General features: G+C 48.4%; 1 protein-coding gene across 2 annotated transcripts; it reads left to right on the forward strand.

Annotated features, from left to right (window-relative positions):
• Positions 1–50,445: 50,445 nt before the first annotated feature.
• LOC138566133 (zinc finger protein 432-like) lies at positions 50,446–92,190 on the forward strand. Of its 2 annotated transcripts, XM_069643137.1 has the most exons (3): positions 50,455–50,570; positions 62,776–62,839; positions 87,959–92,190. In XM_069643137.1, the coding sequence occupies exon 3, from the start codon at positions 88,658–88,660 to the stop codon at positions 89,813–89,815; it is 1,158 nt and encodes a 385-aa protein (XP_069499238.1). In that variant the 5' UTR covers positions 50,455–50,570; positions 62,776–62,839; positions 87,959–88,657; the 3' UTR covers positions 89,816–92,190. The 2 variants fall into 2 exon arrangements, with proteins under 2 accessions (XP_069499239.1, XP_069499238.1); XM_069643138.1 differs by lacking the exon at positions 62,776–62,839 and having other exon boundaries at positions 50,446–50,570.
• Positions 92,191–144,179: the final 51,989 nt, after the last annotated feature.

Here is a 144,179-nt window from a genome sequence, read left to right on the forward strand (position 1 = left end):
CGATGTTAAATGTGCAAAAGGTCCCTTGTTTTCCACTACTCGTCCAGTTTTTGACACTAGAAGCATGTCTTTTTCCAATTAAATTTAGACATACTACAGTTAAATTTTGTATCAAAAAATATCACAATTTTATTTTCATATAAAAATATATAGCATCTTATTGTCATTTTTACAAAAACACACATTTCATTTAATTTTGAAAAAGACTGATTTTTTTCTTTTATATTTTACATATACAAAAAAAATTAGTCTTCCAGACTAGCAACAATTCTCTATGGTACATCTCTAAGAGACAATTCATTTTAGATCTAATCTGCTGTTGCTTTTAGTCACTCCACAACATACTCAATGTCGGTCTCGGTTACTATAGAACACCGACTAATAGTATCCTTGTTATTTTACATAGATGGCTCTTCATTTATCCATTCTTTCATTCCTCAAACAAACATACCCGACATGCTTCATTCCTCAACTCGACTATCACACTTATTTACAGGAAATTCTTCAGGGGAAGAAAAATACACTAGGGGCCTCATTCCGACCCAGGCGGTAAGTTACCGCCTGGGTCGTACCTTTACCACCATGGCGTAAACTACGTTTACGCCATGGTGGTTGGCGGACTTACCGCCCCATTCCGAGGTTGGCGGGGCGGTAAGTCCCCAATCCCCATTTACCCTTCCCCAGTCCCATTTTTGCCCCATAGGGCATAATGGGAGTGGGGAAGGCGTTAATTACGCCACCGTAAATTACGGTGGTGTAATTAACATCAAGGTCCCTTAGCGCCATGGATTTTAACACCTGCTAAAAGCAGGTGTTAAATCCTCCATGGCGCTAAGGGACCTCGGAATCAGGCGGTAAGGGTCGGCGCTGTTTACGCTGCCGTAAACCCCTTACCGCCTGGGTCGGAATGAGGCCCTAGGTAAAAAAACAATTTCTGTTTTCAAATTGTTCCTTATTCTTAGTTTACACCTGGTTTTTAGGTTTCTTTTATTGTCCCTTTTAATTATAACTCTAGGTCAACTTCTGGATCATGTTCTGTTGAGTGTTCAAATGGAGTAATCTTCCTGCTCAGGTAACTGTCAGTTCTTATACTGCCATGTCTGTTCCTAATATTCTGTGATTGTCTTAGGTTTATTTCAATTATTCCATTGCCTTGCTACACGTATATCCTCTTTCCAAAATTCAGTTCTGATGTTGTAAGGATAGTTCTCTGTTCCTCTTCTAGAATATAACAATACAGGTTTTTTTTGCCTTTACTGGGGCGGCTTCTTGATGGCTCAACCGAATGAGTCTGCGGCTCGATTTTCAATTCCCTTTACTTCCTCTGCTACTTGTTCGCCTCCTCTTCCTGCGGTGCATCCACTGTTGAGAATTTCCGCTCCTGTGTACTTTTCTTAGGGTTCCAATGCGTCCTTTTCTTTGTGGCGAACGCTGCGTCCTCGCTATCCCATCTTCTTGCTGCTGTTTCTATACGGGACAACGTCTTGGTGTAGCCGCGTCTTCCTCTTTGCGTGGAGCCTCCTTCCGTCTTAACAATCAGCTGGCCATAAACATCTGTCTGCCCCGCCTCGCGCCTGATGATGATGGTGGTAAAGCAGTGTCATTGGGACAGTATTTTACGGGCGAAATTATTCTCTGGTGTCCAGACGGAAAATGGCAGAGATCATGGCTGTTAATCAGGGTGCACTGATTGTTGTAGACAAATGGACATCCAGTATAGATATGTCCTTCACTTTGAGTGAGTTGCGGGCTGTGCTAAGGGGCTGACGGGATTCAAGTCCGGGGGAGGATGGGGTACAGTATATTTATTTGCAGCATTTGCCGGATGTTTGCTTGCTGGAGGTGTTGCGGCTGTTTAATGTTGTGTGGGATCAGGATGCACTGCCTAGTGGGCGGAAGAGGGCTTAGGTATGGGATGGAGGGCGGGTGATGCTGGTGGGGCAGGGAGGGAGTTGCCTAACCTTCCATTAAGCCTTTCTCCTGGTGGGGCGTGGCTAACTAGCCATGTGAGAGCCTGGGTCGCTTCGAAGCTCCTGCTGATCCGAAAATATCCTGAGCATGCCCGCCCGGTAGAACCACTGCATACACCTCCCAAAAAGAGGGGCAGTTGCGGGAAAGCGGGCTGCACACAGCGCACTATGCTGGGACCAGAACCGAGCTATGAGGAAGAAGATAACTGCAAAAGAATAGATGCAGGATCTTTGTGAATGCCCAGACAAAATGGCCGCCAACTGAGCAAAGAACCTGGACAGGACGAACCCCGAGAGGGCGATGCAGGGAAACTGCAGGCATGCAACATGGATATCTGAGAGCGAGGAGGTGCCCTTCAGGGAGATCAGACGTGTAGCGAAGGAAATGCCTGCTGATAGTAAGTGAGCGCCGGCTCCCGTTGCACTCTGCATGGAGACCGGACCACACGCACAACAAAGACGTGATCTAGAGCTCCGCGTAGCATGGAGCCACCTCAAGGACCATCCGAACCGCACGAGACGGTGTGCCCATATAGCAGGCTCCTTTGACATGAGGGAACTACATTACCTCAGCTGAGCTGATAGCAACGCGAAGACTGCCCATGGACGGGACAGCTTCTCGGCTTGCGCTAACTAGGCACTTGTACAAAAGACAACACCGAGCCCACGGACTGCCCATAAAAACTGACTAGGATAGAGTGGAGCCCACAACAAAGGGCTATACGTGAAAAAACAAGACGTTCAACCGCCAGACTAGACAGTGACAGTAGAACACACAACACAAAGCATAATTCTGAAGGAGGACGTGGCAGCGAGGAACGGCGGCTCCGCTCAGTTCAGCGCCAGGGAAGGACACCTGTGTGGGCCCAAGACAGTGGTGCGTGTATCCGGAAGACCGGCAGAGGCTGCCCCAAGTAAGACATGGTGCCTCATTATGAGTAGGGCGGTAAGGGATACTGGGCACCATTAAGGAGACCGGTGCCGGTAATCCCCTACCACCCTATTCCGAGGTCCCTTGGATAATCTGACCCCAACCACCCTGAACGACAACGCCTTGAGATACTGCGATGCCATCTAGACTGCCTAAGACATAAGGGAAGCAATCCACAATGGAGGAATTTACAAAACCGCCACAGTCAACGGAGGGGGCCAGAAGCAAAGAGAGGAACTTGCAAATGGACACAGCACCAGCACACAGTGATCATCAGATGTTGGAGGCGATTGCTGACCTGAAAGTGGCATGGGAAACAAAACTAGAGGCAGCCATGATCAAACTCAACGAGTCTCTAGAATTAAATATTGACGCAGTGCAAGTGAACATAAACGTATTGAGACAGGACGTAAGGACAATAGAACGCACAGGCGAGTTGGAGAGAGAAGTGAAATCAAACACAGCTGCCTGCGCGTCGTACGCTTCGGAGATCCACACATTGCAACAACAAGTAACAGAGCGGAGGAAGCCGAAGGACGTGCTCGAAGAAACAACATACGCATTGTGGGGCTCCCAGAAGGTGAGGAAGGACCAAACCCTACTGACTATATTGAGACCATGTTGCTGCAAGAAATATGAAGGAGGGGCACTTACCCAAGGATTCGCGGTGGAGAGGGCACACAGAGCCCTAACAAGGAGGCCATCGCCAAGAGCCCCCCCCCCTCCCGAGACCGATCATTGCCAAGATACTAAACTATCGGGATAGAGAAAAAATCCTGGAATACTTCTGAAAATGGGACACAATTCAAAGGCCATCTGCGTCTATCACAGCGTACCTGGACTACACACTCCTGGTACAGAGACAGAGACTAAATTATGGAACAGTGAAGAGGAGACTGCGCGAAGCAGGCTACAAATACATGCTGATGTACCTGGTGAAACTAAATGTATTCCATAGAAACAGGGCACTATTTTTTGAGACCTCGGAAGATGTGACGGAGTGGCTTGATGCACAGAACTAGGGAAGAGGGCATGTATTTCTACATGCCAACGCTTGGTGCACTCCAAGGGGAGTTCAATCTCAAAAACATGAATGTTGCCCGCATGTGGGGTCTAATACAGGTCCCACTGCTTGCTGTTCAAAGTTTACCATATTATTATAAAGGCTTATATTAGGATTTCAAAATACAAATGTTCAATGAAGTTAAGATGGGTGTATAACCTCTAGTTAACTTATAGTTTGACAACTAATTGTTTGTCATGCACTTAATTCAGTTCACAAAATGTTACAAACAATTCCTTCATACAATAATTTACAGCATAGAGAGTCAGAAAACCCTAAGTGGGTTATTTTAATCAACCAAAGTGTATAATTTTACAAAACCCTGCGCACAGAACTGTCCGTCGGGGACAGATGACCAGAGGGAAAGTGAAATGGACAAGTGAGGCAGCGGTTCCAGATGCCGAGGTGCTGAATAAACTGTGACATTGGGACTTGACTATAGATGTGTGCAAACATAAGTGTGGAGATGAGCTAAGTCGTGAGATGTAGGATATTGGCGGGCAGGGCATGATGTGGCATGAAAGCGCGAGCTACAGAGAACTCGCACTCATACCCCATTAGATAGGTTAATTGGGTTGCCGGTAGTGCGGTAACCCCCTGCTGTGTTCGTAGTACCAGCGTAGCCAGGATATGACTAAATGTGGGGTTGCCTGAGATCCAGGGATGGAGCTGGGCAACAGTTGGGGACGGGGAGTTGGGGAGTTTGAAGTGGAATTTGTTAAGGAACAAGCTTACATCCATGCGCTGCTGCGCATTACGCAGAAGACAAGCGAGGACAGAGCCGGGACTAGGTATGGATGAGAGATGGGTGACCTTAAAATAGCAACCTGGAATGTCAGGGGGCTCAATAGAAATTTGAAGAGGAATAAGATTATGATTTATCTGAGGAGGCAAAAAATTGAGATTGCTCTATTACAGGAAACCCACCTCCCGAAGGAAAAACAGGAGGTGATGCAGAAAAAATGGAAGTTGACCATCATAGGGGCAACGTATTCGGCATATGCTAGAGGGGTAATTACTTGGATTGCACCACATGTACCTTTTCAGTTATTGCAGTCCGCAATGGAGTTAGACAGGAGGATGGTGGCGATACAGGGATTGATAGAAAATAGGGAGTTGTGTATCATTAATGCATATGCCCCGAACCAAGATACTGTGGCCTACTCCAAGACCCTGGGCCTCATTACACGGACGGCGGTAAGGGTTAACGGTCACCGTTAATGGCAACGGTGACCGTTAACCCTTACCGCCGTACTACGAGGTCCCTTAGCGGGTTGGAGTTTTAACGCCTGCTTTTTGCAGGCGTTAAATACCAACCCGCTAAGGGACCTCGGAGCTAATTACGGCACCGCAAAATTGCGGTGCCGTAATTAGCGCCTTCCCCAGTCCCATAGAGCCCTATGGGGCAGAAATGGGAATGGGGAAGGGCAATGGCGGAAAGGGGATTTACCGCCCCTCCAACCTTGGAATGGGGCGGTAAATCCCCTTTCCGCCAAGGCGGTGCCGGTATTTTACCGGCATGGTCCAGGGTGCTAATAGCACCCTGGACTACCGCCTTCCGTGTAATGAGGCCCCCTGTATAGCAAAGTCAGCCCGTCCTGGGGGGCGCGGTTATATGGGGAGGTGACTTTAACTGCAAGCTGGACCCTAGGGTGGATAGATCAGACAGGAAATTAGACAAACCTACCCATGCCGCCAATACTTTGAGGACCCTGTTGAGAGATTTTGAACTGGAAGATATATGGAGGCTACACCACCCACATGTTAGACATTACTCAGCCCCGCAAAACTTGTACACACGGCTAGATTATATGTTTGCTAATCCGGAGATGACTGGGGAGTCGGAATACAAAGCCAGGGTCCTTTCGGACCACTTGCCACTGATCTTAATATGGCAATACTTGCCTCCTAGAGCTAAGATCCCAATGTGGCGGCTCAGAACCTTGGAGGACCCGGTAAATCCCCATTCGGAGAACCATGCCCCATTCCCATTTGAGCCCCCATAGGGCTCAATGGGAATGGGGAAGTAGCTAATAATGGTACCGCAATTTGCGGTGCCGTTATTAGCTCTGAAGTCCCTTAGCGGGTCCCGTCCTTAACACCTGGTCAGACCAGGCGTTAAGGAAGGGACCCGCTAAGGGACCTCGGAATATGGAGGTAAGTGATTACCGCACCGGCACCCTTACCGGTGCCGGTAATCCCTTACCTTCTACCTTGTAATGAGGCCCACAGTGTTCAGAGGGGACCTGAGAGAAGAAATTGGCTCTCGTTCTGAGGTTGGTGCTAGTCATGGTGCTATTAGCGCCATGACTAGCACCAATACCGGTACCGCCACCGACTTGGTGGTATGGGGATTTACGGGTATAGTCCTACCTTGGAGGGACCGGTAAATCCCCATTTGAAAAGCCATTCCCATTTGAACCCCCATAGGGCTCAATGGGAAGGGGGAAGTCGTCAATAACGGTACCGCAAATTGCGGTACCGTTATTGACCCCGGTAGCCCTTTGCGGGTCCCGTCCTTACTGCCTGGTAAAACCAGGCGTTAAGGGAGGGACCTGCAAAGGGACCACGAATAGGGCGCAAAGGGATTCCTGGCACCGGTGTCATTATCGGTGCCCGGTATCCCTTTGCACCCAGGTCATAATGACCCCCATTGTTGAATACTTTGAAAATAACTCCGCAAGCATAGAATTGGCTGCCACTCTGTGGGAGGCATTTAACGTGGTGGTGAGGGGAGCAGCTATATCCAAATCCAAGGGGCTCCAAGGAGGCCTAATGCAGGTGTTACAAAGAGCAGAGGCGAAGCTTGAAGCAATCATGAGTAGAGGAGATATCTCCCCGGGGGATGCCATAGCCATGAGCCAATTATAGCAAGAGTGTGGAGGGCACTGGGAGAGATTATGTAACTTAAACTATAAGAAATACACAGAGAGGCAGCACGCAGGTGGGGATAAGCCGGGGAGGTTGCTTGCATGGATGTATAAAAATAAGACTCCCAGACCAGCGATCAGAGCGATAAAGGGGGAGAATGGTCAAATACTTGATACCCAAGAGGGCGTGAACGGTGGGTTCCTTAAAAACTATCAACAATTGTATGGAAACATTTAAGGGGGTGAATGGAGCGAGATAGTGGAAACATTAGAGGATAAAGGTTTACCTAAATTGAGTAATGAAGAGAGAGAGAACCTAGATGCCCCAATCACACTGGAGGAACTAGAAGCAGTGGTTAAGCAATTGCCTACTAGCAAGGCCCCTGGAGCGGACGGACGTCGAGTTTTACAAAACGTTTAAGATTGAAGTGCTCCCTCTGTTACTGCCAATGCTTAATGAGGTTCTGGAGACAGGGAGATTGCCAGAATCCCTGAGAGAGGCAATTATTGTCCCGCTTCTTAAACCTAACAAGCCTAGCATGGACTGTGGGTCCTACAGACTAGGGATGTAACGGTATTACGGTATACCGTTAAAGATACCGTGAACCACTTAATTGAACAATAATAACCGTCACATTGTTTATACCGGTATACCTTTCATACCGTTAAGTGTGCTTTTCAATCTGATTTGGAAAGGCTGCAGTAAGCAAGTTCTGCGCAGTCTTGGTCTTGCACTGTTGGATGTGGCGTCTGCCAAGTAGTTTCAGTTGGAGCAGTTTTTAATGCCATTCCATAAACCACACGTGCCTGACACAAAATCAACATGTTAGCAATAGGAAGAATAAATACAGTGCCAAGAAGGAAAGGGGTTTACTTTTTTTTATTTACATTTTTTTTTAAAGCGCTCACACAGCCCGAGGGCATCGAGGCACTGTTAAAGAAATTGGTTTTGTTTATTTTGTTGCGTAATTGTTTTTGTCTTAGTTGCGTATTTATAACATGCTTAAACACCCAGAGGTTTCTAAGCGCGGACCCAGGGATCGAACCTGTGTTGCTTCGTGTCGTCTTGCTTCCAAGGCACGCACGTTGCCGCTGAGCTATCCTCCCAGGACTTTGGGTTGGCGGCTTTGGGGTTTATATATTTATAATGGATAATGTTTTCTAAACATATGACAATGGCGGATTTCCCTGGTTCTATCATTGAATTTACATATAATAAGTGACACTGCGAAATTTAATCATCTCTGTGGGTATTCCCTGCTGCCATACCAAAGGGTAACATGTCCGTGATTACTGAACACCTTTTGGCCCGGAAGTAAACTAAAGGCTGTAACGTAAAGAGAGAGTGCGTGTGCGTGTGCGTGTGTGTGTGTGCACAAGCGTATACTACCATCAGACTCCATTGATCTGTGGCATGCAGATTATCAATATGGCAACATGTTCATCTTCACCAGTAGCCAGTGGGGGAGCTAAAAGCCTAAATGACCAAAGCTATTCAGTTTGCTTTGCCAGTCGCAGCAGGGCCCCCACCTCCCCCTCCTCTCCACACGTGCGTTTGTGTTTGGTGCAAGCAAGGGGTGGCATTTCAGTGGAAAGTATGTTGAAAAGCCCAATTCTGGCCCTGGGTGCCAGGTTTTGTTTGTGATGATAAATCTGACAATTTATGACCTTTTAGAAAATATTTGTTAAGATTAGTTAACTCCAACACAGCGATAACCATGATATACCGTCATTTGGCAAGAAGGTTATTGTACTGTCATAAAACTAATACCGTGACACCCCTACTACAGACCGCTATCTCCTTTCTCCTGTGTATGGGATGGAGGGCGGGTGAGGCTGGTGGGGTGGGGAGGGGGCTGCCTAACCTTCCATTAAGCCTTTCTTCTTTGTATGGGATGGAGACCGGGTGATGCGGGAGGTCTTTGGGGGGGGGGGGGAGACCAGAAGCTCCTTCAATTATATATATATATTATCTGGGAGTCATGCACATGCTTGGACTATTATTTAATTTAGATAATTCTTATTATAGATTAATAATCATGTGATAATGTTTGCTTTCTCCAGACCTTAGTACTTTATTGGTGTGTCGATGTGTTCGGCAAACGGTACGGAACACAGACTACAAAAGGTAAATAACTGCTGTGATATATGTATTCCCAAGAATACCTATAATGAATGTGTATGAAAAGGTTTTGACTTCCCTAGAACTACTGTTAAGTGTTCGAAATAAGGTCTGTACTTGGGTCTGTGGACCTTCAAGTATAGTGTTGTGTTTTATATTGTGATTTCATATAATGGGCCTCGTTACACGGATGGTGCTAAGGGATTACCGGCACCGGTAAGGGCACCGGTGCCGGTAATCCCTTAGCACCATACTACGAGGTCCAGACCACACGTTAAGGAAGGGACCCGCTGAGGGACTTCAGGGCAAACAACGGTACCGCTAATAGCCCTATGGGGGCTCAAATGGGAATGGGGAAGGGCCTTGGTGAATGGGGAATTACCGCCCCGCCAACCTTGGAATGCGGCGGTAACAAGGCGGAATCGATAAAATACCGGCGGCAACCATGGTGCTACTAGCGCCATGGTTACCGCCGTCCGTGTAATGAGGCCCAATTTGTTAGTACTTACTTAACCCCTACATTAATCTGAGCCTACTTGTATTTACATAAATTCTTGACTTTTACAATACATTGGGCCTCATTAGGACTCTGGCACTAAACCATGGTTCTATAAGTGTTTAACGGCGCCGCAGCCTTTTACGGCGCTGTTAAACACTTAGCGCCAGGGTCCTAATGAGTCCCATAGTGTTTCAGTGTTTATTTGGATCATTTATATGACAATTTCACTTGTACTGATTCTACAACCTCCTCTCGTTCCTAAGATAAGCCTGGCTTCTTGCCTGCGCTAGCATGTACTCAGGTGGCACAGCCTTATACTAAGAGTGGAGTCTTGTACTGCCTCAGTTGAATGGTTTTACTAAGCCCTTAGTTGGACTTCAGAAAAACTGTCCTAGTACTTGTTTAGCCGGAAGGGACGAGCATTCAGTCAATAACGCAGTACACTGTGAGTTGAGATCGCATGACAGTAGTACTCCAGCTGTAGTATGGCTCTTACCAATAGGTCTGACAATGATTCCATAAAATTAATTAGGTCTGGAAGATTCAGGGTTCCAGTAGCAATTAATCACTATTATTGATTGCGCTGAAATCATGAGCCCGCCCACGGGCCAATCAGATTCTCCTCTGATTGCTGGTTGATACATGTTAGGCAGAATCCTGTGCAGTTCCCTTAGGGAACACTGCAAAAAGATTAAGGGCCTCATTACGACCCAGGCGTTGGACCATGGTGCTAATAGCACCATGGTGCATGCCGGTAACTTACTGACTCCGCCATGGCGGAATGGGGAATTACCACCCCATTCCGAGGTTGGCGGGGCGGTAATTCCCCATACCGCCATGGCCCTTCCCCATTCCCATTTTTGCCCCATAGGGTTCAATGGGAATGGGGAAGGCGCTAATTACGTCACCGTAAATTACAGTGCCGTAATTAGCTCCTAGGTCCCTTTGCGGGTTGGTTTTTTAACGCCTGCTAAAAGCAGGCGTTAAAGTGCAACCCGCAAAGGGACCTCGTAATCAGGCGTTAAGGGTTTAACGCGCCGACACCTTTTACAGCGATGTTAACCCCTTAACGCCTGGGTTGTAATGAGGCCCTAAGACTACAGGGGTAAGCAGTAAACCCAATTGGTAGCAGTCTGCACCACCCAGATTTACCTGGTAGCTGTGGCTGAGCAGTCACTTCTCTCAAGAAGAGTAGGGCAGTATGCAGAGTATACACAATAGGGTTAAAAACACAGTAGAGCAAACAAACGCTGACCAGAGCTTTGTATAAAAAGTTATTTATTTAAAACACACTTTAAGCAATACACTAGCACTCTCAATCAAAAGCAAGTTAAACACAGTCAGGTAAAGTAGACACACCTCCCTTGATAACTATCAGACAAGTCAGGGTTAAAGCACGACTATTTGCTAAGACATAAGTGAGCGCTTAACCTAGATGGCACTCCAATAGTTTAAGTTAAAACGGGAGAGAAAAGGCAAAGCATAGAATAAAACAGTTCCCAACACTTTTAAGAGTTCATAGCAAGGGAAGAAAGGCAGGTTATACTGTAGAGCCAAAGTTCATAGGCCAGCCCCACTTTAAGTGGAGCAAAGCAAAATGTGCCCAGGATCACATGGTTTAAAGTGCACTAAAAGTCTTTGCAGAGTGTTCAAAAGAGGTTGGGGTGATTCAAAAAGATATAGTTCGAGGCCTGGAGCCAAACCAGTATAGAAGCCAAGGATTTAAGGGTCACCTTTAGCAATCTGTAGAAAGGGAGGCCAGGCAGGACACAGTAACTTAAATGGAAAGGAAGCTCCAGTGGGGGCAGTTGTTCCTGGCAGTGATTGCAGTTTGTTGTTCCAGCCAGGGGATGAAACCAGCCGCGGAGTTCCCGATTTAAAAGGTGCGGTCCTTTAATTTGCGGTCACAATTGGTGAGCTTGGCTATCCGGCCGCCGGGGTGCTTGGCACGGGCGATTCGACCAAAAGCTGTCTTTGGAAGCGAAAAAGGGCGAACTGGTTGGTCCTACCAGCTCAAAGGGAGAAGACTCTCCAGCAGAAGATCTTCTCTTGTCGTTGGAAAAGTGGTGAGTTTGTTGCAGCAGGGCTTCACCAGTGGTGTCGTCGGTTGCAGGTGGCTCAGCTTCTTCCCTCTACGGATTTTTAGGTCCTGTGGCGACTTCTGAAGTTCCAGTCCCAAAGGCCCTGCTTTTATGCAGAAAAACCCTCATTCATCAGCCTAGCTGTAAATCACACATGCTAAGTGATGAGCCGGGCGTCTCACCACTTGGCCAATCAGAGTAGAGTGTGACTTGGGTTGCCGAGGCAACGCAGTCCAGTGTGCCTATTCCCCCCTCCACCCCTCCTGTGAAACCCAGACAGAGTGGCACCAACCGGGGAATTAATATTAAATAAATAAACCAGCGGTATCTTTAACATTGCACCAAAAAGTGGTGCATTTAAAATCAATGGGAAAATCCCATAGAGAATATTCCTGTGGAATATTTTGCGTGGTAACCACTGCCACCAGCCAGAAACTCGACACGGGGGGACTTGACAGTGCCCCCTTGAAAACAGACCATGGGGTAAGTATATTAACCCCTTCCAGTACTTCCACAATATGATGGTTTGTACTGGTTTTGTTCATAACTACTGACTAGTAAAGTCAATGGTGACTTTACATGACCTGGGAGACAGTAGTCAGTCCCAGGGTACGGAGTCTATGTTTGGGGGTCACTATGACACCCCTGTGTTACTGCACTGAGGGTGCTGTGTAACACACATAGGAAAAACAGATGCTACCCTATGGAGTAAAAAGGAAACCCCATAGCCCATAAGCACATAACAAGTCCAAGACATACCTCAAATCATGCCTAAGAGTGGGAGGAAAAGAGTCTCACTCTTAGCAGGAGAAAAAACAAACCCCAACAATCCTGCAAAGCTGCTGGGGGACTTGCTAGGTTTGGGAAATTAGCCTTATAAGAGAATTCTCCCTAACAATACAGGGTTAGGAAATCATGTAACTTTAAACATTATAATAGCATTGTTTCCTGAAATAGGATTATATCATAATTCTTAAAGATTGCTTCTTTCATAGATTTAATTTTGAAGGATCCAGAACCTCTCGTGTTCTGCTGGAGGGACTGCACATTCCCTGTCATGTGCCCGATAATCTCAGGAAAGACTTCCCACATTGTCGATGTCACAGGCATTGGGGGACTCATTCTCTCCATAATGGACACATTCTAATTGAAGGCTGATGTTGGAGGGGAGACTCTAAGAGTAGAGCGATCATCACGCTCTATTTTACCTTCAATGGTTTTTGTGATCTCTTGAATCGTGACCGCTTGGGTGGAGATTTCAAGTTATTTAGATCTTTTTGCAAGAAGCATTGTTTGTGCGCTTAATCTGGTTTTCAGACCTAATTTGCGCTATATATGTGCAATTTTGATTCGGAAAATGGACAAATTCAATGTTGTTTGATGAAACTAAGTAAAGATCTGTGATTGTGGGGTTACACGAATGCTGCAGCACTCCAGGGGAAAGAAAACAAGTTCCTCAAACAGCTTTTGGGCCTTCCAGGCTCAACCCCTTGTGCATCCGTCCACAGGGAATTTGGGGATGGAGTTTTGGGAGGACCAATGGGCAGCCGCCCCTAGCATTTTCTGGCTACGCCTATGGGCAAACAAGCATGCCACTTTATTATTAGGTGTATTATGAGTAGAGAAAGTTGGTGTAAAATCCCATGGCTGGCTTACGTAAAGGAGTCTTTGTGCTCTACTAACATCCAGGTCCGGTTCCCCCCTGATGCAGTATTGTCTCCCATGCAACTGAGACTTTATAAGCAGGCCCTGCACCAGGGGATATATGAAAAGTGGGCCAATATGGAATGGGCAACCTACTCTGAATGTCACCCTCTGTTAATAAGCAGGGTATCTGAGATCCAGACATACCTCGTGTGGACCTCGAAAAAAGACAGATGTCTTATAATGTGGGCAAGGTGTGATTGCCTACAGTTAAGGGGTAATACAGAAAAGTGGCCATGGAATGTTCCAAGCTGCCCAGCGTGTGGGGTGGCAAGGGAAGACCTGAAGCAGTTTTTACAACGTTGTCCTGCGAATGGGAATATCAGAAGGTGCACCACCTTGCAGGTATTCAGGATTACTAATATCCACCGTTATAGGCCAGCTTTATTGTTCCTTCTGGTCGCTGAATCTGAGTTGACTGATTGGACCCTCCTGTCCTATTTGAAAAGAGCGAAGTATCTGAGAGGGGACTTTAAGGGGATAGAACATGTTTTAACTGTTTTGAGATACACGGTTTTGACTTACTTCTTTAAGGTTTTGGATTTGTAAAAGTTGCCCCCGTTTTCATTTTGTAATGTGAAGAAATGGTTGTTGATGATCTGACTTTTATGTGATTCTGATGTTTGTGTTTGATGGATGTTTAATCCGAATAAACTCTGACGATGACAACGATGACTCCCTTCTCCTGTGATCTGCTGGTCAGCACTGTCACTTTAGTAACTTATTTGTAGGTAGTTCTTGGCAACGACTTTTACCAGTTCATACAGTTCAGAAATAGGGCTCTTCAGTTTCTCACTCGTGTCCTACACACCTTGCTTTCCCGTTTCTGAGGTTTTTCTTCTCGCGCTCGTTATTTATCTCAGTTGGTGCTTCTTCTTTACACAATGGGCATCATTACGACCCTGGCGTTAACCAATGGCGCTATTAGCGGCATGGTTAACGCCGGTAACTTACCGAATCCGCCATGGTGAAATGGGGAATTACCACCCCATTCCAAGGTTGGTGGGATGGTATTTCTGCATTTGCCATTGGCCCTTCCCCTTCCCCATTCCCATTTTTGCCCCATAGGGCTCAATGGGAATGGGGAAGGCGGTAATTACGGTACTGAAAATTGCAGTACCGTAATTACCTCGGAAGTCCCTTTGCGGATTCCTTCCTTGATGGCTGGAAAAACCAGCCATTATGGGCGGGACCCGCAAAGGGACCTCGTAATTAGGCGTTAAGGGTTTAACGGCGCCGACAGCTTTTACGGCGCCGGTAACCCCTTAACGCCTGGGTCGTAATGAGGCCCAATGTCTACTTTTTTCCTCTGGCCCAGCCAGATAGATGGACTCGCAAAAGAACTCTCACTTTTCTCTTTTACTCGATAGTTACTGGGACTAGTATGAAGGTTCCAATAATAATTCTAACTTGTATTCACTTCTTTGTTTTTACTGTGACGAGCATGAATGTGCCAGTACTGATTCTAACTTATCTCTACCTCTTTAATGTTACTGGAATGAGTTTGAGGGTACCAGTAAGGATTCTCGCTTTTCTTCATCTCTTTGGTTTTACTGGGATGAGTATGAAGGTACTGTGAGAAACCTGAAGGTTTCTCATCCGCTAGTCCCCGGGGATCTGTAACCCATGGTGGACCAGTGTGGGAGGATCACCTGGATGAGGTGTCTTCAGGGAGTGGAAGTGGGACACCGGACAGTGAAACATGATATCCTTTTCCCTTTAAAACTGTTAACCCATCCTACCAGGTAGGTTACTAAGGACCTCAAACCCTCCGCACCTCCTTTTCCGACATAAACACTTTCTCACGGACAACTCACTGTAAGAGAAAATTGACTTACACCTTAGCCATATACCTGACATGTCCCAATGCCATAGTCAGGCAGGGTCAGGCAATTACCGATCATTACACAGACCTAACTTCCATCACACTTCCCCACACGTATAAAAGGTGGAGCATGAAAGCACACTCAAAGCAAGGCAGAGCACATGAGGAAGCAGTAGTTCCAAGATGGCAGTTTAATACAAGGAGAAAGATGGCAAGACCGAAGAGGGTTGCAAGAAGAGATGTGCCCTTACTTTCACAAGCCTTTGAGAACAAGAAACGTGAGACCCGGAATCATAACTGTAGGAACCTGCAATTGTGTATTGGAGGTAACCAGAGCTCTCCCGCGTTGATGTCCAAGGTGGGGAGGATCGCTTTCCGCTGTGGTACTTTCCTTGGCTCCTACAACAAAGCAACACCAGTAAAGTCAGCACAGTCATAATCACCAGTAATCGGTAGGAGGATCTGCGGATCATCTGCATAGTTTGTGTAGGTGATACCCAGATGATCCAGATCACCGAAAAGGGGCTTGTTGAAAATGTTGTATAAGGTAGGTGAGACACAAGATCCCTGGGGCACACCACACGTGATGGGGAGGGTGTCAGCTGAGGCTATGGGAGAGAAGACTCTCATGGTACGATCACTGAGAAAGGATTGTATCCACGCAATGGCTTCTGGGGAGAAGTGTGCTGCCGAGTCCATGTGGCTGCACAAGACCTGGTGGTTGACCAAATCAAAAGTGGCCGACAGGTCTAGTAGTAAGAGGAGGGCTAAATCACCTTTATCCCTAAGGACATCGATCTGGGCCTTCAGGTCAATTAGCGCAGTTTCTGTCCCGTGCTGAGGCCGGAAGCCTGTTTGTCTTGACCCTAGCAGGTTATTGGATTCCAAATGTGTTTGGATTTGTAAATATGCCATTTTGTCTATGATTTTCAGGAGAATATATTAATTATATTTCAGGAAATATATCAAGTTGCTGTCTTCAATGGGACAAGTATGATTATTACGCTCGTTCTATTTGCTGTCCCTTCTGGGTCTCCCGCCTTCCCAGTTACCCCTCTCACTTGGGGTTAGCGGCACCGAGCCTGCAATCAGAATGGGATGCTTGCTTCGGTTCCACTCAGGACTTGGTTGCCTGCCTGCAGTTTCCTTCCCTCAACTCTTCCCCATTCTGCCAGATCTCCTTCACTTGCCATCTTGTTTCCACGCTTGGAAGCTGCACGTCCCGGTCAGGTTCAGTTATCTTTGCACAGCTGATTTGAATCTCCGGGGGCTTCCCTCTAACAGAATTTCTGCTTCTCCATTTAAGAAACGTAGCTCGGCCTTCCCCGGCGGAGTGACACAATCCTTTCTCTCTGCTGTCCGAGTGCTCTGCATTACTCGGACAATCTTCTTCTTCACAGTATTGTGCGAGTGTTAGGGAGAATTCTCTGTTTAGGCTGAATTTCCTAACCTAGTGAGTCCCCCAGCAGCTTTGCTGGATTTCTGGAGTTTGTTTTTGTCTCCTGCCAAGAGTGAGACTCTTTTTCTCCCACTCTTGGACATTATTTGTGGTGTTCCTTTGAATGTTAATGTGTTTCATGGGCTATGGGGTCTTTTACTCCATAGGGTCTCATATGTTTTTTTCAATGTGTGTTACACCGCACCCTCCGTGCAGTAACACTGGGGTGTCATAGTGACCCCCCACCACAGACTCCATACCCTGGGACTGACTACTGTCTCCCAGGGCATGTAAAGTCACCATTGGCTTTACTAGTCGCAAATTACTAACAGAACCAGTACAAACCATCATATTGTGGACGTACTGGTAGGGGCAATTCGATTGCCCCTGGGTCTGTTATTCGAGGGGGCACTGTCCCGTCCCCCCTTGTCAAATTTTGGCTGGTGGCAGTGGATACTACTTTTTATATTGAACCGCGAATATATCTCTATGGGATTTTCCCATTGTTCGAGGCTAATACTTTTTAACATAGCCTCTAACATACCGCCGGTTTATTTATTTAATATTAATTCACTGGTTGGTATTTTCTGCCAGAACTCGGTTTTAAAATGGCATTTGTGTTCGCCTTTGTAACTCCAAACCAAAGGTCGAGCCCTTTTTGTTCCACTTTTTGGCAGGCTTCTCCACAGAAGCCTCCAAAAGTGGTGCCACTCTGTCTGGGTACCACAGGGGGTGTGGGAGGGGGTTTAGGCACCATGGACTGAGTTACCTTGGTAACTCAAGTCGCACTCTGGTGTGATTGGCCCAAGTGGTGAGCCGGCCGGCCCACCACTTGGCATGTTTGATTGACAGCTAGGCTGAGTGAATGGGGGTGTGCTGCATAAAAGCAGGGCTTTTGGGACTGGAACTGCAGAAGTCGCCACAGGACCTGAAAATCCGACGAGGGAGAAGCTGAGCCGGCATGCTACGACGACACCACCGGTGGAGCCCTGCTGAACCGACTGACCACTTCCCAACGACAGAGGAGATCTCCCGGCTGGAGAGTCTTCTTTCCCTGACTGGTGGGCACAACCAGTTTACCTTCCTTTCTCGCATCCCAGGACGTCTTGCGGTCGAATTGCCCATGCCAAGTACCCCGGCAACCGGATAGCCACTTACCACTGGACCGCGAATAAAAGGACCGCTCCTTTTAATTGAGAACTCCGCGGCTGGTTTCTTCCCTGGCAGTGCAACGGACCCCTGCTTTCCTCCCCGATGAGATCCTCTCTTCATCCGGACGAAGCACCGACTTGCAACCGCTGCCAGGAACAACTGCCCCCGCTGGAGCGTTCTCACCATTTTAAGGTACCGTGTCCGCCAGGCCTCCCTTTCTAAAGATTGCTACAAGGTAACAATAATCCCTTAACCTTCTGGACTGGTCTGGCCGCCTTGACCATCTAACTGGTCCCTTTCTTTTTGGTCCAACTCTTTCTGAACTTATTGCAAGACTTTTGGGCACTTTGAACCGTGTGACCTTGGACACATTTCGACCGGAGCCTCTTAAAGTGGGTCCGGCCTTGTTAACTTTGACTTTACGGTTTTAACCTGCCTTCTTCTCATACTGTGTTCTTCCGAAAGTGTTGCGATCTGTTTCTATCTTTGCTCTGCCTTTCTCTCCCTTTTAAACCGATTGATTAGAGTGCCATCTTCGTTAAACGCTCACCGCTGTGTGTTGCTTTACTTAAAACTTGTCTAACTAATCGTTGAAGGGAGTGTATATCTTTTAGTGACCGTGTTTTTGAACTGCTTGATATTAGTGCCAGTGTGTTTAACTAGATGTTTTTTTAAATAAATAATTATATCTCTTTTACAGCAAGCTCTGGTCAGTGTTTGCTTGTTCTACTGTGTTCTTTTGACCTATTGTGAATACTCTGTATACTGCCTAACTCTTCTTGAGAGAAGTCGGACTGCTCAGCCACAGCTACAAGGTAAATCTGGGTGGTACAGACAGCTACCAATTGGGTTTACTGCCAACCACCTGTAGTCTTAAATCTTTTGCAGTGGTCCCAGAGTGAACTGCACAGGTTTCTGTCTAACAGCAAGCCTCCGGATGCATTTGGTAAATGGAAATTTCTGTGCTGCCGGAAATTGATCTTTAGTTAAATCATAGTTTAATGATAAAAGTGAGTTATTAGGAGCGTGCAGCAATGTCAAGTGGAGATTTAATTTGCACAGAGTGCTGTATACGCTGTTCAAATTAACTTCAAGTAACACCAATTCATTTGGTGTGGATAGCGGCAGATTAAGTGGGCTGATCTCCGCCACTATGAGTTTACCTACCACTACTATCACTAATTGCGAACTTAGTACCAAAGGAGGTTGGTAGACAGCACCATCTGCACAGGTTTTGTGTGCAAAGAGGCGTTGCTGGTAATTTTGGTATGGAAGGAGTGAAAACGTTGACTTTGTCGCGGTGCACTATGGAAGTCTACATTTGAGTTACATGTCATGTGGATGTTTAATCGGTCACCTGAAGAGTTTGCTGAACGGAGTGATGTAGATTTTTACTACTGCCAAGGTCATTTTCTCATGCATAACACAAAGAGGAGTATGGGCCCATGCCGGTGTCATTTGTCCCCAGCCAGAGGTTGGAAGGTGTGTTATAAACAGAAGCATGTGTGATTTTATGCAGACTGCTGGTATGTTCTCCACCCACTATGAGATCATGAGGTCACAAAATATGCAGTTACGTAAAAATGTCATGTATTTGAGCACTATTGGCAATGCCATTTTCTTTTACACTGTGCAAGAAGCATTGAGCAGAATGTTGTAAAAATGTGAGGAGAGGCAAACCAAAATGCAGAGACAAAAACAAAAAAAGTTGCTTGCACGTATGTAACAAAAAAATACAAAATAAAACAAAACCTTTCTACATCTACGATGGAAGACCCAATCCCCTACCCTGCTAGATATTGCTTAAAAAACATCAGGAAAAGGATTTCATGATACTTTCAGGATTACACGTGCCACATCCTGAGTGGGCATGTGGATGCAGAAATTGTGCATACTTTTACTGAACTTTGCAGTGGACGTGCTTTGAAATGGCACGACACTTGTACTGTGAATGTGTAATGGTACATTTGAAGTGTTGTACAGGAGTGACAGTGTTGGATGATGCCGGCTTGAATCCGATTGGTGGATGCATGTGAGCCTATTTACGCATAACCAATGAGATAGTGCTGCAGAGAAGATAGTGCCAAGGGAAGAAGGACTGCTCCAGCTTTACAGGGGTGCAGCCCTCGCAGTACTTTGGGGAGCGCATGTGCCACTATCTGCCCTTCTCAACATGTTGCCCAATTGACATGGCACTGTGGGGATTATCCAGTCGGGTACTGTGGGTGTGGTTCACAGGGAGAGGCGGTCAACCCGTTGTACATTATGCTCTGCGTACTGAGGGTGGCTGACATGGCGAAACACATGAAGGACTCCTCCTGCTTTACTGGGGCGCGGCCCTCACGGTACTTGGGAAAGGGCACATGCCACAATCTGCACTTATCACCATGCCGGCCAATGGAAATGGGACTGTGGGGATTGTCCATTCAGGTGCTCAGGATGTGCGTCACAGTAAAGGGTTGCAATATATATTTCTATTACTCTGTGTACTGACGGTAGCAGGGAGACATGGAGAGACACACTGGACCGCAGTACAACCCTTGAGCTCCCGTAATTAAGGGGGCTGGTACGGGACTGGCCCCCTTCATTCTGGGAGCACGTATTATGAAGTTCCCTTCGCGGGACCCGGATCAGACGTCTTTTCCGGGTTCCGCAAGGGGAAAAGGGAGGTAACAATGGGACACGTACCTCCATCCCCATTCTCATTGAGCCCTATGAGTGCTCAAATGGGAATGGGGAATGTGTCCTGCAAGGAGGACTTACCGAGTCCTCCTATGTCGGAATGACCCGGTAAGTCCCCATTGCAGGAACCCGGTAAAAGAGCCCAGTTTGGAGGCAGCCATGGAGCTAACAGTTGTTCCAAGCAAATGGCATTTTGTTTTCATCCATTGGTAATGCAGTTTTCATTGCACATCTACAGGATGCTCTGAAGAGTTTACTGTAAGAATGTGAGCCCAAAAAAAAACACAAAATCAAATAAAAACCGAAAAAAGGTGTTCATGTAAAAGCATCTACAAAAACAAAAAAGCTCTTTTCAGAGCTGCCCTTTACAACAAACTCATGCTACCCTGGTTGCAGTTCATTTCCCCCACACCCGCACGCAGCACGAAAGCCACATCTGGGGATTTTCAGAATGGCGGTAATGGAAATGAGATTGTGGAGTCAGAGGGATTGCGCAGTAATGTTTCTGGGCGTGGTGTGTACGCAGAGGACTATTGTACAGAACTGATACTGTTACATGGGGAGCTCTTCAATGTTGTGGGTGGATGTGTGAGGAACTTTTTAACAGTACGCAATGGAGGCGTTCTGGAAAGAAGACAGTAGAAAGGGAAGAAGGAATGTTTCTGCTTTATTAGGCCAGGGCCCTCGCCGTCCTTTGGGAAACGCCTGTGCACATACGCCCGTTTTCAGCATGCTACCTATAACATTGTGACAGTGGGGACTATCACACCCGAAGGTGTGGGTCACAGGAAGGGCCATTCATAATTTTCTACATTACTGTGCACGCTGAGCCGGACTGACATGGTTGCAATTACTTGCAAACGCAATGTAGCACAGCCCATTTGGTCCAACATCACTTACACGCCTAACCTGTGTGCTCTACTACTCTGTTCTGAAAAGCTGCAAACGTATTTCGGAGCAGCTCTGGGATGTGGCCTTTTGTAGGGCTGCTGTGGAGAACTTGCACCCAGAAAACAGGCCAACAGTGTTCAAAAATCTACATACATGTATAACGGCACATTGTGGTGTGTTTGTAAGCGCGTACTTTCTGAAAAACACCCGCTACATTCCTCAACACTGTACTTTGCCGCTGTCCGTGGGTCCGGATCGTGTCACCGAATAAAGGCCCATGCACAGTGTCGGTGCGGTCACATGGTGACGTTGCCACTGCTCTCCTTTCGAACTGATGTCCGCAGGATGTGTTTTGGGCGGAATAAGTTGTGCACATGTGCATACCGTTGCCGCTTCTGTACAGAATAATGGGGTGCCATACGTGTGGTGAGCATTTTGGTAGACGCTGGCTGTTTATAGGGTATAGCAGGTGGGATGTTTATCTGTATAGGTACCTGTAGGCTGTGGGTGGGCACTTTGACCTAATTAATGTTCGTTCACATATGCTGCACAGTGGCACTGTTACCAGGACACAGAGGAACAGATACACATGCGTGTACTTGCACAACAACCAAATGTCCCCCCGTGACAAGTTTTGCCATGAGACATTCATAGGCCCTCATTACAAGTCAGGCGGTGGACCATGGTGCTATTAGCACCATGGTCCATGCCGTATTCCGCCATGGTGGATGTCGGAATTACCGCCCCATTCCAAGGTGAGTGGGGCGGTAATTCCCCATTCACCCTTCCCCATTCCCATTTTTGCCCCATAGGGCATAATGGGGATGGGGAAGGCGCTAATTACGGCACTGTAAATTACGGTGCCGTAATTAGCATCAAGGTCGCTTAGCGCCTTGGACTTTAACGCCTGCAAAAAGCAGGCGTTAAAGTGTGAATCAGACGTTAAGGGGTAACGGCGCCGTCTGCGCCGTTAAACCCTTAACGCCTGACTTGTAATGAGGGCCATGGTGTCCTTTACAGGAAGTACTAGTGAGTCTGATATCGAGGTTTTCTCTATGGATAAGGGCTACTCCGCCCCTCTCCTTCAGGCTACCTCCTCAGCCGCCTCTGCCTCCTCGCTCATATCTGACTGCATGTCCGCTATTCAGTCATGGTGTGCTGCAAATGAGCTCTGCCTCAACGCCAGTAAGACTGAGATCATTCGTATTGGGACCCCTGCTCCTGATTTCCCACTTTCACTCTGGCCGCCCCCCCTTGTCCCTACACCCACACCTGCCAGGCTAAAAACCATGGGGTCATGTTTGATTCCACTCTCTCCTTCTCCTTTCACATTTCAGACATCTCTAAAAAGTCTAACTATCAGCTTCACCTCCTCAGAGGTACTACACCTTGTCTCACTTTCCCCCAGCGGCTCACTGTCTCCAGAGCACTGGTTCTTTCCAGGCTGGTCTATTGCAACAACCTCCTCCTCAACCACCCTTCTTCTGCCCTGCGCCCTCTGCAACTCATCCAGAACAGAACCGAAAGACTTATTCTTGGCCTCAAGCCCAAAGACCGCATCTCTCTGGCGCTGAAATCCCTCCACTGGCTCCCCGTGGCTGCAAGGATAACATTGAAGACCCTTTGCATTGTCCACAAGGCTTCCTGAGGCCTAGGACCCAGCTACCTTCAACACCGCCTACCTAAATACTGCCCTTCGTGAGCGCTCCGCTCATCTACCTCCAACCTTCTACGAGTGAGCCAGTTCTCCAAGCAGATATTTGGTGGGAGATCCTTATTCTCAGCAGGTGCCTCCCTCTGGATAGCCTCCCTGCCGCTCTACGTCTTGAGCCAGATCTCCTGAATTTCCGGAAACTCCTCAAGACGTTCCTCTTCTCCTCTTCCTTCTCTCTCTCTCTACCCTGCTTTGTCCTCTGTCCTGTCCCTCTCTCCCTCCTATTCCTTACAGAATGCTGACTGGCCGCATGGTGTACCTCAGGTCTTCAGCACCCCCGCCAGTCCTCTCTCACCCTTGCCTCAGGGCCGTACACCCCACCCACACTTAACATACTGAGAAATGAACCCAAGGGAGTGGCTCTCTGAACCAACCGGGTGCACTTGACCCTCCCCTCCATGTGACCCACTGTGCACTTGCTGGATCCGTACGCCCCATGCCTTAAGATCGTCTGTCTGTTTCTCCCCTGTCTTGTACTGTTAAAATTGCAGTTTCGCTGTCAGGCCTATTTGCTATATTCCATACTGTTAAATGTGTTTTATGCACTTACTCTGCCTGTGCAGACTATTATTGTCTCAGAGTTTTCAAGGGCTCTGAGCAACTGTTGTATTTTCCCCGTGTTCCCACCCTCCTTGAGTGCTTTGAAACACTTGCCTGTGTATAGGCGCTATATAAATAAACAATATCATACCATACCATGCTCACATTCAAAATGTGGTTAACAAAACTCAATGCTACCTAAGACGACTGCTATTAGTAAAACCCTATGGGCCTCATTCCGAGATTGGAGGTAGCCATGGCGCTATTTGCGCCATGGCTGTTTCCAATAACTGGTCCGGCACCGGTGTTCTTCAGTGGGGACTTACCGGTCCATTCCGACCCTGGAGGGACCGGTAAATCCCCATTGAACAAACCATTCCCCATTCCCATGTGAGCCCCAATAGGGCTCAATGGGAATGGGGAAGGGGCTATTTACGGGCCTGCTAATGGCAGGGCCGTAATTAGCGGCCTGGTCCCATAACGGGACCCGTAAGGGACGTGTGGTGCGACCACATGTCCCTTGCGATTCCCGTTAGGGGGCCTCGAAATCGGGCTGTAGGGGATTACCGGCACCGTTCTCCTTACCGGTGCCCGGTATCCCCTACCGCCCGACTCGTAATGACCCCCTATGTCTCTGAAGCCAACTGCAATACCCTGGTAAGAGCATTGATCATGTCAAGAATAGATTACTGTAGTGCACTGTATATTGGCTCTAGTAAGGGAGGCTTAGGATGCTTGCAGGTGTTACAAAATGATGCCTTATGCATCGTGAAAAAGGTATGCAGACATGAGCCTGTGTCGGTGCACAGACAAATCCTGCACTGGCTGGCAGTGGAAGCCAGGACCCATTTTTTTAAAATTAAAATGTTATTGATTTTCAAAGGGACATTGTAATCTTTAATACAAGCACTGTAGTGAGACGTGACATATGGAAAACGAACATTGATTATAAAACATGGGGCCTCATTCCGAGTATGGCGGTAAGGGATAGCGGCCACCGGTAACGAGACCGGTGGCGGTATTCCCTTACCGCCATACTCCGAGTTCCCTCTGCGCCCTCGCCCTTAACGCCTGCTTTGAGCAGGTGTTAAAGTCGAGGGCGCAAAGGGGCCTGCAAGCCAATAACGGTGACCGTAATGAACGGTCACCGTTATTTGCATCTTCCCCATTCCCATTGAGCCCTATGGAGGCTCATTTGGGAATGGGGAAGAGCCTTGGTGAATGGGGAATCACCACCCCGCCAACCTTGGAATGGGGCGGTGATTCCGCCATCCATCAAGGCGCTGCCGGTCCGGGTACGGCGTCAACCAAGGCGTTAATAGCGCCACTGGTTAGCGCCGTACTCGGAATGAGGCCCAAGGTGTTGATCGCATTAGAAATACATCACAAGAACAATTTAAACAAACACTTTCCCCAAAGTGCCACTCCCCACCCCATTCCATATCATCATACACACGGTCGAAAAGTCCCGTTAGCTCTCATTGGAGTTCTCTGATATCACCATTATAAGAGACGAAAACACACACTGGCACATTATAACTCTTTGGGGGCGTTGTCAGCAGATCCTATGATATTGCTATATCGTACACACTTCTCTTCATATACTATATCTGACACAACATTCAGACCATTCATTGTCTACAGAAGTACGTTCTCCATGGAGGGCAGTAGTTAACTTATCCATTCTAAATATATTAGGAGCAACAGTTATCCACTCAGTTTTAGTGGGAAGCCCTTTTTCACACTATCGTTAAACAGGCCCTCGCGGCCATCAGCAAGCCATGGATCATTTTAGGTACCTTGATGACTGCCTCTTCCGTCTCGACCAAGGCAAATAAAATCATGAGCGGTTTTCTCTCTCTCTCTTCCCCATCTAGCTCCTTAATCCAGCTGAGTACCTCGTCCCAGTATGCCTGGACCAGTTTGCATTCCCACCACATGTGCCAATAATCTGCCTTCTGGCCACAGTTCCGCCAGCAATAAGGGCTCACATCCTGGTACATCCTAGCCAACCTGAATGGATCGTATTGCCATCTATATAGGATATGGATGCTTTCGCTGTTCTTCTACATATTTGTAGCCATAGTTTCTGGGAGAGATTCCTACCAAAATCTACCTCCCATTTATCCTTTAATGCAGTTGAGGGGGCTGTGAGGACCAGTAGTAGCGCTGTATACATTGCACTTATAAGGCCCGTGGAGCCTATGTGTGAGTCTAGAATTTTCTCAAATGGGGTAAGGTCTCTCTGTAGTTCATCTTTCCAGACCTTTTGAGTCATGACACTTTTCAACTTTAAATCTTGGAAGACCGAGAGTGGGCCTATACGGAGAGCTTCTTCGAGCTCTTGTTTCTCCACAATTGCCCCGCCCTCTCGAGCCAGGTCTCATACCATGATTGGAAACTCTCTGGGTCTGGAATGGCATCCCGAATCCCTGGTACCCAATGATGCCCTAAGGGGGAAGGCCATGTCATGTTCCCTTCATTCCTTTACTAGGTTTCCATAATGCCCATATCGTACCGAGGATGGGCTGATTTTTAATACTGTTCCTTAGTTGGGGGTCCAGGTACCCAGAGCCATTCTCCCACGGTAAAGGGGCGTAGGTGGTAATTATCTAAGCCTACCCATTGCAGGTCTGCCTGCTGTCTCAGATGTGGGATCAACACACGCAGTTGAGCTGCCTTATAGTACAGTTCTAGATCTGGGAGGCCCACTCCTGCATTGTCCTCTCGCAGAAGTAGTAGGGTCCTCGGGACCATGGGCTTTTTGCTTTGCCACAGGAAGGCGAGAAGAGATTTCCTAGTAGTGGTAAAATATTCTTTAAGTAGTTGAATGGGGAGCATTTGAAATAAATATATCTTGGGTAGGAATCCCATTTTAATTGCGTTCAGGCCGCTGATCCAGGAGATAGCGAGTCTAGACCATCTATCAATGTCTCCGTCTATAGTGAGTGAAAGCTGAGGGAAATTGGCTTGCTACAGAGTCCCCAGTTCCCGAGTGACATTAATACCTAAGTAATGGAGTGTAGCAAGGCTAACCTTCATCCCTAAGGGTGCGTACCGTGCCACTTCGAAATACTTACTCTTGTTGATCAGGAGAAGGACTGACTTCCCTATGTTAATCTTAAGACCCGCTAATTGGCCGTATTATTCAATTATGGCTATTGCAGCTGGGATAGAATTTAAGGGATTGGTTAGGTGTAGGTGGATGTCATCAGCATAGAGACCCAATTTATATTCTCGTTCCCCTACCTTGATTCCCTCAACTCTGTTATTAAACTGTAATTTCTGTGCTAGTGGTTCAAGGGACAGGACAAATAATACTGGCAGACAGTGCATACATGCCAACCCTCCCGATTTAGGCGGGAGACTCCTGATTTTTCAGCGAAAAATCGGGCTATTTTTCACTGTCTCCCGCCTGAAATAGCTGTAGCCCCAATGCATTCCTATGAGGAAATGTTGGTCTCCAGATTTCCCCTTGGAAATCTCCCTCCCAGCTGTGTCTGAATGTTGGCATGTATGGACAGTGGGCAGCCCTGCCTCGTGTCCCTCTCCAGTGGGAACTATCTAGAATAACCACCATTCACTGCCACTGAGGTTTTCGGAGATTAATGTATAGATGGCGCGGCAGAGTTTTGGTCCTAAACCTATCCATACTAGGACCTTTTCCAAAAAATCCCAGGCCACCCTGTCAAAGGCCTTCTCGGCATCCAGTGACAGGAGAATTGGGTCACCCTCTAGCCCCTGTGATTTGTTGATTAGGTGGCGCGTCTTCCTCAATGTTTCTGCACCCTGTCTTCACATCACAAAACCCACCTGATCCGAATGAATTAGTCTCGGTAAGTGCATTTCCCATCGAGCCGCTATCACTCTGGCATATATCTTGGCATCAATATTAAGGAGTGAAACGGGCCGATATGAACTGCAAAGTTTTGGATCCTTGCCTTCCTTTGTTTTGACCGTGAGAAGGGCTTGTGTAAAAGACAGGGGGGCTTGGCCAGTCTCAAAAACATCATTAAATAGGGTCACCAGAAATGGGGCAAGCAGCGTTGCAAACATCATGAAGAAACCAGGCGTGAATCCGTCCTCCCCTGGGGCCTTACCCCTTTTAAGGCGTTTGATGGCGCTTAATACCTCCTCCCTCGTGACAGGTGTTTCAAGGGCCTCTGCTTCTATGCGGGTCAATGTAGGGAGATCTGCTTCTCTGAGATAGGCACCAATACTCCCTGTAGGGGGAGGTGGATCGCAGGTGTATAGATCCTCATAGAAGGAAGCAAATGCTTCCTGTATACCCTCTGACGAAGATTCAGTTGCGTCTATGAGGGTGCCATCGGTTCTCTCAATTATATCTACCCATTTCTCTGCCCTCTGCGTCCGGAGTCGGGCCGCCAGGAGGGTGTCCGCCTTGTCCCCCTTTTCATAATACTTTTGTTTTAAATGTTGTAAAGTCTGGGCCACCTTGCCTAACTCTAGCGCTTTTAGATCTTCCCTGAATACCTTGGCCTCCACCAGATATTTAGCTCTATCAAGTGGCACTGATTGTGCCAGCCTCTCTACCATGTTTAGCTTTCCCCTATTGTTCTTTTCGTCTAGGTGCGTTCCCTTTTCTTCCGAGCTCCCTCCCTGATGAGGATACTCCTCCAGGTAGCCTTAGCTGCTTCCCATACCATGACCTTCGCAACCTCACCATTATCGTTACTAATGAAGAACTGTTTGATTTAATTCTCAAATTCCTCCCTGATGGCTGTATCAAACCAGAGTGATTCATTACATCTCCATTTTGTGTTTCGTGGTGCGAGGTCATCCCAGTCCATGTCCACCATAACCATATCATGGTCCGACCATGAAATGGGATGTCTATTCGCGGTCTGTAGTATTCTCAGTAGGCCCTTGGAGAGGAATAAGTAATCAATTTGTGTGAGAGTGTCATGGGGAATGGAGTGGAACGTGAAGCCCTTATCCGTTGGGTGTAAGTGACGCCAGCCATCAGTGAGACCATATAAGGTGAGGGTCGTTTTAATCGGAGCCTCATCTTGTGTCTGCGCAGGGTCATGTGCATCAGTGTTGGTCTGCCTATCCAGGGAGCTATTCATCCACGTGTTAAAATCACCCCTGAAAATCATGTGCCCTTGTGCTGTACTGAACACTTTCTCCGCAGTTTTCTGGAGAAAGCGCCTTTTTCCCTAGTTGGGTGCATAGACCGTGGCAAGGGTAATGACTGTATTTCGGATAGCGCCTATCACTAACATCGCCCTTCCTTCTGTGTCTGCCCAGGTTTGTTGAATTGTCATGCGGAGGCCCTTTTTAATTAAGATCCCAACACCTGCCCTCTTCAAGATGCCTGAGCTCCAAAAGGAATGCCCCACATTGCCACTTGGAATAGCTCTCTCTGTTCCTCTTTGGTAACGTGTTTCCTGGAGGAACAAAATATCGATGTTTGTTCTTTTAAATTCTCTAGCTACCATGGTTCGTTTTGTGGGAGAGTTGAGGCCTTTTACATTAAGTGTGCTTATGCGTAACATGCCTTTTCTAGGTGTATTAGATATTTTAATCAGTTGGTGCGTATGGGCCTCATTATGAGTCGGGCGGTACAGGGTTAACGGCACCGGTAAAGGTGCCGGTGCCATCAACCCCGTACCGCCCGATTACGAGTTCCCCTCGCGGGACCCGCTCTGCACGTCTGGTTTCACCAGACGTGCAGAGTTTGCCAATAGCCTGACGTCAGATCAAATGAACTGAGGTACTTGGCTGAACCAAGTCTATCCACCGGTTCACCTGTTCTTGGCAAAGGATGGTCATCCGTCTTAGTGACTGCATTTAGAGCTCTATAGTCCACACAGAATCTCAACTCCTTGGATCCTGCCTTTGGTACTAGAACAACTGGACTAGACCATGGACTTGTAGATGGCTCTATAATCCTGAGATCAAGCATCTTGTTGACCTCTCCTTTGATGTGGGATCTCACATGTTCTGACATTCTGTAACCCCTGCTTTTTATAGGTAGACAGTCACAAGTGAGTATTTCATGCTGGCCCCAAGGGGTTTCACCAGACGTGCAGACGGGGTCCCGCGAGGGGAGCAGGGAGCTAACAAAGGGCTTGCAAGTCACGAGCCCGTTGTTAGCTCCCTCCCCATTTCCATTGAGCCCTATAGGGGCTCAAATGGGAATGAGGAAGGACAGGGGTTAGCTCCCTCCCCATTTCCATTGAGCCCTATAGGGGCTCAAATGGGAATGAGGAAGGACAGGGCCGGCTTCCCTGAAGGAGGAAGTACCGGGCCCTCAAAACATGGAATGGCCCGGTACTTCCCCATTCAGGGAACCCGGACACGATTTCGGCAGCAGCCATGCTGCCAATAGCGGCATGGCTACCGCCAAACTCGTAATGAGGCCCTATGTGTCTGATAAGTGTGCCCGCTTCAGTGCCTTGATTGCCTTGTGTTGTCTCATCTTTGACTCCTTGCTGATAGCTCGGGTCGTACACAGCGCTAGAAGGGTCGCTGTTTCACCGTCTCGCTCTACATTCAACCTATACAAGAATCTCGTCCCTTCCTCGCACCCCCTTCCCATCCAACACATATCTCCCAACTTTATTCACTCCCCACCCTCATCTCCCCACCTCCCACACGGCGTCGATCTAGTCGGGTTATTGTCACCCAGATGTTCTCGGACCACCAGAGGGACCCATACAACGAACTGTCCCAAACAAATTGTACCTTAATTAACATTGAGCCCCCAATTTTCCCCCCGTGCCTTAAAACGATCACATCCAACATTATGATATTGGTTCATTTTTATTAAAGTAACCTTTGTACTCTCTGATTTTTCTTCTCCCCTTCATGCCGTCAGCAGCATTCTAGACCCGTTTTGCTTTCGGCAGGTCGAGCAATGTGCTGTGGTCCGTAACAATACATCACAATCTTACTTCAGTCTCCACTGTAAATGCGCTGCCGGCAGTAATTTAAACTTTTCAGGGGAGGAGTCAATGCTCCATGTCCGGAGAGGCATTCATCCTCCTGAACTTTCTGGATCCTTGCATCTTCTTCCGCCTCGGCACTTTGAGCCGCCATTCCCCATTTTCCCTCCTTCCGACACTTGAGCATGCCTCCTCACCGTGAGCATCCAGTAGATCTGCCATGCAGTTAGAGATGTCTTTCTCGGAAGTTAGCTTCATTGTGGTGCCTTCCCATTCAAACGTTAGTGAGAATGGGTACCCCCAGCGGTATCGTATGTCCTTTTCCTTAAGCATTTTGGTAATTGGCAAGCATTTCCGTCTCATCGACAAAGTGAGGGAGGATAGATCTTGGTAGATGGAAATGTTCGTCCCGTCCATCTCAATCTGTGGTATATGTCTGGCTTTCTCCAGGTTCCTAGTTTTGTCGGCGTAATTATGAAATCGTGCCAGCACTGATCTCGGGCCACCCGGTTTGCCGCCAGCTCTGTAGATACGGTCGATTTTAGGCTCGTCCAATGAATCGTCCTTGAAAAAGAGTTTCATTAGTTCATTTAATGTTCTCTTTAAGTCAAAGTCAAGTTCAGTTTCACTCTCCTTCTCTGGGATCCCAAATACGCGTATGTTGTTGCGGCGTTCCCTGTTTTCAAGATCATCGACTTTCAATCGAATTTCCTCTTCCCTACCTTAGATATCAGAAAGTCGGGTGTCCATTTGGATTTCCAGGGTGTTTAAGGAAGTCTGGTTATGTTCGACCTCTATCTTATCAATTCTGCGGGTAATTTTATCAATCTTGCTACCAATGTCAACCCTCATACTCCTCATCTCGGTAAGCAGGTCGGCGACATACGCCTTGGTTGCAGCGGCTTCTGGTCCTGTCAATATCATTCTGGCGGCGCTGGGTGGATAGAGGGAATCGTGGAGTGGAGCAAACATATATATTGCTAATATCTCCTTAGTGTCCATGGGCAGTGGAGCATGAGCGTTGCAAAGAGTGGCCTCCTATAGCTTGAGCTGCGGAGGCTCGTGGCTGCGTCTGTTCCTTTGACACCAGTTGGCAGGGGAGGGGTCTGTGGACCCAGAGGAGAAAGTAAAGAGAGCCTTTCCTTCTTTAGAGCAGATATATCTTATGAGCAGTATAGCAATTATTCGTATAAACTGATAATCTGCAAAATTCTGTGTCGGGGCAGGGTCGGACTATGATCTCGGGTGCAACCCCACTGTCTAATCACTCAGCGGCGTCTGCAAGGATAGCTATAGCGTAAAGAAGGAGTATACCACCCCAAGAGACTGCTGTGTTGTTCCCAGGCGATACCGTTACCCAGGAGCGGGGGGTGTACGTGGTGCTGGGGTTAGGACATTGAATTGTTGGTCAGGGCGAGTATCTCTCGATGTTCCGACTTAGTGTTCAGTAGAGCGTGGCGGTCAAGGATGGTTCTAGCGGTTCACGCAATATATTGTTGCCGTTTCAGGTCATCTCCAGTGCTGGTTAGCAGATCAGGTGACCCCAGACTGATTCCAGGATCATGACGAGGTGTTCAGGTGCACACCTAAAATGCGATGGGCGTTGTCGAGGGCCGGGAGGCTGTTAAGGCCTATGCAGAATGTTACGCCAGAGGGGTCCAGTCTGAGATGCAGGGGGAACTGGATAGGGTTTTCTGATAAGGCTTTAATAGTCCTCCTTAATCGCCCTTGACCATTGTTCAAGGGGTGGCTTGTGGGTTGTCACGGCTTTGACTGTGTTTATAGTGGGCGTAGATTGCAGTGGTCCAGGGGTGTCTATTTGTTGACAAAAGCGCCAGTGTCTATATTTCTTTAGTAATAGGGCACGGTTCCCTACCTCTCCCTCCCGGGCGCAGGGGAATTGGCGCCCGTGTATGAGTCGAGCCAAGAAAGCAGATGAAGTGTCAGGAGTGCACCATCCAGCGTTGGTAGGCTGATCGCAGTATCCTCGTATCTTATTGAACCATAATTCAAGGCCTTGTGTGCCCATTCAGCTCATCTATCCCTGTTACAGAGAGCGGGCGCAGCCCAGGTTGGAATATGCTTTTTGCGTTCCCTATTGTCACCTTTCTCCTGTCTGCATGTGTCATTTGGAGTAACGCGACATTACCAGAGTGTACATGGGGCCCGGGAAAAGTTCTTAACTTCAACTGTCTAATAGGCCAGGTCACCACTGATTAGTGTATACCTGGGTGGCTCAGACTGAGTCGTCGAAAGCAACGGGGAAGCTGTGAATGTGGCTAGTTATGAGCGCCTTGTGCACCGTGTCTCATTTGGGGCCTCCACGTATCACATAGACGCGCAGCTCGGTGCTTCTAGATGGTTATCCCCGCTGCGCAGGGCCTCACGGGGCACACAGGTCTGCCACAGGGGTCGCCGGTCCAAGTGTCTCACATGCTTATCTGCAGCCGGGTCCGGGTGACGCATTGAGCAGCTTGCTCAACCGCAGCTGTATTCGACGAGATGGGAGGTCACTACGTGGTCCGCAGCGGCTGCAGTCCAGTAGCTGCATTGTTCGGTCGAACTCCCCGCTACTCCTTGCAGTCTCGGGTCGCCGATCCGCACAAATCTCTCGGATTGGACAAGGTGATGGGGTCTGGTCCTCAGGATGGTGCGGCGCGGGTCATCAGGAAGACTGGAGGGCCGGTCCACCGCCCCTCGAAGACATGCATGCGGCAGACTTAGTTTCACTTTCTGTCAGCCGAAGTTCTCGAGGCCGCCGTGATTACACTGTGATTTCTCCGCTAATACTGCATACTTGCCAACATTCTGCGACCAAAAAGATGTAGGATTTTTCAAGTTTCAAAAATGACATCACAGGAAATTACAAAACGTATATTGTTGGCACCACTGGAGCATTCTAAAATGCACAACCCATTAAACAGCACAACATCGAAAGATGCTCAAATGTTTAAAATGTATAATTTTGAATGGTAAGTTAACACCAAATTCAATTGCCTAATTTCATAGAAGGTAATCACACAGAGCTGGTAGGTAACGTTTGCCACTGCTCTTTAGCAGCAGCCTGGGCAGTACATATCTTTTCCTGGAGTGCAAGATGAATAACTGAACAACAATGAGACTGATACCCTCCTCAGTCTGATAGGCAGATGCTGTGTGATGGTGGTACGCTCTGCCACTTGCCTTCACTGGTGGCTCATCTAAGGTCTGTCCCGGCGAGAGTGCAGAGCAGAGTCCTGTAGCTGTCAGGTCAGTGGATTGATCTGAGCCCTTCACTCACATTTATCACTTTCCCGCCCACCACACAGACAGATTAATTGTCTTAGAGTCTCCTAAATTACCTACCACTGTAAAAAGCAGTAGGATTTGTCGCTCAAATCTGTAGGTGGTAGGATTGCTTAAAAAGCAGTAGCCTACTGCCTAAATCAGTAAGGTTGGCAAGTATGATACTGGCTCAATTCTCGTCAGATTTTTTCCTGCATGGAGGGGCCGTTCTCAGACATCACCGGTTCAACTGTCAGCCCTGGCGGGGGGGTGTCGGGAAGCAGGGGCTCAACACCACTTCGTCTGCCCTGAAGACGGAGCTCACATGGTGAGAGGACAGTCACCAAGGACGCATTTTAAGGCTCTCACCTTGTCCATAAATGTCACTATGGCCTGGCACTAATTTATCTAAAAGCCAGTATGAAAGTCCACACTCCAAGGAGGGCTGCCAGATCCAGTGATGGCATCTGCATGGGGTTTCCCAATAGTAATCGATCTAGAGGGTTCGGAAGATCTTTCCCTCTTCAGGAGCTTTAGCCTGGAACAGTCTGCCTATAGACCTACGTGCAGACCCTAACATCTTGAGTTTTAGAGCGCGTTTGAAAACAATACTATTTGAATAATTACAACCCTAGTGACATTGACCCTCTGTATTTCTGCCTTTCTTCGCTCTTCTCTGCACCCTGATGCCTGCAAGCTCCGGTGCATTACAAACAAACAAATAAAAATGTCAAACTAACAAACATGGTTTGGTTGCAGGTGCCAAAATTACCAAGTGGAGCCAATTCTAAATCACACATCGGGTATTTCTGGGGTCAAAGTCAAGTTTTGGGCTGCATGAACAGGTGGTCACGCTACCCACACTTCTCGTGTGTGCCACCCAGTCAAATTATAGCCTGCACACAAATCCAGATGCTTTTGATTGGCCTCGTAGATGTGAAGTGCAGTCTTTCAAATTAACAGAACCATCCGCTGTACTGCCAGAAGTCTCGCCTGGGCCCCAGGTACTCTGGCACTCCTGGGTCTTGTCGGATACTGAACAGCTATTCGTATTGGTATTGGAGAGTTTTGCACCACAGATAAGACCAGTGGTTTCTTCCAAGTGGTCAAGCAGGCCTTCTAATTTGTGCCCCTTATAAATACCCCAGGCTGCAAGTACGCTGATTTCCCCATTACACACCCACAGCCCTTTTCTTCCCTCATCAATGTAACTCCTCACTCTGCTGCTACTGTCGGATGCCAGCCCCCTCAGAGCAATCCAGAAACTCTGTTGTAATCTGAAAGGCTGACGGAGGCAGAGATGCCAGAGTGATATTTATAGGTTGTCGGTCAAAGGATTGAAAAAAAAAGAATCGAATGGTAAAAGGATCGATTCAAAAGGATTGAAAACAAAAGGATTGAAAAAAAAAATTGGGTGGGGGGGGTTCCCCCCACCCCCCAACCCCTGCTTTTGTGGTAAAAAACACTTTTTTCAACTATACGAAAACCAAACAAAAATGTATAATTAAAAAAAAAAATGTGATTCTTTTGTTTTCGGCACTATTGCGTCGATCCTTTTACATTCGATCCTTTTACATTCGATCCTTTAACTGGACACCGTATTTATAATGAGATCGATATCCTGCCCTATCTATATCACTGACAGTGTTGGTGCTGTTTCCTGTATTACACAGTCTTATTAAAAAGGCGCTTGTATGTGTTGTTTGTGGACCTTAGGGTGTCCCGTGAACAGCTATGGAAGGTGCTGGTAGAGCCGAAAGTACCAGAGCATCTGATGGGCATTATATCAGCTTTATACTCAAATACTGTGTCCTGTGTACGTTATACTCGGGGCCACGAACAAGCTACATACTTTGAGGTGGTTTTGGGAGTTAGCAGGTCTGTGCTCTAGCCCTCCTCTTGTTTAATCTATATATACAAGGAATTGTAGATGAGTTAGTGAGGGGGGCGTGGGGCCAAGACTGGCCGTTGCTGGATACAACCATGTTCCCGGCATTATTCTATACGGATGAAGAATAAAACATATCACACATTAAGGTGGGGCAGCTCATTCTGGACTGGCGTCACTGCAGGGCCTAAAGGAATCTCTTGCTATCGTTTTAAGGAAATCTAGGGAGCTGGGTCTTGGCATTAATACGACCAAGACGAAGTCAATGGTAATCAAACCAAAAGGCGGGAAGAGGATCACCCGCCAAATTACGATTGACAACAAGATAGGAGAACAAGTCGAAAGTTTTGACTATCTGGGTGTGAGAACACAGGCTAGCCCCAGATGGGCCCACAAGCTAGCCAGGGCGGCAGCCACGCTGAACAAATATGGTGAAGCAATTTTGGATTTATTTATTCATTACAGGAGTGCTGCAATTTCACCTGCATTAGAGCTTTATCAGAGGCAGGCGGTCACAGCTGCCCACTACGACTCAGAGCTGTGGGGGTGTGAGAATGTAAAGGCCCTCCTAGTCATCACAGGAGCTGTATCAGAGGCATGCGGTCTCAGCTGCCCACTACGGCTCAGAGCTGTGGGGTGTGAGAATGTAAAGGCCCTCCTAGTCATCACAGGAGCTTTATCAGAGGCAGGCGGTCACAGCTGCCCACTACGGCTCAGAGCTGTGGGGTATGAGAATGTAAAAGCCCTCCTAGTCATCACAGGAGCTATATCAGAGGCAGGCGGCCACAGCTGCCCACTACGGCTCAGAGCTGTGGGGGTGTGAGAATGTAAAGGCCCTCCTAGTCATCACAGGAGCTTTATCAGAGGCAGGCGGCCACAGCTGCCCTCTACGGCTCACAGCTGTGGGGGTGTGAGAATGTAAAGGCCCTCCTAGTCATCACAGGAGCTTTATCAGAGGCAGGCGGTCACAGCTGCCCACTATGGCTCACAGCTGTGGGGGTGTGAGAATGTAAAGGCCCTCCTAGTCATCACAGGAGCTGTATCAGAGGCATGCGGTCTCAGCTGCCCTCTATGGCTCAGAGCTATCGGGGTATGAGAATGTAAAGGCCTTCCTAGTCATCAAGGAACTATTTCAGTGGCAGGCGCATAGGCAGGCTGTCTCAGCTGCCCTCTACGGCTAAGAGCTATGGGGTATGAGAATGGAAAGGCTCTCCTAGTCATCACAGGAGCTATATCAGAGGCAGGCGGATTCAGCTGCCCTCTGTGACTCAGAGCTATGGGGTATTAGAATGTAAAGGCCCTCCTAGTTATCACAGGAGCTATATCAGAGGCAGGCGGTCGCAGCTGCTCTCTACGGCTCGGAGCTATGGGATATCAGAATGTAAAGGCCCTCCGGTTATCACAGGAGCTACATCAGAGGCAGGCGGTCTCAGCTGCCCTCTGCAGCTCAGAGCTGTGGGGGTGTGAGAATGTAAAGGCCCTCCTAGTCATCACAGGAGCTTTATCAGAGGCAGGCGGCTGCAGCTGCCCTCTGTGGCTCAGAGCTGTGGGGATATGAGAATGTAAAGGCCCTCCAAGTCATCACAGGAGCTATATCAGAGGCAGGCGGTCGCAGCTGCCCTCTACGGCTCAGAGCTATGGGATATCAGAATGTAAAGGCCCTCCAAGTCATCACAGGAGCTATATCAGAGGCAGGCGGTCGCAGCTGCCCTCTACGGCTCAGAGCTATGGGATATCAGAATGTAAAGGCCCTCCAGTTATCACAGGAGCTACATCAGAGGCAGGCGGTCTCAGCTGCCCTCTGCGGCTCACAGCTGTGGGGGTGTGAGAATGTAAAGGCCCTCCTAGTCATCACAGGAGCTTTATCAGAGGCAGGCGGCTGCAGCTGCCCTCTGTGGCTCAGAGCTGTGGGGCTATGAGAATGTAAAGGCCCTCCAAGTCATCTCAGGAGCTCTAGCAGAGGCAGGCTGTCTCAGCTGCCGTCTACAGCTCATAGCTGTGGGGTATAAGAATGTAAAGGCCTTCCTAGTCATCAAGGAACTATTTCAGTGGCAGGCGCATAGGCAGGCAGTCGCAGCTACCCTCTATGGCTCAGAGCTATGGGGGTATGAGAATGTAAAGTCCCTCCTAGTCGTCACAGGAGCTACATCAGAGGCAGGCGGTCTCAGCTGCCCTCTGCGGCTCACAGCTGTGGGGGTATGAGAATGTAAAGTCCCTCCTAGTCGTCACAGGAGCTGTATCAGAGGCAGGCTGTCTCAGCTGCCCTCTACGGCTAAGAGCTATGGGGGTATGAGAATGGAAAGGCACTCCAAGTCGTCACAGGAGCTATATCAGATGCAGGCTGTCTCAGCTGCCCTCTACGGCTATGAGCTTTGGGGCTATGAGAATGGAAAGGCCCTCCTTGACATCACATGAGTTATATCAGACGCAGGCTGTCTCAGCTGCCCTCTACGGCTCAGAGCTATGGGGGTATGAGAATGGAAAGGCTTTCCTAGTCATCACAGGAGCTATATCAGAGGCAGGCGGATTCAGCTGCCCTCTGTGACTCAGAGCTATGGGGTATTAGAATGTAAAGGCCCTCCTAGTCATCACAGGAGCTATATCAGAGGTAGGCTATCTCAGCTGCCCTCTGTGACTCAGAGCTATGGGGTATTAGAATGTAAAGGCCCTCCTAGTCATCACAGGAGCTATATCAGAGGTAGGCAGTCGCAACTGCCCTCTACGGCTCAGAGCTGTGGGGGTGTGAGAATGTAAAGGCCCTCCTAGTCATCACAGGAGCTTTATGAGAGGCAGGCGGTCTCAGCTGCCCTCTGCGGCTCAGAGCTGTGGGGGTGTGAGAATGTAAAGGCCCTCCTAGTCATCACAGGAGCCTTATCAGAGGCAGGCGGCTGCAGCTGCCCTCTGTGGCTCAGAGCTGTGGGGATATGAGAATGTAAAGGCCCTCCATGTCATCTCAGGAGCTCTAGCAGAGGCAGGCTGTCTCAGCTGCCATCAATGGCCCGGATCTGTGGGGGTATGAGAATGGAAAGGCCCTCCTAGTCATCACAGGAGCTATATCAGAGGCAAGCTGTCTCAGCTGCCCTCTGTGACTCCGAGCTATGGGGAATGAGAATGTAAAGGCCCTCCTAGTCATCACAGGAGCTATATCAGAGGCAGGCGGTCGCAGCTGCCCTCTACGGCTCAGAGCTATGGGATATCAGAATGTAAAGGCCCTCCGGTTATCACAGGAGCTACATCAGAGGCAGGCTGTCTTAGCTGCCCTCTACGGCTAAGAGCTATGGGGGTATGAGAATGGAAAGGCTCTCCTAGTCATCAAAGGAGCTATATCAGACGCAAGCTGTCTCATCTGCCCTCTACGGCTCAGAGCTATGGGGGTATGAGAATGGAAAGGCTCTCCTAGTCATCACAGGAGCTATATCAGAGGCAGGCGGATTCAGCTGCCCTCTACGGCTCAGAACTGTGGGGGTATGAGAATGTAAAGGCCCTCCTTGACATCACAGGAGCTATATCAGAGGCAGGCTATCTCAGCTGCCCTCTGTGACTCCGAGCTATGGGGAATGAGAATGTAAAGACCCTCCTAGTCATCACAGGAGCTATATCAGAGGCAGGCGGTCGCAGCTGCCCTCTACGGCTCAGAGCTATGGGGTATGAGAATGGAAAGGCCCTCCTAGTCATCACAGGAGCTATATCAGAGGCAAGCTGTCTCAGCTGCCCTCTGTGACTCCGAGCTATGGGGATATGAGAATGTAAAGGCCGTCCTAGTCATCACAGGAGCTATATCACAGGCAGGCGGTCGCAGCTGCCCTCTACGGCTCAGAGCCATGGGATATCAGAATTTAAAGGCCCTCCAGTTATCACATGAGCTACATCAGAGGCAGGCTGTCTCAGCTGCCCTCTGTGACTCAGAGCTGTGGGGGTATGAGAATGTAAAGGCCCTCCTAGTCATCAAGGAACTATTTCATTGGAAGGCTGCCCTCTATGGCTCAGAGCTATGGGTCTATGAGAATGTAAAGGCCCTCCTAGTCATCACAGGAGCTATATCAGAGGCAGGCTGTCTCAGCTGCCCTCTACGGCTCAGAACTATGAGGGTATGAGAATGTAAAAGCCCTCCTAGTCATCACAGGAGCAATATCAGAGACAGGCTGTCTCATCTGCCCTCTACGGCTCAGAGCTATGGGGGTATGAGAATGTAAAAGCCCTCCTAGTCATCACAGGAGCTATATCAGAGGCAGGCGGTCACAGCTGCCCTCTACGGCTCAGAGCTATGGGGGTATGAGAATCTAAATTCCCTCCTAGTCATCACAGGAGCTGTATCAGAGGCAGGCTGTCTCAGCTGCCCTCTACGGCTCAGAGCTGTGGGGGTATGAGAATTGAAAGGCTCTCCTAGTCATCACAGGAGCTATATCAGAGGCAGGCGGTCTCAGCTGCCCTCTACGGCTCAGAACTGTGGGGGTATGAGAAAGTAAAGGCCGTCCTAGTCATCACAGGAGCTTTATCAGAGGCAGGTGGTCGCAGCTGCCCTCTACGGCTCACATCTGTGTGGGTATGAGAATGTAAAGGCCCTCCTAGTTATCACAGGAGATATATCAGCGGCAGACTGTCTCTGCTGCCCTCTACGACTCAGAGCTATGGTGGTATGAGAGTGTAAAGGCACTCCTAGTCATCACAGGAGCTATATCAGAGGCAGGGGTTCAGCTGCACTCTGTGGCTCAGAGCTGTGGGGGTATGAGAATATAAAGGCCTTCCTAGGCATCACAGGAGGGAGCTGTATCAGAGGCAGGCGGCCACATCTGTCCTCTATGTCTCAAAGCTATGTGGGAGAATGTAAAGGCCCTCTTAGTCAACACAGGAGCTGTATCAGAGGCCCATGAACTGGACAGATGAACTAGTGAATAGACTTGGTTCAGCCAAGTACCTCAGTACATTTGATCTGACCGCAGGCTATTGGCAAATAGCATGGACAGACCATGCCAAGGAGAAACTGCATTTTCTAGCCCAGCAGGCCTCTACCAGTTTAAGGTTATGCCTTTTGGACTAAAGAATGCACCTGCTATATTTCAAAGGATGGTTAATCAAGTTCTGAATGGGATGGGGGACTTCTGCATGGCATACTTGGATGACATTGCAGTGTTCAGCCCTACATGGAAAGAACATATTGATCACTTGGGATATGTTTTGCAGGCTCTGGAGCAGGCCCATCTGACCATAAAGGCAAGCAAATATCAAATTGGTCAGAGTAAAGTGGTGTACCTTGGTCATGAGGTAGGAGGAGGTGAGATAAGGCCATTGCCCAGCAAAGTACAAGCTGTGCAAAACTGGGCCACCCCTACTACTGAAACCCAAGTGTGCGCTTTCCATGGGGCCTCATTACACGGAAGGCGGTGAGCCATGGCGCTATTAGCGCCATGGCTCATGCCTGTAAATTACCGGCACCGCCTTGGCGGAAAGGGGATTTACCGCCCCATTCCAAGGTTGGAGGGGCGGTAAATCCCCCTTCCGCCATTGCCCTTCCCCATTCCCATTTCTGCCCCATAGGGCTCTATGGGAATGGGGAAGGCGCTAATTACGGCACCGCAATTTTGCGGTGCCGTAATTAGCTCCGAAGTCCCTTAGCGGGTTGTATTTTAACGCCTGCAAAAAGCAGGCGTTAAATCCCCCAACCCGCTAAGGGACCTCGTAGTAAGGCGGTAGGGATTTACCGGTACCGGTACCGGTAAATCCCTAACGCCATCCGTGTAATGAGGCCCATGGTCTCACTGAGTACTACAGGAATTTCATAGAGAACTATGGGACCATAGCTTCTCCCTTGAATGTAGTCTCCTCTCCAAAATTCCCTAAAACGGTTAGATGGAATGAGGAGTGCACTCAAGCCTTTGAGAAAGGTAGGGAACACTCCATTTGCTTCATCAGTAGGAAACTGAAGGAACCAGAGACAAGATGCCTCATTACGAGGTATGTGGTAAGGGATCACCGGCACCGGTAAGGACACTGGTGCCGGTAATCCCATACCACCCTATTCTGAGGTCCCTTAGTGGGTCCCTTCCTTAATGCCTGGTTTTACCAGGCGTTATGGAAGGGACCCGTTAAGGGACTTCAGAGCTAATAACGGTACCGTTATTAGCTCCATCCCCATTCCCATTAAGCCCTATGGGGGCTTGAATGGGAATGGGGAATGGTTCCCGGAATGGGGACTTACCGGGTCCTCCAAGGTTGGAATGACCCGGTAAGTCCCTATTTCGGGAACCCGGACCCAGAATTGGTTAGGGGGGACCAATTGTGCTAATAGCGCCATGGCTACCTCCTACCTCATAATGAGGCCCAAGGTGGGCAACCATAGAGCTTGAATGCTTTGCCATTGTGTGGAGTTGAAGAAGTTTAGACCATACTTGTATGGATCTACTTTTGTGATTCAAACTGACCTCCAACCCTTGAGATGGTTGATGCAAATGAAAGGGGAAAACCCAAAACTTCTAAGATGGCCAATCTGCCTGCAAGGGTTTTATTTTACCATTGAACACAGAGCAGGATGTCACCACCAAAATGCTAATGGTCTCTCTAGGATGTTTTTAACCGACTAGAGGTAGAGCTTCATCCAGGAGTGGAATAAATCCTCCTGTCCCTTAGTCTGGGAGGGGCGAGTCTTAGGGAGAATTCTCATAAATGGTTGATTTCCCTTACCTACCGAGTCCCTCAGCAGCTTTGCTGGATTTCTAGGATTTCTTTTTTTCACCTGGTAAGTGTCTGAGCCTTTTTTCCCACTCTTACATATGTTTTGCTATGTGTGTTTCTACTTTTTGTGTGATCTTGGGCACTGGAGCATCACCTACTCTAGGGCACCATATTTTTCGTGTGTGTTACATAACACCTTCCGTGTAGTAACACATGGTTGTCATTTGGACTTCCCACCGACTCCATTTTCTGGGGCTGACTACAGTCCCCCAGAAAAGGGTAAAGTTGCCATTAACTTTACCTTAGTCACTTTAAACCACAGACCCAGTACACCCCATCTTCCATGGAGTATTTGAAAGGGTTAATTCTTATCCCTTTTTCTCTGTGCCTCTTGGGGCATTGTTGAGCTCCCTTTACATTAAGACTTGGCTGGTGGCAGTGCTACCTACCCTAAATTTTCTACCGCGATTATCTTTCATAAACGTGGTAATGTTTTAGGCTATTATATTAGCCTCAAACATAAACCCGCTTGACCAAATACATTTTATTTTGGTTCCGGCCGGGTTTATTTGCCATTTCTTTTTGTTAAAGTCTTTCTCGTGTTTTACTCTGCGTGTCAAACCAGGTTTGGTCCCTTTGTTCATAGCTTTTTTCCGCGGGCTTCCACACAGAAACCCTCCTTTAGGCGCCTGAGAGTCTGGGTAGGCAGGATGTGAGGGAGGGGTTTTAGGACCCCTGCCATGGGTTCCCTTGGTAACCCAAGTCACACTCTTGTCCTTGCCAGGCCAGCCACCCTGCTGTGTGATTGACAGCCAGGCTGTATGAATGGGGGAAAACTGCATAAAAAGCAGGTCTGTGGGACGGGAAGAGCAGAGTCGCCAATGGAACGAAAGAACCAATGAGGAACTGGAAGAAGAGGACCCCTACAACGACTGAACGCCCAGTGAAGCCCTGCTGCAGGTCTGAATATCCAGAATTTGACGACAGAGAAGATCCTCCAGGAAACTTCTTCCCTTGAGCTGGTGGAACCAACCAGTTCACCCAAACTGCAAGCCAGGACCCCTCCTCTGGTCAAATTCGCTGTACAGAGCTACAGTGGGCCGGATAGCCAGGAAGGTCGGACCCTGCTTGGGTTTTAAGGAGCGCACCTTTTATTTGTTGCTTTGCTCTGCTGCTGGTTTCTTCCATGGGTAGTGCAGGACCCTCCAATCTTGCTACTTCTGATCAGTCCGACAGTCGCTCCAGGAACCGTGAGCCTGCAGGAACTACCAGGAACATCTGCCTCAGCTACAGTTCCCTCTCCGTTTTAAGGTACTGTGCAAATCCAGTTGTGCGTTTCGTTCAGCCGTGGTGAAAGTGTTTGAAATCTTTCTCCAATCCGAGGGCTTGTCCTTCTCTTACAACTAACTTTTCTACCAACCAACCTCGCCTGGAAACCGTGCCACAAACTTTACCGCAAACTACCCTGAACTGTATTATCTATAGCAAAAGACTTTTGAACCATTGACTTTGGCCCTAAGCCTTTTCTATCTCATTTTATCATTGTAGTCTCTCTTGTTCGCTTGTCCTGAGTACTTACCTGTTGGTGTGGATCAATTTCTGTTAACTTTTGTCTTTCCCTTCCTTTTAAATTGCTGAGTGCCATTTTGCTCCCACTTTATTTTGTGAGCTTAACTTGTCTGGAATTTAAGGGAAGTGGTGTGGCGTATTAAGAGAGTGATTTTTAGACTCCTTTTAATAGTGTAATGTTATACAACTGAAGAGTGAAATAAATGTATATTCTTTTACTTGGAAACCTTGAGTCGGTGTTTGTTTGAATCATAGTAATTGCTGTCCTTTGTGTAACTATTTGATACTGCTCACTTACTCTTGAGATAAGTCTGGCTGCTCCGCTACTGCTACCACTTTAACTGTGTAGTACAGGCTTGTACCAAAGGAGAAATTGTAGTCACTTGTAGTCTTAATTGTGTGTGGTGTTCCCAAAGGGTACTGCATATAATTCTGCCTAACATGGTGGGTTTCAGGATTCCACCGTCCGGCATAGAGGCATGCTTGCATTGTGTGTTCCGCCATGTGTTGGCTCGCATGCCACCGGGCATGGTGGTGGGTTTCAGGATTGCACCGTGGATTGCTCGCCAGTCGGCATAGAGGCATGCTTGCAATGTGTGTTCCGCCATGTGTTGGCTTGCATGCCCCCGGGCGTGGTGGTGGGTTTCAGGATATCACCGTGGATTGCTTGCCAGTCGGCAGAGGGGCATGCTTGCATTGTGTGTTCCGCCATGTGTTGGCTCGCATGCCCCCAGGCGTGGTGGTGGGTTTCAGGATAGCACCGTGGATTGCTTGCCAGTCGGCGGAGAGGCATGCTTGCATTGTGTGTTCCGCCATGTGTTGGCCACATGCCCCTGGGCACAGTGGTGGCACTGTTTGTGGCCGATAACTCTGCAGGGATGCAACAGCTGTACCATGGGCAAGGAAGAGGTTGGCACTGTGAGTAACGGTGTCGAGAGATTCATCTGGATGTGCTTTGAGGATGTGTGAGGCTCGCCGAGATCTGGAAGGGCGGTGAGGCCTAGTAGTGTGGACATGGTGGACGTCACAGTGGCTGTGTCGTGCATTTAGAGGAGGTACATGAATGAGTATTACCTCCACGTCCACTCTTCCTCGTCCCAGTACTTACTTCATGAGGCACCCGCCTCCGACACAGGACCTTCTTCTATTTCTTTAAATCCCTATAACTCCTCCCCCACATCCATGTCACTCAGTTTAAATTTTTCCTGCCTCCGGCAGGTTGGACTTTTTCTTCCCGGTGCGGGGCACTGGGGAGCACCGATTGCTGGCCCCCTGGGGGGGGCTGTGTGGCGGGGCCCTCGGCTCCCTCAGGTGCGGCACTGCTCCTGGGCCCCCTGCGGGGCTTGGGGTCACAGTTGAGCTGGATTGCGTCGCTCGGTTCTTTGCTGGGCTCCGGACCGCAGCGTGAGCATTGTGTCCCGGGTCCTGCACGGCCCGGGGGAAGGTAAGGAGAGGGGAGGACTGGGCTTGATGTTTTTCCCCTCTCCTCCTGTTTTGGCCATCTTGATTCGACTTGGCAGTATGGGCTAGCCTTCCCTTTTGTTGTGAGGCCTCTCTGCTTCTTGTCGTGGGGTGACAGTGGCAGAGAGTCTTTGGGAGTGCGGGGGCTCTGTTCTGTCGCAGGCATGTCACATACCACCCGCTCCTCAGACACACACAGCACAGGATGCACCGGATGTCAGCTGCATTCTCTGGGGGAAGGTAAGGAGAGGGGAGGACTGTGCTTGATGTTTTCCCCTCTCTTGCTGGTATGGCCATCTTGACTCCTTTGAAAGGCCGTTACCTCGTGCTCTGTGTACACATCTTTATTGGAAATGATGGCAAGCACTTGGCAGTATGGGCTAGCCTTCCTTTTTTGCAGTGAGGACTCTCTGCTTCTTGTCGTGGGGTGACTGTGACAGAGTATTTGAAAGTGCGGGGCTCTGTTCTGTCACAGACATGTCACATACCACCAGCTCCTCAGACACACACAGCCCAGTATGCACCGGATGTTGGCTGCATTCCTTGCGTGCTGCCTGTGAATACGGCGCAGATTTTGGAAACATCTGCAAGCGGCCGGAAGGGTACCGGCCTGGCATAGTCTACACTTCGGGTTCGAGTCTCAGCGGTGCTGACTCGGTCCTTCATCCTTCCTAGACCGATGCATTGGAACGATTTAGAGCATGGGGCTACCAGCTACTGGATACAGGGCTCAAGCCACCTCTCAGTCATGTGGTGTGTTTGGGTCTGTGCTAGCTATGGACGCAGACTCCTTGTCCTGTCCTCTTCCTCTAAACTGCGCAAGGGAAAGTCAAAGGAGTTGATTTGCTTTTCCCTTGTCCGGCATGGGATTATGGAAAATGATAATGGAAGTAACGGCCATGCAGGGGGTTCCCAGTGTCTCTTCTTTTAGGCCCTAGGTCCTCCGGTGCTGACGTGTTGCTTTCACGCCTCCTCTCAGACTTGTGGGAAGTGATAGGGCACATGGTGGCACATGTCTGTGCTTAGAGGGGTTCTCAGAGCCCCTGGTGCCGGTGGAGGGGATGTCACTTCAGTGGGTTTTCCAGTATAGGCATACCTCAGGTAGGGGGTTGCCTTTGATGTCGGCTATCCGGGATGGATTGCTTTGCCCCGCTTTGTGACAGTACTCTGCCCTTTTGACGCCAGCCTGGTGGCTCCTCTGTCGGCTGAGGGGGCCATAGTCTGCTGGACTTCTGGGCTGTCCAGTATCTTCCTTTTGATAGGTCAAATCTTTTTGTGGGCTGACAAGCATGCTGTTATATTGTGGCGCAGGCCTGTTTCAACGTCCTGTGATTTCCCTCTGGTGCAAGTGCAGTGACTGGCGGTTTTCCCTGGCTCCTCGTCTCTATCTTCTCGGAGGTGTATGGGACCGGTGGGGTTCGGCTTCCTGGGTAATGGGATCCGTCTGGAGGGGGTATCAGTTGCCGTTCCTGTCTCCTCCTGTCCAGGTTTGCATGGTTAGGACTTTGGTACCCAGCTCACGGTCCAAGTAGTTGGCCATGGGATCCGTTCTCTCCGAACGGTTGTTGTGGGTTACCGTCTTGCCCGTTCCTCTCCCTGTTCAGGGTCAAGTTTCTACTTGCGGGTGTTCCTGGTCCCAATGCCTTCTAGGATGTGTTACCTGCTTATGGGTCTCAAGACCCTGCACTGCTTGTCCGGACGTCTGGGGAGAGCGTACTCTGGATGTTGTGCAGGGGGGGCGCTTGCTAGCTGTTCTGGGCTGGGTTCTCAGAAGGCAGTATGTCTCGACTCACCTGTTGCTGAAGTTACGGGGCACGTGGCGTCTTGCATGTTTTCCAGTTCCTTGAGCCTGTCTTCGGTTACGTCTCCTGGTGTCTTATACTCTCTCCCACTGGCTCCCGACATCTCGGCTTTCGTAGTTTTGTTTTCAGTGTCCCCAGCGCTGCGTGTCCCTGCTATGGTGGCGGGGGGTTTCAGGTCTACAGGCTGAGGTGTGCATGGTCCTTCCTCCTGTGACCTCTCCTACTACCAACACCAGCAGAAAGGGTATACATTGGGGGTCCTCTCAGCTCAAGGGTTGTGAGATCTGGGGAGAGCCGGTGATCATCCAATTGGCAAGAGTTGTGCCATTGTGCAAGCTCTGGTGTACTTCGAGGAGTTGCTGGACGGTCGGCGGTTTTTGGTCCGATCGGACAATACGACGGCCTTGGCATATGTGAACTGCAAAAGGGGTTCCGGCTGTTCCTTGAATGCTCTGGCAGCGCTGATAGGCACCTGGGAGGAATCTCATCTGGTGTATCTGCTGGCCTCACGGATCAGAAGGGTGGACAATGTTCAAGCGGATCTTCTCAGACGCCGGTTTTCACTCCTCTGCAGAACTGGTCCTGTTGGCCCAGGTCTTTGCGGTGACCTGTGTCAGATTAGGGTCCTTGGTTCTAGACCTGTTTGCATCCCCGGCCTCAGCAGAAGTTCCCCTCTTCTGCTCTCGGTTTCAGGTTGAGGGGATTGGGGGATGGACGCCCTCTCTGTACAGTGGCCTTGGGGTTTTCCTTTATGCCTTTCCGCCTATTCCCCTTCTTCCCCGGGTGGTTTGGCGCATCTGAGTGTCCAGGGTGACTGTGTTGTTGTTAGCTCTGTTCTGGTGCCGCCGGAGTTGGCTCCCCTCTCTGTTGGAGCTTCGTTCCTAGGAACCTTGGCTGGTTCCGAGGTGGCCGTGTCCCCTTCAGGGGGATCTGCGGTTAGAATTCCACCGGATGCAATGGGCGGTGTGGCTATTGCTCAGTCTAGGTTGATATCTCAGGGGTTCTCAGATCCTGTAGTTGAGTCCAAATGGATGCTCTTAGACCCTCCACTCTGAAGGTGTTAGGCAGACATTGGGGCCATTTCCGAGACTGGTATGGGCAGTCTGGGATCCCTCCCCTGCGTTCTGGCCTCTGCTATCCTTCGGTTCCTCCAGGAGGGGTTTTGACAGGGGCCTGGCAGTTTTTCCAGGCTTTGCTCTCAGCGGGCCTCCATGAAATTCCTTTTGGGGGACTCTGACGGTCACTTGGATGGGGAGGTGTTGGTGGGGAAGTTGATCCAGGGTTTTTCTTCTTCCCTTCCTTGTGCTGATAAAGGGCTTTCCTTTTGGGATCTCCCTCTTGTATTACGGTTCCTTCATGGGCCTCCTTTTGAGCCCATTTCCGAGATTGATATCAAACATCTTACACTGAAATCTGCTTTTCTTATTGCCCTCACTTCTGCCCGTAGGCTTGGGGAGATTGGGGCTCTCTTATGTCACGCTCCTTTCCTGAGGGTGCTGCCAGACTCGGTGGTGCCGGGGTGTGGTCCGAAGTTTCTCCCTTCAGTTGTCTCTCGGGTTTCACACCTCTCAGGGTCTGGTTCTCCCTGACTTCTTTCATGATCCAAGAACGCCTGAGGAGGTGGCTCGGCTTAACATTGATGTCCGGCGGGACGCGTTGGAGTATTTGGCTTGGTTTGCCTTTTCCACCAATCTGATAGTCTTCTGATTGCTTGTGGTCTGGCTGGGGCTGGGCATAACGCATCTGTGGTTTCCATTTTCCGGTGGTTCCGGGTTGTGATCTCTAGGGCCTATGTGGCTTCTGGCCTGCCTGTGTCTGCGCACAATCAGGGGCGGTCTACCAGGGGTTTCGCGGCTTCCTGGCCCGATGTAAGGAGGGTTTTTCTCTGCAAGAGATTTGTATGGCTGCCGCCTTGGCTGGTCTAGGCATTTTCATCAACCGCTATGGGTTGAGTTTCTCCCACTCGGGGGTTGGTTCCTTCGTGGTTGGAGTTTTTGTCTGTGGGGATGTGATTTAAGAGTTATTGTGGGTGTGTTTTGCTGCACTGTTTTTGGCTCTGTCTCATTGGGACCTTTTCCCCGTTGATGCTTTGGTATACCTCATGAAGTAAGTACTGGGACGAGGAAGAGTGGACGTGGAGGTAATGCTCTGATTACTTACCGGTAATCTTCATTACTCCTAGTCCTACTCTTCCTCGTCACAGTACTGACGACCCTCCTCACCCTCCCTGCGGGGAAGGTCCCATGCTCCAGCTTGGTAATATGAAACTGAGTGACATGGATGTGGGGGAGGAGTTATAGGGATTTAAAGAAATAGAAGAAGGTCCTGTGTCGGAGGCGGGTGCCTCATGAAGTAAGTACTGTGACGAGGAAGAGTAGGACTAGGAGTAATGAAGATTACCGGTAAGTAATCAGAGCATTCTAGTGTCAAGGCTTGTGAAGTTTTTAGTTTGTGCAACAGCTGCCTATTGGCAGCTTTCACACTGCCAGTGTGGTAGATTATCAGAAGCTGTCTGTGTAATACTACTGCCATCATGCACGCCCTTTAAGTGCCAATGTCTGGAAGCAATGGACGCACCCCTTAAAGGCATTCGTGTCATGTAACAAAGCACTAACCATCCATGCTGCTACAATCCATCTGATCTCACAAGTGCGACAAGAATAAACACACAATGCTAATTCACCTAGATCACGTCTGTGAAACAGTAGAACACGTGTCTGAATGCCTAGCAGCCGTCACACTGAAAAACATCAAAGGACCCTAATCCATGCAGCTCTTATTAGTCCACAATATGGACACAATGAAATCTGAGCCTCTCCCCACGCCTCTAAATAATAGTGATGATTCTCTCTAGCTCTGCAGTGCTTGCTTTTCTTTTTAATCGTGCAAATAAAGCATTCATTTCATGTATTAGGGTCCCTTCTCTGAGCTGCACTGCCTTTAGACATTTCTGAGAATAAAGAATCGCGCTCTCCTTTGGGAAGGTTTCATCATTGGCATGCTGTGTCTATGCCCCTTTCTGCGCATGCTCTCGGGATCGGTGTCTCAGCATTGAGCGCCGAGTCTAACGGCATCCTTATTCTGCGCATGCTCAGAAGATAAGTTTCTTCTTACTGCGCATGCTCGTGCAACCTGTTTCTCAGCTCTGAGCGTGTCTATCGTCATTCACATTCTGCGCATGCTCTGAGGAAAACACTTTTCTTTTACGCATGCTCTGATGATCCGTATCTTCTTTCTGCGCACGCTCAGAGAATTGTGTCTCTTCCCTGAGCGTGTTTATTGGTAGCCTCGTTCTGCGCACGCTCTCGTGAACTGTTTTTTTTACTGCGCATGCTCTTAGAATACGTGTCTCATCTTTGAGCGTGTCTAACATCCATGTCACAGAGCATGCGCAGAAAGGAAGTAGAGAAGCAGAATTATCCGGATTCGGCACTAGAGCCGCCCAAGGTTCACTGGGGGCCTCTCCAGTCCCTCTGCGAGCGGCGAGGAGGCCCGAGGAGGGGGGAGCACTTCCAGGGAGAAGGGTGAGGCGCGTGCTTTGCTTTGTTGCTAGAGGGGCTGTGTGTGCTTGGTGTTGGGGAGGTGGTCTGTACGTGCGTGGTGGTGGTGGTGGTGGTTGGTGCGTGCGTGCGTGGTGGTGGTGGTTGGTGCGTGCGTGGTGGTGGCGGTGGTGGTTGGTACGTGCGTGGTGGTGGTTGGTGCGTGCGTGCGTGCGTGGTGGTGGTTGGTGCGTGCGCGGTGGTGGTGGTTGGTACGTACGTGCGTGGTGGTGGTCTGTACGTGCGTGGTGATTGGTACGTGCGTGGTGGTTGGTACGTGCGTGGTGGTGGTGGTTGGTGCGTGGTGGTGGTTGGCACGTGCGTCGTGGTTGGCACGTGCGTCGTGGTTGGCACGTGCGTCGTGGTTGGCACGTGCGTCGTGGGTGGCCCTGCCTGCTGTTATGAGCGGGCAGGGTACTACTCTGGAGACAGCGGCTGCGGGCGGTGGTGTGGGGGTGCAAGTTGGCGTACGTCCTGCACCTGGGAAGAGTGATACATTGAGCGGTAAGGGGACCCATGGGTCTACACAGGGGTTGGTGGAGGTGCAACTGACAAGGGGGGCCTTTAGGAATGCAGGGGGGAAAGGTTGGAAGAAAAATGGAAAGAGTGATGGTGAGAAAGGGAAGTTGGGTACAGGTGGTGCTCATCAGTCACTGGCAGAGGGTTTGGCAGGTGTTGGTGTTGCTGCTGGGAGGAGGAAGTTGGGGTCTCTTGGGGATGACAGTGGGGCAGTTCCTCGGAGTAGATCCCCCCCTCTGGATTGGAGTGTGGAGGGCAGTGGGGGTTCTGGTGGTGGACAGCAGTATGTGAGTAAAAGTGGGTCAGCGGTTGAATCCATGGAGGCAGAGTCGGGTTGGCAGTTGGTCATAAAGTCGGCGAAGACCTTAGTGGCATTAGCCGATTTGTGGTATCTGAGTGGGTCTGGAAAGGAATTGGTGCTGTGCAGTCTGTTAAGGTCATTAGTGGGGGTGTTTGTTGCTTAAGGGTTTGGGTTAGGTGACAGGAACAAGGCGTTGGAATTGGGATGTCTTGGGAAACATCCTGTTTCCGTGTCAGAGCAGGGTGGTGCGGTATGTAAGGGAGTGATTTATGGGTTACCTCTGTGTGCATGATAGGGATATGGCGAGTTCCTTGCAGGAGGTGAGAGTTTTGGAGGTTGGGCAGAGAACATCCTGATGGCGGTGTAGTTTCTACGACTGTGGCTATTCGGTTTGGGGGGAGTGAGGTGCCGGAGCACGTGTTTTTGGGGTTTCAGCATTTTCGGGTGAAGCCATATGTCCCAGCCCCCCTTAGGTGCTATAAGTGTCAGGAGTATGGTCACGTGGCACGGTCTTGTAGGCGGGAGACGCGGTGTGGGCAGTGTGGTGGTCCCCATGACATTAGGGAGTGTGTTTGGGATTGTACTCCGAAGTGTTGCAATTGTGGTGGGGATCACGTTGCTTCTTTTAGGGGTGTGTTGCACAGTTGGAGGCCTGTAAAGTTGTGAGCACTAAGGTGAGTCAAACATCGGTTATGTAGCAGCAGTTCAGAAGGTACGGGAGGAGCAGGTGGTTGTGGTGGGTAGTCCTGTTGCAGTGGCGAAGCAGGTGGGGAGGTTCAGTCTTTGGGTGTTGAGGGGGTGTTAATATTAGAATGGCGGATTTGTTGTGTTTTATTATCGCATCTATTAATATGACAGCTGGTTGTCAGTCGAAATTGGACAGGTTACAGGCGGTGGTGAAGGCAGAAAAGATGTATTTAAGGATTGGAAATCTCACAGATAAGGATGTACATAAGATGATGAGTGGTGGTGATGTTCCCCATGAGGGTTCAGCGGTCTGAGGTTGTGGCAATGGAATGCAAGGAGTTTGTTGGCGAATGGGCAGGAGTTGGTGAAAGTGGGTGATGTTGACGTCGTATGTGTTCTGGAGACATTGTTCAGAGAGGGTATTAATTTTTATTTTCCGGGATATGTGTTGTTTAGGAAATATAGAGTGGCGGTTCGTGGGGAGGGGTATACATTTTGGTGAAGATTTGTATTCAATTTTCTGTCCTTGGGCCTCATTGCGACCCAGGCGCTAATGGGTTAACAGCGCCACAAAAGGCTGCGGCGCCGTTAACCTATTAGCGCCTAATTACGAGGTCCCTTTGCCGGACCCAACCTTTACCAGCGGTTAAAGTAGGGACCCGCAAAGGGACCTTGGTGCTAAGTACGGTGCCGCAATTTCCGGCACCGTACTTGGCGCATTCCCATTGAGCCCTATGGGGCAAAAATGGGAATGGGGAAGGGCCATGGCGGCATGGGGAATTACCGCCCCGCCAACCTCAGAATGGGGTGGTAATTCCCCATTCCGCCATGGCGGAGTCGGTAAGTTAACGGCATGGACCATGGTGCTATTAGCACCATGGTCCAACGCCTGGGTCGTAATGAGGCCCCTTGAGTTTGGAGGGGAGTCGGAGTTGATTGGAGTGAGGTTATTTATGGGTTCTGATGTGTTGGTGATTTTGAATTTCTACAATCCGTGTAGACCTCTTGATGTGGGGGCTTTGCAGCCTTGGGGCAGCGGGACAGATATATTTTTTGTGGGGATTTTAACTGTCACAATACATTCTGGAATAGTGCTGTGACAGATGTTAATGGGGCTAATTTGGCGGTGCTGGCTGATGAGTGTGGACTTGTTTTATTGAACTCGCCGGGGCATACTAGGACGGACATTCCTCAATATTACGAGTCCCCCCTCACGGGACATGATCTGGACGTCTGGTTTTGCCAGACGTCCATAGCTGGTCCTGCGAGGGGACCAGGGAGCTAACAACGGGCCGGCCCGTTGTTAGCTCCTGCACCCATTCCCATTGAGCCGTATGGGAATGGCTCAGTAATTCCCCATTCAGGGGACCCGGACCCGGTTTTGGAGGCAGCCATGGCGCCAATAGCGCCATGGCTACCTCCAAAGTCGTAATGAGGCCCCATGCGTACTAAAGCGGTGGCGGACATTGTCGCAAAAAAAAAAGTTAGGGCACTGGTGCAGAGGTTGATGTCATAAGCGGGTGTATTGGAGAAATTTTTGTAGTACTCTCTAGTGATACATGTTTGTCAAAAGTGTGGGCAAGGTTTCAGTGTGTGTCCGGGCAGGCGAGATGTGGAACTCGGATTTCGGTGATTACAGGTGCAGGGTGTGACATGGTGGATGATGGTGGCAACGCACAACTATAAGAGACTAGAGGTTGGAGACATTTGTTTTTGTCTTGGACCTTTTTGCAACAGCCCTCTTAAGTTCACAGCCAACAATACGATGTTAAATGTGCAAAAGGTCCCTTGTTTTCCACTACTCGTCCAGTTTTTGACACTAGAAGCATGTCTTTTTCCAATTAAATTTAGACATACTACAGTTAAATTTTGTATCAAAAAATATCACAATTTTATTTTCATATAAAAATATATAGCATCTTATTGTCATTTTTACAAAAACACACATTTCATTTAATTTTGAAAGACTGATTTTTTTTCTTTTATATTTCTTATTAATTTTTACATATACAAAAAATTAGTCTTCCAGACTAGCAACAATTCTCTATGGTACATCTCTAAGAAACAATTCATTTTAGATCTAATCTGCTGTTGCTTTTAGTCACTCCACAACATACTCAATGTCGGTCTCGGTTACTATAGAACACCGACTAATAGTATCCTTGTTATTTTACATAGATGGCTCTTCATTTATCCATTCTTTCATTCCTCAAACAAACATACCCGACATGCTTCATTCCTCAACTCGACTATCACACTTATTTACAGGAAATTCTTCAGGGGAAGAAAAATACACTAGGGGCCTCATTCCGACCCAGGCGGTAAGTTACCGCCTGGGTCGTACCTTTACCTCCATGGCGTAAACTACGTTTACGCCATGGTGGTTGGCGGACTTACCGCCCCATTCCGAGGTTGGCGGGGCGGTAAGTCCCCAATCCCCATTTACCCTTCCCCATTCCCATTTTGCCCCATAGGGCATAATGGGAGTGGGGAAGGCGTTAATTACGCCACCGTAAATTACGGTGGTGTAATTAACATCAAGGTCCCTTAGCGCCATGGATTTTAACACCTGCTAAAAGCAGGTGTTAAATCCTCCATGGCGCTAAGGGACCTCGGAATCAGGCGGTAAGGGTCGGCGCTGTTTACGCTGCCGTAAACCCCTTACCGCCTGGGTCGGAATGAGGCCCTAGGTAAAAAAACAATTTCTGTTTTCAAATTGTTCCTTATTCTTAGTTTACACCTGGTTTTTAGGTTTCTTTTATTGTCCCTTTTAATTATAACTCTAGGTCAACTTCTGGATCATGTTCTGTTGAGTGTTCAAATGGAGTAATCTTCCTGCTCAGGTAACTGTCAGTTCTTATACTGCCATGTCTGTTCCTAATATTCTGTGATTGTCTTAGGTTCATTTCAATTATTCCATTGCCTTGTTACACGTATATCCTCTTTCCAAAATTCAGTTCTGATGTTGTAAGGATAGTTCTCTGTTCCTCTTCTAGAGTATAACAATACAGGTTCTTTTTGCCTTTACTGGGGCGGCTTCTTGATGGCTCAACCGAATGAGTCTGCGGCTCGATTTTCAATTCCCTTTACTTCCTCTGCTACTTGTTCGCCTCCTCTTCCTGCGGTGCATCCCACTGTTGAGAATTTCCGCTCCTGTGTACTTTTCTTAGGGTTCCAATGCGTCCTCTTCTTTGTGGCGAACGCTGCGTCCTCTCTATCCCATCTTCTTGCTGCTGTTTCTATACGGGACAACGTCTTGGTGTAGCCGCGTCTTCCTCTTTGCGTGGAGCCTCCTCCCGTCTTCACAATCAGCTGGCCATAAACATCTGTCTGCCCCTCCTCGCGTCTGATGATGATGGTGGTAAAGCAGTGTCATTGGGACAGTATTTTACGGGCGAAATTATTCTCTGGTGTCCAGACGGAAAATGGCAGAGATCATGGCTGTTAATCAGGGTGCACTGATTGTTGTAGACAAATGGACATCCAGTATAGATATGTCCTTCACTTTGAGTGAGTTGCGGGCTGTGCTAAGGGGCTGACGGGATTCAAGTCCGGGGGAGGATGGGGTACAGTATATTTATTTGCAGCATTTGCCGGATGTTTGCTTGCTGGAGGTGTTGCGGCTGTTTAATGTTGTGTGGGATCAGGATGCACTGCCTAGCGGGCGGAAGAGGGCTTAGGTATGGGATGGAGGGCGGGTGATGCTGGTGGGGCAGGGAGGGAGTTGCCCAACCTTCCATTAAGCCTTTCTCCTGGTGGGGCGTGGCTAACTAGCCATGTGAGAGCCTGGGTCGCTTCGAAGCTCCTGCTGATCCGAAAATATCCTGAGCATGCCCGCCCGGTAGAACCACTGCATACACCTCCCAAAAAGAGGGGCAGCTGCGGGAAAGCGGGCTGCACACAGCGCACTATGCTGGGACCAGAACCGAGCTGTGAGGAAGAAGATAACTGCAAAAGAATAGATGCAGGATCTTTGTGAATGCCCAGACAAAATGGCCGCCAACTGAGCAAAGGACCTGGACAGGACGAACCCCGAGAGGGCGATGCAGGGAAACTGCAGGCATGCAACATGGAGATCTGAGAGCGAGGAGGTGCCCTTCAGGGAGATCAGACGTGTAGCGAAGGAAATGCCTGCTGATAGTAAGTGAGCGCCAGCTCCCGTTGCACTCTGCATGGAGACCGGACCACACGCACAACAAAGACGTGATCTAGAGCTCCGCGTAGCATGGAGCCACCTCAAGGACCATCCGAACCGCACGAGACGGTGTGCCCATATAGCAGGCTCCTTTGACATGAGGCAACTACATTACCTCAGCTGAGCTGATAGCAACGCGAAGACTGCCCATGGACGGGACAGCTTCTCGGCTTGCGCTAACTAGGCACTTGTACAAAAGACAACACCGAGCCCACGGACTGCCCATAAAAACTGACTAGGATAGAGTGGAGCCCACAACAAAGGGCTATACGTGAAAAAACAAGGCGTTCAACCGCCAAACTAGACAGTGACAGTAGAACACACAACACAAAGCATAATTCTGAAGGAGGACGTGGCAGCGAGGAACGGCGGCTCCGCTCAGCTCAGCGCCAGGGAAGGACACCTGTGTGGGCCCAAGACAGTGGTGCGTGTATCCGGAAGACCGGCAGAGGCTGCCCCAAGTAAGACATGGTGCCTCATTATGAGTAGGGTGGTAAGGGATACTGGGCACCATTAAGGAGACCGGTGCCGGTAATCCCCTACCACCCTATTCCGAGGTCCCTTGGATAATCTGACCCCAACCACCCTGAACGACAACGCCTTGAGATACTGCGATGCCATCTAGACTGCCTAAGACATAAGGGAAGCAATCCACAATGGAGGAATTTACAAAACCGCCACAGTCAACGGAGGGGGCCAGAAGCAAAGAGAGGAACTTGCAAATGGACACAGCACCAGCACACAGTGATCATCAGATTTTGGAGGCGATTGCTGACCTGAAAGTGGCATGGGAAACAAAACTAGAGGCAGCCATGATCAAACTCAACGAGTCTCTAGAATTAAATATTGACGCAGTGCAAGTGAACATAAACGTATTGAGACAGGACGTAAGGACAATAGAACGCACAGGCGAGTTGGAGAGAGAAGTGAAATCAAACACAGCTGCCTGCGCGTCGTACGCTTCGGAGATCCACACATTGCAACAACAAGTAACAGAGCGGAGGAAGCCGAAGGACGTGCTCGAAGAAACAACATACGCATTGTGGGGCTCCCAGAAGGTGAGGAAGGACCAAACCCTACTGACTATATTGAGACCATGTTGCTGCAAGAAATATGAAGGAGGGGCACTTACCCAAGGATTCGCGGTGGAGAGGGCACACAGAGCCCTAACAAGGAGGCCATCGCCAAGAGCCCCCCCCCCCTCCCGAGACCGATCATTGCCAAGATACTAAACTATCGGGATAGAGAAAAAATCCTGGAATACTTCTGAAAATGGGACACAATTCAAAGGCCATCTGCATCTATCACAGCGTACCTGGACTACACACTCCTGGTACAGAGACAGAGACTAAATTATGGAACAGTGAAGAGGAGACTGCGCGAAGCAGGCTACAAATACATGCTGATGTACCTGGTGAAACTAAATGTATTCCATAGAAACAGGGCACTATTTTTTGAGACCTCGGAAGATGTGACGGAGTGGCTTGATGCACAGAACTAGGGAAGAGGGCATGTATTTCTACATGCCAACGCTTGGTGCACTCCAAGGGGAGTTCAATCTCAAAAACATGAATGTTGCCCGCATGTGGGGTCTAATACAGGTCCCACTGCTTGCTGTTCAAAGTTTACCATATTATTATAAAGGCTTATATTAGGATTTCAAAATACAAATGTTCAATGAAGTTAAGATGGGTGTATAACCTCTAGTTAACTTATAGTTTGACAACTAATTGTTTGTCATGCACTTAATTCAGTTCACAAAATGTTACAAACAATTCCTTCATACAATAATTTACAGCATAGAGAGTCAGAAAACCCTAAGTGGGTTATTTTAATCAACCAAAGTGTATAATTTTACAAAACCCTGCGCACAGAACTGTCCGTCGGGGACAGATGACCAGAGGGAAAGTGAAATGGACAAGTGAGGCAGCGGTTCCAGATGCCGAGGTGCTGAATAAACTGTGACATTGGGACTTGACTATAGATGTGTGCAAACATAAGTGTGGAGATGAGCTAAGTCGTGAGATGTAGGATATTGGCGGGCAGGGCATGATGTGGCATGAAAGCGCGAGCTACAGAGAACTCGCACTCATACCCCATTAGATAGGTTAATTGGGTTGCCAGTAGTGCGGTAACCCCCTGCTGTGTTCGTAGTACCAGCGTAGCCAGGATATGACTAAATGTGGGGTTGCCTGAGATCCAGGGATGGAGCTGGGCAACAGTTGGGGACGGGGAGTTGGGGAGTTTGAAGTGGAATTTGTTAAGGAACAAGCTTACATCCATGCGCTGCTGCGCATTACGCAGAAGACAAGCGAGGACAGAGCCGGGACTAGGTATGGATGAGAGATGGGTGACCTTAAAATAGCAACCTGGAATGTCAGGGGGCTCAATAGAAATTTGAAGAGGAATAAGATTATGATTTATCTGAGGAGGCAAAAAATTGAGATTGCTCTATTACAGGAAACCCACCTCCCGAAGGAAAAACAGGAGGTGATGCAGAAAAAATGGAAGTTGACCATCATAGGGGCAACGTATTCGGCATATGCTAGAGGGGTAATTACTTGGATTGCACCACATGTACCTTTTCAGTTATTGCAGTCCGCAATGGAGTTAGACAGGAGGATGGTGGCGATACAGGGATTGATAGAAAATAGGGAGTTGTGTATCATTAATGCATATGCCCCGAACCAAGATACTGTGGCCTACTCCAAGACCCTGGGCCTCATTACACGGACGGCGGTAAGGGTTAACGGTCACCGTTAATGGCAACGGTGACCGTTAACCCTTACCGCCGTACTACGAGGTCCCTTAGCGGGTTGGAGTTTTAACGCCTGCTTTTTGCAGGCGTTAAATACCAACCCGCTAAGGGACCTCGGAGCTAATTACGGCACCGCAAAATTGCGGTGCCGTAATTAGCGCCTTCCCCAGTCCCATAGAGCCCTATGGGGCAGAAATGGGAATGGGGAAGGGCAATGGCGGAAAGGGGATTTACCGCCCCTCCAACCTTGGAATGGGGCGGTAAATCCCCTTTCCGCCAAGGCGGTGCCGGTATTTTACCGGCATGGTCCAGGGTGCTAATAGCACCCTGGACTACCGCCTTCCGTGTAATGAGGCCCCCTGTATAGCAAAGTCAGCCCGTACCTGGGGGGCGCGGTTATATGGGGAGGTGACTTTAACTGCAAGCTGGACCCTAGGGTGGATAGATCAGACAGGAAATTAGACAAACCTACCCATGCCGCCAATACTTTGAGGACCCTGTTGAGAGATTTTGAACTGGAAGATATATGGAGGCTACACCACCCACATGTTAGACATTACTCAGCCCCGCAAAACTTGTACACACGGCTAGATTATATGTTTGCTAATCCGGAGATGACTGGGGAGTCGGAATACAAAGCCAGGGTCCTTTCGGACCACTTGCCACTGATCTTAATATGGCAATACTTGCCTCCTAGAGCTAAGATCCCAATGTGGCGGCTCAGAACCTTGGAGGACCCGGTAAATCCCCATTCGGAGAACCATGCCCCATTCCCATTTGAGCCCCCATAGGGCTCAATGGGAATGGGGAAGTAGCTAATAATGGTACCGCAATTTGCGGTGCCGTTATTAGCTCTGAAGTCCCTTAGCGGGTCCCGTCCTTAACACCTGGTCAGACCAGGCGTTAAGGAAGGGACCCGCTAAGGGACCTCGGAATATGGAGGTAAGTGATTACCGCACCGGCACCCTTACCGGTGCCGGTAATCCCTTACCTTCTACCTTGTAATGAGGCCCACAGTGTTCAGAGGGGACCTGAGAGAAGAAATTGGCTCTCGTTCTGAGGTTGGTGCTAGTCATGGTGCTATTAGCGCCATGACTAGCACCAATACCGGTACCGCCACCGACTTGGTGGTATGGGGATTTACGGGTATAGTCCTACCTTGGAGGGACCGGTAAATCCCCATTTGAAAAGCCATTCCCATTTGAACCCCCATAGGGCTCAATGGGAAGGGGGAAGTCGTCAATAACGGTACCGCAAATTGCGGTACCGTTATTGACCCCGGTAGCCCTTTGCGGGTCCCGTCCTTACTGCCTGGTAAAACCAGGCGTTAAGGGAGGGACCTGCAAAGGGACCACGAATAGGGCGCAAAGGGATTCCTGGCACCGGTGTCATTATCGGTGCCCGGTATCCCTTTGCACCCAGGTCATAATGACCCCCATTGTTGAATACTTTGAAAATAACTCCGCAAGCATAGAATTGGCTGCCACTCTGTGGGAGGCATTTAACGTGGTGGTGAGGGGAGCAGCTATATCCAAATCCAAGGGGCTCCAAGGAGGCCTAATGCAGGTGTTACAAAGAGCAGAGGCGAAGCTTGAAGCAATCATGAGTAGAGGAGATATCTCCCCGGGGGATGCCATAGCCATGAGCCAATTATAGCAAGAGTGTGGAGGGCACTGGGAGAGATTATGTAACTTAAACTATAAGAAATACACAGAGAGGCAGCACGCAGGTGGGGATAAGCCGGGGAGGTTGCTTGCATGGATGTATAAAAATAAGACTCCCAGACCAGCGATCAGAGCGATAAAGGGGGAGAATGGTCAAATACTTGATACCCAAGAGGGCGTGAACGGTGGGTTCCTTAAAAACTATCAACAATTGTATGGAAACATTTAAGGGGGTGAATGGAGCGAGATAGTGGAAACATTAGAGGATAAAGGTTTACCTAAATTGAGTAATGAAGAGAGAGAGAACCTAGATGCCCCAATCACACTGGAGGAACTAGAAGCAGTGGTTAAGCAATTGCCTACTAGCAAGGCCCCTGGAGCGGACGGACGTCGAGTTTTACAAAACGTTTAAGATTGAAGTGCTCCCTCTGTTACTGCCAATGCTTAATGAGGTTCTGGAGACAGGGAGATTGCCAGAATCCCTGAGAGAGGCAATTATTGTCCCGCTTCTTAAACCTAACAAGCCTAGCATGGACTGTGGGTCCTACAGACTAGGGATGTAACGGTATTACGGTATACCGTTAAAGATACCGTGAACCACTTAATTGAACAATAATAACCGTCACATTGTTTATACCGGTATACCTTTCATACCGTTAAGTGTGCTTTTCAATCTGATTTGGAAAGGCTGCAGTAAGCAAGTTCTGCGCAGTCTTGGTCTTGCACTGTTGGATGTGGCGTCTGCCAAGTAGTTTCAGTTGGAGCAGTTTTTAATGCCATTCCATAAACCACACGTGCCTGACACAAAATCAACATGTTAGCAATAGGAAGAATAAATACAGTGCCAAGAAGGAAAGGGGTTTACTTTTTTTTATTTACATTTTTTTTTAAAGCGCTCACACAGCCCGAGGGCATCGAGGCACTGTTAAAGAAATTGGTTTTGTTTATTTTGTTGCGTAATTGTTTTTGTCTTAGTTGCGTATTTATAACATGCTTAAACACCCAGAGGTTTCTAAGCGCGGACCCAGGGATCGAACCTGTGTTGCTTCGTGTCGTCTTGCTTCCAAGGCACGCACGTTGCCGCTGAGCTATCCTCCCAGGACTTTGGGTTGGCGGCTTTGGGGTTTATATATTTATAATGGATAATGTTTTCTAAACATATGACAATGGCGGATTTCCCTGGTTCTATCATTGAATTTACATATAATAAGTGACACTGCGAAATTTAATCATCTCTGTGGGTATTCCCTGCTGCCATACCAAAGGGTAACATGTCCGTGATTACTGAACACCTTTTGGCCCGGAAGTAAACTAAAGGCTGTAACGTAAAGAGAGAGTGCGTGTGCGTGTGCGTGTGCGTGTGCGTGTGTGTGTGTGCACAAGTGTATACTACCATCAGACTCCATTGATCTGTGGCATGCAGATTATCAATATGGCAACATGTTCATCTTCACCAGTAGCCAGTGGGGGAGCTAAAAGCCTAAATGACCAAAGCTATTCAGTTTGCTTTGCCAGTCGCAGCAGGGCCCCCACCTCCCCCTCCTCTCCACACGTGCGTTTGTGTTTGGTGCAAGCAAGGGGTGGCATTTCAGTGGAAAGTATGTTGAAAAGCCCAATTCTGGCCCTGGGTGCCAGGTTTTGTTTGTGATGATAAATCTGACAATTTATGACCTTTTAGAAAATATTTGTTAAGATTAGTTAACTCCAACACAGCGATAACCATGATATACCGTCATTTGGCAAGAAGGTTATTGTACTGTCATAAAACTAATACCGTGACACCCCTACTACAGACCGCTATCTCCTTTCTCCTGTGTATGGGATGGAGGGCGGGTGAGGCTGGTGGGGTGGGGAGGGGGCTGCCTAACCTTCCATTAAGCCTTTCTTCTTTGTATGGGATGGAGACCGGGTGATGCGGGAGGTCTTTGGGGGGGGGGGGAGACCAGAAGCTCCTTCAATTATATATATATATTATCTGGGAGTCATGCACATGCTTGGACTATTATTTAATTTAGATAATTCTTATTATAGATTAATAATCATGTGATAATGTTTGCTTTCTCCAGACCTTAGTACTTTATTGGTGTGTCGATGTGTTCGGCAAACGGTACGGAACACAGACTACAAAAGGTAAATAACTGCTGTGATATATGTATTCCCAAGAATACCTATAATGAATGTGTATGAAAAGGTTTTGACTTCCCTAGAACTACTGTTAAGTGTTCGAAATAAGGTCTGTACTTGGGTCTGTGGACCTTCAAGTATAGTGTTGTGTTTTATATTGTGATTTCATATAATGGGCCTCGTTACACGGATGGTGCTAAGGGATTACCGGCACCGGTAAGGGCACCGGTGCCGGTAATCCCTTAGCACCATACTACGAGGTCCAGACCACACGTTAAGGAAGGGACCCGCTGAGGGACTTCAGGGCAAACAGCGGTACCGCTAATAGCCCTATGGGGGCTCAAATGGGAATGGGGAAGGGCCTTGGTGAATGGGGAATTACCGCCCCGCCAACCTTGGAATGCGGCGGTAACAAGGCGGAATCGATAAAATACCGGCGGCAACCATGGTGCTACTAGCGCCATGGTTACCGCCGTCCGTGTAATGAGGCCCAATTTGTTAGTACTTACTTAACCCCTACATTAATCTGAGCCTACTTGTATTTACATAAATTCTTGACTTTTACAATACATTGGGCCTCATTAGGACTCTGGCACTAAACCATGGTTCTATAAGTGTTTAACGGCGCCGCAGCCTTTTACGGCGCTGTTAAACACTTAGCGCCAGGGTCCTAATGAGTCCCATAGTGTTTCAGTGTTTATTTGGATCATTTATATGACAATTTCACTTGTACTGATTCTACAACCTCCTCTCGTTCCTAAGATAAGCCTGGCTTCTTGCCTGCGCTAGCATGTACTCAGGTGGCACAGCCTTATACTAAGAGTGGAGTCTTGTACTGCCTCAGTTGAATGGTTTTACTAAGCCCTTAGTTGGACTTCAGAAAAACTGTCCTAGTACTTGTTTAGCCGGAAGGGACGAGCATTCAGTCAATAACGCAGTACACTGTGAGTTGAGATCGCATGACAGTAGTACTCCAGCTGTAGTATGGCTCTTACCAATAGGTCTGACAATGATTCCATAAAATTAATTAGGTCTGGAAGATTCAGGGTTCCAGTAGCAATTAATCACTATTATTGATTGCGCTGAAATCATGAGCCCGCCCACGGGCCAATCAGATTCTCCTCTGATTGCTGGTTGATACATGTTAGGCAGAATCCTGTGCAGTTCCCTTAGGGAACACTGCAAAAAGATTAAGGGCCTCATTACGACCCAGGCGTTGGACCATGGTGCTAATAGCACCATGGTCCATGCCGGTAACTTACTGACTCCGCCATGGCGGAATGGGGAATTACCACCCCATTCCGAGGTTGGCGGGGCGGTAATTCCCCATACCGCCATGGCCCTTCCCCATTCCCATTTTTGCCCCATAGGGTTCAATGGGAATGGGGAAGGCGCTAATTACGTCACCGTAAATTACAGTGCCGTAATTAGCTCCTAGGTCCCTTTGCGGGTTGGTTTTTTAACGCCTGCTAAAAGCAGGCGTTAAAGTGCAACCCGCAAAGGGACCTCGTAATCAGGCGTTAAGGGTTTAACGCGCCGACACCTTTTACAGCGATGTTAACCCCTTAACGCCTGGGTTGTAATGAGGCCCTAAGACTACAGGGGTAAGCAGTAAACCCAATTGGTAGCAGTCTGCACCACCCAGATTTACCTGGTAGCTGTGGCTGAGCAGTCACTTCTCTCAAGAAGAGTAGGGCAGTATGCAGAGTATACACAATAGGGTTAAAAACACAGTAGAGCAAACAAACGCTGACCAGAGCTTTGTATAAAAAGTTATTTATTTAAAACACACTTTAAGCAATACACTAGCACTCTCAATCAAAAGCAAGTTAAACACAGTCAGGTAAAGTAGACACACCTCCCTTGATAACTATCAGACAAGTCAGGGTTAAAGCACGACTATTTGCTAAGACATAAGTGAGCGCTTAACCTAGATGGCACTCCAATAGTTTAAGTTAAAAAGGGAGAGAAAAGGCAAAGCATAGAATAAAACAGTTCCCAACACTTTTAAGAGTTCATAGCAAGGGAAGAAAGGCAGGTTATACTGTAGAGCCAAAGTTCATAGGCCAGCCCCACTTTAAGTGGAGCAAAGCAAAATGTGCCCAGGATCACATGGTTTAAAGTGCACTAAAAGTCTTTGCAGAGTGTTCAAAAGAGGTTGGGGTGATTCAAAAAGATATAGTTCGAGGCCTGGAGCCAAACCAGTATAGAAGCCAAGGATTTAAGGGTCACCTTTAGCAATCTGTAGAAAGGGAGGCCAGGCAGGACACAGTAACTTAAATGGAAAGGAAGCTCCAGTGGGGGCAGTTGTTCCTGGCAGTGATTGCAGTTTGTTGTTCCAGCCAGGGGATGAAACCAGCCGCGGAGTTCCCGATTTAAAAGGTGCGGTCCTTTAATTTGCGGTCACAATTGGTGAGCTTGGCTATCCGGCCGCCGGGGTGCTTGGCACGGGCGATTCGACCAAAAGCTGTCTTTGGAAGCGAAAAAGGGCGAACTGGTTGGTCCTACCAGCTCAAAGGGAGAAGACTCTCCAGCAGAAGATCTTCTCTTGTCGTTGGAAAAGTGGTGAGTTTGTTGCAGCAGGGCTTCACCAGTGGTGTCGTCGGTTGCAGGTGGCTCAGCTTCTTCCCTCTACGGATTTTTAGGTCCTGTGGCGACTTCTGAAGTTCCAGTCCCAAAGGCCCTGCTTTTATGCAGAAAAACCCTCATTCATCAGCCTAGCTGTAAATCACACATGCTAAGTGATGAGCCGGGCGTCTCACCACTTGGCCAATCAGAGTAGAGTGTGACTTGGGTTGCCGAGGCAACGCAGTCCAGTGTGCCTATTCCCCCCTCCACCCCTCCTGTGAAACCCAGACAGAGTGGCACCAACCGGGGAATTAATATTAAATAAATAAACCAGCGGTATCTTTAACATTGCACCAAAAAGTGGTGCGTTTAAAATCAATGGGAAAATCCCATAGAGAATATTCCTGTGGAATATTTTGCGTGGTAACCACTGCCACCAGCCAGAAACTCGACACGGGGGGACTTGACAGTGCCCCCTTGAAAACAGACCATGGGGTAAGTATATTAACCCCTTCCAGTACTTCCACAATATGATGGTTTGTACTGGTTTTGTTCATAACTACTGACTAGTAAAGTCAATGGTGACTTTACATGACCTGGGAGACAGTAGTCAGTCCCAGGGTACGGAGTCTATGTTTGGGGGTCACTATGACACCCCTGTGTTACTGCACTGAGGGTGCTGTGTAACACACATAGGAAAAACAGATGCTACCCTATGGAGTAAAAAGGAAACCCCATAGCCCATAAGCACATAACAAGTCCAAGACATACCTCAAATCATGCCTAAGAGTGGGAGGAAAAGAGTCTCACTCTTAGCAGGAGAAAAAACAAACCCCAACAATCCTGCAAAGCTGCTGGGGGACTTGCTAGGTTTGGGAAATTAGCCTTATAAGAGAATTCTCCCTAACAATACAGGGTTAGGAAATCATGTAACTTTAAACATTATAATAGCATTGTTTCCTGAAATAGGATTATAATCATAATTCTTAAAGATTGCTTCTTTCATAGATTTAATTTTGAAGGATCCAGAACCTCTCGTGTTCTGCTGGAGGGACTGCACATTCCCTGTCATGTGCCCGATAATCTCAGGAAAGACTTCCCACATTGTCGATGTCACAGGCATTGGGGGACTCATTCTCTCCATAATGGACACATTCTAATTGAAGGCTGATGTTGGAGGGGAGACTCTAAGAGTAGAGCGATCATCACGCTCTATTTTACCTTCAATGGTTTTTGTGATCTCTTGAATCGTGACCGCTTGGGTGGAGATTTCAAGTTATTTAGATCTTTTTGCAAGAAGCATTGTTTGTGCGCTTAATCTGGTTTTCAGACCTAATTTGCGCTATATATGTGCAATTTTGATTCGGAAAATGGACAAATTCAATGTTGTTTGATGAAACTAAGTAAAGATCTGTGATTGTGGGGTTACACGAATGCTGCAGCACTCCAGGGGAAAGAAAACAAGTTCCTCAAACAGCTTTTAGGCCTTCCAGGCTCAACCCCTTGTGCATCCGTCCACAGGGAATTTGGGGATGGAGTTTTGGGAGGACCAATGGGCAGCCGCCCCTAGCATTTTCTGGCTACGCCTATGGGCAAACAAGCATGCCACTTTATTATTAGGTGTATTATGAGTAGAGAAAGTTGGTGTAAAATCCCATGGCTGGCTTACGTAAAGGAGTCTTTGTGCTCTACTAACATCCAGGTCCGGTTCCCCCCTGATGCAGTATTGTCTCCCATGCAACTGAGACTTTATAAGCAGGCCCTGCACCAGGGGATATATGAAAAGTGGGCCAATATGGAATGGGCAACCTACTCTGAATGTCACCCTCTGTTAATAAGCAGGGTATCTGAGATCCAGACATACCTCGTGTGGACCTCGAAAAAAGACAGATGTCTTATAATGTGGGCAAGGTGTGATTGCCTACAGTTAAGGGGTAATACAGAAAAGTGGCCATGGAATGTTCCAAGCTGCCCAGCGTGTGGGGTGGCAAGGGAAGACCTGAAGCAGTTTTTACAATGTTGTCCTGCGAATGGGAATATCAGAAGGTGCACCACCTTGCAGGTATTCAGGATTACTAATATCCACCGTTATAGGCCAGCTTTATTGTTCCTTCTGGTCGCTGAATCTGAGTTGACTGATTGGACCCTCCTGTCCTATTTGAAAAGAGCGAAGTATCTGAGAGGGGACTTTAAGGGGATAGAACATGTTTTAACTGTTTTGAGATACACGGTTTTGACTTACTTCTTTAAGGTTTTGGATTTGTAAAAGTTGCCCCCGTTTTCATTTTGTAATGTGAAGAAATGGTTGTTGATGATCTGACTTTTATGTGATTCTGATGTTTGTGTTTGATGGATGTTTAATCCGAATAAACTCTGACGATGACAACGATGACTCCCTTTTCCTGTGATCTGCTGGTCAGCACTGTCACTTTAGTAACTTATTTGTAGGTAGTTCTTGGCAACGACTTTTACCAGTTCATACAGTTCAGAAATAGGGCTCTTCAGTTTCTCACTCGTGTCCTACACACCTTGCTTTCCCGTTTCTGAGGTTTTTCTTCTCGCGCTCGTTATTTATCTCAGTTGGTGCTTCTTCTTTACACAATGGGCATCATTACGACCCTGGCGTTAACCAATGGCGCTATTAGCGGCATGGTTAACGCCGGTAACTTACCGAATCCGCCATGGTGAAATGGGGAATTACCACCCCATTCCAAGGTTGGTGGGATGGTATTTCTGCATTTGCCATTGGCCCTTCCCCTTCCCCATTCCCATTTTTGCCCCATAGGGCTCAATGGGAATGGGGAAGGCGGTAATTACGGTACTGAAAATTGCAGTACCGTAATTACCTCGGAAGTCCCTTTGCGGATTCCTTCCTTGATGGCTGGAAAAACCAGCCATTATGGGCGGGACCCGCAAAGGGACCTCGTAATTAGGCGTTAAGGGTTTAACGGCGCCGACAGCTTTTACGGCGCCGGTAACCCCTTAACGCCTGGGTCGTAATGAGGCCCAATGTCTACTTTTTTCCTCTGGCCCAGCCAGATAGATGGACTCGCAAAAGAACTCTCACTTTTCTCTTTTACTCGATAGTTACTGGGACTAGTATGAAGGTTCCAATAATAATTCTAACTTGTATTCACTTCTTTGTTTTTACTGTGACGAGCATGAATGTGCCAGTACTGATTCTAACTTATCTCTACCTCTTTAATGTTACTGGAATGAGTTTGAGGGTACCAGTAAGGATTCTCGCTTTTCTTCATCTCTTTGGTTTTACTGGGATGAGTATGAAGGTACTGTGAGAAACCTGAAGGTTTCTCATCCGCTAGTCCCCGGGGATCTGTAACCCATGGTGGACCAGTGTGGGAGGATCACCTGGATGAGGTGTCTTCAGGGAGTGGAAGTGGGACACCGGACAGTGAAACATGATATCCTTTTCCCTTTAAAACTGTTAACCCATCCGACCAGGTAGGTTACTAAGGACCTCAAACCCTCCGCACCTCCTTTTCCGACATAAACACTTTCTCACGGACAACTCACTGTAAGAGAAAATTGACTTACACCTTAGCCATATACCTGACATGTCCCAATGCCATAGTCAAGCAGGGTCAGGCAATTACCGATCATTACACAGACCTAACTTCCATCACACTTCCCCACACGTATAAAAGGTGGAGCATGAAAGCACACTCAAAGCAAGGCAGAGCACATGAGGAAGCAGTAGTTCCAAGATGGCAGTTTAATACAAGGAGAAAGATGGCAAGACCGAAGAGGGTTGCAAGAAGAGATGTGCCCTTACTTTCACAAGCCTTTGAGAACAAGAAACGTGAGACCCGGAATCATAACTGTAGGAACCTGCAATTGTGTATTGGAGGTAACCAGAGCTCTCCCGCGTTGATGTCCAAGGTGGGGAGGATCGCTTTCCGCTGTGGTACTTTCCTTGGCTCCTACAACAAAGCAACACCAGTAAAGTCAGCACAGTCATAATCACCAGTAATCGGTAGGAGGATCTGCGGATCATCTGCATAGTTTGTGTAGGTGATACCCAGATGATCCAGATCACCGAAAAGGGGCTTGTTGAAAATGTTGTATAAGGTAGGTGAGACACAAGATCCCTGGGGCACACCACACGTGATGGGGAGGGTGTCAGCTGAGGCTATGGGAGAGAAGACTCTCATGGTACGATCACTGAGAAAGGATTGTATCCACGCAATGGCTTCTGGGGAGAAGTGTGCTGCCGAGTCCATGTGGCTGCACAAGACCTGGTGGTTGACCAAATCAAAAGTGGCCGACAGGTCTAGTAGTAAGAGGAGGGCTAAATCACCTTTATCCCTAAGGACATCGATCTGGGCCTTCAGGTCAATTAGCGCAGTTTCTGTCCCGTGCTGAGGCCGGAAGCCTGTTTGTCTTGACCCTAGCAGGTTATTGGATTCCAAATGTGTTTGGATTTGTAAATATGCCATTTTGTCTATGATTTTCAGGAGAATATATTAATTATATTTCAGGAAATATATCAAGTTGCTGTCTTCAATGGGACAAGTATGATTATTACGCTCGTTCTATTTGCTGTCCCTTCTGGGTCTCCCGCCTTCCCAGTTACCCCTCTCACTTGGGGTTAGCGGCACCGAGCCTGCAATCAGAATGGGATGCTTGCTTCGGTTCCACTCAGGACTTGGTTGCCTGCCTGCAGTTTCCTTCCCTCAACTCTTCCCCATTCTGCCAGATCTCCTTCACTTGCCATCTTGTTTCCACGCTTGGAAGCTGCACGTCCCGGTCAGGTTCAGTTATCTTTGCACAGCTGATTTGAATCTCCGGGGGCTTCCCTCTAACAGAATTTCTGCTTCTCCATTTAAGAAACGTAGCTCGGCCTTCCCCGGCGGAGTGACACAATCCTTTCTCTCTGCTGTCCGAGTGCTCTGCATTACTCGGACAATCTTCTTCTTCACAGTATTGTGCGAGTGTTAGGGAGAATTCTCTGTTTAGGCTGAATTTCCTAACCTAGTGAGTCCCCCAGCAGCTTTGCTGGATTTCTGGAGTTTGTTTTTGTCTCCTGCCAAGAGTGAGACTCTTTTTCTCCCACTCTTGGACATTATTTGTGGTGTTCCTTTGAATGTTAATGTGTTTCATGGGCTATGGGGTCTTTTACTCCATAGGGTCTCATATGTTTTTTTCAATGTGTGTTACACCGCACCCTCCGTGCAGTAACACTGGGGTGTCATAGTGACCCCCCACCACAGACTCCATACCCTGGGACTGACTACTGTCTCCCAGGGCATGTAAAGTCACCATTGGCTTTACTAGTCGCAAATTACTAACAGAACCAGTACAAACCATCATATTGTGGACGTACTGGTAGGGGCAATTCGATTGCCCCTGGGTCTGTTATTCGAGGGGGCACTGTCCCGTCCCCCCTTGTCAAATTTTGGCTGGTGGCAGTGGATACTACTTTTTATATTGAACCGCAAATATATCTCTATGGGATTTTCCCATTGTTCGAGGCTAATACTTTTTAACATAGCCTCTAACATACCGCCGGTTTATTTATTTAATATTAATTCACTGGTTGGTATTTTCTGCCAGAACTCGGCTTTAAAATGGCATTTGTGTTCGCCTTTGTAACTCCAAACCAAAGGTCGAGCCCTTTTTGTTCCACTTTTTGGCAGGCTTCTCCACAGAAGCCTCCAAAAGTGGTGCCACTCTGTCTGGGTACCACAGGGGGTGTGGGAGGGGGTTTAGGCACCATGGACTGAGTTACCTTGGTAACTCAAGTCGCACTCTGGTGTGATTGGCCCAAGTGGTGAGCCGGCCGGCCCACCACTTGGCATGTTTGATTGACAGCTAGGCTGAGTGAATGGGGGTGTGCTGCATAAAAGCAGGGCTTTTGGGACTGGAACTGCAGAAGTCGCCACAGGACCTGAAAATCCGACGAGGGAGAAGCTGAGCCGGCATGCTACGACGACACCACCGGTGGAGCCCTGCTGAACCGACTGACCACTTCCCAACGACAGAGGAGATCTCCCGGCTGGAGAGTCTTCTTTCCCTGACTGGTGGGCACAACCAGTTTACCTTCCTTTCTCGCATCCCAGGACGTCTTGCGGTCGAATTGCCCATGCCAAGTACCCCGGCAACCGGATAGCCACTTACCACTGGACCGCGAATAAAAGGACCGCTCCTTTTAATTGAGAACTCCGCGGCTGGTTTCTTCCCTGGCAGTGCAACGGACCCCTGCTTTCCTCCCCGATGAGATCCTCTCTTCATCCGGACGAAGCACCGACTTGCAACCGCTGCCAGGAACAACTGCCCCCGCTGGAGCGTTCTCACCATTTTAAGGTACCGTGTCCGCCAGGCCTCCCTTTCTAAAGATTGCTACAAGGTAACAATAATCCCTTAACCTTCTGGACTGGTCTGGCCGCCTTGACCATCTAACTGGTCCCTTTCTTTTTGGTCCAACTCTTTCTGAACTTATTGCAAGACTTTTGGGCACTTTGAACCGTGTGACCTTGGACACATTTCGACCGGAGCCTCTTAAAGTGGGTCCGGCCTTGTTAACTTTGACTTTACGGTTTTAACCTGCCTTCTTCTCATACTGTGTTCTTCCGAAAGTGTTGCGATCTGTTTCTATCTTTGCTCTGCCTTTCTCTCCCTTTTAAACCGATTGATTAGAGTGCCATCTTCGTTAAACGCTCACCGCTGTGTGTTGCTTTACTTAAAACTTGTCTAACTAATCGTTGAAGGGAGTGTATATCTTTTAGTGACCGTGTTTTTGAACTGCTTGATATTAGTGCCAGTGTGTTTAACTAGATGTTTTTTTAAATAAATAATTATATCTCTTTTACAGCAAGCTCTGGTCAGTGTTTGCTTGTTCTACTGTGTTCTTTTGACCTATTGTGAATACTCTGTATACTGCCTAACTCTTCTTGAGAGAAGTCGGACTGCTCAGCCACAGCTACAAGGTAAATCTGGGTGGTACAGACAGCTACCAATTGGGTTTACTGCCAACCACCTGTAGTCTTAAATCTTTTGCAGTGGTCCCAGAGTGAACTGCACAGGTTTCTGTCTAACAGCAAGCCTCCGGATGCATTTGGTAAATGGAAATTTCTGTGCTGCCGGAAATTGATCTTTAGTTAAATCATAGTTTAATGATAAAAGTGAGTTATTAGGAGCGTGCAGCAATGTCAAGTGGAGATTTAATTTGCACAGAGTGCTGTATACGCTGTTCAAATTAACTTCAAGTAACACCAATTCATTTGGTGTGGATAGCGGCAGATTAAGTGGGCTGATCTCCGCCACTATGAGTTTACCTACCACTACTATCACTAATTGCGAACTTAGTACCAAAGGAGGTTGGTAGACAGCACCATCTGCACAGGTTTTGTGTGCAAAGAGGCGTTGCTGGTAATTTTGGTATGGAAGGAGTGAAAACGTTGACTTTGTCGCGGTGCACTATGGAAGTCTACATTTGAGTTACATGTCATGTGGACGTTTAATCGGTCACCTGAAGAGTTTGCTGAACGGAGTGATGTAGATTTTTACTACTGCCAAGGTCATTTTCTCATGCATAACACAAAGAGGAGTATGGGCCCATGCCGGTGTCATTTGTCCCCAGCCAGAGGTTGGAAGGTGTGTTATAAACAGAAGCATGTGTGATTTTATGCAGACTGCTGGTATGTTCTCCACCCACTATGAGATCATGAGGTCACAAAATATGCAGTTACGTAAAAATGTCATGTATTTGAGCACTATTGGCAATGCCATTTTCTTTTACACTGTGCAAGAAGCATTGAGCAGAATGTTGTAAAAATGTGAGGAGAGGCAAACCAAAATGCAGAGACAAAAACAAAAAAAGTTGCTTGCACGTATGTAACAAAAAAATACAAAATAAAACAAAACCTTTCTACATCTACGATGGAAGACCCAATCCCCTACCCTGCTAGATATTGCTTAAAAAACATCAGGAAAAGGATTTCATGATACTTTCAGGATTACACGTGCCACATCCTGAGTGGGCATGTGGATGCAGAAATTGTGCATACTTTTACTGAACTTTGCAGTGGACGTGCTTTGAAATGGCACGACACTTGTACTGTGAATGTGTAATGGTACATTTGAAGTGTTGTACAGGAGTGACAGTGTTGGATGATGCCGGCTTGAATCCGATTGGTGGATGCATGTGAGCCTATTTACGCATAACCAATGAGATAGTGCTGCAGAGAAGATAGTGCCAAGGGAAGAAGGACTGCTCCAGCTTTACAGGGGTGCAGCCCTCGCAGTACTTTGGGGAGCGCATGTGCCACTATCTGCCCTTCTCAACATGTTGCCCAATTGACATGGCACTGTGGGGATTATCCAATCGGGTACTGTGGGTGTGGTTCACAGGGAGAGGCGGTCAACCCGTTGTACATTATGCTCTGCGTACTGAGGGTGGCTGACATGGCGAAACACATGAAGGACTCCTCCTGCTTTACTGGGGCGCGGCCCTCACGGTACTTGGGAAAGCGCACATGCCACAATCTGCACTTATCACCATGCCGGCCAATGGAAATGGGACTGTGGGGATTGTCCATTCAGGTGCTCAGGATGTGCGTCACAGTAAAGGGTTGCAATATATATTTCTATTACTCTGTGTACTGACGGTAGCAGGGAGACATGGAGAGACACACTGGACCTCAGTACAACCCTTGAGCTCCCGTAATTAAGGGGGCTGGTACGGGACTGGCCCCCTTCATTCTGGGAGCACGTATTATGAAGTTCCCTTCGCGGGACCCGGATCAGACGTCTTTTCCGGGTTCCGCAAGGGGAAAAGGGAGGTAACAATGGGACACGTACCTCCATCCCCATTCTCATTGAGCCCTATGAGTGCTCAAATGGGAATGGGGAATGTGTCCTGCAAGGAGGACTTACCGAGTCCTCCTATGTCGGAATGACCCGGTAAGTCCCCATTGCAGGAACCCGGTAAAAGAGCCCAGTTTGGAGGCAGCCATGGAGCTAACAGTTGTTCCAAGCAAATGGCATTTTGTTTTCATCCATTGGTAATGCAGTTTTCATTGCACATCTACAGGATGCTCTGAAGAGTTTACTGTAAGAATGTGAGCCCAAAAAAAAACACAAAATCAAATAAAAACCGAAAAAAGGTGTTCATGTAAAAGCATCTACAAAAACAAAAAAGCTCTTTTCCGAGCTGCCCTTTACAACAAACTCATGCTACCCTGGTTGCAGTTCATTTCCCCCACACCCGCACGCAGCACGAAAGCCACATCTGGGGATTTTCAGAATGGCGGTAATGGAAATGAGATTGTGGAGTCAGAGGGATTGCGCAGTAATGTTTCTGGGCGTGGTGTGTACGCAGAGGACTATTGTACAGAACTGATACTGTTACATGGGGAGCTCTTCAATGTTGTGGGTGGATGTGTGAGGAACTTTTTAACAGTACGCAATGGAGGCGTTCTGGAAAGAAGACAGTAGAAAGGGAAGAAGGAATGTTTCTGCTTTATTAGGCCAGGGCCCTCGCCGTCCTTTGGGAAACGCCTGTGCACATACGCCCGTTTTCAGCATGCTACCTATAACATTGTGACAGTGGGGACTATCACACCCGAAGGTGTGGGTCACAGGAAGGGCCATTCATAATTTTCTACATTACTGTGCACGCTGAGCCGGACTGACATGGTTGCAATTACTTGCAAACGCAATGTAGCACAGCCCATTTGGTCCAACATCACTTACACGCCTAACCTGTGTGCTCTACTACTCTGTTCTGAAAAGCTGCAAACGTATTACGGAGCAGCTCTGGGATGTGGCCTTTTGTAGGGCTGCTGTGGAGAACTTGCACCCAGAAAACAGGCCAACAGTGTTCAAAAATCTACATACATGTATAACGGCACATTGTGGTGTGTTTGTAAGCGCGTACTTTCTGAAAAACACCCGCTACATTCCTCAACACTGTACTTTGCCGCTGTCCGTGGGTCCGGATCGTGTCACCGAATAAAGGCCCATGCACAGTGTCGGTGCGGTCACATGGTGACGTTGCCACTGCTCTCCTTTCGAACTGATGTCCGCAGGATGTGTTTTGGGCGGAATAAGTTGTGCACATGTGCATACCGTTGCCGCTTCTGTACAGAATAATGGGGTGCCATACGTGTGGTGAGCATTTTGGTAGACGCTGGCTGTTTATAGGGTATAGCAGGTGGGATGTTTATCTGTATAGGTACCTGTAGGCTGTGGGTGGGCACTTTGACCTAATTAATGTTCGTTCACATATGCTGCACAGTGGCACTGTTACCAGGACACAGAGGAACAGATACACATGCGTGTACTTGCACAACAACCAAATGTCCCCCCGTGACAAGTTTTGCCATGAGACATTCATAGGCCCTCATTACAAGTCAGGCGGTGGACCATGGTGCTATTAGCACCATGGTCCATGCCGTATTCCGCCATGGTGGATGTCGGAATTACCGCCCCATTCCAAGGTAATTCCCCATTCACCCTTCCCCATTCCCATTTTTGCCCCATAGGGCATAATGGGGATGGGGAAGGCGCTAATTACGGCACTGTAAATTACGGTGCCGTAATTAGCATCAAGGTCGCTTAGCGCCTTGGACTTTAACGCCTGCAAAAAGCAGGCGTTAAAGTGTGAATCAGACGTTAAGGGGTAACGGCGCCGTCTGCGCCGTTAAACCCTTAACGCCTGACTTGTAATGAGGGCCATGGTGTCCTTTACAGGAAGTACTAGTGAGTCTGATATCGAGGTTTTCTCTATGGATAAGGGCTACTCCGCCCCCACATGCATTTATTCGGTCGAATCTAATGAAGGTGTATCCTTTTAGTAACGCTATGGATTGAGCAGGACCTGAAGCTTCCTGGAGCCAGGTTTTCGTAACGGCTAGGAGGTCTAGTTCCAGATTGGATATTAGGTCATTAATGCCGATAGCATGAGCTGTTAAAGACTATGGGGGTCATTCTGAGTACGGCGGTAGGGGGTTAACAGCACCAGTAAGGACGCCAGTGCCGTTAACCCCTACCGCCGCATTCCGAGGTCCCTTAGCGGGTCCCACTAGGGCCGGCTGGTTTTACCAGCCACCCTTAGCGGGACCCGTTAAGGGACTATGGAGCTAATAATGGGCCCGCTATTTGGGGGCCCGTTATTAGCTCCTTCCCCATTCCCATTGAGCCTTATAGGGGCTCGAATGGGAATGGGGAATGGTTTTCGAAATGGGGACTTACCGGGTCCGCATAGGTCGGAATGTCCCGGTAAGTCCCCATTCCGACACCACGGACCTGGACACAGGTTTGGAGGCAGCCATGGCGCTATTTGCACCATGGCTACCTCCAAACTCGTAATGACTCCCCTTGTGTTAATGAGAGCTGCATGTAAGAGGTGATCAGGTTTGGATAGAGCAGCGTTGCTGTGTGCAAGGAGTGGTGCTGGTTTTTGGCCTGGAGTGGTCCGGATAGCTTGAGGATGTATCCAATGGGAGGGATTAGTGCTGGCCCTACTTTGTTTAAGAGGATTGAGTTTAGGGGGGATGCATGAGGCAGGCGGGCTGAAGTCAGTCACGGTCTTAAGGGTGGTCGTATGAGCATTAGGGTGTTTGGTGGGGGGAGCTGGAATGGAGGCATTGCTTATGCGTGTGCGTTCACCCAGGTGCTCATTTCCTTGCCCAGTCTGAGCAGAGAGGTAGGTGGGAGTGACTAGGGAAGTTCTGGAGTGAAGCCTGTGCTTTCTCTGGGATAGTGGAGGCGGAATGAGGGGTTTAGTACGATTAGGATGAGCTGATCCCTGCGGGGACTGGCTAAAACTGGCGGTCTTTGTGTTTTCTTTGCGTGGCTTGAGCTGTGTTTGGGGCAGTGCGATGAAGGCCCTTGATGGGTCTGTATCATACAGGTGGTTGGCCGACGATGAGCTCTTATCGTCTTTGGGCACAGGTCTGAGGGAGGAGAGTCTGGTTCTGGAGGTGGTCGTGGACGGTTTCATGTTGGGGGTAGTGAGTTGTGGGCTTCGATTGAGGCGGTAGTGGCAGTCACGAGTCTCGAGGGAGGAGGGCTCAGTGCACGAGGGTGTGTCCTGCGCAGATGAAGCATGTGTGTCATGGCTTAGGAAAGTATGGGGCACTGGATAAGGTAGATCCGGGCTGCATTGTCTAAGGTAGGCTTGGTGGGTGGGGCTTGTGATATTTTAACGCTGTGGGTGGTGGTAAGGGAAGGGTTATACCTCACATCCGACTGTGAGTGGGGTTTGGCATATGCTCTTGGGCTGGTGAGGGTATGGGGCGAGACTGGGGATAATCAGGTCATATGGTGAAGTGCCGGCAGTACAGATAAGTACTTCAGGCTTAACTGGCATTGAGGAGTTGTTCCAGGTAGCAGTAGCGTTGGAGTCCTTTGTCCACAGCAGCAAGCAGTGGAGAGCGGCAGAGAGCTCCTGCTCTTGCCTTGGACTTTGGCCTTCGACAGATACTGGCTTCACCGTCCGGCAAATCCAGACTGCTTGTTTATGATGAGGCAACATCCAATCACAGGCATTTACTGGCCCAGGCTGTGTTTCCTTGGAGATACTGGTAACAATGTCGGCCATCTTTGTAGATGCTCGGAGCTGGTATTCCCATTGCCTGCAGTGGAGGTAATCCATACAAAGGGGGGGGGTCCTGGGAGGCATGCTGGATCCTGGGGATTAAGTGGAGCAGCATAGAGCTCCTGCTCTTGCCTTGGACTTCGGCCTTCGACAGTAAAGAACACATGGTGGAAACAGTAAAGACAGACACAAGTGATCACAGTTCAAGGGTGTTTATTAAACTGAATATGCATGTTGGAAAACTGCCTAATCTAAACCTAAAGATAAGATGGGAGCAAGCTATGGCCATCAAATAATAATAAAACAGTCCTAGTGCTGTCTTGTCAAATAAAAAGGCCCTATACTAAAAAAGAAAAAAAAAACATTGTCAGTCCTTACAGCTAAATATAAAAAAAGAGTGTGGGATAAGGTTCACAAGAAAGAAAGAAAGAAAGAAAGAAAGAAAGAAAGAAAGAAAGAAAGAAAGAAAGAAAGAAAGAAAGATGTTCACAAATGATAAGTTAGGATGTGTAGTTGGCGTCTCCCTTTCCCATGTTTTGAGCACGGGACAAGTTGTACTCCTGAGCTCACTCTTGAGCTTTCCCAGCACAAGACAACAGTTCTGTTCTCAGCTATCAGGACCTTTGATGGTCAAAGTTACTTTCCAAATGGACGCTGGGTGATTGCTTTTCACCCCCTGCAACCCCATCTTCTGGGTCTCGGATCCTAAACAAGTTTGCCTCCCTTCGTCGGGTTCACTCTTGCTTTTGCAAAGATACTTTCTCCTTGACATTCACAAACCTTAATGTCTTTTTAAAGATTTCTCAGTGGACATCCATCTGCCAGGTTCACTTTTGACAACACACTGTTTCTTGGGACTTTAGACTTCGCCCCCCTTTATAAGCATCCCTCTGTCAGGTTCACTCTGGCCACTTCTCGATTCCTTTTGCTCTCTCTTGAGGCAGGATTCACTTCCCTTGTATTTTCGATGGTTTGTCGGTCAAAAACGTTCGACTGTACAGGGATTTTGCTAGACCCCTGTATGACTGCTTTTACCTCTCCTGGCGGCTATACTACAGCCTTCTGGTATCAGTAGTTTAAATCAACACATGATTAACCAGAGTCTCTTGAGTGAGCACCCACGTGGTGCCGGTCCCCTCTTCAGCTGATTTTCCCTTATCAATGGACAGTTCTTTGAACATTTCTCAATGTGGCACTTTGCGACTTAAATCCAACACAGTTCGGTTTCTTATCGGTTCTCCCCTTGACTCACTGGCTGTGATGAACCACTTGGCTTTCCTTGTATCTGGAGTCAAGACTGGTAACACGATAGCAGGTATCTCCCTCGGTCCTGCTCATCAGTGTAGGCACGCTCTATGTACCGTTGACAACCGCTGCAAGCTATTGTTCGCAGTCTTACCATTCCTTCCACGGAGGTCTCATGGGCCTGGCTCAGAAAGGGCAAGGTTGTTTCCCTTGGTTTGCACCGTCTTTCGCCTCCTTTTGAACTGCAGTGCTGAGTTAGCTCTCTCGTCGTGCGGTCTGCCTTGCTCATCCTGTGCTCTCGTACTCCACCTTTTATCCTTGTGGGGAAGTGAAAGGGTCGTCACGTGTGTGTGATTCTGGTCAATTGTCTGACTTTGCCTGACCCTTGTATAGGGACATGTCAGGTAAACGGCTCTGGTCATAGTCCGTTGTCTTTCATGGTGTGCGAAATTACTTTTGTCAAAAAAGTGTGGGGGGGGGGGTGTTTTGGAATATCCTATGTGGTAAGATGGGGAAAAGGTGTTGAAAGAAGGGGGATACTGCATCTCACCCATCAGTGTCCCATTTCCACTCCCTGAGGATCCCCCATCCAGGTGATCCTCCCTCACTGGTCCACCCCCAGGAACTGGATCCAATAGCGATGGCCGTGTCTTGGCTATCTGGATGAGAGACCCCCAGGGACTAGTTAGGGAGACACCTTGACGTTTCTCACAGAAGGCACCAGAAATGACATCACAGCTTGATGACTGCTTCCCTTTATTCACCAGGTGAAAAGGAGTTCTTGCGAGTTTTTGTTGCCAGAAATACATCTGCAATTGTTGTAAAAAAAAAAAAGAAAACATCAAGAGTTAAGTTTTAACTTGAATCCTCTCGTAACAAACGGCACCTGAGCGCACCAGGAATTAATAGATATTCCATTTACGTCTTTCCAGTTGGAATTAATTGTTTTTATTGTGATTGAAATCCGTATATGAGAACACCTTTTTTCATTTTTATAGTACATATTAATTTAAAATAATGATTTAAAAATAATTAGAGGTAGTTTTTTGACCTTATGCGAAACATTTGTATATGTTATCTTCCATACTTCTAACAAAAACACACAACAGTAAATGAATATATCCAATAAAAAACAATTTGGGCTTAACGGAGAACGCTTTGCTTTTAATGATGCATATACTTAATAATTTAATCATTTTTAATGTACCTAAGAATACATTAATTTGAAACCAACATTAATAAGATTAGCTCTCCAGATCTCACCTCAGTTTAGTTCAACACCTTCAAGTTTCTCCAGTAACGTTAGTACTCGCTGCTTATTTGATACTTTGGGCCTCATTACACGGAAGGCGGTAATGGTTAACGGCCACCGTTAATGGTAACGTGACCGTTAACCATTATCGCCTTACTACGAGGTCCCTTAGCGGGTTGGTGCTTTAACGCCTGCTTTTTGCAGGCGTTAAAAACCAACCCGCTAAGGGACCTCGGAGCTAATTACGGCACCGCAAAATTGCAGTGCCGTAATTAGCGCCTTCCCCATTCCCATAGAGCCCTATGGGGCAGAAATGGGAATGGGGAAGGGCAATGGCGGAAGGGGGATTTACCGCCCCACCAACCTTGGAATGGGGCGGTAAATCCCCTTTCCACCAAGGCGGTGCCGGTAATTTACCGGCATGGTCCAGGATGCTAATAGCTAATAGCACCCTGGATCACCGCCTTCCGTGTAATGAGGCCCTATGATTTGGACTTCATATATACCATCTCTTAAAAGCTTTATACATTTTCGATTCTTAGGGCCTCATTCTGAGTGTGCCGGTACGGTAACAACGATGGCAGTAAGCCCACGACTCTGCGGCTGGTTGCTGTCCCGCCAGGGTCTGACCTGGCGGGCAGAACGGCACCCACCGGCAGAGTTTCATGGAAGCGCCGGCACTTCTTGGAATACCGGGGTCGTAATACCCCGGTGTTACCGGGAAGTCAAGCGCCTGTAAATATTGCAAGTCCGGCGGCAACCTACCCGTTTTACCAGCAAGGTTACCACCAAACTTGTAATGAGGCCCTTAGACTTGATAATATATTGTCCGAAATGGAGATCTCAAGTGAGCCTGCACAGACCCCCACACCTTCCAACTCTACCCAGGAGCTGAATAACAGAAAGGCAAGTGGGTGCCACCATCTGGACTGGAGAGGAATACACCTCTTTCCTCATGAATACCAAATGTAGGAAAGGAGAGCTAGGGCAGGCAAGTGCACAATATATCACCAGTGAGGCTGAGGAAAGAACTAAGGAGCAATCAATATCCAGGCCTCCCAGAGTCCTCCCACCAACCAGTTGCTCAGGCTTCCTGCTGGTTCAGGCTACCAGGGTGGGACGGTCCGATGGGCAGCCCACCTGGGAAAGGGAAGCATTGACGATGATACCCAGGCACTAGAGTACAGAGAGACGGGCATGGCTGAAGGCAGCAGGAAGGGGTGGTTGACAAGACCAAGCACTGGCAGGCAGTCATCCTCAGTATCACAGCAGGCTGATGCGATATTAATGATGATGGGAGGCAAAGGGCCTGGGTCATGTGAATGCTTTAGTCCTGCTAGAATTACATTGCCAATGTGTGGGAGAACATTCAGTCGTAGGTTCCTGACAAACCTGCTCAAAGCAGTCTCCCAACATGTGGACAGTGTAAGGATCTGATGAACCTTCACTGAAGGGAGAACATCTTCTCTTTATCTGTGAAATAACTCTCTGGACTGAATGAATGAATGGACTTAGCACTGCTGGAAGTGGGCTCGAGCAAGGGCAGGGTTGTAGCTTTTGCTGCTTCTGAGAAAAGAACCTCAATGATGGAGTTTGTAATGCTTTTTCACTCCTTGAGTTAAGAGCCTGTGCGACCTGAGGCCTGCAGGCATGTGACGCTATATAAGCAATAAAATAAATAAATGAATAAGAAGCAAGCCTTGAGAGACTAGGATGGAGGGTGTTGAGGTACAGCAGGGCATTCTTCTTTATATTGCAATCTTGTTATGACAAGTCGAGGCCAGATAAATGGATCATGATTGGTAGAGCGTGGAGAGTGTGATTCAAAGGGGACTCGAGACGGATGCATGCCACACAAGGAAATGGTTACACCCAGGTTGTTAAATGTTGTGAACCTTTGCACCCTGAAAAAGACTTGTTGCCTCTGGAGGGTGATTTGGCATACACAGCCTAAGGTGCTGGCTGTACAGATGACACACCTGAGAACAGACCAGGGGAGGTTGTCTCCAAGGGAATATCCCCTCAGAATGTGGCAGCACTCACAAAAAAGGGCTGGTTTGACCCTCTTGTTGTACAGAAATGTGTGTCCTATGCGATATTTCTACATGTTGAAGGCCAAACACAAAAAAGACAGATTTAGTTTTGGCTGATTTTCTGCAACCTTCAAAATCGGGAATTATTAAACCTCTGGTGTGGGTTTCACCACCCCACCAACCCCCCCCCCACCACCTGGAAAGTTGATAACCCCCCCATCCTCCCCCTCAGCTAGTACTGAGAAGAAGAAGAGAAGCATTCAACCAATATACTCTTCCTATGTACATCACCCACCTAGTACTGAGAAGAGGAAGAGAAGCATTCAACCAGTATACTCTTCCTATGTACATCACCCACCTAGTACTGAGAAGAGGAAGAGAAGCATTCAACCAATATACTCTTCCTATGTACATCACCCACACCTTGTACTGAGAAGAGAAAGAGATGGTTTTAACCAACATACTCTTCCTATGTACATCACCCACCTAGTACTGAGAAGAGGAAGAGAAGCATTCAACCAATATACTCTTCTTATGTACATCACCCACCTAGTACTGAGAAGAGGAAGATAAGCATTCAACCAATATGCTCTTCCTATGTACATCACCCACCTAGTACTGAGAAGAGGAAGAGAAGCATTCAACCAATATACTCTTCCTATGTACATCATCCAACTAGTACTGAGAAGAGGAAGACAAGCATTCAACCAATATACTCTTCCTATGTACACCACCCACCTAGTACTGAGAAGAGCAAGAGAAGCCTTCAACCAATAAACTCTTCCTATGTATACCACCCACACCTAGTACTGAGAAGAGCAAGAGAAGCCTTCAACCAATATACTCTTCATATGTACATCACCCACACCTAGTACTGAGAAGAGCAAGATAAGCCTTCAACCAATATACTCTTCCTATGTACATCATCCACCTAGTACTGAGAAGAGGAAGAGAAGCATTCAACCAATATACTCTTCCTATGTACATCACCCACCTAGTACTGAGAAGAGGAAGAGAAGCCTTCAACCAATATACTCTTCCTATGTACACCACCCACCTAGTACTGAGAAGAGCAAGAGAAGCCTTCAACCAATATACTCTTCCTATGTATACCACTCACCTAGTACTGAGAAGATGAAGAGAAGCATTCAACCAATATACTCTTCCTATGTACACCACCCACCTAGTACTGAGAAGAGGAAGAGAAGCATTCAACCATTATACTCTTCCTATGTACACCACACAGCTAGTACTGAGAAGAGGAAGAGAAGCATTCAGCCAGTATACTCTTCCTATGTGCATCACCCACACCTAGTACTGAGAAGAGGAAGAGAAGATTTTAACCAACATACTCTTCCTATGTACATCACCCACACCTAGTACTGAGAAGAGGAAGATAAGCATTCAACCAATATGCTCTTCCTATGTACATCACCCACCTAGTACTGAGAAGAGGAAGAGAAGCATTCAACCAATATACTCTTCCTATGTACATCATCCAACTAGTACTGAGAAGAGGAAGACAAGCATTCAACCAATATACTCTTCCTGTGTACACCACCCACCTAGTACTGAGAAGAGCAAGAGAAGCCTTCAACCAATATACTCTTCCTATGTACACCACCCACCTAGTACTGAGAAGAGGAAGAGAAGCATTCAACCAATATACTCTTCCTATGTACATCACCCACCTAGTACTGAGAAGAGGAAGAGAAGCATTCAAACAATATACTCTTCCTATGTACATCACCCACCTAGTACTGAGAAGAGCAAGAGAAGCCTTCAACCATTATACTCTTCCTATGTATACCACCCACCTAGTACTGAGAAGAGCAAGAGAAGCCTTCAACCAATATACTCATCCTATATATACCACCCACCTAGTACTGCGAAGAGGAAGAGAGCATTCAACCAACATACTCTTCCTATGTACATCACCCACCTAGTACTGAGAAGAGGAAGAGAAGCATTCAACCAATATACTCTTCCTATGTACACCACCCACCTAGTACTGAGAAGAGGAAGAGAAGCATTCAACCAATATACTCTTCCTATGTACATCACCCAGCTAGTACTGAGAAGAGGAAGAGAATCATTCAACCAGTACACTCTTCCTATGTACATCACCCACCTAGTACTGAGAAGAGGAAGAGAAGCATTCAACCAATATACTCTTCCTATGTACACCACCCACCTAGTACACCACCCACCTAGTACTGAGAAGAGGAAGAGAGGAAGAGAACAATTCTACCAATAACAACCAATATACTCTTCCTATGTACATCACCCATCCAGTACTGAGAAGAGGAAGACAAGCATTCAACCAATGCACTCTTCCTATGTACATTACCCACCTAGTACTGAGAAGAGGAAGAGGAAAGTCCAAAACCCCTCAGCCTTTATGAGATATTGCAAGTCCCAGAACATCTGTTCCCCTTATGTACCATTCAAGTACTGAGACGAAGAATAGGGAGCTAGGAGGTATGCAAGCTTCCTATGAGAAACCCCATCACGGCACTGGGAAGACTACGCAAACAGAGGCAACCCTATACTCTCAATACATGTGTCACACTAATGAGGTCAGGCACTTGAAGCAGACTACAGTCACCTGCATCTTATCAAACCTTGCTGGGACTATAAAAGCTGGAACCTAGAGCAAGTAGGAGAGTGACTTGGGAGGAGAGCAGAAGGAAGACCAGCTCAACCTGTGAGTGTTTCAGGGAGAACAAAGAGCCGAGAAGGGCAAGTGGGAGTCGCATTGCGAGGGAGCTGTGTCTCCAGGGAGCCAGTGAAAAGAGCCGAAGGGTGCCGCGTGAAGTGGTGATCCCTTGTATGGGGCCAGAGACTGCTCATTACCCGGGCTGGAAGTGCCAGCACAGGGTAGTCTGAGAGGCAGGTGGTGAGACCCTGACCTAAGAACGAAGAACCATTAAAGCTGAGTACAACCGGTGAGTCTGAATGCAAAGGAGAGGCGGTTTGTGAAAGTGCGAGTGAATACTAAGTATCCAAGCAAGCATGTATGAAGAGGGACGCGTCCATTGAAGGGTGATACTGCAGTCGTAAAGTATACCAAGAGAAGGAAGCACACTAAAGATGAGATACTAAGTAACAGAGTGGTCACGTGTATGATTGAACATTCTCGAAAACCTATATATGAATGGAGATGGCTTCTTAAAGTGAAGTGGAGCAGTGTGCAAACTGAAAACCAAGCAAAATAGAAAGCACTGGCAGGAGAGCAATGCTAGTAAGGAAAAGTGAGTGAAATTCCCAGGAAGAGGTGCTGGAAAGAAAGTGAAGTGCAAAAAGTGACTACTTTTTGGAACAAGTGAATAAGTCAGACTGTCAAGAAAGGGCGAAGCTAAGCTCTGGATCCCAGGTTGCGTGACCTGTAATGGGTGGACAGTGTTGTCTGACACAGCGCCACGACCCAGGGAGACCCACTGAATAAGTGAACCATAAAACCAGTTGAAAGAGCTTCTTGACGTGTGGGGAAGGCAACCCTTGATGGATAGAGTTGAATTGTTATGAACTGAACTTTGTGTTTAAGGAGTTGACAAGAAAAGGGAATTTTGGGAAACTATTGGAATATTGAACTTTGGGAAACAATTTGAAAAGGGAACTTTGTGAAACCAAGAGTGTCTGAACCAAAGGGTCTTAATTTTTGGAAAGGGAACCCGGAGAAGCCTGCATACCTGGTGAGAAGATATTTTGAACTTTGCAGAACTTTAGTGAACCTGAGTGTCTTGAACTTGGGAAAGGGAGCTGTGGAAGGGCTCCAGTGCTGTCCTGTTTTACATTTGAAAACTTGAGTTTATCCAGTCCCTTGCACACTGTTATTCTATAGAAGTGAGGGCAAGCATAGGTTTGACACAGACAGCCTTTTCTGTTTTGGACTGACAAACTTAGACTACCCTTAGTTTACTTTCTGGTAGAGACCACTCCCACCTTTGAGTTAGGGACAGTTGGGTATTATCCCATCCCTTTCAGCCAAATCAATGTTTTTGAAACTGTATCGCTTGTTTCTGTGTTTTCTCTTGATACCATGCTTGATTCACAGCACGTATGCCCTGGATGGATTGTGCAATGGCAGACAAGGCTCTGACTTCTTCTTCACATGCACAAACAAACACGCACACACACACATTTTATTTCTTGAAGCTGCAAGAAGGGGGAGCCACAAAAGGGAATTGATAGTATCGCGTTACCTCAAACTAGTGTTTTTCCACCCATACTGGAATGCTCAGTTTCTCGTATATTCTGTTGCACAATAAGTAATCTAGGACTGACTGTCTGATAGACAGTCGGACAGACGGTGGGAGGCCCGCGTATCCTGGGGTGACTATTCATACTATTCACACTACATACACCTTATTCCCAGCCCAATGCCATATGAGACACAAACAACTGTGTGTGAAAATCAGTAAATGGTGCTGATCCCTTCTTGGATATTAACAATGTTGGGGCTGCATTCCCATTGGTTACTGGAGATTTCATAAAAGTAATCCTTACTCACAGTGCAGAGGGTGCAGGGGCACCCTCAGATTCAACCTAGGGTGCAATTATCAGCATCCACAAAATGGGGGTCTGGACCGGGTTATGGGAAACTGGCAAGTAACATACCCATTTACACCCACTCAACAATAAAACTGTATTTTTCTTCCACCTCCTGAACACTACCCAGTGGTATTTTGAAAAGGGATAACAAAAGTGGTCCGTGAACATGCGCTAAAGTGAACAAAGCAATCGGTATGACCGAGCTAGTCAACATAGGTGAAAGAAGTTCTCAATTCTTTTAATCCATGGTCATTGCAGGACAAAGAACTGTGCCGGCACATGGTTCGACCACATCGGTCTTTTTCAAGGCAGATTCCACGTATTACCTTGCCAAATGGCACGAACATTTATCAATTTCTTGATGCTGCTATGCTGCAGGAATCACATAAAGCCATGACGCTATTTTACCAGGTTGTGAAGCTTGCAAGTAAATAGAACACAGTTTCCCTCTATTATAAGATTGAATTGTCGATAATCGTCAGTCATTACAGGACTGTTAGGCTCCCGACCCTGCCCTCGTCCTGCCTTTATCGCTTGTATATGGAAATGTGGCACTTTCAAGCCAGTTTAGTCATTTCTGGAGAAAGTAAATCCATGGCCCTGATGTTTAAATATCTACTTAAAATATTTGTTTAGCCAGTCTGTGCTTTATTCTCACACTATTAGATACTAAAACGGTCTAAATAAAAATGAATCCCTCTATTCCTATCATCAGAGAACCACTACTCTGCCCCGTAGAGTGTGTGTCCCCAATAGATGGCACCCTAGTATTCAACGTCTTATGAGCTACTACGTGAGTAATTAACTTGTGCACATCACTACTACTGAGAACCAGTCTGCCTGTTACATGTCATGCCTGCGATTGAGAATTTGTTGAAACTAATAACGTGCATCTCCTTTTATTTTAACAGGTGATTGATGCCCCAGAAATTCAACAACAGTGATTGTTAGATTCTCTGGACTAATGCAGTGAAAAGTGTCATTATTAGAGTATGCAATTCCCAAGCACCTGAGAAGTGTGCAAGTTTGGGGTCCAGTTGCCTTTTCAGAGTATTCATGAAATGAGATTGAGAAGCCCATTGGCTACACGATGGCTTCTGTCCATGCAACTCCTTCATTGTAACATCTTGTAACCAAGCTTGTTCCTTCTGTAAATATTGAGGGAGAGGGATGTCTGGCATGAAAACAATGTTGATGTGCAGTAAGAAAAGCATTTTTGTTTTCACTCTTATTCCTGAAAGAACACATTTGAGTGCTATTTTATACACATTCTGAATGTAAAGGTAGTTTCTTTAAAGCATTTTGTGAAAAACTTGTAAGTGTGAATGGGAAAAGTGTATCCTTGCGCTGAATATTTTAAAAGCTTCAATAAGAGGAAAAATCGTGTTTGTCACCCGAATTGAGCTTCACACGAGAAAGCTCATTTGTTCTCTGAATTTGGGTATAGATTCAGTGGGAAGTGTCCTCTTATTAAGCACATGACACAATAAACTGACAGGAAACATTACACATGCACAGAATATTGGAAAAGTTGCCATCTTAAAAACATAGTTATTGCCCACATAAGAACATGGGTGAAATACCTTATCAGTTCACTGAATTTGAAAATAATGTCAATTTTGTATGATAAAGTTGGCTGCCCCCAAAAAATGCATACAGGTAAGAAACCTCATGTGTGCACTGAATGTGGGACAGGGTTTGCTGGGAAACGAGAGCTTGCTATCCATCAGAGAACACATCCAGGTGAGAAACCTCATGTGTGCACTGAATGTGGGAAAGGGTTTGCTCGGAAGGGAAATCTTATTCACCACCAGAGAACACATACAGGTGAGAAACCTCATGTGTGCACTGAATGTGCGAAAAGGTTTGCTCGGAAGGAAGTTCTTATTCACCACCAGAGAACACATTCAGGTGAAAAGCCTCATGTGTGCACTGAATGTGGGAAAGGGTTTTCTCAGAAAGGAGCTCTTGTTAGCCACCAGAGAACACATACAGGCGAGAAACCTCATGTGTGCACTGAATGTGGGAAAGGGTTTGCTCTGAAGGGACATCTTATTCGCCACCAGAGAACACATACAGGTGAGACACCTCATGTGTGCACTGAATGTGGGAAAGGGTTTGCTCAGAAGGGAACTCTTACTAGCCACCAGAGAACACATACAGGTGAGAAACCTCATGTGTGCACTGAATGTGGGAAAGGGTTTGCTCTTAAGGGACATCTTATTAGCCACCAGAGAACACATACAGGTGGGACACCTCATGTGTGCACTGAATGTGGGAAAGGATTTGCTTGGAAGGGACATCTTATTTGGCACCAGACAACACATACAGGTGTGAAACCTCATGAGTGCACTGAATGTGGGAAAGGGTTTGCTCAGAAGGGAGATCTTATTCGCCACCAGAGAACACATACAGGTGAAAAACCTCATGTGTGCACTGAATGTGGGAAAGGGTTTGCTCGGAAGGGACATCTTATTTGGCACCAGACAACTCATACAGGTGAGAAACCTCATGAGTGCACTGAATGTGGGAAAGAGTTTGCTCAAAGAGGAGCTCTTACTTGCCACCAGAGAACACATACAGGTGAGAAACCGTATGTGTGCACTGAATGTGGGAAAGGGTTTGCTCGGAAGGGATATCTTACTAGCCACCAGAGAACACATACAGGTGTGAAACCTCATGAGTGCTCTGAGTGTGGGAAAGTGTTTGCTCAGAAGGGACATCTCACTATCCACCAGAGAACACATACAGGCGGGAAAACCTCATGAGTGCCCTTAATGTGGGAAAGGGTTTGCTCAGAAGGGACATCTTACTATCCAGCAGAGAACACATACAGGCGAGAAACCTCATGAGTGCCCTTAATGTGGGAAAGGGTTTGCTCAGAAGGGACATCTTACTATCCAGCAGAGAACACATACAGGCGAGAAACCTCATGAGTGCACTAAATGTGGAAAGAGGTTCATTGTGAATAGTAACCTTTTTAGACACTAGATAAAACATGAGTGAGAACCCATTTCAGTGTAATGAATGTGGAAAATATTCCAGTGTTCTCATCTGCCATATGTGGGAACATGTAGGTGGGGAAATCCCCTTTGCAGTTGTAGCTTCAGAGAGCAGGTGTTGCTTCTTCAATGGGTCTGAGTTTGGCATGGCTATTTACTAAAAATGTGATTAAGCTATCGCCACATCTGTTCCCGTTTTCCTTTGGCATACAAATAGTGGATAATTATGATTGGTTGAATCACTTCTGTTTCAAATGCATCCCTTCTGGAATATGTTAAACGAATACTGTACTTTCTGTACTAGGGTACCCATCCTATGGAACAGTTTACCTAAGGATCCCATGCAGATTAATGGGCGCCAATATTTTGAAAAAGTGCTTTCTCAGTGGTTGAACAAATAACTATAGACACTGTTTGTATTTATTTGGGAAACTGTCCTATGAATTGTTCTCCAAGACGCTGCCTGTCACTAAACGCGTAACCATTTGTGCAGATGGTGCAAGAGAACGTATACAGATGGTGAAGTGAATGTGGGAACCCTTTAATATTCTCTTGGACCTCTCAGTTGCCTTTGACACCATTGACCATTAGATCCTACTTAGTCTGAGAGATGCCTCCCTCAGGGACTCAGGCTTATCCTTCTTACAATGCTTCCAGGGTAATAGAACATTAGCAGTTATGATGCCTCATTTGATATCAGAGTCCCTTATTAGTAGGAGGTGGCGTGCCCTAAGGTACCACCTTGTACCCACATTTTAAAATGTTATGTTCTACTCCTGGCCTGACTAATCTACTCTTACAGATTCTGACTCTACTGTTAAAACACTATGATCCTCTTATGCTTATTTGGGAGCTCAGCAAAGGTATAACTCTACTTTCACATCTGTCTGATCACCGTGAACAAGTGAATGGTTTCTCAATGACTGACAAAACTATATTGGTTGTTATGATTGAACCAGGCACTTGGCATGCTTCCCTGGCATTCCTCTGAGCTTGGTGTTTATGCCCTCTGCCTTGGTCTCAAAATTGACTGTCAGCTCGCACTTGTATCTTAGATGCTGTGGTCGGCAGCAATGTATTCCCACATTAAATTGCTGCACAATAAACTCCCATTTCTCAACCTTCATACTCACTTGCTATAACCCTAATACACTGATGCCTGTCTCTAGTGGAACACTCTTCTCCTCAGGACCCCCTCTAGTGTATTACACTCTTGCCTGTCTCTAGTGGAACACTCTACTCCTCAGGTTCCCCTCTGGTGTATTACACTAATGCCTGTCTCTTGAGGAACACTCTTCCCCTCAGGAACCCCTCTAGCTTATTACACTATTGCCTGTCTCTAGAGGAACACTCTTCCCCTCAGGAACCCCTCTAGCTTATTACACTATTGCCTGTCTCTAGTGGAACACTGTTCTCCTCAGGACCCCCTCTAGTGTATTAAACTATTGCCTATCTCTAGTGGAACACTCTTCCTCCCAGAATCCCCTCTAGTGTATTACACTATTGCCTGTGTCTATTGGAACACTCTTCCCCTCAGGATCCCCTCTAGTGTATTACACTATTGCCTATCTCTAGTGGAACACTCTCCTCTCCAGGATCCCCGCTAGTGTATTACACTATTGCCTGTCTCTAGTGGAACACTCTCCTCTCCAGGATCCCCGCTAGTGTATTACACTATTGCCTGTCTCTAGTAGGGCACGCAAGATTAGTAGATCGTTCATTGGACTGAGATCAGAAATTGGTCTGGTTTGAAGGGTCTGGAGAATATGTCAAGTGTTCCAATAATTTATGTGGACATGTATTTTACTAAAGTGACTTTATATGAATAGAGTAGAGAGGGCAAATGGAATAGAATTATTCACTGATCTATGAGACAATAAAACCCATGAAATTGTGCCTTTCTGTCTGAAATGAAAGTATTGTGGATGTAATGATATCATAGCTGTTCTCTCTGAATTCCAAGAGCGAATTGTGTACAAACATGTTTACCAATTAAAGTTCTCCTGTAAAACTGACGTGCTGAATTCAAACCGTACCCATCTGTGTTCACAAATTGAATGAAATGCTGATTAAAAAAATATTGAGCTTCAGCCAATATGTTGCTGTGTTACATTAAATATGAATGTTTAGTAGTACCTACATTTGTATGTTAAATCTGTTTATTTGTTCTGTCTTTACTCTGGAGTAATCTGCTTCCTGCAACTTATTTGATCGGGAGGCATGGGGGCATGTTGGTGTGGGTCTGGAGGGAGGCATAGGAGTACATTGGTGTGGGTCTGGATGAATACGGGCAAAATGTGGTGGTTCTGATGGATATTAGCACATTGTTGTGGGTCTGGAGGTATAGGGGTATATTGGTGTCGGTCTGGAGCGAAAGGGGCACATTGATGTGGGTCTGGAAGGAGGGACAGGGGTACATTGGTGTGGGTCTGGAGCGATGGGGCACGTTGGTGTGGGTCTGGAGGGAGAGGGGCACATTGGTGTGGATATGTATGAAGGATGGAGGCACATTTGTGAGGGTCTGGACGGAGAGGAGCACATTGATGTCGGACTGGAAGGATAGGGGCACATTGGTGTGGGTCAGGACTGATGGGGGCACAATGTCGGACTGGAAGGATAGGGACACATTGGTGTGGGTCTGGGGGAGAGGGACACATTGGTGTGGATGTGTGTGAAGGATGGAGGCACATTTGTGAGGGTCTGGACGGAGAGGAGCACATTGATGTCGGACTGGAAGGATAGGGGCACATTGGTGTGGGTCAGGACTGATGGGGGCACATTGTCGGACTGGAAGGATAGGGACACATTGGTGTGGGTCTGGGGGAGAGGGACACATTGGTGTGGATATGTGTGAAGGATGGAGGCACATTTGTGAGGGTCTGGACGGAGAGGAGCACATTGATGTCGGACTGGAAGGATAGGGGCACATTGGTGTGGGTCAGGACTGATGGGGGCACATTGTCGGGCTGGAAGGATAGGGACACATTGATGTGCGTCTGGAGGTAGGGATGTGGCACATTTGTATGATTTTGTAGGGTGAGATGGGGCACATTGGTGTGGGTCTGGAGAGAGGGATGGGGCACATTGGTGTAGGTCTGGAGGGATAGAGGCACTTTGGTGTGAGTCTGGAGGGACGGGGGAACATTGGTGTGGGTCTGGAGGGAGAGGGGCACATTTGTGTGGCGGGAGGGGTATGGACACATTTTTGTGGGTCTGGAGGGAGGGATAGGGGTAGATTGGTGAGGTTCTGGAGAGATGGGGGCACGCTGATGTGGGTCTGGAGGGAGAGGGGCACATTGGTGTTGGTCTCAACACTTCCCGTTATATAACTCAGCACTACCATAGGGTGCCGTCATACGTTCTCCCTGCTCGAATCCTATACTCATAGCAATACTTCCATCCTCCAGGTCCACACTGACCTCTTTAAGAACTGATTTATCCAACCTTCTGAGCACATGTCCATGCCTCCACCTTCCTTCCTCTACGTCCTGTGCCTGTCTATTCTCTTCTTCCCATTCTTCACTTCTCTGCTGTCATAACAGCACTACCTCTTCCGCTAGCCTCAGTGCTTCTTCCAATTGTTTCCGCTCCTTTGTCTGTACCACCCTTTGCAGCCTATCCCCTATCATATCGGTAAAATAATCTTCCCTTTCTCACTCATTCTCAACCCTTCATCTACTCTTCTAGCTACTGGCCTCACTTTCTCTTGTTCCTCCACACTTAATGTTTCTGCTAACATAGCAGTCAAGGGAGTTATTCCCTTTCCACTCTCTGTTCTCAACCTTCCTACAGCCCTAACCATTGAAGGAGTTATCCTCCCACTTTCCTCAGTATCCCATTTTCTAGGAACCATAGCTGATGGAGGCGTTATCTGTGTCTGTGTCTCACAACCACTAGAGAAAATGGTGGTTCAAACTCGGAGTCTGTCTGCAGGTGACAAAGGATAGCACCCATATGGGGTTGGTGCAGAAGGAATTCCTGCACCCTCCTTTTTCGGCCCTTCCTCTGAGACTTTAACATCATGCGCTTCATTACGAGTTTGGTGGTATATGGGTGGTAAATCCGCCCAGATACCACCAAACTGAATTACCGTTGCCGGCACTTGGCCTGATGACATTACTGCATGGATTACAAGTGGCGGTGGCATTCTAAATCGACATTTTTTTAGTCCATCGCCAATTTTGCTGATTTTTAGGCAGAGTTGGAGGATTTACCTCCAGTATTTTGCTAGTGGTAAATCCTCAACTCTGTAATATGGCAGAGCGGGAGAAGTGGCGGTAATTCCAGGACAATACCTGTAATATGGCAGAGCGGGAGAAGTGGCGGTAATTCCAGGACCATACCTCTAATATGGCAGAGTGGGAGAAGTGGCGGTAATTCCAGGACCATACCTGTAATATGGCAGAGCAGGAAAAGTGGCGGTAATTCCAGGACCATACCTGTAATATGGCAGAGCAAGAGAAGTGGCAGTAACTCCAGGACCATACCTATAGTATGGCAGAGCGGGAGAAGTGGCGGTAATTCCAGGACCATACCTGTAATATGACAGAGCGGGAAAAGTGGTGGTAATTCCAGGACCATAACTGTAATATGGTACAGCGGGAAACGTGGCAGTAATGTTGTTACTGCCAATCGTTTCCCCCTGGTCCTTCCCACATTTCTCATACATCGTCCACAGCATGTCATGGCCATGGATCCAGAACCTCAGACCCCGCACCATAAGGGCACGAGATCAAGTGGCCACACAACCTTTTTTTTCCTATGGGGACAATACAACTTGGTGAGCCCAACTGGACTCAGACCTGGCACCTTGGGCTGAATGCACGTGTTAGCATCCTTTCAGGAGTGCCAGGGTGGGGTCGATGAGTCATGACTATGGGCATGGCCAGAGCAGGCTATATAAGCCAGCTCTGCCTCCCAGCACGCGCTTCGTGTTATTCTGCTATTGCAGCGTAACTCTCACCGCTTCCTAAGCGCATCTTACCTGTTTTCAGTTACCAGCCAGAGCGCACCTTACCTGTCTTAAGCTACCAGCCAGAGCGCACCTTACCTGACTTCAGCTACCAGCTATAGCGCTTCTTACCTGTCTTCAGCAACTCTCCAGAGTGCATCTTACCTGCCTTCCGCTATCAGCCGCAGCACTTACCTTGCCATCCGCTTCCTTCGGCACGCATCCTTGCGAGTCAGGCATTCATCTTCATCTTACCTGCCATCTCCAGACCTCTGGGTAGCGGCGCTCCAACTTGATGTTGTGACAGACAGTGCCTGCAAGGGAAAAAATCAAAAGCCACAGTGAGAAACCTATAAGACAATACGTTTAAGGTCGCGCTTAGCCTAAACCACGCCAATTTTTAACGTCGATTCTTTCCAAAGTTTTTGCAGATAGTCCACCCAATGACCGCCCTGCTGAGAAAGAAACTGAAAATGACTGGTCCCCTGAAGTAAAGAGCGCCTTACAGGTGTTGAGACTTGCTTTCACCACAGCACCAGTTCTTCGACACCCCGACCCGATCTGCCATACGTGGTCAAAACAGATGTCTCCAGTGTAGCCATTGGAGCAGTATTATCACAGAAGGACCCCGACACAGGATATTTACATCCCATAGCATTTTGGTCCCTTAAGTTTACTGCGCCAGAGTTGAATTATGCGATCACTGACAAAATACTGCTAGCGATTAAGGGAGCCTTTAAAACATGGAGACATATCTTCTGGGGGCAAGACACACGGTCATAGTCATCACAGATCACCGCAACCTACAATACTTGAAGACTGCCAAGGCTCAATCCTCACGCCAGCTTCGCTGGGCTCTCTTCTTTGTGGAATACGATTTTATCATCACCTACAGACCCAGAGTGCGCAATGGGAAGGCAGACGCTCTATCGAGCTTAAGTGAGGATCAAGAAGCCTTTGCCACGTCTGAGCCTGCAGCCATCATTCTGGGAGAACGGATCCAGAAAACAATCGCTGCAACCACCTGTTTGGATGATTTTAAATCCGACCTCCAATCTCAGATGAGCCAAGCAACATGACAGGAGTGGCTATCCCGAGGGCAACAATACACCATTGAAAATAATCTGCCATATTTTCTAGGAAGGTTGTACATTCAGGACAAGAAGCTACAAGACCAAATAATAGCTAATTATCACCATTCACTAGTGGAAGGACATGCAGGAATTGCCAAGACTCAAGCTAAAATCCAAAAAGGGTATTGGTGGCTGACTTGGAGAAAAGACATTGCTCAATTTATCGCAACCTGTGGTGTCTGCGCACAACACAAATCTCAGAAGCTGAATCCAGCTGACCTACTGCGTCCATTGACTGTACCACCAGCACCATGGCATACGTTGTCAATGGACTTTATCACAGATCTTGCTCCCTGCAATGGATTTAACACCATCTTAGTTATTGTAGGTTTGTTCTCCAGAATGGCTCATTTCATTCCACTAAAAGTACCCCCCACTGCTTCTGCCCTCGCCACCGTGTTTTTGGAACAAATTGTCAAACCTCTCAGATTCCCATCAGTACTAATATCAGATCGTGGATCTCATTTCGTCTCAGCACTCTGGAGGAGGTGCTGCAAAATAGCCAAAATTGATCTCTGGTTTTCCACTAGTCACCATCCTCAAACTGACGGCCAAACTAAACGGACCAACCAGACCTTTGAGCAATATCTAAGATGTATGTTGCAACAAACCTAGGAATCCTGGAAAGACATACTTTGGCTGACCAAATTCACCTACAACAATTCCATTCACACTAGCACCGGACAGACCCAATTCTACACGGTGTGTGGTCGACACCCTTGAACGTCCACTTTTGATTCCCTTGACAAATTGGAAATGCCGGCAGTAACAACCTTACAAAAGACTATCATGCGGATTCTTGAAGATGCGGCCGAATATCTGACCAGAGCTAAAGGAAAACAGAAAATGTTTGCAGACTGACACCGAATGGAGGCCCCACATTACCAGGTCGGAGACAAAGTTTGGGTAGTATCCAAAAACATTCCCTTAAAAGGACCACGAGCCTTCCCTCCCTGGTATCTGGGACCCTATTCCATCAAAGCCGTGATAAACCCAGCATCCATGAAATGGGAGTTACCATCCAATATGCGAATCCATCCAGTATTCCATGTTTCACTCCTAAAACCAATGAAATCAGGTACTCGAATTGAAGCCTCACAAGAGCCTAACATCATAGAAGGAGAACCGGAATATGAGGTCAAAACTATTCTGGATTCCAAAATAGTGCGATCTAAACTGTACTACCTTATTGACTGGAAAGGTTATGGACCTAAAGATCGTACATGGGAACCCAGTGAATTCATCCATGCTCCATGGCTGATCAGACAATTCCATCGCAACAACCCCTCCAAGCCAGGGCCAGGAGAAAGAACACCCGTGAGAGGGGCCTTGAGGGGGAGTGCTGTCATGGCCTTGGCTCCAGAACCCCAGACCCCGCACCATCAGGGCATGGGATCAAGGGGCAATACAACATTTTATTGTCCCTTGGGGACAATACAACTTGGAGATCCCAAAGGCGCCAGGCTCATAAATAAATGTGCACTAGCACATTATATTTGCTGCAGGTACTTGGTTTCCCCTGCAGTGGCCCCCATGTGATTTGGGTCGGGTGTGGCTGCTGGGGAGGCTGAATGCACGTGTTAGCATCCTTTCAGGAGTGCCATGGTGGGGCCGATGAGTCATGACTATGGTCGTGGCCAGGGGCAGGCAATATAAGCCAGCTCTGCCTCCCAACATGCGCTTCACGTTATTCTGCTATTGCAGAATAACGCTCACCGCCGCCTAAGCGCACCTTACCTGTTTTGAGTTACCAGCCAGAGCGCACCTTACCTGTCTTCAGCTACCAGCCAGAGCGCACTTTACCTGACTTCACCAACTCTCCAGAGTGCATCTTACCTGCCTTCCTCTATCAGCCGCAGCACTTGCCTTGCATCTGCTTCCTTCTGCATGCATCCTTGCGAGTCAGGCATTCATCTTCATTTTACCTGCCATCTGCTTCCTTCGGCATGCATCTGCGTGGAGTCAGGCATCCATCGTCCATCTCCAGACCACGGGTAGCAGCGCTCCTAATCGACATCATGACAGACAGTGCCGGCAAGGGAAAAAGACAAAAACAAGGTGAGAAACCTATAAAACAATGGGCCTCATTACAAGCATGGTGGTCCGGGAACTACGGTACCGGTAAGCATGCCGATACCGTAGTTCCCAGACCCCCATACTAGGAGCTCTGCTCGCGGGTGCCATCTCACCCGCCAGGTTTTTCCTGGCGTGTGTAACAGCACCCGCGAGCAGAGCATGTCGGATGCACCGGCACAACTCTGAGGGCCTCATTACGACCCTGGCGGAATGGGTTTAACGGCGCTGGTAAAGGTGCCGGCGCCGTTAAACCCATTCCGCCATATTACAAGGTTCCCTTGTGGGACCCACTCTGGACGTCTGGTCAGACCAGACGTCCTTTACAGGTCCCACGAAGGGGATCAGGGAGCTAACAACGGGCCTGCCCGTTGTTAGCTCCCTCCCCATTCCCATTGAGCCCTATGGGTGCTTGAATGGGAATGGGGATGGGTACATTGAATGAGGAATTACCGGGCCCTCCAAGGTTGGAATGGCCTGGTAATTCCTCATTCAAGGGACCTGGACCCGAGTTTGGAGGCAGCCATGCTAATGAGGCCCTGAATGTGCCGGTGCATCCGACGTCCCCATCCCCATTCAGCCCTATGGAGCAGAATGGGGATAGGGAGGCCTTTGATTCCGGCACCCGCAAATGGGCAATTACTGGGTCCGCTGAGCTCGGCATGACCCGGTTCTTGCCCATTCGTGGGTGCTGGACAAAATGCAACTCCGGCAGCAGCCATGCCATTTTTAACGGCACGGCTACCGCCAGAGTTGTAATTAGGCCCTATATGTTTAAGGTCATGCTTAGCCTAAACCTTGTGCTACATCTAAAACCAACACTCATCATTTGTTGGAACATCGTGAACTCCATTCCCTTCCTATTTGGCCTTGCCTCTTGCACCGCAACTACCGCTGGGCCGCATACAACCTACTGGGAGAAAGCAGAAGAAAGACATTGGGCCTCATTAGGACGATGCCGGTACGGGACTAGCACCGTTCATTACGGGTTGCCCTATTACGAGGACTGCTGCAGGACCCGCTAATGAATGCCTGGTCAGACCAGGCATCCTGAGCGGGCCCGCTAGCAGTCCAGGATGGTAACAACGGGCCCGTCATTAACGGGCCTGTTGTTAGCATCCTCCCCATTCCCATTGAGCCCTCTGGGGCTGAAATGGGAATGGGGATTAATTTTTGCCAGGTCCCAGAAAAGGGCAATTACCGGGTCTGCCAAGATCGGAATGACCCGGTTATTGCCATTTTTTGCGACCCGGTAAAAAATCATTACCGGCTGCAGCCATGCCCTTATAAAGGGCACGGGTACCGCCTGGGTTGTAATGAGGCCCATTATTACAAGGATACGGACAATAATCAAGAATCAACACTACAATATTTAAAAGCCAAAAGACACTTACCTTCAGGAGTGGATCAGCCACAGCTGGTCTGGGCTGCCACGCACATCACATGGATCAGTGAAGGAACTCAGTCCATTCAACGTGCCCCTGCTGTGAGAAGCAGGACGGAGAGCTCGCCGTCATCAAACAGGGGCAATGCCAGCAATCAGCGCAGTTCACCGCACACGAGCAGGGGAGGAAGCCTAACAAGGGGAATTCACCTGCAGGGAGGGCTGCGACCGTGCCCCAACGTCCCTACAGAGACCAGGTGAGCGTAACACAGTCCTAAGAAGTTTAACCGTTTCTCTATCTTCGAACCCTTGTGCCTTACAACTAAAAAGTATGCAGGTTTTCCAAGACCCCCTTATCATAGGCCTCTCAGTAGGCCAAGTGTTGAGCATTTTACCCTTAGTTTCCCTCAGTCATTCCCAATGGTACATTAAAATCTTAACCTTATAACCAGAAAGTACCTGACAAAAATGATTCAATCGAGTATCCAGAATCGTTGTAAGTAGACCCGTTGGCCACCCACAAGTCAGCAGCAACTGCTAGCTTCTTAGGGTCCAGGTCATTAGAGTCATCAAGGTTCTGTCTCAGCTCAGGGGAATAGGCATCAAAATACTTCCCAGCATGAAGATACTCCTCATGCCTTCATAAGAGCTCACCTTGTAGCCCTTAATCCACCCATCTCAGTTTTTCAGTCTTTCACAAACCCAAGTGGCCCACAAGTTACCATCTCTCTTCTTCTGGTCTGTAGACCTTTTTAGGTACTGGGAAGGGGTCTTCCCAAGCCTGTCTATGAGAGCAGCTTTTACCAACTGATTATTGGCCCTCATTACGACCCTGGCGCTGGACCATGGTGCTAATAGCACCATGGTCCATGCCTGTAACTTACCGACTCCGCCATGGCGGAATGGGGAATTACAGCCCCATTCCGAGGTTGGTGGGCGGTAATTCCCCATGCCGCCATGGCCCTTCCCCATTCCCATTTTTGCCCCATGGCTCAATGGGAATGGGGAAGGCGCTAAGTACGGTGCCGCAAATTGCGGCACCGTACTTAGCACCAAGGTCCCTTTGCGGGTTGGTTTTTAACGCCTGCAAAAAGCAGGCTTTAAAATCTCCAACCCGCAAAGGGACCTTGTAATCAGGCGTTAAGGGTTTAACGGCGCCGACACCTTTTACGGCGCTGTTAAACCCTTAACGCCAGGGTCGTAATGACCCCCTAAATCTCCTGTTTTGTAAACTCAAGTTGCATTTTCATTTTCTCTATCTCAAGAACCAGCTCAGAAGACATGTTAGATACAAGTAGGGGTGAGGTTAGAGGATTGGGGGGTGGAGCAGCAGTTTCATCATCTTCCTCATTTTCTGGAAGTTGAGAGCTAAGAGTTAAAAATTGACCATCATTGTCGTCTAGAGCTCTTTGGAAGTAGGGGTTATAGGCCTACTTGTAGTTTGCTAATCCAACACGTTTTGGATTACCTATGTTTTTTTTTTCCTTTTGTACCAAGACATTTATCTTTACACATTTCTTTCAGTTTTTCAACAGTAAGAGACATAAGAGCTTCTGTCTTATAGTTTTCCATAGTGGACATAGTTTTAGTACTTTACAGTATAATTACCTTGATGATGAATTATTTGTGTGCAATACAACCAGAAATCTGAGTAGTCCAACCTACACAAATCCTACACAAATCTCACCAGCTGTAACACTAGTGTTCGGGGAGTTTTCCTAAAGTGCTACTGGCAGTAAGACTTTAGTAAGCTATCCAAGTGGTTTGCACATCCCCCAACTCTTAGTATCAGTCTGTACTAGCTCATGACTTTGTAGAGTGGCAGAGCAGTTAGGCTTATCTTAAGAGGAATAGGTGCGCTGTAGGTAAGTACACTGAACCTTAGTTAGACATGCACACCAAAGAAACTCTTACATGTATAATTTATATAAAATTAAATATTTATTATATATACAACAGAATCACTTCAAATATTTTAGACATTTACACTAGAACACTTCGGAATACTTTGGAATACTTGAGAATACACTTCAAAGGGCACTTTCACTTTTGGTTTTGTTCTCAGTTACATTTGTAGCAACGTTAGAAAGGGAAAAGACAATCATATTGTATTATCGGCTATTACGCGCACCTGCGGTTTCAAACAGTTTATATGGTAATATATTTATTCTGCAAACACATACAGTAAAGTCACCTAAAGGGAGGAAAATGGTTAGTTAGTGTAACAGTAGTCTGGTTCATGGTTCTAGAGAGGGTTTCTTCGCCCAGTAAGTCTTTTAAGTCCCAAAACGCAACCCTAGCATTCAGCAGTTCAGAGAGGGCTCCACGTCTTCACAAGCAGCAGAATGCAGAGAGTTCCTGTGGATTTCTTCCAGTCTCTAGTGTTATAGAAGCAGCAAGTTAACAACTAACATGAGAGACCTGTTAAGGACTCGATGAGCGGACACAAGCAGCGGCTTGAGTCGGAGGTGCACTTCAACGCTCTGTAGCGACTTCATGGAATCAGGTAAGCAATACATTTCCCCCCACAGTATCTTACGTTAGAAGAACATGTTTGTGCTGGATGCTCCGCGATGTTGCAGGTCTGGACCCAAACTCCGGATTCCTTGGTCAGATGACTGAAGGTGGGACTATAGATGGGGTCGCTCAGCGGCAGTCTCAAGGGAGGACTTGGAGCATGACTTTTAGCAAATTCTTGGTTCACTCTGCGGTTTTGGTGCCTTTTCTGCAGCTCCAACATAGGACATGGATCGCCTGCTCAATCTTCTTCACTTCCTGCAGTCCCAAACTCTGATGCGGGGGTCTGGGTGATATTGATCGGATCTCTGCAGTGTCCTTACGGTTTCAGCAAAGATTTGGACAGATTCGGCCTTCCCACGTTGATGCACTCGAAATGGGCAGCAGGTCTTCTGGTAATGTGGTTCAGCTGCTTTGGAAACTTCTAGGACCTCAGGAGATGGCTCAATTCAAAGTTTGTCTTGGGTCCGGTTGTTTCCATCAGCCAAAGGGAGGGAGTCATCCTCTTCGGAGCTCCTCAGTCGCATAGAAAACAGGGTCAAGACAGCAGTGGTCGCTTCACTGGGCCTCATTACGACCCAGGCGGTAAGTCACCGCCTGGGCCGTGACTTTACCACCATGGCGTAAACTACGTTTACGCCATGGTGGTTGGCGGACTTACCGCCCCATTCCGAGGTCGGCGGGGCGGTAAGTCCCCAATCCCCATTTACCCTTCCCCATTCCCATTTTTACCCCATAGGGCATAATGGGAGTGGGGAAGGCGTTAACTACGCCACCGTAAATTACGGTGGCGTAATTAACTCCATGGTCCCTTAGCGCCATGGATTTTAACACCTGCTAAAAGCAGGTGTTAAAAGCGCCATGGCGCTAAGGGACCTCGTAATTGGCGGTAAGGGGTCGGCGCAGCTAACGCTGGCGTTAACCCCTTACCGCCAGGGTCGTAATGAGGCCCACAGTGTTGTAAAGGGTCTGCAGGCATCTCTGGTCATCTTCTTTGGTTACTTCAGCTTCCAGTGGTCAACGTGCTTTTCACCCCCGAAGACTCACTTTTTATACAGTTCCAGCACACACTCCTCGTCAATCTCTCTCAGCATTTTACAGAAAGGGGTGTTTAAATGTCTAATCAGGACAGCCAGACCCCCTGTAGGAGAGGATCCTAGTCAGGCACTCTTGCAGACAATGGACAGGGGGTGGAAGACTCTTCCCCCATTTCCTGCCTGCCCAGCCACTCTGGAGCCTAGGCGGGATACCCAAGAGTACCCGCCAAAGGCAAAACACACACACTGACATCCCTCTCCCTGAATGGTAGAATGACTAACAAAGGACAACCACGCTCGTAACGGCGGAAAAAGAAGGCCTCACGTTGGTACTTCGGTGCCCCTATTGTGCACTACTGAGGCTATGGACATAGCCTGCAGTATAAAAATGACACTATCATTGGTAGAACATGTCCACTGCCACCAGCCATAACTAGGAGATTGTCTATGTGACTAAAAAGTCACAGGAGCAGAGAGAAGGGGGATACTAGGTATCCCTTTGGCACGCCACTGAAGGTGGTGCGTGCCAATCTCTCAGACTACAGTGTTTTGGGAGAGATACTAAGTATCTTTCTATCCTTAAGACCTGTAGTTACTCCATGAAATAGACAAATAATCTCAAAGGAGGACCCATAAGGAGCGGGGTGCTACAGACAAACAATAAAGTTCCTTTACTTTCAGGATTCTCATACGCACAATTTTCTCAGGTGATTTACTGTTCACCTTGGATCCCCCTCTGCTGGGCTCAAATCCACTTTCACACAAAGTTTGTTTTTCACATATACACAACTTACTTAGGATTTCCACGTATCCAATTTCTCGGGTGACTCAGTTCACTGCAGATCCCCCTGTGCCGGGCTCAGATCCGTTCTAACACAAAATCTTCAGTCTTCATCTGCTGGGCTCGGAACAATTTATCTGCTTTGCCATCAACTTTCTGAACTGTATGGGGGCATGGCTTGATGGCTACATGAGAGGACGCTCCTTGGAGGAGCTCCCGATGATCCGATTTTGATCCTGGGAAGAAGTGATGGTTTTCGGCGGACTTTCGAGCCCACGGTTCATCCAAGGGTACATGAAAGTGGGGGGCACATGGTGAGTGCCCTCCCCACCAGCGAGACTGCATATCCACAGAACTAGACTTCGAAAAAGGGGGAGGTCGCGCAGTGGAAGGGCAGCACCTAAGATGGCCGCTCGTGGACAAAGGGCCATAAATGGTCCATGGAGCTGAGGAAGACAGAGCCGGCCGGAGCGGGGCGAGCCCAACTAGAGGGACGTGTCGCATGCGTCTCTGGCTGGTGGCAAGAACATAAGTGCGGGCCCCCACTGAGGAGGCCCTGGATTGTGGCGTGCCAGCAGAGCGAACCCGAGTTCAGCGGAGCCTTGCTGAGAAGGGGTCGGCGAGCGGACCCTGCAAGGCGCTCCGCAGCGCCGGAGACACAGCTGGGCGCGTGTGCCCAACCGACGCAGCAGGATGTCCTCTAAGGTGGTGCGACCCCGGATCAAGCAGCCCACGATGGAGGCCTATGCTAGGTCGCCCCCGGGCGCGGAAGGGGGCAAGAGCAAAGAGGCCCCTGCGGCGGCAACGGACCCACCGGGTACTATCCAGGAGGTGCTGGCAGCAATTGCCGACTTGAAGGTGGCTTGGGAAACTAAGTTGGGCCTGGCCATGAAAGAGCTGCAGGAAGGCCTAGACCTTAAGATCGGAGCGGTGCAAGAAGAGGTGAACCTGTTGCGACAGGACGTGCGAACGGTCGCGGAGCGCACTGGGGAACTGGAGAAGGAGTTGGCCCCGACCACAGAGGCGTGCAATGCACATGCTAAGGAGCTTCATGCCCTCGTGCAGCGAGTGGGCAATCTGGAGGACAGAGGAGAGCAGGCAGAGGGGCGCGCCAGGCGCAACAACATTCGCATAGTGGGTGTTCCGGAAGGAATGGAAGGATCAAACCCCACGGAATACGTTGAAACCATGCTCTTGCAGGAGATTACAGGCGGGGAGCTGACCCAGGGGTTTGCGGTTGAAAGGGCGCATAGGGCCTGACCAGGAGACTGGCCCCAGGAGCCCCCCCGTGGCCGTTGATCGCGAAGATCTTGAACTATCGTGACCGCGAAAAGATCCTTGAATTTTTCCGGAAAGGAGGTACGATAGAAAGGGGGTCAGTGAAAATAACGGCGTATCCGGACTATACGCTCCTTGTACAGCGGAGTCGAATGAACTTTGGATCAGTGAAAAGGAGGCTTAGAGAAGCAGGCCATCGCTACATGTTGCTCTATCCCGCTAGGTTAAAGGTGTTTTATAAGAATAGATCCCTCTTCTTTGAGACGCCGACCGAAGCGATGGAGTGGCTGGATATGCAGGGTCGACCTCAGGAACCGGATGCCCAGACAGAAGCGGCTGGAGATAAGTAGCACGTTGCAGAGGCACCCGTGAGGCCATAGTTATGACATTGGGACTGGAATATAGTACGATATTGTGCTTGTGGGGAGGAAGTCATGGTATCTGCCGGCGGGTCCCGTTGAATGCACTCTCCTAAATAGATGACTGGGAGCTCCTGGGAAGCACCCTCTGAACCCAATAGTAGTACATTTAATTAGGTCACTGTTAGATAGGTGACGCCCCACGGGGTCCTTGTCCTCGGATATGAGACAGGTCCAGACGTGGGTAGGCCTGGGATCCAGGGATGGAGCTGGGCTATTGTTGGGGGTTGGCGGGGAGGGGGGAGGGGGGTAGTTGTGTGCAGTGGTGTGAAGTTGGGGGTGGGGGGAGGGGGGCATTGTTTATGAATAGAAGGGGGAGAGCCAGAAAATGAACTAGCACGGGGAGCATTATGGGAAGGGATGGGATGGGGATAGTCTGACCAGATGGCATTGGGTAATCTCAGAATTGTGACCTGGAATGTACGGGGCCTTAACAGCTACCTGAAACGTAATAAAGTGATGCTGTACTTAAAGAGGATGCGTGTAGATATAGCCCTGCTGCAGGAGACTCACCTTACTAGGGAAAGGCTGGAGGTGGTCAGGAGAAAATGGAAGGGCAATGTTGTGGGGGCGGCGTACTCGGCTTGATTGAGCATGCACACAGTGCCGGAACACTCTGTCAAAGGTATCATATATTTTGGCGTCAAAGTTCAATCACTCATCTGCAGTTCACCTTTACTCGTGTTGGTTCTCACACGCGTTTCACTCAATGTTGGTTCCAGCACTCGCCATACAATGTTGCTGCTTGCAACCTTGTCTTCAACACAGACCGGTCTTGTATCAGCCTCCCCAACTCACCAGCTATGTTGCTTTCACTGAAGCAGCTTTGTTTTGGGAGCCAATGACAGTATCACAGTGGCTGGAGATTCCCCCCACCTTTATTACAGACGCGGGAGGTACCCGGGTACCACTGACACACAATGCAGGATTCTTCAGCCTGGTTTCCTGGTCTTATGCTTTCTCTCATGAAAGTAATGGTTCGTTGTCGAAAAGGTCAAGGGAACTTTCCTCTTGCGACCCCCTTCTCTTTCCACATTTTTCTCTTCTCATTAAATTGCCATCTTGGAACCACTGTTTCCTTGTGTGCTTCGCGTTGCTCAGAGTATGCTCTCATCCTCCGCCTTTTATCCGTGTGGGGAACTTTAATGGAAGTCAGGTGTGCGTGATGGTCAGTAATTGCCTGACCTCTCCTGACCATGGTATTGGAACATGTCAGGTACACGGCTCGGGTGTTAGTCTGTGTGGGCCATCAGTGAGAAAGAGTTTGTGTTGTAAAAGGGGGGTGGTAGAGTTGCTAAATATCCTACCGGGTAGAATGGGGTCAAGGTGTTACAAGGAAGTGGACACTGTGTCTCACCATCCAGTGTCCCACTCCCACTCCCCGAAGACCCCTCACCCACGTGATCCTCCCACACTGATCCACCCCCAGGGACTAGATCCAAAAGCCATGGCCGTGTCCTGGCCACCTAGATAACAGATCCCTGGGACTAGTGGGTGGGACACCTTCTGGTTTCTCACAGGTGCTATTATTCGGCTGTCATGACAAAGGTACAGTATTACAAGCTATTACGGTAGAATATCGGAACAAAGCTGATGCTTTCAGTATGGGTCTGTCAGAGGTACTGCCCCCGCATCGGCCCTATGATTGTCTCAATGATCTCTTGGGGAGCCCAGATACCCTGCAGTAGGGTTGATTCTTTATCTCAGAGGAGGATCAGGTATTGCGCGAATACCTCTCTGTACCTCTAAATAAAGGGTTCAAGTGTCCATCACATTCCCCTGCTGCTTCGACATTTGTTTTTGTCTCTCAAAAAGGAAGGGGACCTGAAGCCTTGTATCAATTATCACGCCTTGAATGAGGTCACCATAAAAAACAAGTATCTGCTTCTTAGGCAAAAATCTGTGCAGTTCCCTTAGGGACCACTGCAAGAGATTTAGGACTACAGGTGGTTGGCAGTAAACCCACTTGGTAGCAGTCTGTGCCACACAGATTCACTTGGTAGCTGTGGCTGAGCAGTCAGACTTCTCTCAAGACGAGTTAGGCAGTATACAGAGCATAAACAATAGGTACAGAGACACAGTAGCACAAGCAAACACTGACCAGAGCTTTGGTGTAAAAGTATATAATTATTTATTTAAAGACACACTTATAAATTACACTAGCACTAAAAGGTAAGTAAATTCAACACACAGGGCCTCATTGCACGGATGGCGGTAAGGATTTACCGGTACCAGTAAAATACTGGTACCGGTAAATCCTTACCGCCTTACTACGAGGTCCCTTTGTGGGTTGGGGGATTTAACGCCTGCGTTTGCAGGCGTTAAAAACCAACCCGCAAAGGGACCCAGGGAGCTAATTACGGTACCGCAATTTGCGGTACCGCAATTAGCGCCTTCCCCATTCCCATTATGCCCTATGGGGCAAAAATGGGAATGGGGAAGGGCAATGGTGGAAGGGGGAATTACCGCCCCGCCAACCTTGGAATGGGGCGGTAATTCCCCTTTCCGCCAAGGCGGTGCCGGTATTTTACCGGCATGAACCATGGCGCTAATAGCGCCATGGTTCTCCGCCATCCGTGTAATGAGGCCCACAGTCACTATTATAAATATACAACCCTGATTACTTATTAGACAAGTCTTAGTGAGAAACACCACTTATTTTCAGACAGAGGTGAGCCTTAACCTAAGATGGCACTCCAATAAGTTATATAAAAATGGAGGGAAAAAGGCAGAATTTTGAACGCACACAATCTCAAGACTTTTAAAAGAACCACAGTACAGCAGGACAGGCAGAGTCTACTGGAGAGCAAGGAAGTACAAATGCCAGGCCCACTCTGAGAGGGAGCAAGGAGAAATGTGTCCAGGATCACACAGTGGGGTTATGCCCAAAGAGTCTTTGCAGATAGTTCAAAAAGAGTTGGATCAGTTCAGAGAAAGTTAGTTAACAGGCCAGAGAGTCAAGGATTTACTGTCACCTCGAACAATCAGTTGCAAGGGAAGCCAGGCGGGACACAGTACCTGAAATGGTGAGAACGCTCCAGCGGGGGCAGTTGTTCCTGGCAGCGGGTGCAAGTCGGTGTTTCATCCAGAGGAAGAGGAGGTCTCGACGTGGAGGAAAGGTGAAGGTGTTTGCACTGCCAGGGAAGAAACCAGCCGCTGAGTTTCTCGGTTAAAAGGTACTACCCTTTTATTCGCAGTACTGGTGAAGCGTGGTGAAGCGTGGTTAACAGGCCGCCGGGGTGCTTGGCACAGGCGATTCGACCACGGGACGATCCAGGAAGACGAAAAAAGAAGGCAGACTGGTTATCCCCACCAGTCAAAGGAAGAAGACTCTCCGGAATGGAGATCTTCTCTGTCGTCGGGAAGTGGTGAGGCGATTCAGCAGGGCTCCTCCGGTGGTGTCGTCGTTGTAGGTTGGCACAGCTTCTCCCTCTTCGGATTCTTTGGTCCTGTGGCAACTTCTGAAGTTCCAGTCCCAAAGGCCCTGCTTTTATGCAGCAAACCCCCATTCATCAGTACTAGCTGTCACTCAAACATGCTAAGTGGTGAGCCGGGCGGCTCACCACTGGGCCAATCAGAGCAGAGTGCGACTTGAGTTGCCAAGGCAACGCAGTCCAGGGTGCCTAAACACCCCTCCACCACTCCTAAGAAACCCAGACAGAGTGGCACTACTCTGGGGGCTTCTGTGCAGAAGCCCGCCAAAATAGTGGAACAAAGGGCTCGACCTTTGTTGGAGTCACAGAAGTGAACACAAACGCCATTTTGGAACCAAGTTCTGGCAAAAAATACCAACCGGTGAATCAATATTAAATAAATAAACCGGCGGTATTTTCAAGGCTATATTGATTATATATTAAAAAGTGGTAGCCTCGAACAATGGGAAAAACCCATAGGAATATATTTGCGGTCGAATATAAAAAGTAGTATCCAATGCCATCAGCCAAAACTCGCTCAGGGGGGACTGGACAGTGCCCCCTCGAACAACAGACCCAGGGGCAATCGAATTGCCCCTACCAGTATGCCCACAATATGATGGTTTGCACTGGTTCTGTTCACAATTTAAGACTAGTAAAGCCAATGGTGACTTTACATGCCCTGGGAGACAGTAGTCAGTCCCAGGGTATGGAGTCTATGTTTGGGGGTCACTATGACACCCCCGTGTTACTGCACTGAGGGTGCTGTGTAACACACATACCAAAAACACATGAAGCCCGATGGAGTAAAAGACCCCATAGCCCATAAAACACATCTAAAGTCAAAGGAACACACTTAAATCATGTCCAAGAGTGGGAGTAAAAGAGTCTCACTCTGGGCAGGAGAAAGAAAATAAACCCCAAAACTCCAGCAAAGCTGCTGGGGGACTTACTAGGTTTGGGAAATTAGCCTCTACAGAGAATTCTCCCTAACACTCACCCACCCCAGAGTAAGTGACAGGAGGATTTAATCCACTCCTGGATGAATCTCATACCTCTAGTCGATGACATACATCCTAGAGAGACCATCAGCATTTTGGTGGTGACACCCGAACCTGTGCTCAATGGTGAAATCAAACCCTTGAAGGCAGATTGACCATCTCAACAGTTTTGGATTTTCCCCTTTCATTTGTATTAACCATCTCAAGGGTTGGTGGTCAGTCCGAATGACAAAAGTAGAACCATACAAGTATGGCCTAAACTTCTTCAGTGCCCACACAATGGCAAAACATTCTCTTTCAATTGTTGCCCACCTTGTCTCAGGATCCTTCAGCTTTCTGCTGATGAAGCAAATGGGGTGCTCCCTACCTTTCTCATCCAGTTGGCTAAGGACTGCACCTATACCTACATTGGAAGCATCAGTTTGTACAATGAAAGTTTGGTGATAGTCAGGAGCTCTCAGCATACATGCCAACATTCTGTGACCAAAAATCTGTAGGAATCTTAAAGTTTCAAAAATAGTCAGGCGAGGAGGTAATGATAGGAAAAGGGCACGTCAGCAGCCCATTGTCATTGAAAGAGCCCGCCGCCGCGGGTGCATTCAATGACAATGAGGCGCCTGCCACGCCTTCTGCCATCTCGGTAGCTCGGGGGAGCCCTTGAAAGACTCGCCGGAGTTGACGTGGTGGGGGGCTAATGGCGCCTTTTGTGAAACGCACTTGCGGCGGAGGGGCGCCCTTAGCCCACCGCCGTGGGCGCCTTTTACATCAAAGGCCTGCATGCTGCCCCTTCTCCTGCTACGCCAGCTCGGGGAAGTCCTTGAAAGACTTCCCCCGAGCTGGCGTGGTGGGGGGCTAATGGCGCCTTTGGCCAAAGGCACCCGCGGTGGAGGGGCGCTTTTAGCCCACCGCCGTGGGTGCCTTTGACATTAAAAGCCTGCATGCTGCGCCTTCTCCCGCTATGCCAGCTCGGGGAAGTCCTTGAAAGACTCCCCCGAGTTGGCGTGGTGGGGGGCTAATGGCGCCTTTTGCCAAAGGTACCCGCGGCGGAGAGGCGCTTTTTGTCATGATCTCTGCTTCCAAAAGGTCAGGGTTTTCCCAACTCCCTTGGAAGCAGATCCATAACCCAGGTTCCGAGTGCCAACCAGTCCCAATTGGGACCTTTTGGACCCAGTCCTGGCGCCGCACCAGGCTCATAAATATGCCCAGTCCCAGCGCTGGAAGCGCTGGGCTCATAATGCTTGGGTGGACTTACCTGCAGCAGACCATGCTGCTTACTTGCCTGCCAGTTGAGCCTCTGATCCTCTTCTGTTTGGAACTACTTTTCCTGTTGGGTGGGGCAGGAGCCACTCCCTAGATTCAGAACACTGGAACTCTTCTGGAAAGCAGGAACTCTTTTCTTACCTAGGCGTGGCTGTGGAAGGAGACACCTAAGCACTACAGGAGGCTATTTAAACCACACCCGATGGATGAATCTTGCTTTGCGTTATTCTGCATCCTCTGCAGCAGAACGCTCATCGTGTCTTCTGCATCTGATCCTGGGCCTAACGAAAAAGGCTTACCATCCTGAATCCAGTCTTCAGCAACACCTATAAAGACAAGAAAGAACAGGTTAGCATTACGGTCTTCAGTGACAGCTCTTCACTTACCTGGTCCATCGGCTGTCACCAATGCCTCGCGCTGCATTCCGGCATCTGAAAGACAAAGGCTTACCTACTCTTCGTGCGCTCCGGAGGTCTTCACACTGCATTCCGGCATCTGAAAGACAAAAGCTTACCAACTCTTTGCACGCTCCGGAGGCCTTCGGCGCTGCATCCCGCATCTGAAAGACAAAACAAGGTGCGTTTAAAAACATTGGGGAACTTTAATACTCACGTGCCATTACTCCTTTCCACATCTAACCCAGTGGGTATTCCGGCACCCTGCAGCCGCTCCGAACTTGTACCTGCAAAATAAAAAGACAGTTAGAGCGCATCGTGAAGCAGGCAACAAGCGCTTACTTACGTGCTTCCAGGCGCTTCTATTCATCACACGGGCTCCATCTTCAACTCACTTCAGCCCGTCATCCGCCATCGCCGGAACCCTGCAAAACAAGAGACATCATTACTAAAGACTTTAAAGACATTAGGATTACTCGAAACTTACCGTTCGTGCAGTAAACGACGGACAGCAGTCCTCTGAAGTCAAGAGGCCTGCTCCCCTTATCCAGTGAAGAAACTGGTTACAGCACCCTGCCCCGAGGCAGATGGAGAGCACGGCGTTCACTTACTTAAGGTGAGAGCGTTAACCTTTGGGGTTCTACAGGAGAAGAGAAAGGGAAGAAGAGAGAGACATTCAATAACCCAGTTCCTTAATCCCATATTTTCTATCTGCAGACATCTTACCCTTCGAGTCAGACATACAGTGCACAGAGGTCCAGCCCAAAGAGCCAGCCGTGTGTTACACATCACCTTTGAAGATGCGGTATACGCCCAGTCAAGACCGGCGCCTCTACGGGAATCAGGTGAGCGTTACAGAACGCAAAGCCTACCACAAAACTCCTGTCCAGGCGCTATGGAAACCTCGGATACCGACCAGCTAGCCCAGTTACTTGGGGAACTAAGGGCAGAAGTGCATGCAGCCCGTCAGGAAACGAACGCTCTAAGAAGGGAACTGATTATTTCCAAGGAGCGAACAGATGATCTCGCTAGACAATTGCTACAGTCACAAGCCGGACAGACCCCGTTACCCGCATCTGGGGGAAATCTTCCTTCTACATCCTCTATGAATCCAGTGCAGATCAACCTACCTGGGAATGTACCTCTGGCTCCGCCCGAACGATTTTCTGGTGACCCAAAGAGGTTTGCAGTATTTATCAATCAGTGCCGGTTGCATTTCTTATGCCGGCCAGCAGCCTTTCCAACTGATCAAGCTAAAGTAGCTTTCGTGCTTTCGTACCTTAGTGGCAATGCGGCAGACTGGTCGATCCCTCTAGTAAATCAAGATGATCCGGCCCTCCATGATTTTCAAGCTTTTCAGCTCAGTATGGAAAAACTGTTCGCAAGACATTCACAGGGGCAGGCCTTGGATAATGAGCTTCTTTCGTTGCGACAAGGTAATCAAGACCTTTTGGCTTATATTGCGTCTTTCAACAGAATGATAGTGGAAACTCAATGGCCTGAGGACAAAAGGATTACGCTGTTTTATAGAGGTCTATGTGGAGAGCTCAAAGATGTGTTAGCCCAAGTAGTGAATCCCCCACAAGATTGTTCGGACTATATAGACTTAGTCGTTCAAATAGATCACAGACTGCAGAACAGGAAGGCCGATCGTTCCAAGTTTGATGCTCGAGTATTTTCCAAACTGCCAACTCCTTCCAAAGGAGTAGACTCCGGGGAACCCATGCAAATAGGGGGTCTGAAAGGTCCTCTAACACAAAAGGAGCGGGAAAGGAGAAAACAGTTGCAATTATGCCTCTATTGCGGAAACTCAGGGCACTTTCTTCGAGACTGTCCGGTGAAACCTGCCAAGAAGGCAGTAGGAGCTGCAGTTACCAAAGTTACAAACTCTGAGCAGGGAAACGACCTCGCCCGACAAGAATAGAGGTCCTCTTGCCGAGCGTGAAAACCAGTTCCGTGACCTCGCATTTCGTGATACCTATGGTCCTCATTAGCCCTGATAATCCGGATCGATTACATGCAATTGAAGCTTACGTCGACAGCGGTGCCATCGGCAATTATGTGGATCATGAAATGGTTTTGAGGATGAATCTAACTCTTTGTCCCAAGGCTGTAAAGGACGTCATTACTACGGTGGATGGTACGGAGATAGCCTCCGGGCCAGTAACGCATACCACTCAAGAGGTGACGCTAGTAAGTCAAGATGGACACCATGAGAAGATCGTGTTCGATGTGATCAAGGCCCCTCAGTTTCAGATTATTCTAGGAATACCTTGGTTAGAGAAACACAATCCTCTGATCGATTGGCGAGCAAGAACGGTCCAGTTTCCAGAATGTGTCTCTACTTGTCACCCTCCACCTGGTGTTGCACTGGCAGCAATTTCTTCAGAGACTCCCCAGTTACCTCCCGAATACCTAGAATACCAAGATGTTTTCCGGAAGGATCAGGCTAACTCTCTACCTCCTCATAGGTCTTATGACTGCCAGATAGACCTGATACCTGGATCTACTCCTCCTTGTAGTAGAATTTATGCCCTCACCAAGCCTGAGAACCTTCACCTTCGACAATACCTGGATCAATACCTGGCAAATGGGTTTATTCGTCCTTCCAAGTCCCCTGCTTCTTCAGCTTTGTTCTTCGTTCCAAAAAAGGAAGGAGACCTTAGAACTTGTATAGATTATCGCTCCCTGAACCAGATCACCGTTAAGAATAGATATCCGTTACCTTTGATCCCTGAACTCCTGGACCAAGTCAGAAAAGCATGCATATATACAAAGCTGGATCTTAGAGGAGCTTACCAGTTGGTACAAGTAAAAGAGGGCGATGAATGGAAGATGGCCTTCCGCACCAAGTATGGGCTATTTGAATATCAGGTCATGCCCTTCGGACTTTGCAATGCCCCGGCCGCCTTTCAATATTTTATGAACGATGTCCTCAGAGAGCTCATAGATGTGTGTGTTGTTGTTTACATTGACGACATCCTCGTTTATTCTTCATCGGAATCTGAACATCGGAAACACGTGAAAATGGTCCTCGAAAGATTGCGTCAACACAAACTTTTCGCTAAGTTGGAAAAATGTGTTTTCAACGTGACTGAAGTTGAATTCTTGGGATTCATATTATCACCTGGCGGAGTGCGTATGGATTCAAAGAAGGTCGATGCAGTTCTCAAATGGCCATCACCATCCTCCGTAAAAGGTGTGCAAAGCATGTTAGGCTTCGCTAACTTTTACCGCAGGTTTATCCCCGAATTCTCTCGAATAGTCCAGCCCATCACTGCCTTGTTAAAGAAAAACAAACGTTTTGAATGGTCTACCGAGGCGGAACAAGCTTTCCAGGATTTGAAGACTAAATTTATCTCTGCACCAATCTTAAAACACCCTCGTCCCGAACTCCCCTACATCGTGGAAACTGATGCTTCAAGCCTTGCCATGGGGGCAGTTCTATCACAAAAGGACCCGGTAACCAATCAGTTGCATCCCGTGGCATTTTGGTCCCGCAAATTCTCGCCTCCTGAAATCAATTACACGATTACTGACAAGGAACTTCTGGCTATCAAGTCTGCCTTTAAGGCTTGGCGGCATTATCTGCTGGGGGCCCGACACACCGTTACTGTGATTACGGATCACCGAAACCTGCAATATTTGAAAACCGCAAAAGCCCAATCCTCTAGACAACTCCGTTGGACATTATTCTTTGCCGAGTTTGACTTCATAATTACCTATCGACCTGGTACAAAGAACGGTACAGCTGATGCCCTTTCTCGGATGGGAGTGGAAGAACACTTGATCAACCCTAAACCTGTACCAATCATTCCCGAACAAAGAATTCTGGGTGTAATCGCCACAGAATACATAGAGGAAGTTAAGGATAAAGCCAGGCAACTTGTAACTCCAGCAGACATACAGAATTGGCATCTGCAGGGAAAGGACTTTGCAGTAAAGGACAACTTATTGTATTTCCAAGAACGATTATACCTACCCAGCACAGATTTACAGAAAAAAGTAATCTCTTGTTATCACGATTCTTTAATGGAAGGACATCCCGGTATGGCCAAGACCTCAGAAAAGATCAAGCGCTACTTCTGGTGGCCGTCTTGGAAAAAAGATATCAGAGACTTTATAATGTCCTGTGGAGTATGCGCCCAAAACAAGAGTCAAAAGGAAAGACCAGCAGGCCTCTTACGCCCTATTGACATCCCACCTCGCCCTTGGCATACGCTTTCTATGGACTTCATCACCAATCTACCTCCATGCTCCGGATACAATACGATTCTAGTAATCGTGGACTTATTCTCCAAGATGGCGCATTTCATTCCGCTCAAAGGCTTGCCAACAGCAGCAACTCTGGCCCGAGAATTTTTCGAAAACATCGTCCGACTGCACGTTTTTCCTTCGGTTCTAATTTCGGATCGAGGTAGTCAATTTATTTCTCATTTTTGGCGAAGTTGCTGTCGGTCGGCTCAAATTGATGTGAGACTATCGACCAGTCACCACCCTCAGACCGACGGACAAACCGAGAGGACCAATCAAACTCTGGAACAGTATTTACGCTGCATGCTGCAACAAACGGAAAAAACTTGGAAAGACATCCTTTGGATAGTCGAATATGCCTACAATAACTCTGTCCATTCGGGAACTGGGAAAACCCCGTTTTTTCTTTTGTACGGCAGTCACCCTTGAACCTCGGAGTTGGATCCCCTCCAAGATCTTGAAACACCAGCAGTAGACTACCTGCATTCTACAATCACCCAAGCCTTTAAGGAAGCTGTTTCTCACCTTCAAAGGGCTAAAGAACAATACAAGAAAGGAGCAGATCAACATCGGAAGGAAGCCCCTCAATATCAAGTAGGGGATCAAGTCTGGTTATCCACCAAATATCTACCTCTAAAAGGGCCACGCACATTCAACCCAAGATACCTTGGTCCCTATTCCATCACTACCATAGTAAACCCCGTAGCGGTCAAGTTGGACTTGCCCCCGCACATGAAGATACATCCGGTCTTCCACGTCTCTCTATTAAAACCCGTGCAACCTCAAACCTGACTAACTAAATCTCCAAAACCTATCCTAGTTGATGGAGAACTCGAGTTTGAAGTCAAAAGCATTCTGGACTCCAAGATCTCCAAATCTAAACTATTTTACCTAATTGACTGGAAAGGCTACGGCCCCCAAGAGAGATCCTGGGAACCTGCTGAATATGTCCACGCTCCTCGCCTAATCAAAAGATTTCACCGAACATTTCCTGACAAGCCAAAACCCCCGGAGAAGCCCGGTTTGGGAGGGGCCTTGAGGGGGGGTACTGTCATGATCTCTGCTTTCAAAAGGTCAGGGTTTTCCCAACTCCCTTGGAAGCAGATCCATAACCCAGGTTCCGAGTGCCAACCAGTCCCAATTGGGACCTTTTGGACCCAGTCCTGGCGCCAGTGACACCAGGCTCATAAATATGCCCAGTCCCAGCGGTGGAAGCGCTGGGCTCATAATGCTTGGGTGGATTTACCTGCAGCAGACCATGCTGCTTACTTGCCTGCCAGTTGAGCCTCTGATCCTCTTCTGTTTGGAACTACTTTTCCTGTTGGGTGGGGCAGGAGCCACTCCCTAGATTCAGAACACTGGAACTCTTCTGGAAAGCAGGAACTCTTTTCTTACCTAGGCGTGGCTGTGGAAGGAGACACCTAAGCACTACAGGAGGCTATTTAAACCACACCCGATGGATGAATCTTGCTTTGCGTTATTCTGCATCCTCTGCAGCAGAACGCTCATCGTGTCTTCTGCATCTGATCCTGGGCCTAAGGAAAAAGGCTTACCATCCTGAATCCAGTCTTCAGCAACACCTATAAAGACAAGAAAGAACAGGTTAGCATTACGGTCTTCAGTGACAGCTCTTCACTTACCTGGTCCATCGGCTGTCACCAACGCCTCGCGCTGCATTCCGGCATCTGAAAGACAAAGGCTTACCTACTCTTCGTGCGCTCCGGAGGTCTTCACACTGCATTCCGGCATCTGAAAGACAAAAGCTTACCAACTCTTCGCACGCTCCGGAGGCCTTCGGCGCTGCATCCCGCATCTGAAAGACAAAACAAGGTGCGTTTAAAGACATAGGGGAACTTTAATACTCACGTGCCATTACTCCTTTCCACATCTAACCCAGTGGGTATTCCGGCACCCTGCAGCCGCTCCGAACTTGTACCTGCAAAATAAAAAGACAGTTAGAGCGCATCGTGAAGCAGGCAACAAGCGCTTACTTACGTGCTTCCAGGCGCTTCTATTCATCACACGGGCTCCATCTTCAACTCACTTCAGCCCGTCATCCGCCATCGCCGGAACCCTGCAAAACAAGAGACATCATTACTAAAGACTTTAAAGACATTAGGATTACTCGAAACTTACCGTTCGTGCAGTAAACGACGGACAGCAGTCCTCTGAAGTCAAGAGGCCTGCTCCCCTTATCCAGTGAAGAAACTGGTTACAGCACCCTGCCCCGAAGCAGATGAAGAGCACGGCGTTCACTTACCTAAGGTGAGAGCGTTTACCTTTGGGGTTCTACAGGAGAAGAGAAAGGGAAGAAGAGAGAGACATTCAATAACCCAGTTCCTTAATCCCATATTTTCTATCTGCAGACATCTTACCCTTCGAGTCAGACATACAGTGCACAGAGGTCCAGCCCAAAGAGCAAGCCGTGTGTTACACATCATCTTTGAAGATACGGTATACGCCCAGTCAAGACCGGCGCTTCTACGGGAATCAGGTGAGCGTTATACTTTTAGCCCACCGCCGTGGGTGCCTTTGACACTAACAGCCTGCATGCCACGCCTTCTCCTGCTACGCCAGCTCAGGGAAGTCCTTGAAAGACTCCCCCGAGTTGGCGTGGTGGGGGGCTAATGGCGCCTTTTGCCAAAGGCACCCGTGGCGGAGAGGCGCTTTTAGCCCACCGCCGTGGGTGCCTTTGACATTAACAGCCTGCATGCCACGCCTTCTCCCGCTACGCCAGCTCAGGGAAATCCTTGAAAGACTCCCCCGAGCTGGTGTGGTGGGGGGCTAATGGCGCCTTTTGCCAAAGGCACCCGCGGCGGAGGGGCGCATTAGCCCACCGCCGTGGGTGCCTTTGACATTAAAGCCTGCATGCCGCGCATTCTCCCGGTACACCAGCTCGGGGGAGCCCTTGAAAGACTCCCCTGAGCTGGCGTGGGCAAAAAAAACAATGTAAAAAAATAAATACATTTGTATTTTAATTTTTTTACAAAAAGAATTGGTAGGCGGTAGGACTGCTTAAAAAGCGGTATCCTACCGCCTAAATCGGTAGGCTTGGCAAGTATGTCTCAGTACTGGCGCTTGGCACAGAGCTTCCTTTAGTTTTCAAATGCCTGATTGCACTCCTCATTCCATGTGACCTTTTTAGGGAATTTTGGAGAGGATATCACATTCAGTGGAGAAGCTATGGTCCCATAGTTTTCTATGAAATTCCTGTAATACCCAGTGAGGCCTAAGAAGGCTCTCACTTGGGTTTGGTTAGTAGGTGTTGTCCAATTTTGCACAGCTTCAATCTTGCTGAGCAAAGGCCTTATTTCTCCACCTCCTACCTCATGCCCAAGGTAGACCACTTTACTCTGTCCAATTTGGCATTTACTAGCCTTTATGGTCAGATTGGCCACTCAAGAGCCTGCAAAACATGTCCCAGGTGGTTCACATGTTCCTCCCAGGAGTGGCTGAAGACTGCAATGTCATCCAAGTATGCCATGCAGAAGTCCTCCATCCCAGCTAGAACTTGATTTACCATCCTTTGAAATGTAGCAGGTGCATTTTTCAGTCCAAAAGGCATAACCTTGAATTGGTATAAGCCAACTGGGGTAGAAAATGCAGTTTTCTCCTTGGCATGGTCTGTCAGGGCTATTTGTCAATAGCCTGACGTAAGGTCAAATGTGCTGAGGTTTTTGGCTGAGCCAAGTCTATCCACCAACTCATCTGTCCTTGGCAAAGGGTGGGCATCAGTCTTAGGGCCTCATTACGACCCAGGCGGTAAGTTACCACCTAGGTCGTACCTTTACCACCATGGCGTAAACTACGTTTACGCCATGGTGGTTGGCGGACTTACCGCCCCATTCCGAGTTTGGCGGGGCGGTAAGTCCCCAATCCCCATTTACCCTTCCCCATTCCCATTTTTGCCCCATAGGGCATAATGGGAGTGGGGAAGGCGTTAATTACGCCAACGTAAATTACGGTGGCGTAATTAACTCCATGGTCCCTTAGCGCCATGGATCTTAACGGCTTCAAAAAGCAGCCGTTAAGATCTCCATGGCGCTAAGGGACCTCGTACTCAGGCGGTAAGGGTCGGCGCTGTTTACGGCGCCGTAAACCCCTTACCGCCTGAGTTGTAATGAGGCCCTTAGTGACTGCATTAAAAGCTCTATAGTCCACACAGAATCTCAATTCTTTGGATCCTGCTTTTGGTACTAACACAACTGGGCTAGACCATGACTAGTAGAGGGCTCTATTACCCCGAGATCAAGCATCTTCCTGACCTCTCCTTTGATGTGGGTTCTGACATGTCCTGACATTCGTACCCTCTTCCTTTGACTGGCAGACAGTCACCAGTGAGAATATCATGCTGGCCCCAAGGGGTCAAGCCTGGTGAAAGTGAGAACGGGGGGCAAACTGATTTAACATAGATTTGCACTCCTCATGTTGTTCAGGTGTCAGATCTGAAGAGAGATTAACTCCTTCAATCTTTTCGTCCAAAGGTAAGCCTCTCAGGAGGTCAGGTAGAGCTTCACTCTCCTCCTCCTCTTCTGATGAAGCTAGAAGCAAGGCTCCTACTTCAGGTCTAGAGACATATGCTTTGAGTCGGTTGGTGTGGAAGACTCTGGGAGCTTCCCTGGGTTTGCCCAGATCCACCAAATAGTTGACCTCTCCAAGTTTTCCCACAACCTTGAAGGGTCCCATCCATTTGTCTTACAAGGCCCTCTGCCTTGTTGGAAGCATAACTAGAACTAGCTGGTCTTGAGTGAACTCAACCATGTTAGCCTTCTGATCATGCCAATGCTTGACCAGAGCTTGTCCAGCTTTCAGGTTATCACTTGCTTCTGCCATCATGTGTGACATTCTCCTCCAGAGACCTATCACATAGTCAGTCACTCTGACTGGCTTGGGGGAAGGAGCACTCTCCAACCCCTCCTTGATCAGGGCCAATGGACCTCTGACCGGATGGCCATAGAGAAGTTCAAAGGGAGAATAACCTACTGCCTCCTGAGGGACTTCTCTATAAGCAAAGAGAAGGCATGGCAGTAGAAGGTCCCACTTTCTTTTAGGGGGTTCCTCTAAAGCACCTATCATGCTCTTCATGGTTCTGTTGAACCTTTCTACAAACCCATTTGTCTGAGGGTGGTATGCAGTTGAGAACTTGTAAGCAACTCCACAGGTTTTCCACATGGCTTTCATGTAGTTGGACATAAAATGTGATCCTCTGTCGGAGATTACTTCCTTAGGAAACCCAACCCTGGTAAAAATACCAAGGAGGGCCTTAGCCACACCCAGAGCTGTAATAGTCCTCATAGGAATTGCCTCAGGGTACCTAGTAGCATGGTCTACTACAACAAGGATGAACCTGTTGCCTGAGGAGGTTGGGGGATCAAGGGGACCAACAATGTCAATCCCTACTCTCTCAAATGGGACTCCCACAACTGGGAGAGGCACTAAAGGTGCCACATTCTTGGAACCAACCTTACCAGAAGTCTGGAAGGTATGGCAGCTCTTGCAATATTTATCTACTTCAGCCCCCATCTTTTTCCAATAAAAGTAGAGAGAGAGCCTTTCCTTGGTCTTCTTGAAACTCAAGTGACCAGCCAAAGGTATCTCATGGGTAGTTGCAAGAACTGTTGTCTGTTTTCTTGAGGTACTACAAGTCGTTTATAGTCTCCAGGTTCAGACTCAGTTGGTTCACTGTAGAAGAGGCCATCTTTCCAGTGCAACCTGTACTTCCCAGGCTCTTGCCCATCAGCCTGAGAAGCTGCCTGGTGGCGGAGACCTTCCAGAGTTGGACATTCTCTTTGTCCCTTACAAAAAGCTGATCTGCTGGGTCCACCTTCTGCCAGTAAAGATTGCAACTCAGGATGGTCAGCCGGATCTAGATCTCCAGTAAGGTCTGGGCCTCCTACTAGCTCTTTTTCAGAGTCTAGTTCAACCACACAGGGTTGGACCTCCCTCTCAGCCTCAGCTGGAGGTGGAGTTACTGGTGTAACTTTGGACAACCTAGGGGAAGTCCTTCTTGGAAGCACTGGAGTGCTTGCTGCTGGCTTTTTCCTGGGAGTCTTGGGTTGCCCCTTGGCTCCGGATCTGGTTGAGACTGCAGTAGTTTGCTCCAGTGGAGGAGGAGGAGGGATATCTTTCTTCATCATCTCCAGAGAAGAACCTCTCATGGTTTTCTCTCTTGCAGCTTTAGTTAGCTCCTGTAACCTTTTACTAGGAGGTCTGGGGGTATGTGATTACCCAACAGAACCCTTCCTGACACCTCACATTGTTCACTGACAGGTATCTTTACAGTCATATCATTGCACTGGATGAGAACTGGTAACTGGGGCACATCTGCACAGGCCCTCCAGTGAACTTGGTGAGGCATTTGGGTGCCTTAGCAACATCCTCTGCCTAGAAAAATGATTCATCCACCACAGTTATGCTGGCCCCAGTGTCCCTAATGGCAGGAGTCTCCTGACCATTCACCTGGACACTGTCCTTATAATACTCTTTAGTATTATCTGGGATAGAATTATACACACCTAAATTCTGTTGTTCCCACAACCCCAGAGAGTCTAAAGAAACACTGGCTGAGACACCAAGGGGTTCATCAGCCAGTAGTAGAAAAAGTCCACTTGCCATTTGGACTTCCTCTTCTTGAGCAAAGGCTAAGGAGACAAGCTGGACCCCTGAAGGTTTACCCTTACATCTGGGATCTCCTTTCACATGGTCAGTAGCCTTACAAACATAGCATGATCCAAATGCTCTTTGGAATGGAGGCTTGTTCTGACCTCCTTCTGGTCTGGGACCAGAAGGTACACTAGCCTGATTCGGTTTCCCTTGTGGCTTAGCCTTATGGTTCAGTTTGGGGCCCTCTTTGGAATTTGTAGTATTAGAATTCTCTTTGGAGTCATTTTTCGGCTGTTTCCCCTCATCCTTTTTCTGAGTTACCCCAGAATCCTTGTGAGTGGCCCTGTTGGCAACCCACAAGTCAGCAGCCTTAGCTAGTTTTCTGGAATCTAATTCCTTTGAATCAGCCAAGTGCTGTCTGAGCTCAGGAGAGCAGGCATCATAAATTGACTCCAACATTACAAGATTCCTCAAACCTTCATAAGTATTCACTTTGTAACCCTTAATCCATCCCTCTAAGTTTTTCAACCCTTCACTCACCCAGGTAGCCCAAGGGGTACCATCATGCTTTTTGAGGGTTCTAAACCTCTTAAGATACTGGGAAGGGGTCTTCCCAAATCTAGCTATTAAAGCTATTTTTACACATTCATAATCCTTCTTATCCTCCTCCCCCAACTCCATTACCACATCAGTTGCAACAGGGGGAAGCCTAGAGAACAACCAGGTGATTAAGTCATTTCCTGTGATGTTCTGGAGCCCATGGTTATATTTAAACACAGACAACCAATCCAACACATCCAACTTAGGCTCATACATACCAATCAATTCCTTAGGCATCCAGGGTCTTTTAGGACTGGAACTTCTAGAGGAGCCAGAGAGAGAAGCATTTTCCACAGATAATTTCTTCATTTCTAGCTCATGCTTGAGCTCCATTTCCCTTAGCCTTAGATCTTGATTTAGTTCCTGGTGCCTTTGTTCTGCTTGAGTATTAAGTCTTTTAAACTCTAATTCAAGTTTCATCTTCTCTAGTTCAAGACATTGAGGACTAAGAGTGGGACCTGGCAAAGGTCCAGTAGGTACAGCTGGTAGAGCAGATAGAGGCCTGGGGGGACAGTCACAGCAGCCTCACCCTCCTCTTCTGACTCTTCCTTAAGATTATCAACACTTTGATCAATTTCAATCTCAATACTGTTATCTACAGTTGCTGAAGTGGTAGGTTCCTCTGAACCACCATCCAGACTTTGGTTTGCTAACAATCTTTCTATTAGCTCCATTTTCTTGCCTTTAATCAGGAGATTCTTATGCTTACAGAGAACTCTTAAACAATCAGCAGTTTTTGTAGCAAGGGACTCTTGACTATAACTTTCCATAGTTGACAGGTTTAGAAAATAACTTTTTCAGTGCTAAGCTTTGTGGTTAGTTGCACTAAGGTAGCTATAAGCACTCTAAAATGTATACTCAATACAAGTCCCACCGCTGTACACCAGTGTTAGGCAGAAACCTGTGCAGTTCCCTTAGGGACCACAGCAAGAGATTTAGGACTACAGGTGGTTGGCAGTAAACCCAATTGGTAGCAGTCTGTACCACCCAGATTTACCTGGTAGCTGTGGCTGAGCAGTCAGACTTCTCTCAAGAAGGGTTAGGCAGTATACAGAGTATACACAATAGGTACAGAGATACAGTAGCACAAGCAAACACTGACCAGAGCTTTGGTGTAAAAATATATAATTATTTATTTAAAGACACACTTATAAATTACACTAGCACTAAAAGGTAAGTAAATTCAACACACAGTCACTATTATAAATATACAACCCTGATTGCTTATTAGACAAGTCTTAGTGAGAAACACAACTTATTTTCAGACAGAGGTGAGCGCTTAACCTAAGATGGCACTCCAATAAGTTATATAAAAAGGGAGGGAAAAAGGCAGAATTATGAAAGCACACAATCTCAATACTTTTAAAAGAACCACATTACAGCAGGACAGGCAGAGTCTACTGGAGAGCAAGGAAGTTCAAATGCCAGGCCCACTCTGATAGGGAGCAAGGAGAAATGTGTCCAGGATCACACAGTGGGGTTATGCCCAAAGAGTCTTTGCAGATAGTTCAAAAAGAGTTGGATCAGTTCAGAGAAAGTTAGTTAACAGGCCCCAGATTAACCCACGTTCGAGAGTTAAGGATTTACTGTCACCTCAAACAATCGGTTGCAAGGGAAGCCAGGCGGGACACAGTACCTGAAATGGTGAGAAGGCTCCAGCGGGGGCAGTTGTTCCTGGCAGCAGGTGCAAGTCGGTGTTTTGTCCAGAGGAAGAGGAGGTCTCGACGTGGAGGAAAGGTGAAGGTCGTTGCACTGCCAGGGAAGAAACCAGCCGCAGAATTTCTCGGATAAAAGGTACTACCCTTTTATTCGCGGTAGTGGTGAAGCGTGGTTATCCAGCCGCCGGGGTGCTTGGCACAGGCGATTCGACCACGGGAAGATCCAGGAAGGCGAAAAAAGAAGGCAGTCTGGTTATCCCCACCAGTCAAAGGAAGAAGACTCTCCGGAATGGAGATCTTCTCTGTCGTTGGGAAGTGGTGAGCCGATTCAGCAGGGCTCCACCGGTGGTGTCGTCGTTGTAGGTCGGCTCAGCTTCTCCCTCTTCGGATTCTTTGGTCCTGTGGCGACTTCTGAAGTTCCAGTCCCAAAGGCCTTGCTTTTATGCAGCAAACCCCCATTCATCAGTCCTAGCTGTTACTCAAACATCTTAAGTGGTGAGCCGAGCAGCTCACCACTGGGCCAATCAGAGCAGAGTGCGACTTGAGTTGCCAAGGCAACGCAGTCCAGGGTGCCTAAACCCCCCTCGTAAGGAACCCAGACAGAGTGGCACCACTCTGGGGGCTTCTGTGCAGAAGCCCGCCAAAATAGTGGAACAAAGGGCTCGACCTTTGTTGGAGTCACAGAAGTGAACACAAACGCCATTTTGGAACCGAGTTCTGGCAAAAAATACCAACTGGCGAATTAATATTAAATAAATAAACCAGCGGTATGTTCGAGGCTATATTAATTATATATTAAAAAGTGATAGCCTCGAACAATGGGAAAATCCCATAGGAATATATTCGCGGTCGAATATAAAAAGTAGTATCCACTGCCAATAGCCAAAACCTGCTCAGGGGGGACTGGACAGTGCCCCCTCAAACAACAGACCCAGGTGCAATCGAATTGCCCCTACCAGTATGCCCACAATATGATGATTTGCACTGGTTCTGTTCACAATTTAAGACTTGTAAAGCCAATGGTGACTTTACATGCCCCGGGAGACAGTAGTCAGTCCGAGGGTATGGAGTCTATGTTTGGGGGTCACTATGACACCCCTGTGTTACTGCACTGAGGGTGCTGTGTAACACACATACCAAAAACACATGAAGCCCGATGGAGTAAAAGACCCCATAGCCCATAAAACACATCTAAAGTCAAAGGAACACACTTAAATCATGTCCAAGAGTGGGTAAAAAGAGTAAAAGAGTCTCACTCTGGTCAGGAGAAAGAAAATAAACCCCAAAACTCCAGCAAAGCTGCTGGGGGACTTACTAGGTTTGGGAAATTAGCCTCTACAGAGAATTCTCCCTAACACTCGCCACCCCAGACTAAGGGACAGGAGGATTTAATCCACTCCTGGATGAATCTCATACCTCTAGTCGATGACATACATCCTAGAGAGACCATCAGCATGTTGGTGGTGACACCCTGACCTGTGCTCAATGGTGAAATCAAACCCTTGAAGGCAGATTGACCATCTCAACAGTTTTGGATTTTCCCCCTTTCATTTGCATTAACCATCTCAAGGGTTGGTGGTCAGTCTGAATGACAAAAGTAGAACCATACAAGTATGGCCTAAACTTCTTCAGTGCCCACACAATGGCAAAACATTCTCCTTCAATTGTTGCCCACCTTGTCTCAGGATCCTTCAGCTTTCTGCTGATGAAGCAAATGGGGTGCTCCGTACCTTTCTCATCCAGTTGGCTAAGGACTGCTCCTATACCTACATTGGAAGCATCAGTTTGTACAATGAAAGTTTGGTGATAGTCAGGAGCTCTCAGTACTGGCGCTTGGCACAGAGCTTTCTTTAGGTTTTCAAATGCCTGATTGCACTCCTCATTCCATTTGACCTTTTTAGGGAATTTTGGAGAGGAGATCACATTCAGTGGAGAAGCTATGGTCCCATAGTGCTCTATGAAATTCCTGTAATACCCAGTGAGGCCTAAGAAGGCTATCACTTGGGTTTGAGTAATAGGTGTTGTCCAATTTTGCACAGCTTCAATCTTGATGCGCAAAGGCCTTATTTCTCCACTTCCTACCTCATGCCAAAGGTAGACCACTTGACTCTGTCCAATTTGGCATTTATTAGCCTTTATGGTCAGATTGGCCTGCTCAAGAGCCTGAAAAACATGTCCCAGGTGGTTCACATGTTCCTCCCAGGAGTGGCTGAAGGCTGCAATGTCATCCAAGTATGCCATGCAGAAGTCCTCCATCCCAGCTAGAACTTGATTTAAAATCCTTTGAAATGTAGCAGGTGCATTTTTCAGTCCAAAAGTCATAACCTTGAATTGGTATAAGCCAACTGGGGTAGAAAATGCAGTTTTCTCCTTGGCATGGTCTGTCAGGGCTATTTGCCAATAGCCTGACGTAAGGTCAAATGTGCTGAGGTATTTGGCTGAGCGAAGTCTATCCACCAACTGATCTGTCCTTGGCAAAGGGTGGGCATCAGTCTTAGTGACTGCATTAAGAGCTCTATAGTCCACACAGAGGAGGTCATTACAACCTTGGTGCTAAGTGCACCAACTTTACCACCATGGTGTAAACTACGTTTACACCATGGTGGATGGTGGATTTACCTCCCCATTCCAAGGTGAGTGGGGTGGTAAATCCCCATTTGCCATTTTCCCTTCCCCATTCCCATTTTTGCCCCATAGGGCATAATGGGAGTGGGGAAGGCGCTAATTACGGCACCGTAAATTACGGCGGCATAATTAGCACCATGGCGGGTTAGCGCCATGGACTTTAACGCCTGCCAAAAGCAGGCCTTTAAAATGGGAATCCGGCGTTAAGGGTTAACGTTGTCGTTAACCCTTAACGCCGGTGTTGTAATGACCTCCAGAATCTCAATTCTTTGGATCCTGCTTTTGGTACTAACACCACTGGGCTAGACCATGGACTAGTAGAGGGCTCTATTACCCCAAGATCAAGCATCTTCTTGACCTCTCCTTTGATGTGAGTTCTGACATGTTCTGACATTCTGTACCCTCTGCTTTTGACTGGCAGACAGTCACCAGTGAGAATATCATGCTGGCCCCAAGGGGTCAAGCCTGGTGAAAGTGAGAACAGGGGGGCAAGCTGATTTAACATAGATTTGCACTCCTCTTGTTGCTCAGGTTTCAGATCTGAAGAGAGATTAACTCCTTCAATCATTTCATCCAAAGGTAAGCCTCTAAGGAGATCAGGTAGAGCTTCACTCTCTTCCTCCTCTTCTGATGAAGCTAGAAGCAAGGCTCCTACTTCAGGTCTAGAGACATATGCTTTGAGTCGGTTGGTGTGGAAGACTCTGGGAGTTTCCCTGGGTTTCCCCAGATCCACCAGATAGTTGACCTCTCCAAGTTTTCCCACAATCTTGAAGGGTCCCATCCATTTGTCTTGCAAGGCCCTCTGCCTTGTTGGAAGCATAACTAGAACTAACTGGTCTTGAGTGAACTCAACCATGTTAGCCTTCTGATCATGCCAATGCTTGACCAGAGCTTGTCCAGCTTTCAGGTTATCACTTGCTTCTGCCATCATGTGTGACATTCTCCTCCAGAGACCTATCACATAGTCAGTCACTCTGACTGGCTTGGGGGAAGGAGCACTCTCCAACCCCTCCTTGATCAGGGCCAATGGACCTCTGACCGGATGCCCATAGAGAAGTTCAAAGGGAGAATAACCTACTCCCTCCTGAGGGACTTCACTATAAGCAAAGAGAAGGCATGGCAGTAGAAGGTCCCACTTTCTTTTAAGGGGTTCCTCTAAAGCACCTATCATGCTCTTCATGGTTCTGTTGAACCTTTCTACCAATCCATTTGTCTGAGGGTGGTATGCAGTTGAGAACTTGTAAGTAACTCCACAGGTTTTCCACATGGCGTTCATGTAGTTGGACATAAAATTTGATCCTCTGTCCGAGATAACTTCCTTAGGAAACCCAACCCTGGTAAAAATACCAAGGAGGGCCTTAGCCACAGACAGAGCTGTAACATTCCTCATAGGAATTGCCTCAGGGTACCTAGTAGCATGGTCCACTACAACAATGATGAACCTGTTGCCTGAGGAGGTTGGGGGATCAAGGGGACCAACAATGTCAATCCCTACCCTCTCAAATGGGATTCCCACAACTGGGAGAGGCACTAAAGGTGCCACATTCTTGGAACCAACCTTACCAGAAGTCTGGCAGGTATGGCAGCTCTTGCAATATTTATCTACTTCAGCCCCCATCTAAAAGTAGAGAGAGAGCCTTTCCTTGGTCTTCTTGAAACTCAAGTGACCAGCCAAAGGTATCTCATGGGCTAGTTGCAAGAACTGTTGTCTGTTTTCTTGAGGTACTACAAGTCGTTTGTAGTCTCCAGGTTCAGACTCAGTTGGTTCACTGTAGAAGAGGCCATCTTCCCAGTGCAACCTGTACTTCACAGGCTCTTGCCCATCAGCCTGAGAAGCTGTCTGGTGGCGGAGACCTTCCAGAGTGGGACATTCTCTTTGTCCCTTACGAAAAGCTGATCTGCTGGGCCCACCTTCTGCCAGTAAAGACTGCAACTCAGGATGGTCAGCCGGATCTAGATCTCCAATAAGGTCTGGGCCTCCTACTAGCTCTTCTTAGAGTCTAGTTCAACCACACAGGGTTGGACCTCCCTCTCAGCCTCAGCTGGAGGAGGAGTTACTGGTGTAACTTTGGACAACCTAGGGGAAGTCCTTGTTGGAAGCACTGGAATGCTTGCTGCTGGATTTTTCCTGGGAGTCTTGGGTTGCCCCTTGGCGCCGGATCTGGTTGAGACTGCAGTAGTTTGCTCCAGTGGAGGAGGAGGGATGTCTTTCTTCATCATCTCCAGAGAAGAACCTCTCATGGTTTTCTCTCTTGCAGCTTTGGTTAGCTCCTGTAACCTTTTACTAGGAGGTCTGGGGGTATGTAACACTACTCCAAGAGCTTTCAAGTCATTACCCAACAGAAACCTTCCTGGCACTTCACATTGTACACTGACAGGTATCTTTACAGTCATATCATTGCACTGGATGAGAACTGGTAACTGGGGACACATCTGCACAGGCCCTCCAGCTAACTTGGTGAGGCATTTGGGTGGCTTAATAACATCCTCTGCCTTGAAAAATGATTCATCCACCACAGTATTGCAGGCCCTAGTGTCCCTAATGGCAGTAGTCTTCTGACCATTCACCTGGACACTGTCCTTATAATACTCTTTAGTATTATCTGGGATTGAATTATACACATCTAAATTCTGTTGTTCCCACAATCCCAAAGAGTCTAAATAAACACTGGCTGAGACACCAAGGGGTTCATCAGCCAGTAGTAGAAAGTTTCCACTTGCCATTTGGACTTCCTCTTCTTGAGCGAAGGCTAAGGAGACAAGCTGGACCCCTGAAGGTTTACCCTTACATCTGGGATCTCCTTTCACTTGGTCAGTAGCCTTACAACCATAGCATGATCCAAATGCTCTTTGGAATGGAGGCTTGTTCTGACCTCCTTCTGGTCTGGGACCAGAAGGTACACTAGCCTGATTCAGTTTCCCTTGTGACTTACCCTTATGGTTCAGTTGGGGCCCCCTTTGGAATTTGTAGTATTCGAATTCTCTTTGGAGTCCGTTTTAGGCTGTTTCCCCTCATCCTTTTTCTGAGTTACCCCAGAATCCTTGTGAGTGGCCCTGTTGGCAACCCACAAGTCAGCAGCCTTAGCTAGCTTTCTGGAATCTAATTCCTTTGAATCAGCCAAGTGCTATCTGAGCTCAGGAGAGCAGGCATCATAAATTCACTCCAACATTACAGGTATTCCTCATACCTTCATAAGTGTTCACTTTGTAACCCTTAATCCATCCCTCCAAGTTTTTCAACCCTTCACTCACCCAGGTAGCCCAAGGGGTACCATCATGCTTTTTGAGGGTTCTAAACCTCTTAAGATACTGGGAAGGGGTCTTCCCAAATCTAGTTATTAAAGCTATTTTTACACATTCATAATCCTTCTTACCCTCCTACCCCAACTCTATTACCACATCAGTTGCAACAGGGGGAAGCCTAGAGAACAACCAGGTGATTACGTCATTTCCTGTGATGTTCTGGAGCCCATGGTTATATTTAAACACAGACAACCAATCCAACACATCCAACTTAGGCTCATACATACCAATCAATTCCTTAGGCATCCAGGGTCTTTTAGGACTGGAACTTCTAGAGGAGCCAGAGAGAGAAGCATTTTCCACAGATAATTTCTTCATTTCTAGCTCATGCTTGAGCTCCATTTCCCTTAGCCTTAGATCTTGATTTAGTTCCTGGTGCCTTTGTTCTGCTTGAGTATTAAGTCTTTTAAACTCTAATTCAAGTTTCATCTTCTATAGTTCAAGACATTGAGGACTAAGAGTGGGACCTGGCAAAGGTCCAGTAGGTACAGCTGGTAGAGCAGATAGAGGCCTGGGGGGACAGTCACTGTAGCCTCACCCTCCTCTTCTGACTCTTCCTTAAGGTTATGAACACTTTGATCAATTTCAATCTCAATACTGTTATCTACAGTTGCTGAAGTGGTAGGTTCCTCTGAACCACCATCCAGACTTTGGTTTGCTAACAATCTTTCTATTAGCTCCATTTTCTTGCCTTTAGTCAGGAGATTCTTATGCTTACAGAGAACTCTTAAACAATCAGCAGTTTTTGTAGCAAGGGACTCTTGACTATAACTTTCCATAGTTGACAGGTTTAGAAAATAACTTTTTCAGTGCTAAGCTTTGTGGTTAGTTGCACTAAGGTATCTATAAGCACTCTAAAATGTATACTCAATACAAGTCCCACCGCTGTACACCAGTGTTAGGCAGAAACCTGTGCAGTTCCCTTAGGGACCACAGCAAGAGATTTAGGACTACAGGTGGTTGGCAGTAAACCCAATTGGTAGCAGTCTGTACCACTCAGATTTACCTGGTAGCTGTGGCTGAGCAGTCAGACTTCTCTCAAGAAGAGTTAGGCAGTATACAGAGCATACACAATAGGTACAGAGATACAGTAGCACAAGCAAACACTGACCAGAGCTTTGGTGTAAAAATATATAATTATTTATTTAAAGACACACTTATAAATTACACTAGCACTAAAAGGTAAGTAAATTCAACACACAGTCACTATTATAAATATACAACCCTGATTGCTTATTAGACAAGTCTTAGTGAGAAACACAACTTATTTTCAGACAGAGGTGAGCGCTTAACCTAAGATGGCACTCCAATAAGTTATATAAAAAGGGAGGGAAAAAGGCAGAATTATGAAAGCACACAATCTCAATACTTTTAAAAGAACCACATTACAGCAGGACAGGCAGAGTCTACTGGAGAGCAAGGAAGTTCAAATGCCAGGCCCACTCTGAGAGGGAGCAAGGAGAAATGTGTCCAGGAAATGTGTCCAGGATCACACAGTGGGGTTATGCCCAAAGAGTCTTTGCAGATAGTTCAAAAAGAGTTGGATCAGTTCAGAGAAAGTTAGTTAACAGGCCCCAGGCTAACCCACGTTCGAGAGTCAAGGTTTTACTGTCACCTCGAACAATCAGTTGCAAGGGAAGCCAGGCGGGACACAGTTCCTGAAATGGTGAGAACGCTCCAGCGGGGGCAGTTGTTCCTGGCAGCTGGTGCAAGTCGGTGTTTCGTCCAGAAGAAGAGGAGGTCTCGACGTGGAGGAAAGGTGAAGGTCGTTGCACTGCCAGGGAAGAAACCAGCCACAGAGTTTCTCGGTTAAAAGGTACTACTCTTTTATTTGTGGTAGTGATGAAGCGTGGTTATCCAGCTGCCGGGGTGCTTGGCACAGGCTATTCGACCACGGGACGATCCAGGAAGGCGAAAAAAAAAGGCAGACTGGTTATCCCCACCAGTCAAAGGAAGAAGACTCTCCGGAATGGAGATCTTCTCTGTCGTCGGGAAGTGGTGAGGCGATTCAGCAGGGCTCCATTGGTGGTGTCATCGTTGTAGGTCGGCTCAGCTTCTCCCTCTTCGGATTCTTTGGTCCTGTGGCGACTTCTGAAGTTCCAGTCCCAAAGGCCCTGCTTTTATGCAGCAAACCCCCATTCATCAGTCCTAGCTGTCACTCAAACATGCTAAGTGGTGAGCCGGGCGGCTCACCACTGGGCCAATCAGAGCAGAGTGCAACTTGAGTTGCCAAAGCAACGCAGTCCAGGGTGCCTAAACCCCCCTCCACCCCTCCTAAGGAACCCAGACAGAGTGGCACCACTCTGGGGGCTTCTGTGCAGAAGCCCGCCAAAATAGTGGAACAAAGGGCTCGACCTTTGTTGGAGTCACAGAAATGAACACAAACGCCATTTTGGAACCGAGTTCTGGCAAAAAATACCAACCAGTGAATTAATATTAAATAAATAAACCAGCGGTATGTTCGAGGCTATATTAATTATATATTAAAAAGTGGTAGCCTCGAACAATGGGAAAATCCCATAGGAATATATTTGCGGTCGAATATAAAAAGTAGTATCCACTGCCACCAGCCAAAACTCGCTCAGGGGGGACTGGACAGTGCCCCCTCGAACAACAGACCCTGGGGCAATCGAATTGCCCCAACCAGTACGCCCACAATATGATGGTTTGCACTGGTTCTGTTCAAATTTGAGACTAGTAAAGCCAATGGTGACTTTACATGCCCTGGGAGACAGTAGTCAGTCCCAGAGTATGGAGTCTATGTTTGGGGGTCACTATGATACCCCTGTGTTACTGCACTGAGGGTGCTGTGTAACACACATACCAAAAACACATGAAGCCCGATGGAGTAAAAGACCCCATAGCCCATAAAACACATCTAAAGTCAAAGGAACACACTCAAATCATGTCCAAGAGTGGGAGTAAAAGAGTCTCACTCTTGGCAGGAGAAAAAAAAAATAAACCCCAAAAATCCAGCAAAGCTGCTGGGGGACTCACTAGGTTTGGGAAATTAGCCTCTACAGAGAATTCTCCCTAACACTGCTGCCCTTAATCTCAGTCCTTCTAGACCAGCTCTGGGCCGCTCAATGGTCTTCACTACATTTGATCTCAAGGGCGCCTACACAGTCATTCTAGACCAGCTCTGGGCCGCTCAATGGTCTTCACTACATTTGATCTCAAGGGCGCCTACACAATCCTTCTAGACCAGCCAAGGGCTGCTTAATGGTCTTCACTACATTTGGTCTCAAGGGCACCTACACAGTCCTTCTAGACCAGCTCTGGGCCGCTCAATGGTCTTCACTACTTTTGATCTCAAGGGCGCCTACACAGTCCTTCTAGACCAGCTCTGGGCCGCTCAATCGTCTTCACTACATTTGATCTCAAGGGCGCCTACACAGTCCTTCTAGACCAGCTCTGGGCCGCTCAATCGTCTTCACTACATTTGATCTCAAGGGCGCCTACACAGTCATTCTAGACCAGCTCTGGGCCGCTCAATGGTCTTCACTACTTTTGATCTCAAGGGCGCCTACACAGTCCTTCTTCACCAGCTCTGGGCCGCTCAATGGTCTTCACTACATTTGATCTCAAGGGCGCCTACACAGTCCTTCTAGACCAGCTCTGGGCCGCTCAATGGTCTTCACTACATTTGATCTCAAGGGCGCCTACACAGTCCTTCTAGACCAGCTCTGGGCCGCTCAATGGTCTTCACTGCATTTGATCTCAAGGGCGCCTACACAGTCCTTCTAGACCAGCTCTGGGCCGCTCAATGGTCTTCACTGCATTTGATCTCAAGGGCGCCTACACAGTCCTTCTAGACCATCTCTGGGCCGCTCAATGGTCTTCACTGCATTTGATCTCAAGGGCTCCTACAAAGTCCTTCTAGACCAGCTCTGGGCCGCTCAATGGTCGTCACTGCATTTGATCTCAAGGGCGCCTACACAGTCCTTCTAGACCTGCTTTGGGCCGCTCAATGGTCTTCACTGCATTTGATCTCAAGGGCGCCTACACAGTCCTTCTAGACCAGCTCTGGACCGCTCAATGGTCTTCACTGCATTTGATTTCAAGGCCGCCTACACAGTCTTTCTAGACCAGCTCTGGGCCGCTCAATGGTCTTCACTGCATTTGATCTCGAGGCCGCCTACACATTCCTTCTAGACCAGCTATGGGCCGCTCAATGGTCTTCACTGCATTTGATCTCGAGGCCGCCTGCACAGTCCTACTAGACCAGCTCTGGGCTGCTCAATGGTCTTCACTGCATTTCATCTCAAGGGCGCCTGCACAGTCCTTCTAGACGAGCTCTGGGCCGCTTAATGGTCTTCACTACATTTGATCTCAAGGGCGCCTGCACAGTCCTTCTAGACCAGCTCTGGGCCGCTCAATGGTCTTCACTACATTTATGATATGATATGGCATTTGTAACGCGCCTATACACAAGTGTTTCAAGGTGCGACAAGGCAGGGAGGGGGGAACAAGGGGAGACAGACAACGATCCTACTATGCCAGGTGTCATTCAGATCGCGCAAGTGCATGGGTAGGGGGGGATGAGAAAAGTGCAAGGGGGAAGGGAGAGGGGAAAGTGCAGTACAGGGTTAGTGATGAACAAGATAAATAATGAGGGCCAGCTGGTGGCAAGTGCAAGATAATTGCATACAAGTGCTGGGAAGGGGTACTGTAGGGATACAGAGACAGTCCCGCAGTGCAGGGGTTGCAAGGAAGGCAGTGCAGGGGAGAGTGGCTGGGCCAAGGACTGATATTGGTGAGTGGCCCGGTTGCTGATTCAGTACAGTTTCAGTGATTTAGCAGGGGAGAGGGGGAGAGAAAGCAGAAGCAAAGAGGAAGGTTTTGAGGTGCTTACGGAACCGGAGATGGTTCTCCTCAAGTTTCAGGGAGGCAGGAAGGCTGTTCCAGAGGGAGGCCCCTGCTGTGGAGAGAGATCTCCCCCCAACTCGTTGCTTGGAGAAGCGGCTGACCCTGAGGGAGTTGGAGGCGGAAGAGCGAAGTGCTCGAGAAGGAAGATATTTAGGAAGGGAGAGTTGAAGGTATTTTGGCCCCAGGCCCCAGAAGGACTTGTGGACAATGCAGAGGGTTTTGAACTTAATCCTCGCAGCCACAGGGAGCCAGTGTAGTAATTTCAGTCCTGGAGAGATACGGTCCCTGGGCTTGAAGCCAAGGACAAGTCTCGCAGTCCTGTTCTGGATGAGTTGCAGAGGGCAGAGAGTAGAGGCAGGAACATTTAGATAGAGGCTGTTACAGTAGTCCAGCTTCGAGAGAACCAGGGCTCTGGAGACAGTGAGCTTCTGGGGGAAGGAGAGGAAAGGAAAAATAGCTCTGAGGAGGTGCAGCTGGTAGTGTGACTTCTTAGAAACGTCAGAAATGTGAGGAGAGAAGGAGAGTGTGGAGTCGAAGATGACCCCGAGGTTTTTTGCCTTGCAAGTAGGAGCAGGAAGAGGGCCAAGAGAGGCCGGCCAGAGAGTTGCAGGGAAGGAGGGAGTAGGTGTGCCGATGAGTAGAATCTCGGTCTTACTGGCATTAAGGCAGAGGTCGTTGGCGGCACACCATTCCTGGATAGCAGAAAGACAGTCAGAGATGAGGGAAGGAGAAGAGGAGGCAGAGGGAAGCCTGAAAATGAGCTGGGTATCATCCGCATAGCACTGAAAGTTGGGGCAGAGAGCAGCGATGCGGTGGGCGAGAAGTGCCAGATACTGGTTGAACAGCCAGGGAGAGAGGTTAGAACCCTGGGGGACACCACAGGTAGAGAAAAAGATGTCAGACAGGAAAGACCCCAGTTGGACCTGGGAGGGTCGATTTGAGTGGAAAGAGGTCAGCCAAGCCAGAGACAGACCAGTGATACCCAGGTTATCACGGAGACAGTTGAGCAGGATGGTATGGTTGACAGTATCAAAGGCAGAAGAGAGATCAAGTAAAATGAGAACACATGGAATGTTAGAGTCAAGGTTTGAGAGCAGGTCCTCACGGATGTTCAGGAGAGCAGTTTCCGTGCTTCTGGCAGCTCTGAAGCCAGACTGATGGTCGTGAAGGCTACCAACAGATTCAGCATGGAGATTAAGCTGGGAGATGGCAAGTTTCTCCAGGAGCTTGCCCAGGAAAGGAGTGATAGAGATAGGGCGATAGCTAGCTGGGCAGGACGGGTCGGAAGAGGGTTTCTTAAGAAGGGGCGCCTGCACAGTCCTTCTAGACCAGCTCTGGGCCGCTCAATGGTCTTCACTACATTTGATCTCAAGGGCGCCTGCACAGTCCTTCTAGACCAGCTCTGGGCCGCTCAATGGTGTTCACTGCATTTGATCTCAAGGGCGCCTACACAGTCCTTCTAGGCCAACTCTGGGCCGCTCAATGGTCTTCACTGCATTTGATCTCAAGGGCGCCTACACAGTCCTTCTAGACCAGCTCTGGGCCGCTCAATGGTCTTCAATGCATTTGATCTCAAGGGCGCCTACACAGTCCTTCTAGACCAGCTCTGGGCCGCTCAATGGTCTTCAATGCATTTGATCTCAAGGGCGCCTACACAGTCCTTCTAGACCAGCTCTGGGCCGCTCAATGGTCTTCACTACATCTGATCTCAAGGGCGCCTACACAGTCCTTCTATTCCAGCTCTGGGCCGCTCAATGGTCTTCACTGCATTTGATCTCAAGGGCGCCTAAACAGTCCTTCTAGACCAGCTCTGGGCGGCTCAATGGTCTTCACTACATTTGATCTCAAGGGCGCCTACAATTCTGTCTGTGAGGGGGGTGATGGCCTTCTACACCCATTATGGACTATTCAACTATCTAGGGCTTTGCAATGCACCTGCCACATTCCAACACTTTATGAGTGAAATCTCTCAGGACATCCTTCATTAGTATGTGGTAGTGCATCTGGACAACATACTAATTTCTCCTCAGACCCTGGAATAACACATAGATCATGTACGTTTGCTCCTCCAGTGGCTCTGAGAGAACGCTCTGTTCACTAAATTGGAGAACTTTTTTCATGCTGCCAGGGTGGAGTTCTTGGGTTTTGTCCTGACATCCCTCGGAGTGCTTAAAGTAGTGTTGGAACACACGCAACCAACATCTGTGAAAGCTTTGTAATCCTTTATAGGATTCGCCAAATTTTACAGACAATGGCCCTCATTACGACCCTTGCGGAAATGGAAAAATGATGGCGGAAATGCAATACCGCCATCGAACACTGCTCGTTGCGATCATGACCCGTCACCGTAAAGTACGATGCCATTAGCGACACCGCAGTGAACGGCAACGCTAACTGCACCAAGTACGCGCACGCGCGCCTTGCAAAACCGGAATCACCGCCATGGCGCAACGGTACGCGAATTCTGACCCTAGCGGACATGTACTGAACGCCATCAAGCACGTCGTAAAGTACCATTCCGCCATGGCGAGAAATACGGCAACGCGAACCAACCGTAAATGGCCCACTGAGTGCCTGTACTCCACTCCCTGGCCTCATTGCACAACTCCTGGCAGGCGCAATGTACTCACACTATGCAACCAGTGAAATCCACTATTCACCCATGCATGCCAACGTAGAAAAGCATGCAGGGGCTCAAAGCGCCCCGTGAGTGGGCATCCATGTACGGCATGTCACCATAGCCGTACTGACGCAGCACAGGCATGTGAAGGTACAACACATCAAAATGAAAATCAAGAACACATGACACAAAACAACAGTAGTCCCCCATCGCTTGCCACCAGCGCAAGGCAACATCCACAACAGCATCCTGAGGGGGATTGCACCAGCCCTGTACTCATGCCAGTAAACAAACCAACCATCAGCAGGAGCATGTACCACACAAGTCGGCAGAGTGACTGAGCAGCCAGGCTCATCCCAAGAGGGGCCGATGGGAGCTGCAGGGCACAGATGGCATCAATACAGAAGCTATTCCAATGGACATGACCCCAGTCCCCCTCCAACAAACGCACGCAAACACAGTCACCTGTGACCAGCCACATTCTGAACAACCCATCATTCCACCAATCGACCTGGCTGACAGGCACCAGTCGGCCAAAAGCCAATCCCCCGCCCCTGAACAGCACATCATGTAAACAGACACAATGGCAGCCTCTATCCGTGACCATACTGTGCTACGTAGGCAAACGCGGCCAGTACTGTACCACACAACTCAACTCAGAAGGCGGAACACAAAGCAGATCATCATGCAATACATACCGCCACAAAGCGAAAATCGCCACATCACCTGCAAAGAACAACGCAACACGACAAATATCGGAATACAATTTAAATGCACATCCAAATGACAAAGGCCCCACATCAATTTGCAAAATCCCACCAAAACAACCATCATCACCGAGGGCTGCATCTGCAATAATTGACCGGCTTCCACTTGTGTGACGCCCTGTACCATCATGGCACACAGGGCTTACATCAACGTTCCAAAAGGCAACATGGAAGCGGCAAGAACCGCAGGTCCGTCCCATGAGGCAGGCACTAGTCGAGCTGAAAGGCCGAAATGTTGCACCTAGCCACCAGTACAGCGTAAGGGCATGTGGCCCATTGGCGATCGTCCCATATGATCGAAATGGTGCTCCACTGATTCACCCGAAGCTGCAGGAGTCGAGAGTAAAAACCATCTGGAGGAGTGGCGTAGAGATGGCATCTGCAATAGGGCAGGAGATACCTGTCACCCAAAAGAAACACAAATCAACCGATTGCATTACGGGACTCATGATGCATTACAATCTTCATTCAACACACCAAATCCACACCCATATGCATGCTAGCCCACTCCAAAGGAATATACACACCCCTAATCCAGTATCGAATCACAACGAAACCAATCGAGCTAAATACACCATTGGCAACGTCGGTTACTGTGCATGCGTCCGTCAAGATAGAACCCATGACATGGGATTAGTAACGTGCCTAGACACAAGTGTATGAAGGCGCGTCGAGACAGGGAGGATCCGACAAGGGCAGAGAGACGTATGTCCCACTATGGCAGCCTTGCATCACATAACGCAGGGGAAGGGGAGTGAACCAAAAAACCCATGTACATGGCAGACCCTAAACGGATTCATCAGTCCATGCATCCACACATCATTCCCTCATCCCGCAATGAAAACGCATGAATATTCACTCACATAATATGTGAAACTTCCATCGCGTCTGTGCGTAATGCAGTCCGCAAAAACCACTGTGCCCCTGGCCGGATCTGTAGTGTTGTGAAGCAAGATGGATTTGGGAACGTCCTGCCTCATCGTCCACTACGCTATTGCGCATCCCCTTCAATTCATATCATTCATTGCCTGCTCGTTATGGGCCATGTCCCAAGGACATTCTACAATAGAACGTTACATTTCCAGCCAGACCTGTGGGCGTATCCTCGCCGCTACTTCAAAACCCAAAATGCTGGCCTTCGAATTCCTCACTTGCAACATTACGTCGAAAAGGCTTCTGTGAACGCTTGCATTCACAATTACATCAATGTAGTGCGGCTGTGTGTCATGATGCTAACTGGCTGCAATCACAAATGGGACGCCACGCCCGTCGGTGAAGTACGTTACTGTGCTGCATGAGGGTCGGCCATCGATCGAGCCCTACATACCACTGACTCTTCACAGGTATGTAAGCGGCTGCAATCATAGCATGTGTAACAATGGGAGCATAGCATGAAAATCAGTCAAAGTACATCACACTGCCATCGGGATTTGATACATGATTCAAATCCCAAGATGCCATGCGGCCAAATGCAGCCTTACGTGCGGAACGTGCTCGACCAGAAGGGATTGCATCTGCCACAGATTCATTCAATCAGCACAGGTGGAGGCCATACAGGCCGACAGCACATATATTGCAGACCCAAACCCCTCCCACAACCACTCCCACTCCAAAATGCTACCGGCAGGACTAGCGATGTTGGGCCTGGGGTACCAGATAGCACTGCAAGTGCTACAACTACAAGAAGACGACGAACAACAACAGGTACAACAACCGGGCGCACAGGGGAGACGGAGGAGGAGGAGGAGGAGGAGGGCAAGGCAGGGTCAGCAAGGCCCACAAGCACTGCCACTACCACCACGCAGGCGGCCCGCAATCCCACGCCTCCGAGCCGATCCGTTCAACCTCACTGCTGAGCAGATCCACACCCTCTACCGTTTGGACCGGGACACCATAATCGCCATTGTGGACATGACACATGCTGACCTCGTGAGCATGATAGATAGCCCAACCGCCATCCCACCCCTACTGAAGGTGGTGTCTGCACTCCACTTCCTGGCCACAGGCACCTACCAGCACACAGTGGGACAGTTGCATGGCATTTCACAGCCACTGTTCTCACGGACACTCTTCCAAGTGCACGATGCCCTCCTGAAGCACGCCGACGACCACATCACACTACCACGCACGTACCAGGAGATTACCAACGCTAAAGTGGGATTCCATGCACTTGGCGGCATCCCGGGTTGCATTGGTGCCATCGACTGCACCCATGTTGAATTGGTTGTCCCACATGCCATGGAGGTCCAGTACCGCAACCGGAAACAATTTCATTCAATCAATGTGCAAATGGTGTGTGACTCCAACAAGATATTTACGCATTGTTGTGCCAGATTTCCAGGATCTACCCATGATTCTATGGTCCTGAGGAACACAAGAATACCACGCTACATGGAGCGACACGCAGGGCACAGATCCTGGCTACTCGGTGAGTCTCATTCCATGCATGACATCGTGGCCCATTTGATGCGTCAATGACCTTGCAGGGGGGGGGGGGCTACTTAGCACTATCATTCCACTGACACCCTTTATTCGTCTCATACAGGTGATGCCGGGTATCCACTGAAGAGATGGCTCCTTACACCAATCCGGAACCCACAGAACGAGCATGAGGAGGACTACAACCATGCCCACTCACGTACCCGTGTGGTCATTGAACAGGCATTCGGCCTACTGAAGGCTCGTTTCCGCAGCCTCAGCAGGTCTGGCGGGGCACTCATATACAGCCATGAGAAGGTTTCTAAGATGGTCATGGCATGTGTCATGCTGCACAACATGTGCATACGTAGGAATGTGCCCATGCCCCCTGACGCTGTACTGCATGCACCTGAAGATGATGATGATGATGAGGGTGGGGATGTGGAGGCACCTCAAGGAGTCCATGAGGCACAGGATGCACGTGCAATCCGACAGAGCATCATAGATGCATGCTTCTAGCAACCACGCATGGTGCCTATTACACGGAAAGGGGACCTGTGGCACTGTGTGTGTGTAGTACAGGCACATTGTGGACTGTACGCCTATGAAGGCCTCGTACGCAAATATCAATGTCCACACATGTCATTGGATGATAATGAGGTGCTGTATTGTTGATGTGATTTGATTTATACACCCTATGGACCCGCCACCCAGTGAAGCCCAACACACCCCCTCCACCCTACTACCTCCCCCCCCAACACCAGTGTCCAAATATGCATGCTGTCCGTGGGTAGACGCTATTGCAAGCCCCCTCTACGGGTATCAGGGGCACCCCTGCCCGTGGAGCGCAGGTTCCTGCCAGATCTGCGTTGGGGGCTGCCCTGGACGGAACTTGCCACGGATGAGGTCTCTGCCTGCTCGCGTCCATGCATGTCTCTGAGGGTTTGTGAGAGCTCCGAGAGCACACGGCGCACAGCAGCAAGTTCAGCACAGACGTCTTTGGACGTCGCATGCAGTTCCCCCCTCAGGCTCTCGGTGCTTTTCTCCATTTGTGCTCTCAGGCTCTCGGTGCTTCTCTCCATTTCTCCCCTGAGGCTCTCACTACTTTTCTCTATTTGTGCCCTGAGTGTCTCGGTGGATGTTTCCATGGCTGCCCTGGAACCCCCGCATTCATTTGCATGGTCCTTGAGTAGCGTGGACGCTTCCTGCTGTTGCTCGATCAGCAGGTCGAGGGACTGTTGCCTCTGCTGGGCCATGGACATTTGCGGTGGTGTGACAGGGGGGCTGCTCAACACATGTTGCCTTGGCACAGGACTTGTGGGGGTTGGCCAGTCGTCGTCTTCAGGGTGCCCCTGCGTGGTTTCGTCATGGTGTAGGGGATGGAACATGCAGGGGGATTGGGAAAGGTCATGGATGGTACCTACGTCGCCAGCACTGTTTTCCGTGTCGGAGCATGCTGGCATGACAGCTGTGTCACCTATGGTGCTGCTACCACCAGAGGCAGTGCCATCAGATACGTTCTTTGGGGGGACCTGTGGTGCTGGGGTTGTGGACTTGCTGGCTGCTGGGGTGCCTGTTGCAGTCCCCTCCAGTGTGCTGCCACTTGATTCCTGCTGCTGCCGTGTCTTGATCCTTGCACCTGAGGTGGAGGCTCTTGGGACGTTGGTCCTGGCCCTCTTTGCAGGCGTGCTGGTAGGGGTGTCCTGCAGCTCGTCGTTGGTATCGGACCCTGTGGTGGAGTAAAGAGGGGCGAGCGTTAGTTATGGGTCTGTCGGATTTGGAATGGCAACGTATCAAATGCATTGGGGTGGTACATGAGGCTGATTTGGGACTGGGCCTTGGAGGTGGTCTCATTTTCGTGTGGATTGAGGATGCATTCATTTGGCTGCCTGCAGTTAGGGGGTGCATGCTGCACATGTAGGGGTTGTTTATGGCTTCTTGATTGATTTGTTTGTTCATTCTGACTTTTAGAGGGCGCTGTCAGGGCTAAGTATGTATTGCACTATGGGGTCACATGGTACTGCACATGTTCGTGGTTTGTGGATTTCGCATTGTTTCTCTTGGCCAACCTACCTGATTCTCCGGATGTCGGCACTCCTTTCTCCATCCCTCCGACTCCCTCTATGCTCTCCATTCCTATGGTGGAGGCGCAGATTTCCTCCCAGGGGGTCAACTTGATGGGCGACTCTGAACCCCCCCCGGTAGCTGTGGCGATGTTCCTGTTCGCAGAAAGTATGCTGCGTACGCGGATCCGCAGGTCGTCCCACCGCTTGCGACATTGCTGTGGCGTGCGGGGTGTTGTCCCCACCGCACTTACGCGCTGTGCCACCAGGACCCATATGGCCTTCTTGTTGGCAAGGGCCGTCCTGGTCATTTGACTGGAGAAGACGACGGCGGAATTTTCCTGTAGGGTCTCGGTGAGCACGGTCAGTTCCTCTCGGGAGAAGTGTACCTGCCGCTTGCGGTCACACGCTTTCTTGGCTACCTTTCCCATATTTATTTTTTTAACTGGGGTTGCTAACGGGTTGGGATGTGTGTCAGGGTCGGATTTTTTATGGTTGTGTTGGGATTCGGATTTTATAGTTGTGCGGCGTGCTGTTTCCCGTTCCGGCCACATGCTTTTACTTCCGTTTCCGTATATTTACGGTGGCCGTAATTTGCGGTGCACGCTCGTTACGGTGACCGCTCATTACGGTGACCGCTAAGATGGGTGGCGGTATTGCACCTGGTGCAGCGTACGGCGGCGGTAAGGGCCGTTTTGGGGTCATTTC

The sequence above is a fragment of the Ambystoma mexicanum genome, chromosome 2p (genome assembly GCF_040938575.1).
Source record: "Ambystoma mexicanum isolate Mex_15411 chromosome 2p, UKY_AmexF1_1, whole genome shotgun sequence".
Lineage (NCBI taxonomy): Eukaryota > Metazoa > Chordata > Amphibia > Caudata > Ambystomatidae > Ambystoma > Ambystoma mexicanum.

Coding starts and splice junctions, on each gene's coding strand:
- LOC138566133 (XM_069643138.1), top strand. CDS start 88,658: ATGTCAATTTTGTATGATAAAGTTGGCTGCCCCCAAAAAATGCATACA.